General features: G+C 37.9%; 2 protein-coding genes across 2 annotated transcripts in view; one reads left to right on the top strand and one right to left on the bottom strand.

Moving 5' to 3' along the window:
• emb (embigin) overlaps positions 1–1,289 on the bottom strand; it is a 17,435-nt gene extending 16,146 nt beyond the window's left edge. The window contains exon 1 of the mRNA XM_041254542.1: positions 1,042–1,289. Coding sequence (XP_041110476.1) covers positions 1,042–1,114 — 73 coding nt within the window. The 5' untranslated portion in view covers positions 1,115–1,289. The remainder of the gene's footprint in view (positions 1–1,041) is intronic.
• A 38,596-nt stretch (positions 1,290–39,885) lies between these two features.
• LOC121318153 (collagen and calcium-binding EGF domain-containing protein 1-like) lies at positions 39,886–137,508 on the top strand. The gene is made up of 11 exons (XM_041254528.1): positions 39,886–40,281; positions 40,498–40,578; positions 119,498–119,550; positions 119,999–120,133; positions 120,830–120,967; positions 125,520–125,626; positions 129,482–129,599; positions 130,127–130,266; positions 130,580–130,615; positions 131,601–131,636; positions 135,103–137,508. Exons 1-11 carry the CDS (start codon positions 40,172–40,174, stop codon positions 135,337–135,339), a joined length of 1,191 nt encoding a protein of 396 aa, XP_041110462.1. The 5' UTR covers positions 39,886–40,171; the 3' UTR covers positions 135,340–137,508.
• Positions 137,509–144,179: the final 6,671 nt, after the last annotated feature.

Genomic DNA, 144,179 nt, shown 5'->3' with positions numbered 1-144,179 from the left:
CATAGACATATACAGACTAGATCAGCCAAAGGATCATTTTAGAATGATAGAAGAGCCATCTCGTGATCAGCTATTTTGGATGCCCAAGATACTGCTGGTGCTTTCTAATATACGCACAATGTTGTTGATATAACCTGTATTATATATGTATATGACAGGCAACTAGATCGGAACAGGAGACAAAAGCACCTGAGCACATTATTATTATTATTAAAAAAAGCAAACAAAAAACCACACACACACAATACGTTAATCTAATCATGTTCTGTGTATTTTGGTAATCAAAATGAATTCCGTTGCCAGAGGACACTTACATTCATTCATGCATTAAAAATAAGTTAAATTGTAATAATGTGGTCCCACAGTTTGAACTGCAACTCAGGTCATAAATGAATGACATCTTCCATTTGCACATGTACTATGACCTATGATGCCTAAAGGGTGTGATCTGATTTAGATTGGCAATTAAAACGATTAAAAACGATTATTGTCTAGGTAGAGCAATCTGGCTTTGGGCCAACAGTGTCAGTGGCAGTAACATAAATCATTCACAATGGATACAGCAGACACAAGAGGATGCAAAAAGGGAAACATAATTCAATTTCACAGTATTATCTAGTCATTCAACTTTTTGTCTTTTATGCTTTAAACCATAAAGAAATGTCCATGATTGGTAACTCAGTATAAAAAGAAAATGTAAAATATGCATGGCTGAAATACTAACACAGTTCATCCAATGAAATATGATCATGTGCTAACACAAATACAAAAGCAAGGGCTTTAACACACATCATGTTATATACAAAATGTGTATGCATTTATAGTTGTAAATAAAATGCTGATATACCATGACACAAATAAGTACGCTGGTATATTAAATGGAAAAAAAAGTGATACATACATACATACAATAATAATATCAGACAAGCTGATTTAAGCCTCGAGGAGTTACATCAGCACACCAGCTATCAAGGTCACCTTTAATCAACCAAAAAAAATATGTTTTTTAATCTTAAAGCCTTTAACCCAATGATTATTTACCTGATATAACCTGAGATTCACAGGTGACAAACAGGACGATTCCGATCAGCACTGAGATCCATGTAGAGAGCATTTTATCTGCAGTGTTTGTGCCTGATGCTGCAGTGAATGAGTCACCCTGACGTCTGAAAGCTCGTCGTTTAGAATTGAATCCTCAAGAGGTTTCTCTGCACAGTAACCTTGCTGACGCAACACAAGAATAGCTGCTGGCTTTAGATAAATTATTAACATGAGGAACAATATGGATTGGAAATCAAGCTGTCGCTATGTCTAGGTTTACTGTGCAAAATCCAATAGTTTCAGAATTCAATTAAAGATGCAGCATAGCCTTTCATCAGAGTAGGGATATATTTATTGTATCATGCTGTCTCTCCTTTAATTCATTAAATATTAAGTTATTTTTATGATCCATGTGAATTTAATAGTCATGAAAGGTGAGGTGCAGTGCACTCTGGCAACAGTCAGACACTATAAGAGACAGCATCGCAATCATGACCCCGTATGCCATTCAGTCCTGTGTCTCTCTCAAGCAGAGACTGCAAATTGTTTTTGAATCGAGAGTATTAGACAAGCCTGTAGATAAACCCAGAAGACAAAAGCTTGCACATATATTTTTAACTGTTCCAATGGGTGCTGTTGTTCTTATCACAGTAGTGGGGATCGACAGGGCGAAGCAACCCAATGCACAGGCTTGAATCCAAACTTGGTACTTTGCATATTCCAGCTTATATCCCAATCACTGTACAGTGTATGTAAGGAGACATGTCGACTCTCCCTTATTTTCCAGGAATCTCCTGTTTTCTGGACACTTCTCCCGGATAATTCTCCTGTAAAAATTCTACTGTTAAACCCCTTTATGTCAGCAAACCTTTAATTTCGGCAAAAGTCATGTACAGTCTGTGATACTAATCTAGTAGGGTTTAGGACCCAGGGGAGCCCTGTGGCAGGCATGCATTCAGTGCGTGAGGTAAGCTCACATATTTGACTGTCTATGATGGCTTCGCCTCCCGGTAAAAAAAATAAAACAAATATTGATGCAAATTTCAAGCTTCTTGGACAAGAGTATATTCTCAATAATCCTAAGCACAGTTGGAAAAAGGCATACTCTCTGTAAACTATGCAGGACATTTATTTTATCATTGGGATATGGGAGCAAGAATGATGTCTGTGGTACACACGAGAGATCACAAAAACACCAAAAAGCCAGCGCTCAATTAATAACATATTTCATTGTCATAAGAAAAACGGAGATCAAGAAGTTATATATGTAGAGACCTTTTTACATATGTCGTGACTAGTGTTGCAGGAAAGTCTAGTAGTCACACAGATAGTGTATGGTGTTTCTATTAGAATTTCAGCATCAACATTGCTTTAGAAATTCAGATTTTTTTGTATACAGCAATAGTTTGATCATTTAAAACAGAAGAGACAATGAAATATACTGACAGTGGTATTATTAATCCACCACATATTTGCAGAGTAATCAGAAGAGAACAATTCATTACAGTGGTATATTAACGATATGATATATATATATATATAGCTATATATATATATATATATAACATACCACACCCGTTAAAAGCAATCCCCGTCGGGGTTTCAGATTTATCGTCAAGGCTATACTGCAGATTCAGATTTATCGTGGTCCTGCAGGGCTCCTCATTTTTACTGTCTAAATGTGTATGCCTTAGCTGCAATATACATAGGCACTTGCAATTACTGTTTGTTTTATTTTGTACTGCAAATCACAAACAACAATATACAAAACAGTTAAAAACAAAGCATTACTATCGTACTGTTATCATATAGACATGTATTGCACAATAACACAAAGCAAATTAAATACCTATGTTCTGAAGCGGTTTTTATTTTAGCCAGCGAGGTGTTCCTGTGTGGCTGCAATGCACAGCAAAAGCCACAAGGCAGTGACATCGGTTCCCTAGCAACAAGCCTCCTATGTTGTTGTTGGAAATGTATTATCTCAATGCAGTGGGTTTGTGAAAGGCGAAGAAAACTCATGAAATTAAAAGGAGACTGAAATTGATGAGAAGCAATTATCCTTTGCAGTATGAATTAAAACGGTTTGCTGCTTTTTATATGAAAAATGAGAAAAAGCAGGTTGCGTAGAAGATTGGACCCTGATGCATCCGATAAAATGAGGGAGTGGTTGTACAGTATTTATTTGTTAGCCTATTTGTTTTGCTATGGTTCTCTCGCTATATCGTGGCCCTCAATATATAGCGGATTTATACTGAACCCCGACACCCGCAATATATCAAGTATATTATATATGTGTGTGTATATGTGTGTGTGTGTATATGTATATATATATATATATATATATATATATATATATATATATATATATATATATATATATATATATATATATATATATATATATATATATATATATATATATATATATATATATATAATGTTGGACTTTTTTTCTTGTTATAAAGTAGGTGCCATAGCTTGTCCTGTTTGTGCAGTACTAAACTAAGCCTTTAGATTTGTTGCATGATGAAAGTAACAACAACAATTGTTTATGTTTTGCTGTTTTGCAAAATCAACTACAGTGGACCTTACAAAGTATTGGCGGCTGCCAAATCAGCTGTCTACAACTACAGTACAATGAGAACCACAGGGACCAAGAGAGAATTGGATTGTGAAGCAATTAAAAGCAGCACCGTATCACTATCTAGCATTCTACCAAGTAATAAAGTGGAATAGTTGTATGCCTTTGTCTTATGTAGGTATTCACTTGAATTCAAACCACTAAAATTTCAGTTTTCAAAAGCTCCCTTATTTTGAAAACTCAATGTTGACAGGTGTGTGCATGTATTCTGTGCACCACTATCACACCGCAAGTGATGGTCTCATATAGGGTTGCCACCTGTCTGGGTTTCGACCTATACAGTCTGGGAATTGATATCTGTGTCCAGGTGGCAGGAATTAACAAGCCTGGACGCCCTAATGTCTGGGTATAAGTGAAACACATAAGTAACACCAACCTTCCTTTAATATTTTAATTTAATTTCATAAATTAGTTGTTTAAAGAATTTCCACTATCTTATTAGAAATGTACTGATCTGTAAATTGTACTTTATCCCCAGCAATTGAATAATTCTGGGGACAACGAACATGTCCATGTGATGTAAACAATCCAATACAACACTGAGCTGATGTGTGAGGATCGTTCACCCTGAATTTAAAAATCCAAGTGAATATGGCGGTGTCATGGCAAATTTGCCCCCCTCTGTAGTCATAAATAAGTAATGTGACAGTTCGGTTTTGTGATTAAGAGTCAACAGAGTTGTAAAAGGGAGAGAAGGAATCTGAGCTGCAAATCTACCTCCCAACCAGGAGCTAAGTAAGGTTGGTGGAGCCCCTTCAGAGGGATGGGCCAGCTTGATGGTAGGACAGAACCTGAAGTCAGCCATCTTGGGGAAATGGCATAGCTGTAGGACTGCTAAACAACTCTATTGTGATCAGCCGTGTTTTACGTGGCAATTGGATAGAGCGGGGTGTCGTCCTGATCCCGGGGAGGAGTTTGGCAGTACAAAGGGGACGCAGCTACGTGAGTACAGCCCCTTACGCTGAAACTGTGATCCAGCTGGATATAAATTCCCCAGTTTGTATTTTTTTACCGACACACAACCTATAGTGCCATTGTTTTCTAGTTATTTAATAATAATTATTATGGGGAGTTGGGGGGCAAAATTTGCCCTGACATAACGGCTATAAAAGTCACCTAAATTATGACTGTCACAAACAGCCTTTTCAAGCTCAGAAAATTTTTTTGTGAAAAAAAAAAATATTGATTGTACAGAGATTTGGTGGTATTGTGTTAAACTTGATTACAGTATACTGCATAGTTTTGATAGACCTAGGCTGACTGAGAAAAATGTCCGGGTTTGGTCTGTGAAAGAAGTGGCAACCTTAATCTCATACCATCTTTTCCTGCATCTCCAACCCAGCACACCTCCTGACATAACAGTTACTAAAATCTTTCTGTGAGTCATCAACTGTTGCCAATTATATGAGTAGATAATGTATATTGGTTTTTGTTACTTGTCCGTGATGTATGTGTTTTTCAGTCGAAACTGTATTTTTGTTTAGGTGAAAACCCTTGCAACTATTGTTGGTGTAACTGGAGGTAACTGGTCGCAATTCTCATTAGATCAGAACTGCTTTTTGTTTTCTAATAAATTCATGAGATTATTTATTATTTATTTCCATTAAAAGTAATACATTAAAAAAAATAATTAACCCATTGTGACGGAAAGATGAGTTCTGGTGATGAATCTTCCTCCCGACCTGTGAGGGCGCTAAAGAACGAGAGGAGAAGTATCTGGAAGGGCTGGCCTGACAGTTCGTTTCCGGGTCAGGGAAGTGGGTCAGCCTGGAAAAAGCACGTTCTGTTGTAAGACCGTATTGATTTGAAAGGTAAACGAGAAGCAGCTGCAAGTAATAAGGCAGCTGCAACCGTTTACCTAGATATCATGCAGGATTACATATAGGGGCCAGGGTAACGCTGATCTTTTCCTTCGTTTGGGTAAACGTTCGGAGAGAGAAGGAGCGAGAGAGGAGCTCTCGTTGTTACAGAGAATTACGTGTTGTGTTTGTTTGTAATAGTCTGCGTTTTGCACCACCAGACAGTTAACTCACCTATCCGGAGCTGTCGACCAGGGTCAGCACAATCCGGATCACCACTGCACGGAACCATCACGAAATACAGTGTCTTCACCCACCACAAGCACGTCTGCACTCACCCAGGACTGGTGACCGTGTGTTCGTTTTATTCGGGACTGTGCCCTATTATTGCTATCCCCTCGCTTTACACGTTGTGTATAGCCGGGGATTTATTATTTAACGGTCACCAGACCTGGATTATAAATAAAAGCACCTTTTCACTGGAAACAGTTGTCTGCCTGTCACTCCTGCATCGCATCACCGCTATACCTGTTCCCCTCCACTAGCCACTTTGCCACACCCATATATTAAGATGCATTGAATTATTAACCAACCCTCAAAATAAGTGTAGCTTTGTGAACGTGTGGGTTGCAGTGCGTAGTGATGCAGGTGCTCCAAACAAGGACAAACACAGAGTTCAAGTTCTCTCTTTTAATTCTCTTTCACAGTCTCCTTGACTGGGTTTAAAAAATAAAGCTGTCTCTACCCAGCAATGGGTATCTTTGAGATTTTGTTAATTGTTTTTGTATGTTGTATTTTGCAATGTTGCTTTATTATTTCGTGTATGGTCTATTTGTTTATATAGCTATTTGTGATGATGCTTAAACAACTCTAAAATTACTGTTTATATAACAAACGCGCCATTTATTGGTTAAAATATGTATTTATTTTAAGACACATTTTTACAGACATTTTAACATTAAGAACCAATAAAATAAAAAAGTAAACTAAACAATAACTTTGTTGCTGGGTAAAACAACTAAACAAGAACTTTGTTGGTGGGTAAAACGACTAACTATAAACTGCTCAACTTTAAAAATGAATAAAAAAAACACCACCTAAAAATCCACTTCTACATTTTGTCTGGCATCAGCACACTACTGCCTCCCACCTTTCCCATCCTTGGAGTACTGAAGCCAGTTCATTGCTTAGATTTTTATTTCTTTTTGTGTGGCTGTTTTTAGAGCTGGATTTTTATGTAGTGCTTCTGAAAAAGAATGCACAAGAATGTGTAAAATGCTGATCTACGATTTGTACAGTTTGATTGTAATTTTGAATGACTCATTCTAGAAAGTAGTCTTTAAGTCAGATGTGTGTATATATATATATATATATATATATATATATATATATATATATATATATATATATATATATATATATATATATTAAAATATAATGAATAAAATAAAAAACATTAATGACTAAAAACATTCAGATACACTTGTGAAGTGCTTGAAGAACCATACTTGGTATGAAAGGCACTTTCAAAATAAAGTATTATTATTATTATTATTATTATTATTATTATTATTATTATTATTATTATTATTATTTCTTAAATTTAAAAAAAAAGCAAATAAAATCTACATCTTTCAACTGGCAAGTGTGCTGCAAACTAAAATATCTGTAAAATAAGATGACAAGAACCTGATTCATATTATATTACTGTTCCTGATGTACCATTAGGAAAGTACAATGTGTTATGTATAGTGTAGACATAAAAAAACAAAAACATTAGTCACAAAAATGTATTAATTATATAGCTGGCTACAATAAGTTGTATAATACTGCTAGTTCATGTAAAAAGTATTTGATTTTGTGTCCCTTCATATTTTTATTATATTAAAAATTTTAACCCTAATTTCTGAAGTTTAAATCTTCAGTGTCAAATGAAATCAGTGTTCAATCTATGTTCACTTTTCTTCATGGTTTTCTCTCAGCTTGGTGGAATGGTATAATAGTGTTTTCATGTGCTGTAATCCAGTCAAGTCAAGACCTCAGACTTCCAGCTTTGTGTGTTTGATGTGTAAACCATTATTTTACTATGTACGTTTACTATATAACTTTTTAAAATGTATTTTTTTTTTATTTACTACATTCTTGTGTGAATTGCCTTGGACAAAGTAGTCTGGCAAATAAATAAATAATAACAGCACTCCGCAGTCAGGCTTAGATGAGATCCTTCTTAAAATTTTAACACGAATCGGGTGATTTGAAAAAAACGTGTAAATATTTTACAACTTGTGACACACATATACAGTAACAGTGAATATTAATAAAACCATGATTGTATAATATTGTAGCATGCACAGGGGAAGGCAGCAGCAGGGATGCAAAGGAGCCGGCTATTTTGTACAGCGGTATCAGCACTATGCTTTAGTGCGAGAGGTCCCAGGTTCGCGCCCGCTCTCCACTCCACCTGTGCGATGCGCCTGCCTGCGTTAACCAAGATCGATACAATGCAATAAATATTATTTGTGTATTTAACAAATTATCTCATTATTTACAGTTTAATAAGATTCATTTCAATATTGTACCTTAGTCGATTTTGATAGCACCGGTCTGTCACCGTTATCTCGCTTTATATATGATTGGACTATGTGAATATTATGTTAAATTAGTTACACATAGTACCAGTTAAACTACATAGTGTTACAATAATTATTATGAAAGAAAAACAGAATGTTTAAACACAGTAAACATATGGATTTTATATACATATATATTTTATAAATACAACTTACCAAAGTATTAAGTGGAGAGAGCATGAGATCAGAATTCTGCGTTGGCGTTTGATTTGTTTGCCGACGCCAACCAGCACCGACTGATTCGACCTTAAGCCAATGTTGGGCCAACATTATGATGTTTACTGAGTGTGTGTGTGTATATATATATATACACACACACACACACACACACACACACACACACACACGGCCGTCGAGAGCCATCTTGGGCCCCAGGGAAGGATTGGTATGTGCCCCGCTGTTGCAGTCACACACAGTCGACAATGGTTTTGTTTCTATTTTCCTGCGAAAATCATGTTCATGGATAGATCATTGCAGTAACAGAGGTGTTTGCTTGACTTTACACAAACTTGGTAATAACTGCAAACATGCTTCTATGCCCAAAGTAGTTTTGTTTAAGTTATTTACAGTATTCACACTTTTTTTTTTTTTAGGTAAGTGAATAAATATTTTTTTTGTACAGACTCCACATATGTATTAGTCATTAATTGGAAGCTTACTTAGCATCAAATAACATATGTTTTTAGCATTAAAATACATTTTAATGGTGTTGCTATACACTGTTTTATTTATCCCATGCCAAAAATAAATCACTCATCTCTGCTCTTAACTAGTAACCCGTATTAGTAAATATATTTGTATTTTAAGCAATATAACCGATCATTCTGTAACTGTGTTTATCACCAGCTGAAGAAAGTACTTTATTTATTTTACGCAATACAATTTTTCTAACAAACTGCTGCACCACATTGTTTTGATCAAATTATAAGTCTTAATAATAGAATAATTCATACTGTGGTATATATTCTCCAACTTTGGGGTCCTTTTAAATTTTTTTGAATTCTGATTGTCTTTAAAAAAACAAAAAAAAAAAAAACAAAAAAAAAAAAAAAAAAAAAAACCCCATAAAATTGCAATGCCTTTTTTCCAGCTTTTTGGTGTAGTAAAATGTGAAATGTGCAAGTTCTAATCACTGAATGAAAGGAAGTGTTTTGACAGAGCCTGCACTGGCACGTACATACATTTTGCTGTTTTTTAAACACAATTTATGTTGAATGTTTATATTATGTGTTTAAGTTTTGCGTGAAGATCATTACAAACGAGTGGCTGAAGATCAAAATATAGCCTACAAAATAACATTTTAAAAAAAGTTACCTATAAACAGTAACGACTAATATCTCAACTAAATATATCTGTATGAAATATTTTTTATACAAAGTTGACAGACTGTAAAATATGTTGGTCGGTGAAGTTGAATCCCCCATTTGACTTCAGAGTTGTTTAACCTTTTATTTTGGCCATTGTTTATTTGTTCCTGTCTTTTTTGTGTGTGTTAATAAATGTGCACATTTGTGCTTAAACTGCAGCTTTTCTTGTCACAAGTCTCATTTCTGACGCTATCCTGCCACTTTAAAGACTCAGCAGGAATACAGTGGGGGAAAAAAAAAGACATGAACAAACACACAAGTACAATGGCAAAAAATTACTGTGATGTGGAAACATGTACCAGTATTGAGAACGTTTGTACTAGATTGATTTAATTAATTAGAGGATTATGCTAGCAGTAATCTGGTCAGCAGGGGCTGTAACCATTTCTTTATATTCAAACAGAGAGCCAACTGTCAAAATTAATGAATGAATAAATAAATAAATAACAGTAAACTGCAATGTTAGTGTCTTCCTCAAGGTGGTAGTAGTAATTACGCTGACTGTTCCAGTTTAAAAGGTGTACTGTCTGTTGGTGAAAGTTTTTAGTCACGGTGTCCATGACCCCTTTTTGGAATTTCTACTCTGAGACGTTCCTGGGGAAACTCCTGGTCTCTCTGTTCCTTTGCTTGTTGTATAAAACCAGCGCTGACAGGCAGGCAGGTATGGTGTTTGACTGTGACTCAAATGTATTTAGACATAGATTTAGGTGGGTTTGGCAATTGTTAATACATTTTTAAAAACTTGGCCTCTTTTAAAGAGACTTTGTATTGATTTATAAATTTTAAATTGGAAATCAGTATAGCATAAAATCAGAACTCCTATTTATACTGCATATCTAAAAAAAAAAAAAAAACTTTTTTGATTAATTTGAATCCACAATTTATACTCACACACCCAAAAAAAAAAAAAAACCCTCTAACCCTCTAGCTGCACTGCTCTGTGTTGGAATTGAGAAAAATGTAAATTCAATAATTCTAAACTTTGAGAAAATGAAGAGTCCAAATATAAATTGGGGGAACTACCCATGCTAAATATAGGAGGCTGTGTGGTCTGGTGTTTAAAGAAAAGGGCTTGTAACCAGAAGGTCCCTGGTTTAAATCCTGGCTCACTGAATCTGGGCCATGCTACTGTGCATAAACTTTAAATATCTGGATAATGTGAGGACTTTTTCCAAAGTCAATATTTTGTGTATTTATTTTTAATTTTTTATTTAATTTTTATTTTCTACCCACTTTTTTTTTTTTAAAAGATAATGTTTAAAACCAGGTTTTACCTTGTTCATCTTTGATTTGTCAGGTACCTTTCTGCTGAGAAATGTAACTAATCCTATCAAGTTTAAAAAAAAAAAACAGGAACAACATACATAATGTTAAAAAAAAAAAGAAATAACTTTATTTACGTATTTTATCTAGTTTAGCTGGTCATTATTATTGAATTAAAACCAGTCAATATAGTCTGAACTGCTTGGTGCTATTGGTGAAGCAAGAAACATAAGATGTGTTGCTGTGCTAAATCAGAGCCTGGGGTACAGTAGGTGGGAAAACATAAGCAGTGCATAGGCTGTAGTGGAATTTTCTTTTTAGAAGCAATTTTTTTGCTGTAAAAGTTAATAAACATGGCATGATCTAAGTGGAACAACAACAGCATATCATACTGAACACACATAACAGGATATTAAAAGTAAGAAATGAACACTGGCTGTGAATGAATACTTGGATCTGTGCCTGGAAGAAATGTATTGGGGATTGGCAGGGACAGGGTTAATTTATGTTTCTGCCAGATAAAGGTGGGGGTGAGGCTGTGTTCGCACAACCACAGGAGTAATTAAATTGTCACATGCCTGTAGCAGGTATTTAAACAGAGGAAAATGTTTGTTCTGGGAAGTATCCGAGAGAGAGAGAGAGAGAGAGAGAGAGAGAGAGAGAGAGAGAGAGAGAGAGAGAGAGAGAGAGTGTTTTGTGGCTGGTAAACAGCTTAGCTGTCCAGTGTGATACCAGCAGTTAAGAAGAATTCACCCAAAGTTTAGTTAGTACTCCACGTGGGAGTGAGGTTTTTGTTTTCATGTTTTTCCTTTATTTCTGCTGTTATAAACAACATTCGTGTCTCTGGGTCTGCTTAAAAGGGGCTATAAACCTTTAAAATAAGAACAATCTTTAACTATATATATAGAAAGCTCTCTGTTGTTGATGGTGTTGTGCTTTATATTATTCACTGAACATGTTCTAAATTAAATTAATTAGCATGTAATGGGGGGGTGGGGGTGGGTGGAGAGATCAGACTCATTTAGCCCTAGCTTTACTCAAGGGGGAAACAAACATTTAATAACAAGGCATTAATAAAAACAGATACTAAATATAAAAGCCAATCCTAGCAAGATTTGTGTTTTCTGGATTGGTTCCACATGAACACGATAATATAAAGCATACTGTATTATGGAGAAAGGACGTAAGCTTTTTGCATTACAATAAGTATTGCTCCATTATTTACTTAAAAAAATAATAAATCCAAGCAGCTCTGGCATGCACACTGGAGTAAATGAATTATCATAGCATAGTGAACTAACCCCTAAATCCTTTAACAGATTTTTTAGGTTTTTTTTAATTCAAATATTTACTGTTAATGATTCATCCAGACAGGCATCATTTACAACAACAATGCCACTAAGGAATTTCATGACTTCGATTTGTTGCAACACATTGGGAAGATCCATTCTAAACTTTGACTCTGGGACGCTCTTGCACAAGATAGGCCACCTGGATCGGGTTTGAAAATAGTTGGCAAGTTAAATTAAATTTAATAAAACTGAAGTTTGGGAGGAGGAATGGCCCCTACACATTATCTCATCTAACTGTAACCTATCAAAATACATAAATACCCATCTAACTCACCCTCTCTCGCGTTTAATCATCCACTTACCTCCATCTCTGCCAGGAATTTATCCTAATTACAATCACTGTGGGGGGGGGGTTCAAGCAGGATTGATGCCAAATTGTTTTCCAACCAACCTTCACATATCTCACATTCTCTGTATTTGCATTATAGCAAATCAAATCTTTAAACTCATATTCGTTTAATACCGAGAATCGGACTCAAGACCATCTCAGGGGGTAGTTCTAAATTCGATCAGTTAATGCAGTATGTCACAAGTGTGGATGCTGTAATACCAAACTACATTTTTTGTGTGCCCTCCAATATTCCAAAATGATTTCTCATATGTTTTGGTGCGTGGACATTACACAGTACTCAGAACAGACGCCTAAAGCAGTTGAGAACAACTATCAATGCTGTACCGTAAACATTTTCTGAGGCTTGTTTTAAAATAGTGGATCATGGAGCGGTGTGATTAGATGCCGAAATCAAGGCACATTGATATCTGGAACAATGAAATCACATTATGATAAAATGTACCTTGTGTTATTAAGAAACAATGTCATAACGTTCATGTTAACAAGCGTTATGTCTTCTGTGGGCACAGGCTCCATGTTTGTCAGGTTGTAAATAAAATACAGTGCATGGCGGGAAAATGTCATATTTAGTCCCACAGTCCATTCTGCCACTAGGAATTGTAACCAAACTATTTTAATAGTGTTTGTACGCATTAAGCCCGACTAAACATGAAACTGTACGTTAGTGTGGCAGCTTTGAACTGGATTCATTAAAATGTTTTTGAGTATGGTTATTGAGATTGGTTATGTAGTGTGGACAGGGCCTTAGAGTCTAATTAAATTAGGTGTGAAGTAAATATGTTGAGATATAAATAAATGTATAGTCAAGACTACAGTATGGTGTGTCAAATTAATATAGCTCCACATATCCTCTATTTGTAATAGGAATTCAGGATTTTTTTTTTATCAGCTAAAAGTAATTGGCTTAAAATGGTATTCTTTAATTTAATTTCCAACTATAGAAATGTGCAATTGCATACCAGTAATTATTCATTAATCAAGAGCAATAAGTATGGGTCTCAGGACCTGAGTCTATTGTTGTATTTACAAAGATTTATAATGTATAGCTCTGAGTTTATTAGCAGTTTTTTTTTTTTTTTTTAATTACTATTATACACTGTCTCCTCAAGTTCCAAATAATTTCACAATGCTGAATACCATCCCTGACACAAAGTTGACAGGAACAGTAGCTTAGTTGACCTTGCAGTACTCCTTACTTGGATTAACTTGTTATAGTAGTTCGGGAGCAAGATCCCAATGTCTTCTTTGGGACACGGTTCCACAGCTGTGGGCATAAAATGATATGCTAAATAAAAAATCACTTTTCCATATGAAACCAATCACTAAAAACCTCGACCTCCCGTTCATGAGATACAGCTCATCAAAGTTGACCCATTTTGGACCCCTGTGACAGAAATATGTGTTTTGGTTGGAAATCTCCCTGCTGACCTGTGAGGGCGCTAGGTAGCAAAAGGGGAAGTCTTTGGACAGGCTGGCCTGACAGTTCATTTCCTGGGTCGGGAAGTCAGTCAGCCTGGAAGAAGGCGAGACTCCGTTGTAGGAACATATTGACCCAGAAGGTAGACAAGGTAGCAGATGCAGGCAATATAGTCAACTGCAGTCGCTTACCAAGGGGTCATGCGTGATAGCATAAAGACCGGAGAATTGTAAATCTTTTCCTTCGCTTGGTTTATATTGAGAAACTGGAAGGACCATGTGAGATGCAGATAAGCGTTGTCAAAGTATTTTGTGAGTGTCTGTTTGTTTTTTATGTTGTTAGCAATTGTCTTGTTTGTTAAATCACCAGACGGCTAAACATGGATCCGGAGCTGTCGCCACGGGCCAGCACAAAACCGGATCAACACTGCACTACAGTCACAGTTAACATTGTTATCACCACTTGTTCACAAATATAGCACGTATTATATTGCACTTCACCACAAGCACTGAGAGCACTCACTTTTGACTTGTGATTGTGTGTGCGTCTAATTGTGTGTGCTTAGTACTGTGCTTATTGTTTACAGGAATGCAACCCTTTTCACTGCTGTGCAATACACATTGTTGTGTAATGACAGCTCATTATTATTTACTGGCTGGTCATCAGACCATTGGATTAATAACCATTAAACAAACCATTTCACCTGTACTTTGTTGTCTGTTTGTTCTTGGGATTACTGCACCAGCACTGCACCCACTTTGCCACAACCTCCCACCTAACCTTTCCATGGTCATAGCTTAACATAGTTGACATAGAAAGGTCGTTTTGGTGTCATTTTAAACCTTTCAGATAGCACTATCTTCTCATTATATGGAAAGTCCTGTGAACTGTAAGATAAAACAGTTGTGTGATTCTGTGACTTTTGACCTCACCCAGGTCAAATCACGTAACCTTAGATTTTTGTCAGTGTTTGAAAGACTGTAGCATAGACCATTATCTGCGTTTCCTACAATTTTCATTTTGTGCCTGCCATTTGTTGAGGCACAGCACAGAGTTGAATGCAGAGTGCCAGGTGAATCTTCTAAGTTAGCGATTACACACCTAATACAATTAAATAAAAATATTTAGTTGTAATCGAATATACTCCCCTGTTAAATTGAAGCTGCAGTGAACTAGTGCAGCTGTAACAGATTCATGTTAATTAATTAGCCAATTTGGTCTATTAATACGTGACTAAAGTGTAGAAAACTAAACAAGAAAACTCAACTAAGGTGTGTCCTTAAACCTGGTACTCTTTCAAAAACATTTATATATTATACTTATCAGGTTAACATTCTTGGCATTAAATGTTTGTAGCTAAAATTCTTGCAGCTTTGAAGTCTATTTGATATTGAAGATAATCTGTTGCATAAATGGCAAGTACTTCCATTGACTTTCTTGGTGTTAAAGATATCAGAGCATGCTGTGACCCATTTGCAAAGCATTGTGGAGTGTGCCGCACTAAAGGTCAAAGAAGCAGGTCAAGGATGACGATGACTTTGTGTATGGCCAGAAGTTATGTTACCCTTGTATGAAGTTGCTAGCCCATTGTCCTCCTGACCAAGACCAAACAACATCGTCAACACAAAGTGACCCAAAGGAGTCAGAATCCAGTCCTCATGCTGTTCAAGACAAACAACCTGAAAGCAACGAAATTTTCGAAGCTGAAAAGAAACCTGAGATTTCACAAATAAACAAAGCCTTGGAGGCAATGCAAGAATCTTCACTGAAGAGAAGAAAACAAAAGGTATATGCAGCTTAGAAAGTAAAGAAGGTCAGAGAAGCAATGAATAGAAAGTTAAGAAAGGTTTTCCCACAAACAGAAGTGGAAGACCGTGAAACAATCAAGGAGCAGGCACAGGCTTATCTAGAGATGATGGCCCAGCTGAAGGAAGAATGTAATTCAAATATCAGTCAAAGTCAGCAAGTTCATATTTTGACAGCTGTCCCAATGTCTTGGTCTATATGGGAGTCTGGTGCTGAGTTTGGTGCTACTAGGATGAACATACGTCCAGATAAAATCGTGATCGCCTGATCGAGGTACTGTCAGGATGCCATTTGTCCCAACTTTTTGAGTAAACGTTGAAAACCCAGGCATAAAATGTGACATTTTTATTTTCTCGTTAGGAAATTTCATATATGTGGCTGCTGTACTGTCTCACAGTGCAACAGCATACTCTACTGGTTTAGGGCATGTTGTTAGAGTGAGTTGTTTGTATTACATCTGTGCGGCTATCCAATCACATTAACCTGCTGTCATATGATAGTTGACGAGCCTGTCACTAAAAAAAATGGATTCAATCGTATGCTCATGGTCAAGTCATCCAAGGACTAATATTTCAGAGCACTATAAAATAAACGCCTTAAAATAGTGGTACTTGCTTTCTTACTAAAACAGAGAGCTGTAATTTGTTAAAAGGCAAGTATGCAACATCCCCAGCAGTCCCCCAGCCGACATTCTCTGTCTGGTGTGGACTTGCCCATAAATTGAGACTGCATGTCTGCATCCGCTGAATTGGTTGGAAATGTAAGGCTTTGCCAAGTTATACAGAGTTGGAAATCAATTTGAAACAGTTCCAAAACTTGTTTACCCAAAGGCATCTGGCATTGTTTAATAAAGTCCATATATGAACATGTTCGTTGTCATGTTATTTGTTCCTTCCAGGAATGTATTTTATCAGTACCGAGTCAAAAACAAAGAAAACGTGCCTATTCGGGTCTAAATTCTAACTGTGTTTAAAAAGTAAACAGCAGGTTGTTTGAACCGAGGTAGCTGTGCTTGATTGTACCTGTAGTGCTGATTTAACTTGGGTACAACTGACACAGGAATACTTTTTTTTTTTTTTGCCTGCGCTGACTTTCCAGTTTGTTTTCTGAAATCTGCTTTTTGTTTTACATTCTGTTCAGCAGCCTCTGTAGTAGCCTATTGTTTTTTGTGTGATTCTGAAGCTAAATAGAATTTTCTTCTTCAGTCGTATTTTCTTTAAGTCATCTTACAAGATGTGCAAAAACAATTACCTCCATCTGCATGTACAGTTTATTTGGGAAATGTCTTGACACGATCCTCAACCGAAATATTAGTAGTATTTTACATCTAATGCTGAAAACTAGATTTTAGCAACTTAAATCAAAACAATGCAGCACTAACTTTATCCCATCTGCGTATAGTATAGCAGGTTACAGAAAAGCCAGTACATACGTACTGATTAAAACACTGTTGTCATCTGAACAGTAAACAAGAAAGTTAACCACTTTGGAGTATTTTTTTAAAATTATATTTCTCTAGGTTTTTGTTTTTGCCTAAGTGCCTATCTACAGAAGAAAGATACATAGTTTCTGTCGCTTGCTTTGTGTATTAGTTCATTTAAACAAGGTTTCTTTCCTCCCCGCACCAACTGAAAGTGTCCTGAGTTTTTATTGTATTTTCACTCTTGCTATCTGGTCACCCTAGGTGCTACCTACCACATGTCCAGGACAGCCAAGGCTTTACTGGAAGAGAAGGGATGCCTATCGGATCCAAATCCAAAAACTGGGGGGAGAATGCTAACTGAGGAGATTGCTCAAATGGCAAAATTGTTCTACAAGAGGGAAGATGTTAGTCGACTCATGGCCGGAAAGAAAGATTTTGTTTACGTTTACAATAGAGAGTTGGGAAGGAGGGAGCACGAACAAAAAATAGCTTGTTCTCTGCAAACTTTCAGCGGCCTATTGTTTCTTCAGATTACAGCATCCTGACATTAAGACAGGCTTCTCCACATTTGCATGGTACACATGCTGTGTGTGTGTCTGCACAACACACCAGAATGTAAAGCTGGTGTTCGTTTGTTCTAAGCTTCCACAGCTGAGTGCCGGTACAGAAGTGCCTTTGAATCACTATAAGTCAATTTCCACTTAGGAAAGTGTGAAAATTGTCCATCACTTGAAGAGTCATCTACAAATGCTCTTTCAAGATAGCCTGGTGGATGCAGTGGACTACAACTGATAAATCCACTCTTCAGACAATCAATGAACCTGTTGATCAGTTCATAGAGACTTTCACAAGCCATCTCCAATGTCTTTGTCAACATGATTTCATCAGAAAGATGCAGACTGCATATTATCAACAGCTGAGGGATGAACTCCTTCAAGAAAATGAATTCCTAGTTGTTGGTGATTTTGCAGAAAACTTCACTTTTGTCATGCAAGGTGAATCACAATCACACCATTGGAACAACTCTCAGGCAACCATACATTCTTTTGTTTGCTATTGGTGAGACAATAGGAATTCTCAGCACATCTCATGTGTTACAATATCAGAATGCATAACGCATGACAGAGTCACTGGTTATCTCTTTCAAAAGCATCATTTGAGGTTCTTGGAGAACAAATTTGGGAGAAGCCCAATAAAAATCGATTACTTCTCTGACGTATGTGCAGGACAATTTAAGAACTATAAAAATGTCCTCAATATTTGCAAGCACTTGGAAGATATTGATGTGGCAGTACCATGGAACTTATTTGCAACATCTCATGGCAAAAGTCCCTGTGATGGTGTAGGAGGAATCATTAATCAAAAGTCTTGACAGAGTGGCTATAAAGGAAAAGGGCAACTTAAGCATAGGCAGGTGTTAAATTGTGTTGCATGCAGAAATATAAGGACAGAGACCTGAAAATGAAATATCTACATTTCCACCACTTCTAATAATATGTTTTATTTTCCAGGCTCAGTGATTCATTGGATTTAAACAGTGGTAATTACAGCTCCTGGAAAAGCATCACTTAAAATACTACCCATGCACTGACAGAAGTACCACTAGTGGGGACAAAATTAAACTTGCACAATTCAGTATTGATTTATATTTAATACACCTGTATTTGTTTGTTTTAGCCAATTGTGTAAATAGGGCACCTTGGTTAATTCATTCATATATTAATAGCTGTTACAGCTGCACCAGTTCACTGCAGCTTCAATTTAACAGGAGAGGAGAGTATACTCGATTGCAAATATATCTTTTTGTTTAATTGTTTTAGGTGTGTAATCACTTCACTTAGAAGATTCACCTGACACTCTGCATTCAACTCTGTGGTGTGCCTCAACCAATGGCAGACACAAAATGAAACTTGCAGGTAATGTAGTTAAGGGTCCAGGCTACAATCTATCAAAAACTGACAAAAATCCAAGGCTATGCGATTTAACCTGGGTGAAGTCAAAGGTCACAGGTTCACACAACGTTTTTATCCTGTATTTCACTTCAATTTTGGTATAATGAAATACATTTCAGAGCTTTAAAATGACACCAACACCAGCTTTCTATGTCAATTTGAGCACAGGCATAAATTGATCTTACTTGGCTGTTTGCGGGCACGCTGACTATTGCATAGGTTCTTATATTAAGTTTTAGTGATAGTTATTCTTGGCTCACTCTGATAAGGCCAAGTCTCTGGCAGTCATCGTGCATGCTGTGCTTATTCTTTAAATAATTTATATAAAATACGCAATGCAAATATTTTTAACTACCCTGTTTACACTTTTATTTCAGTTTGGCAAATTTGTCAACACTACTCTGCTTTAAAGATCGCTCATCTCCAGTACAATTACTCAGAGAAAGTGGATTCGTAATTAAATATACTTTGGTGTTTCTCTGGTGAAATTAAAAAATATAGATCGAGAAAAATAAATTCTAAATACTGAAATGTATTATTTTTCTCAATAACAGTCGGCACAATTCAGTGCTTATCCAGCATATTAACACCCCACCTCTGCTCACGAATGATTGGACAGCTGTCAGATCTGTCACTTGCCTTTAATTTTCTTGAACGGCCTCTGCTTGCTTATGATTGGACAGCTACATAAAACTTGGCAGAAATTTGACTCTCCTATTGGTTAAACTTATGCAACTGAAACACAGTTTATGTCCCACCCAGTCCCAACTTATGATTGGGCGTCCGCAGAGAAAATGCAGATATTCAGTTGGTTGATCGTATCACAGAGGCCCTTCAGGAAAAAAAATACATGTTGAGTACATACAAGCACAGCATAAGCAAGCAATTCTGTCAACAGACTGCTGTGATGCTTTTATTGGAAAACATGTTTAAAGCTTTATTTATTTTACCACGCTATGACCTGCCAGAAATGTGTTCACATCCCATAATTTAATAACAGCTGCCGTGAGCACGATGGCCTGGCTTCGCGGGCACGACTTTGAGGGCCACTGATATAAAGGTAGGGTGGATGGGTGCAGGTGAGTGCAGTGCAGAGCAAATCACACAGACAGTTTCTTTCAGGTGCAGGGGTGTTCTATTAATGAAAGACAATGTCCACAGCCCAAAGGCAAACACCAGTAAATAATAAATGTTGGAGTGATGAGTTGATGCTGGCTTGCGCTACAGCTCCGGATCGTGTCACTAGTAGTCTACAGAGACAAACAACAGTTACAGCCGACACTAGCAAACACAAAACAAACACTCATGGTTGTCAGTATTTACATGGTATTCCTTCAAGGTAAAATCCAACCATTTACAAAGGAACAGATAACTTTGCTACACCCCTATTTTATACCCTCCTTCATGACCCCTTGGTTAACAAGTGCATCCGCTCCTCCAGTCCGCGGATGCCACACTGTTTCCCATCTGGGTCATTGAGTTTGGGTACCGTAGCTCTGTTCCTTTTTTAGCCAATTGACCTCCACCTACCCACGGGAATAAAGTGGCATGAGTTTTAGTCCAGAGTACTCTGTTTCTTTTACCTAGCGCCCTCTCAGGTCGGGAGGGAGATCTAACAACAAGCGTCATAAGATCTCTGTCACAGGGGGGCATGACTACTAAGGAACATGGTGTGAATTTAAAAAGATGGTGTATCTTGTGCGCACAATGAGCAGGAGTTATTATGTCATGTGCAAAAGATACTAACCTCATTTTTTAATTCCCACAATGTCCCTTTTGTCGTTCCATATGTTGCTGAGTGACTACAAAGTTTTTTTTTTGTTTTTTTTTTTCAAATCTTTGTAAAGTTGTAAAAAAAAAAGTTTTTCTATCTATCTATCTATCTATCTATCTATCTATCTATCTATCTATCTATCTATCTAAACAGTAACCTTACTCTTCTTGAACACTGAGTCGGGCCATTAGTGGTCATTTCTATCAGTATGGTGCTTGACAGGGATTTGTTTTCATCCTGCTTGGTCAATATGAGGGCAAACAAGGGCAGAAACCAAGATTGAATCAGATCTGACTGCATTGTCAGAGAACAGCCAGAGCAGCATGGAAGGCATTAAAATAAATAAATCTTTGAGAGTTCAGACATCTTAAATAAGTTGATGCATATCATTTCTAGGCATCAAAAGATGTTACATCTTCCAGAACAAGTCCTAGGAATACAGCTATGGTTTGGCAAACTCGTCTCTGCCAGCAATTCAAAAACTCGTGCAGAATGCAGCCGGGGAATAATCAGCTAATTGGGAGCTGGTTAATCCCCAGGCTGAGTATATAAAAAAAAACCTGCAGCTTACTGCACTGGGGGTGTTCAGATGTGGTTATACGCGAGAGGGCGAGAGGGCGAGATTCACTTAAAGACGAATAACAGAACAAATATACAAAGTCATAATACAAATACAAACATAAATCATAATACAAACCCGAAATAAGACAGGGGAGGAGGGGGAAACCCTGTTCTAAAATAAACAAACAATACATGTAAGCAGGGCTTTCCTACTGCCCTGCTACAATACAGTACAGAATCATTATTGCTGGTTTTATGCTATGTGCAATGTAGTTTTGTATTGAAAGTGTATTCAAGTCAAAGGAGCTGTTTCTATTTATTTTGAAGTTTTTATTAATGTATGGAGCTTCAAGGGTGGTGCATAGCATTAAAGCTAAAGTCCCTGATGAAATTTGAAATCTATTTAAAACTAATAATTGTAGGAATTTCAATTCTTTTTGAAATAATAATTACCGGAGCTGGATTGCATCCAAACATACTCCAGCTTAAACCAATTTGCTTCACAGTAGACCAGCGCAACAAAGTGGTTTCTGATTTAAAAAGGCTTACTTAACAACACAGGTCAATGTCATGTGCCATAATCTAAAAATAAAGTGGCCATTACATGAGTATGTAATTTAGTTCAGGGGCTAAGTATATATTTTAAGAAAATCCAAAACAGGCTTTGAAAAAGACCATTGTTCACTTTCGCTTCATTTCTGTAGGATGTTTCTGTTGATGGTATATAGACAACATTGTGTGTGAGAGTTGCATTTCAGCTTGGTGTGTTCACTGTACTGTGCTGTCCAAAACATTTGTCTATGCCAATGATACCTTTTGCAAATTTTATTCAAAGACCAGTGCAGTTGTGGATACACCAATTTAAACTGTATTTTGTTTCTACAGCTATATTGGAGAGCATGTCATCATTTAAACAGCTATCATTGGGTGCAAGAATATGTTGTGCAAAAGTTTTAGACATGTTGCATTGTTCTACCCTAATGTATTATAAGCACTAACAATTTATTCAAAGCCTCCAGTAGTATTTTCTACTACTATAACAACCATGACTTGCATAAAGAAGGAAAAACATTGAGTGAAATAGTTTGCTTCGCTTGATTTTCAAGGTGTGGTATCTGAAGCATAATCAACAAGTACAGTGTAATTGACAAACCCAGGACTGTAAGACACAAAAATCTGTCTAACAAGGATGAGCATTCCTTGAAGATAATATCCTTAAGGAATAGAAAGAAGACAAGCGTTGAATTGACAACATAACTAGCAGAAGGCATAGGTGTCGTTGTCCATTCCTCAACAGTCCAAAGCACCTCCAATTTCTGTGTTCTTGTGTATATTTTAGCCTTTTAGTCTTGTTCCTCTTTCTTAACAGAGATATTCTTACTGCAACACATCCTTTAAGTCATGATTTCAAGAGTGACCTTTGTACTGTTGATTTGACGGACAATGACACCATGAAAAAATTGCGGACCTGGGGGTTATGGATGAACTGGATCGACCTCGCCAAAGAAATGCCACCATTTTCACCAGTATTACCGGTGCTCTGGCTGAACTTGGTATAAATAGAACGCTCCTGCAGGTACGAGATAAATTCAAGAAACTGAAATCTCTGTACCTGCAGGAGAGACAACACCTGCAGTCCTCCGGTCAAAGCTCGAGGTCCTAATTTCGGTTCTGGGAGGAAATGCACCAGTTAATGGGTGACCAGCCAGTGGCAGTGGCATTGGACCATTTGCTGGAATCCTCATCCTCCCAGACATCCTGTGAAATACCAGCCCCATTAATACAATATGGTAGTTGCGCCAGCCATCATTTACTTTTCTAAACTAAAATATACTGCAATTGTAAAATACAGAAATCTATATGGGGGGGCACTCTAAGAATATTCTTACACAGCTTAAAACAGGCCAGCTGTTAATTACTGATATTCTAATTGTACATGTTAACTCTACAGATGAAGACCAGCCAGGTAGTTCTACCGCTGCCTCATGTCCGGGACCAGCTGTGTCACCTAGGTGGGAAGAGGAGGAAGGCGATAGCCAACGGGGTGAAGCTCCTCTGTCTGTTCCTCCTCCTCCCAAACTACCAGCAGCTGAAGCTGTTCAGCAACCTCGTAAGCATCCTAATCATAATGTTCGGAAAGTGAAATATTGTATTGTGCACAATTGAATAACTTTACCTGTAGCATATCCATAGTTTCAAACAGATTATGAAAGATGTTCCCCACACATACGAGTTTATGAGTGTGTGTGTGAGTTTTTTTTTTTGTAGCTTAAAAACTCACTCAGGATGGTTTTTGCCGTTTATGTGATAGAGTATGTATATACTTTCCATTTGTAGTTATTTTACTGTTTTGTACAGTGCTTTGAGTAGCCTATGTGCAATGTATTTTCTAAACGTTATTAATACAGTTAATGTCTAAATTCTCTTATTTTAAAGTGTGTAGATGGTATTAAACAAATGGTCAGTTTTGGTGGCAATTTAAGTTTTATATTTTGTTTCAGGGTCTGCTCAAGCCACTCAATGTCAAAGGGGGGGCTTGACAGAGTGACAATTCAGACAGCATCTGATCCAGGAGCATAGCCTGATGCGCCTGGAGTACAGAAGGATGTACTGTCTGATTGCACACACAGCTGCCAGGCAGGAGCGGCAATATATCCACCTCTTGGAAAGGCTGGAAAGTGCTGATCAACAGCACCAAGAGGTGGTTGCGTTGCATGCCGAATTTCTGCACACAATAACCAGAGAACTGCAGGTGCTTACCCCAACTCCCGCTGAGATGGGCACCCGTTCTGCTTTGCAGAGTCCTGCCGAATCAGTGGTCTGAGAAGTTGAGCAGCTGGGGTGAATCACACGACCACCGAGCAGAGGGAGTTCTTCGAGGGGAGACGCCGGTTCAGCTAGAGGGCGAGGTCGAGTCGGGTCACGTGCTGTCAGAAGTTGTGCACGCACAAGAGGAGGAAGACTATAAAGGCATCTCAGATGGCTCATGAATCTTCGTTTCCCTGCCTATGCCAGCTCACTTCGTTCCACATCAGCTGTCCATTGCTCATTGTATGCTACATTTCGCAGATGTTATTTAGGATTCAGCAAGCTCCAGCAATGCTCCAGGTGGTATTCTGTAGATTTTTTTTTCATTCTTTTAAGAAGGATACGCCTTCTCCCCTTCAACCTCCCAAAAGACTGCTAAACGACAACCCTTACCCTACCCATGGTGTAATTAAAGGCCTCCTTTTCAGGCATGATGTTATTTGCAGGGTAGGGTTACATGAGCCAGCAGAGCAGAGGGTAGGCAGCATCTCTCACTATATAGAATGGAACTTCACGGTCTTCAACTGTCTGTGTTCCCTTAAAAACAAGCCAAGGAATAGGCTATAAGTGATACAAAATTATGCATACCTCAAATATGGTTTCTTACTGTAAATGCTTATGTGTGGCAATCTGTCCTGATATATATCGAGTGCAGAACTCTTCAGGATATAGGCATTCTGGGAAGATCCTGGATGACTAAAAGAGATGTCCCGGAAGCTAATAAATGCATGATATGTAGCCTATATATTCGTATATCTCAAAGTGTCTCACCATCCATGGTTATCCACTACAGCCTGGAGAATTAAAGATGCCCAGAATGTACGATTAATGTAATCGCGGCAGACGGTGTGGGGCAGTGTAGCAGGGGGAGATCTGTGCTGACTCTGCTGGCGTGTTCACAGTACTGCAGGAAGAGGGCGGCAGTCGTCCAACAACCGCCTGTGAGTCATGGCAGTGACACGGAGAGGTGGGAACGTGGGTGTGTGGACTTTCCCCCTCTCTGAGTGGCTGAGAGGAGAGTCTTGGGAGATTGCTAGCCCTATAAAAAATGCTCTGCTGTTTCCTCAGGTCTGCCCTTTTAAACGCACCGAGAGTGTGGAAGCGCTGGTCCACGACCGAGAACCAGTCGGAGAGAACGGAACGGAGGTTCAGAGCAAGACAGTGAGGGCGGGGAACCATTGGGCAGACCCCTTAAAAGTATAGCTAAGCAGGCTAGTTAGCCGGCAGCATAGGACGGTGATCCGGGTCGCACGGGCAGCGACGACCGGGATATTGTTGCAGAGTGCAGCACCTTTTCTTTATAGTTTTGTTACTGTTTTATTTTCCCTGTTTCTTTGTGCCTTCTGTTTTGAATTATTGTTTCGAAGCACCTGCAAGGGCGCTGGTATTGTGTACCCTCGCTTGGTATGCCCGTGGTTCTGTTTACCATCGTTGGTAAATTAGACCACGGACCCACAGCGCCATCTGCGGGCTAAAAAGAAATAAGGCACCCTGAAAAATAAAACTGGGCACCTGTGTGGTGTTTTCAAGTACACCTGTCTGTCTCCTGCTCAGTGAATTACCCACAACCCTTCCACAGGCAGTAATTGGAATATGGGTAGCATCTATTGCCCCCATTACCACAGGCAGACTTTATGTATCATACACATGGCGAGCTATCATCTGACTCTCTCTCTCTCGTCAGGCATGACAATATAGGTAGACATATGTCTGCAAACAAGAGAGAAAATGTTCAGGTAGTGATGGACAGTGGATTTGTGGACTCCAAATACATTCCCGACAACTCTGTACTCTGCGGCCAACACGAGTTTGTACAGAGCAATACCCACTCGCTTCTGCAGTGGCACAGGTGTACGGACATGTATTTGTGACGGCTCCATGTCCACCCTTTCAAGTTCCACCAGTTGGTCAAACATAGCTCGGATGACCTGAAATGTTTCAATCCATTGTTCGTCAGAGAAAGACTTGTGGAGCACAACATTCTCCCACCAAACAGAGGGACGATGATGCGCCCGCATTCGTCTTTCCTGCCAATGCACAAATAGAGGTCTGTACATAGGGACAAAGTGGATGAGGGTGTCTGCTGGAAGGAAAGCTCTAGATCTAGATTCTACCATTTCTAGAACAACTAATTCTAAACAATAATAGTAACAACTTATTTTCTTTTTGGCAGCAGGAACCGTTTTAACTGCAAGCCCTTTGCATTCTAGACAGCTGGGGGTTAACCTTCTCTTCATCTCTGCCTAGCACGTAAAACTTCATGTAAAACCCTTATACATTATTTAAACGATATCCTTTATCGTGCAGGATCTCTTTTCAATGCGCTTGGTGATATTTAAATAAACCGTCCCATTATTTTATTATTAATTAAGTTGTTTGCATTTGGACAGCTAAATTATCTCTCTAAAATAAACTGTCATGTTAACTGTCATGACCATAAAAGCACGAGAGATCTGTTGTCACACGTTTCAGTTTTTGCTTCTAAATTGCCCCAGTGTTTCTGTAAGTAAAAATGTAAACATAAAACTGTAATAGCATTTAAATAACTCAACAATATGTTTTTTCATCTCTGTCACTAAGAATTACTGAAAAATTGGCAAATATACTATGTATTTATTTAGTCAGAGAACAGAAGAAAGAAAACTCTAAGGCAAGCAGTAGCAGTAACACTTTAATTCAAAAGCCATCTGAGAAATCACCACGCAAGTCTCACTCAGCATGTAATATATATATTTAAAAAATGTAGCCATTTTATAAGAGAAATAACCCACTCCAGGGTGTGTGGCAAGACCATTCTTACTGCACTTCCTGTGTGGTTGAAGGCACTCTGCCTGCAGCCTTGTGCCTCACAACGCACCCAGGGCGTGTGGTAAGAATTGTCTTACCGCACACCCTGTCGTGGGTTATTTCTTACATAAATACCGCCAATGTTTTGATTCAAACATCTGCTTTCTTGAGAAAGACATGTACTACATATCGAAACGTTGGGCAGCTGGCTCTTTGAGCTAATATATAATTCATGTTACAATGGATAATGCAGCTAGATGATGTGCTGAACTAATACATTATTTTAAGCAGAGTGGATACAGTAAAAGATACACTACTGTTCCCTTCTTAAAACCCTGTTCTGTGGTTACATTCAATCACATTTTCCAAAGGCGTGATGTGTATATGTTTTTATTGATATTGTTTATTAACAGTTTTGTTTGTTTTTTGCCATTTTGTTTACACAGTGGTTTCTTCAGAGCGTGTCTTCCCATGTCTAAAAGATTGATTAAAGAGCGCCCTCGTAGAGGGAAATAAAGCGGGCCAGAAAAAGAGGCTGGATGTTTTCATTGAACCTACCCCTGAGACAGAAGAATTGGTCTGATAATAACAAAACTACTTCCTCTTAGACCTGGTTCCTGTTTTCCTTCCTAAAATAATAATTAAAAAAAAAAACTATATTCTACAATTATAAACATCTTGTGGGACTATGCTACGCATTGGTGGCACCCTTTATCTTTTTGAGTGCCAATAATATAGTTTTCTTTATTTAAAAAAAAAAAGAAAGTTGATACAATGTATATAAAAGCTCTGAAGTGAACATATATATATATATATCACTTGAGATATATATATATATATATATATATATATATATATATATATATATATATATAATCCGGCCACTTTGTGTTTGGCAATGAGAGCATGCTTGTTTACTGTCAATGCGGTTCACTGGTGTCACTGCTACAATTATTTATTGCTTTCACTAAAAGGCTTGATTTAACCTAAAGTTAAACTAGTTATCCAATAAGCCACAAACCATATATCTTTAAATGCTTAAGTACAATTTTGTTGGATTCAATGACAATTCAATGACAGTACGATATACTACCATGGCAACGCAATGGGTAGTAAGTAGACAGGAAGCTAGAAATAGAATAAAAAACTACTTATGAGTTTTTGGACTGTTGTTTTTATTTAAATTTTATACTTTAATTTTGCGGTTAAAATGGTTCAAAGTATCTGTTCAAAACAGTGGGATTTCACAAATGGAGCAGCCCCAGCTTCAGCCCTCTGAAATACAACAAGGTTCTACTGAATAGAAGTGTGAGTTTTCTGTATTTAAGTATGTGGTTATGGTATTGTGGTTTAAGTAGATTATGTAACCTAAAATCTTTAGAAGCTACATTGACAGGGAATCATAAACCCTTAATCGATTTGTGCAACCCAATTCTCTAATTACTTTTTGATAGTGAATTTTACTGAAGTGTTGGGTTCATAAAAACATTTCAGTAATACTTTATTAAATAAAGTAAGTGTTAAGGTTTTTGTCCAATCTGTAATTTAAGGCTCATGGCCATGGTAAGAGTAAATTACAAAACCAGGTATTCTAAGTAAGAACACATTATTTCCTGCACCTCTCATGTCCCTTGGATTGGTGCTGATGTGGTCACTTTCTCCGTCAAAAAGATTTCTGGGGCTGTTCCCTTCGCTGCTCAAGAATGACCTTTGTGAAGTGATATCTGCCTACTGCTTAGACAGGTGGTCTGTCTACTCAGCATTTCTCATGTTACACTCAAGTCTAGACTGACCATGCTTTGACCTCATAGTTTGAGGCCATAAAGCCACAGTCTAGGGTTAGTTTTTAAAATGTTGTCAATAAAAAGTCATCCAATAACCTTGTATGAATCTGTTATGGTTCAATAAACACACTCAAGCTATTATATTGGAAACAAGGTTAAACATTAAATAATAAAATAACTATTGCATTGACCCTATCTGAATTGACCCTGGGAGGGGTTAGTCTTTATAAATATATATGTTTGCTTTGGCTCATCACTTGACTTGCCAGAGCATACTGACCTCTGTTTATAAGGCATATTACACACTGGGGGGTCTATCCCATTGACTTAAATAGCTGTGGATCAGTGCCAGTGCTCAATCATTGGTTTATGAAAGGTTATGAAAACAATCATCTCCACCACTGTGTGTGTGTGTGTCTCTTCAGTGTATATTTGTGTTTAAAAGTAGATACTGTATGTAGTGCTACTTGAGCCCTATTTTGAATGTCAAATGTCAGTAATTGAAAATAAAAAATAAGCCAATTCTCGGAAATGAGTGATCAGCAGTGATTGTTTTGCCAAAAGTGTTTCTTAAAATTACATTTCAAAAGTATAGAAATATATCTCCAAATCTTGAACATAATGTTATATTGCAATAGAAGAAAAGAAAAACTTTAAGCTAGTACTTGCACTGAGACATTGAATGTAAAAAGTCATAACCAGCATGAGTTCTCATTCTTCTGTGGAGGTTTACCTTTATCCCCAAAAAAGTTTTGATAGGGGACTTCATGCATGTGGTATAATAAAGTAGTCACCTACAACATCACATCTAAAAACTCTGGCTGGCAGTAACATAAGAGATTAGATTATGAAACTTTTGCAGCTAAAACCTCATTGTTCTAAAAATCACTGAATTGTTTTATGACAGTCATTTGTTGTCCCTTCAGTGCATATAATTACCATCTACTTGAAATCCAGCTGAACCTCCACTAATTATTCAACTTGTCTGCGTGTGTTTGTGTGTGTGCTTTTTCATCAAAAAAAAAAAAACTGGCCAGGGTTAACTATTATACACTTAATTTGCATACCTCATGGTGCTGTATGAAATAATGCATGACTAACCCACCCTTATAATAGTTTCCCATAATAAAAGCATAGCAAAGTGTAATAAAGCATAGTGAAAGCACGGTAAACACATAAGTAAAACTTGTAAAGACCAGCGAGGTAGGGTAAATCATATTATTATTAACCCACTATATATTTAATATGAATATAAGCAGCAGTAATATGTGATTATAATTAATACTGCTTTAACAACAATTGATTTAATTAATTGCACAAACCTAGAACCAAACAACTAAGTTGTATACTTGAAGTTCACAAACAAGGAGTTTTGTTTTTCATTTTTGTTTCTCCTTTCCAAAAGTAGGAGTTGACAAAAATAGCATGACCAGTTTGCAGAGTTCCAAACTAATTTCTTTGGACAATTCTAATTTACTTAAAGCATTAATTTTCTCATGAATATCATGCTGATATATCCTACTATAAAATACATTTTGTTTTATATATAAATATAGATTTGGCATACATTGTATTTTAGGTAGTAAATGACAATTGTAGTCAATCTTTTTTAGCGAGTATTATAATCCAGAAACTGAATTTATGGCAGAGAATATAATATCCATAGTGATAATACTGTCTTAGCCATATAAAATGCAGGTCATAATTTTTTTTTTTTTTTTTTTTTTTTTTTTTTTTTTTTTCATTTCTCCGTGTAGAAAATATCTTATGGAAAATAACAAAAATGTATTTGATAGTTTTAAAAAAATGTGTTTTTTTGTGCATGCCTTTGTAATTAAATGCCACTTAAAAATAAATGTAGCTTTGATGTCGTCTACACTGCCAAGATGAACTGTTATAGAAATAATTTAAAAGAGCATAAAGTAGCTAAGTGTCAGATCTGATTTAAGACTGCAGGGGTCAATGCCCTGGAAAGAACCCTCTGCTGGTGCTGTGCATGTTCAGTGTCAGATCATTAGAAATAATGGCTAATCCTGAACTGGGAATCTGTCAGTGGTATAATTTTTCATATAAACACAAATTAGAGGTGGGATTTATGTATAAATATGATTATGAATGGTAGTAGAGAGCTAAAAACAATATGTAACATTTATACAGTGATAGAAATCTATATTACAGAATGTCATTTTCAGCACGGAGAATCCGCAATTAATTAATTTTTTAATTAACTGTGATGGGCTCTCAGGCCTAAGTGAATGATAAATTTGGCTGGAGGCCTCATCCGTGGGTGCTTGACGGCTACCTGTGCGAGGCCGGCTGGAAAAACATGAACAGTTACATGCATCCCAATGTCGCAGATAGGAAGTGGATATGGGCCACCTCCCCCCAAAAAGACGAAGCCGCCAAACCATAAATGGAAAATAATAATGAATGATTAACGCACCCCACAGTGGTGCACTGCCACCTACCCCTCAAATATGAAAAAATAATGAAAATGAGCAGCTGAGACATGGCCTGTCCCCCAGAGAATGACTGCACTAGGGAGAGAGCCTCTACAGCCTGACCACGAACCCGTAGACTAAAAATGAACCGCTCAGCACTCAGGTTAGGAAAAAAATATATAAAATATATATCACATATTTGTAATTTTTGATGTACGGGGAAACCTCTGATAATCCGTGGCTGAAGGTAGCCCTTCCTCCAGGCTCTAAGCAGTCAAATCCCGCTTCATCTTCCCAGCGCGTGACTGAGAGGCAGAAACAAAAAAAGCGACATGGGAAAATAACAGCCTATTATTTTAAGAGCCTTTATGTGCTTGCTGATAACGTGTTGGTTAGGGGCAGATTCTCCTTCCAGAAAAGCAGTCAAGTTTAAAAGGCTAACAAGTGTTCTAATCTATTCAAATATGTCACTCTTAGAACATTGGTCTCATTTATGTTAGCACATTAACACACTCCAAGATGTTGAAATATGGTCCAGTGTCTGCAGGCTTAAGGTCTTTACACACCAGACGTGATGTGATTTGTCCTGCGATAAAATGGTAATTTCACTGCGACACTACGTTTCACACTGGTAGCAACAGGTGCATGAAATGTGATAAGCAACTCTCCTCTGATTGTATCATCAGGTATTATAGTCCTGTTATACAGTAATAATAATATAGAATACATAATAGCTTTTCAGAGTACTTTTTCAGTAAAGGTAAACTAATCATACATACCAGCTTTATCCAGTTCCCGGGTATTTTGATACTGCAAGAATTATTATTTTTTTTTTCCGCCATTGTTTAATTAAGGCATGCAAGGGCAGCTTTTCCTCATTGGTCAGTTCCCTAGCTACCGCGTGAAAAAAAAATCAACACCAATCCTATTTTTTCATGTCACTTCAGTGTCATCACATTGCAGGCAGTGTGAAAGGCTTGTATCAAAAACATTTTTTTTTTTGTCATGGTGCGGTGTGTTGTACAACACATTTGCTTGTCGCAGCATGTCCGGTGGTAATAGGCCTTTAGTTTGTTAAACAGCACCCTAGGCATACCGATATTGGATATTGGACCATTTGAATGCCATGTGTTATTACTTTCTTAATAAACAGTGTTTTTATAATTAGGATAATGTTTAGTCCACAAGTTATATCATTAAACCTATCTAGATCGTAGATTTACAGGTTCCAGGTCCATTTTCTGTACTCAAGGGCATAACTGGTTATACCGTTTACTGGTATAAATGCGCACTGCTGGGAATAATTTAAGACTCACATTGCATAGCAGTTTGAGCCATTCCAGCTTTTAAAACAAGGCTATTTAAACACACTTGAGCCTAATTAGTCACACCACACACATTTTTGCAGGTAACTTACAATAAGGGCTCACAGGAAAACCTGGAACTGTATGCAATGATAGTCTTAAATCATTGCCTGCACTGTTACATCATGACACTAAACAGAAGAGGGTGAAACCAGAAAAAATGGTCCAAAAAATTAATATTGAATATACCAGAGCCCTTGTTATTTTCCCAAATGCAAGTACAAATTCTTCTCAGCGTAATACAATTGTAGCAGTGCAAAACTGGCAGGAAACAACTTCAGGGATAATTCGATTCACTTTAAGCCAGAAAAAATGGCATTTTAGGAAAACATAAGTTAATGCAATTAACATAGCCAATGTGGAACATTTATTTTGATTTGATTAACTTATTATAACTCATTAGTCAAAATAAACATGGGTCTAATGTACATCTAATGTCAGTTGTATTGTCCTAAAATAATTGTACCTAGCTAAAAGTTAATCGAACTCCATTAATCACCATCAGGGGGAGAGGAGCAGGAGCTGTCTCTCCCTGCACCAGAAGGACCAGGAATAGATGCTGGTGGTCCTCAGCAGCTGCTCCACATCGCTTGGGGTTGCCAGCCATTCCGCATCGCCTGGGGTTGCCAGCCGCTCCGCCTTGCCTGGGGTCGCTGAAACTGCTTAGCCAGGGGTCGCAGTCAGCTCTGCTTGGCCAGAGGGGTCAGTGTGGCCGGAGCCCCACCAGAGGGAGCTGCCGGCTATAAAAGGGGGAGAGGTCAGGGGACCACCTTCCCCTGCAGCTGTTTCGCTGCTGGACTTGCCCCGGCTGAAGGAGTCAGTCTGGGAGCTGTCAGCACATCTGCTGACAGCCGCACCATTGGCAGCATTTCCACTGCCAGTGGTACAGTGGGAGGAGAGATTCGTCCCACTGTCAGCACGTCTGCTGACAGCATGGCCAGTAGCAGCCTGGCTACTGGCAACATTGCCACCCAGCAATCCCTTAAAGTCCCTGTTCTTGGCCCAGGACTCTGAGCGAGACTTTTGAGATCTTAAGGGGGGAGGTGGCCATTGAGGCCATATGTGCTTTGCACAAGAGGGGGGGTATATGTGGCAAAGTACCCACCTCTGTGTGTATTTTGTGTTATTTGTTGTGTTAATGTTGGTGTATCGTCATTGGTACATGGGATTGTGGCAGAGCAAAGCTCTGCCCTTTAAATTGGCAGGGATGGGGTTAACTTCCCCTACCTGCCTGGGTTTATTATGTTCAGGTGGCTGGGGTTGATTAGTTGATTAGGTTGATTAACGATCAATCAGCGCCCAGCCACCTGATATAAAAGGAGGCCTCTGCTTCTCATTTGGAGAGAGGGAGCTGAGGAAGCAGGTTGGTTTTTTTGGTTGTGTAGAAAACTTGAATCCAGTGAAGGCATTGCCCAGCCTGGAAACTGTTATTTTTGTAAGTTTTGCTTTTTATCTTTTTGTGTTTAAATTGTTTTGTTTTGGCCCTTGTGCCCTTTCATTTTGTGTTTATAATAAAATAGTTATTTTTTTGAACTGCAGTCTGTCTCTGGGCCTCTATCCACTCGCCAGCCTGCCACATTTGGTGTCAGAAGTGGGATAGCGCCACCTAGAGGCTCAGAGCAGTATTTTTTTTTTTTTTTTGAGAAAAAAAAAATGGGAAAGAAGAGCAGACAGCGGCAAAGGCAGGACAAGCAGCAGCTGAAGAAATGTAAGCTGCTGCAGCCACCGCTGGAGGACCCGGCCAGCCTCTTCCCCTGGTGTTCCTGGTGCGGGAAGGAGGACCATCGTTGGCGGTCCTGCCCAGAAGTGCCACCGGCAAACTGGTGTGGCCGTTGTGAGGAGGACGGCCACAACTGGGCAGGATGCCCCTACAACCAGGCCCAGGAAGAGGTGCAGTGTTCACCCCGGGCATCAGGGGCCACCCCACTACCTCCAGCACCACCACCTTCACCACCGTCCCAGGAGATCTGGGACTGGTTGATGCACCCTGAGGCAGACCTCGTCCACGATCTCCCCATAGTTATCAACACGCTGTGGCGTCGAGATGGGGAGAGGTGGGAACAGTGGGAGGAACAACACCACCCGGCGTCCTTCCCAGAGGTTGCCCTCATGGTGGTTAATTACCTGGCGGTAGACATGGGAGATCCACCGGTCACTCCAATAAAGAGAGGTGAGCCGCCTTCCCGAGAGCCAGAGAGGGAGGAGCCACCGTCGTCCCGAGAGCCAGAGAGGGAGGAGGAGGAGCCGTCGCTCCCAGAGCCAGAGAGGGAGGAGGATCTGCCGTCGTCCCCAGAGCCAGAGAGGGGTGAGGAGCTGCCGTCGCCCCCAGAGCCAGAGAGGGGTGAGGAGCTGCCGTCGCTCCCAGAGCCAGAGAGGGAGGAGGAGCTGCCGTCGTCCCAGAGCCAGAGAGGGGTGAGGAGCTGCCGTCGCTCCCAGAGCCAGAGAGGGGTGAGGAGCTGCCGTCGTCCCCAGAGCCAGAGAGGGGTGAGGATGTGCCGTCGCTCCCAGAGCCAGAGAGGGGTGAGGAGCTGCCGTCGCTCCCAGAGCCAGAGAGGGAGGAGGAGCTGCCGTCGCTCCCAGAGCCAGAGAGGGGTGAGGAGCTGCCGTTCGCTCCCAGAGCCAGAGAGGGGTGAGGAGCTGCCGTCGCTCCCAGAGCCAGAGAGGGGTGAGGAGCTGCCGTCGCTCCCAGAGCCAGAGAGGGAGTGAGGAGCTGCTGTCGCTCCCAGAGCCAGAGAGGGAGGAGGAGCCTGCCGTCGCTCCCAGAGCCAGAGAGGAGTGAGGAGCTGCCGTCGCTCCCAGAGCCAGAGAGGGAGGAGGATCTGCCGTCGCTCCCAGAGCCAGAGAGGGAGGAGGATCTGCCGTCGCTCCCAGAGCCAGAGAGGGAGGAGGAGCCTCCGTCGCTCCCAGAGCCAGAGAGGGAGGAGGATCCTCCGTCGCTCCCAGAGCCAGAGAGGGGTGAGGAGCCTCCGTCGTCCCCAGAGCCAGAGAGGGGTGAGGAGCCGCCGCCGCTCCCAGAGCCAGAGAGGGAGGAGGATCCGCCGTCGCTCCCAGAGCCAGAGAGGGAGGAGCCGCCGCCGCCGCTCTCAGAGCCAGAGAGGGAGGAGCCCGCCGCCGCTCTCAGAGCCCGAGAGGGAGGAGCCGCCCCCGCTCTCAGAGCCCGAGAGGGAGGAGGAGCCGCCGTCGCTCCCAGAGAGAGTGAGGGAGGAGGATCTGCCGTCGCTCCCAGAGCCCGAGAGGGGGAGGAGCCGCCGTCGCCGCTCTCAGAGCCCGAGAGGGAGGAGCCGCCGCCGCTCTCAGAGCCAGAGAGGGAGGAGCCGCCGTCGCCCCAGAGCCTCCGCCGTCGCTCCCCAGAGCCAGAGAGGGAGGGAGGAGCCACCGCCTCGGGAGCCAGAGAGCCGCAGTCGCCGCCTCCGCCACCAAGAGGGAGCCGGATCCGCCGTCAGGAGGCTCGGTGGGCGGTTTCCCTCGGCTCCGGATTGCGGTCAGCGGGCGGCAGTCGGTGGTATCCACGCTCTCGGTGGGGCGCTCGATACGGAGGAAGCGAGGCTCCTGGTCTCCTCGGTCGGCCGGGTCAGGCGAGAGGATATCCCTCCTCGGTCGCCGCGGTGGAGCTATATCGGGCCTACGGCCCGACAGAGGGAGCCGGGCCGCCGCCTCCGCCACCAGAGGGAGCCGGGCCGCAGTCGCCGCCTCCGCCACCAGAGGGAGCCGGGCCGCCGCCGCCGCCTCCGCCACCAGAGGGAGCCGGTCCGCCGCCGCCGCCTCCGCCACCAGAGGGAGCCGGGCCGCCGCCGCCGCCCCCCCCACCAGAGGGAGCCGGGCCGCCGCCTCCGCCACCAGAGGGAGCCGGGCCGCCGGCCGGAACGGCGGCAGGAGGACGAGAGAACCGCGTGGTCTCCGCCTCGGCCGGCACCAGGCGGGAGCGGGTGGTCTCCCTCGGCCCGGTAGGCGGGATACGGGAGGCGTGCCGTATCCTCACACAGGGGAGCGGGGCGCCGTCACCGCCGGTACGGGGGGACCATCGGCCGGCGGAGAGGGCGGTTTACCTATTTCACGGAGGCGGCCGGCGCCGCCGTGAGCTCGCAGTCGGGCCACCAGAGGGAGCCGGGCCGCCGTCGCCGCCTCCGCCACCAGAGGGAGCCGGGCCGCCGTCGCCGCCTCCGCCACCAGAGGGAGCCGGGCCGCCTCCGCCGCCCGTCGCCGCCTCCGCCACCAGAGGGAGCCGGGCCGCCGTCGCCGCCGCCTCCGCCACCAGAGGGAGCCGGGCCGCCGTCGCCGCCTCCGCCACCAGAGGGAGCCGGGCCGCCGTCGCCGCCCGGAGAGGGTGGTATCCCTCGGCAAACGGAGACCAGAGCGGGGGAGGAGAGGGTGGTCTTCCCTCGGCCGGCGGCCAAGGCAGTGTGGGGGGTGGGTCACGGAGCTGGGGGTCTATTTGGTAACCTCTAGCATGGGCGGCAGGTCGGGCAGCGTTGGCGACGCCAACAGAGGGAGCCGGGCCGCCGTCGCCGCCTCTCACACCAGAGGGACCGGGGCCGCCGTCACAGTACTACCTTGGAGATTCGGGGCCCCCTCAACCAAAGAAGGCTTGGGGGCTCCGACATCAACCCCGCCCACCACCACCCACCATAACAGCCCACCCAAGGGACATAATTGGACTCTTGGGGGGGGGGGAGGGGGGAGGGGGGTGGGGAGGGGGGGGGAAGGGGGATGTTGGCCGATTGCGGCCAGTGTACGTTGTACATGGGGGGAGGGGTGTGGCAGAGCAAAGCTCTGCCCTTTAAATTGGCAGGGATGGGGTTAATTTCCCCTACCTGCCTGGGTTTATTATGTTCAGGTGGCTGGGGGATTAGTTGATTAGATGATTAGGTTGATTAACGATCAATCAGCGCCCAGCCACCTGATATAAAAGGAGGCCTCTGCTTCTCATTTGGAGAGAGGGAGCTGAGGAAGCAGGTTGGTTTTTTTGGTTGTGTAGAAAACTTGAATCCAGTGAAGGCATTGCCCAGCCTGGAAACTGTTATTTTTGTAAGTTTTCCTTTTTATCTTTTTGGTGTTTAAATTGCTTTGTTTTGGCCCTTGTGCCCTTTCATTTTTGTGTTTATAATAAAATAGTTATTTTTTTGAACTGCAGTCTGTCTCTGGGCCTCTATCCACTCGCCAGCCTGCCACAGGGATATAAACGGGTCTGTGTAACACAAGTGTTTAAAAATGTATATTTGTATTTAGGCATGAGGATTGCACAGCACTTCACGTGCAAGTAAAAAGTAATAAGTACCTCTGGGTTTACCTAACCTCGTCAATTAACATTATCTTCTTCATTTTGATCTTCTAGTGGCACAAAACAAACAATCAGGCAAAACAGCTTTGTTTGTTTAGTGTTAGTCCGTTTTGTCTGTCTCTTTTGTTTTGGCAGCCAGTGCCGTGTCTTGTTTTTGTCCTGTTTTATTTTATAATAATAAACTGCGTAGCAGCGCATCCATTTATCATTTTCCTCTCTCAGTACTGTGTGTTTCTCTGGTCTGACGTCCCCACTACAGCAGTCTTTGTCACGATTACCCACAGCAGAAAGAATACCTGCCAGTTAGGCCAGTAAGAGCAGAAAAAGGCCTCAGTTTCTAGAGGGTACGTCTGTGCACGGTTCATTGAGATGTTGACATAAAGTCTCACTAGCCACCATGCCTATAATTGAGTAACGGTCAGTATGGTAAATGAATGGAATTGGATGAATAAAAAAATGCCAGTTTGCTGACATGCATATGCGAATCAAGACCAACACAACGTTACCTTTGTTAAAATGACGGCTTATGAGACAACAATTATTTCAACTGGTCATTGACTACTGTCATACACTGTTTAAAAGGTGAATGCCATTTGTATGATGCACAGGTAAAACTTCTATAAGTTATAACCTATTTTGGCAGTGCATTATTGGCGAGTTTCATTTCCCACCATTCACTTTCAACTTTTTTTGGACACTTTTAGGTACTCTTTCAACACTGTTACAATGTACATGGGTTTGTTCCTGCTGTGTTAAGAAAATAAATCTAATTTTGAAATACATTTTGAATATTATTGAGCAACCCAAACCAAAACCATACTGCTAAGAGTTGCTGTTTCATTCAGAACTTTGTTCAGTGCAATGTTTGTTTCCTCATGAGACTGTTGTGTCAACATTTTCATGACCCAAAATCAGTCTGAACTTGTGATAGATATTCAGAAATGATCAATAAATATGTTGTATCTTATCTGGGATTCTTTGCACATACTTTCAAAGAAAGGGGAGAATTTAAAATGGACTACCTAACCATGCAGCTTGCAATAGGATTAATGGACAGATGGTTTATAGTTTTAAACATTGCAGTGTCTATTTACATCACTGAATTGACATCAATAGGTATAGTGTGCAAAGTTGATATACTGTATAAGCAGGATTTGGTGTATATTGTGCTAGTGTTTTTCTTTTTATTTCATTTAGGTTGTTCAAAGTATTCCAACAATAATTTTACTGACACTGGATGTTTAACTCAAAAGTAAATTGTTCCAGATTAGGCTTTGGGCATGGTTTGATATTTGTAATAGTGCTGTAAACCGCATGAAACAAATGTTCTCATAAATCAAAAACAAGCAAGTGAAATTGTAAAACATATATAGTTTTTACATCGAATGTCTTTTACTGTTTGTTTGTGTTTTTTGTTTTTGATTATACTGTAAATACAGTATAATCGTAAATCTCGAAAAACTGCTCACTTCTAAATGTTTTGTAGTCATTTTTGTATTACTTTAGTATAAATACATGTTAATTTGGATTCATATGTTGTTTTTGTCTGACTTGATGTGAACGAAAAGGCACACAGTTGCCCGTTCTCCCATTGGAAATAATGATATTTTGAATTATCACTGTCCTGGTCACAAAAGCAAAGTCTGTGGGGAATAATAGCCATTTTCTATACTTTTGAGGCATAAGCAATTAGGAAATAACATTTACTGCCCAGGAACAAAAAATAAATAAATTGTTACACTGTGTTATATAGCTGTGGTCATTTTAAAGTGACTGGAAAACCAAGTATTCAGACGATATTCAAGTGCATTCAAATTTAATTCTATTTCAATGCATATTCATTTTTGGCCATTATTTTACCATTAAGTGTCACAAATGAATCAGAAGTTAAGTGACTCAAAGTTAACAGGATAACAAATAAGGAAAGAAACATCTTCCATAGGAAGTAATTTGGAACGGACCCGCTGGTACTCATCCTTTGGGCTATTGTTAACATCACAGTCCCTCCTATATGAACACACCCCTTGCAATGAAAAAAAAAAAAAAAAAAAAGTTATCTAAACCAAACAAGGCAGCTCTCTGCCTAACAGAGGAACGACTAGTAGTACGACATGAGAGAGAGAGAGAGAGGAAGAGAGAAAAAAAGCATTTAATGTAGACCGTCGTCGCGTGCAATAAAAAGTGAGAGACACAAAACAGCTGCATCTCGGAGCCACTCAGTCATTCCTAGAACACCCAGCTGCCTTATTTAAAGTTACTACTGAGGGAACACATTTTTACAGCTGCTGCACGGTGTGGATTACTTCTGTTCTACTTTACCTGTGGAAAATGTGTTACACAAATCTTCGGATTAGTGCAGTAGTTATACTGGTTTTAACATTGTCGTTTTGCGGATTATCATGGACCTACAGAGAACAATTGAACGACACTGACGACAGGTCTGTATGTAGAATGACCTTCTTTATTTGTATTACTTATGGTAAATTAACAGCCTGAACGTTTACATTTTTTTTTTAATAATGACTATTGAACAAATGGTTATTTAAATAATTGCAATTGTATTTTTAAATAAGGCTTTTACTAATCGTAGAGACGTTCTTAAAGCTAATTTGAAACCCTGACTAATTTTAAATAATCTGTTTGTTTTTGTACAGAGAGGTGTGTTCAGAAAATAACGTTGCCACAACTAAGTATCCTTGCTTAAAAACCACTGGGGAACTGACAACGTGCTTTAGGTAGGTCTCTTTTGGATGTTCAGTGATACTGCTTTAATCTTGTTTTATTGATGCATGGACCTGATGCAGTAAGTTTTGTTTTATTTAGAAAAGGCTTTGTCTCATATTTTTCCGTTTTTAAAATACAGCAGTCATTTTATCGATTTACTAATAATGCTTTGGTGAGATTTGCAGGTCGCTGTGCAAGGAGGCGTTTTATTTGTACTAGTAATCATTACGGCAGGATAATACTATTTCGGGCTATAGAAACGCATTTATTATTATTATTATTATTATTATTATTATTATTATTATTATTATTATTATTATTATTATTATTATAACTCTGGACATCGGAGGTGGTTAAAATGGTGCACATGAACATCATTAATGCTCTTGAAACCAGGTGACCAAATCAGAAATAAGGAGGCAAGGCTAGCGCTTCATATAATGTATATTACAGTATGGCAGATACTGTCTTTTGTAAGGATTCAAAATGTAATGTTAAGATAGATAAATGCTTTGAAACTTGCAACAGAGCATTTATTGTCCATGTACACCCTGAAGGTCATACCAGTCTTACCAGTATCCATTACAGAAACTGGTAGTCAGTTATAACTGGGGTATCACTGTCCTTTTCCATTAAAATCTGAAGGGGAAAAAAAAAAAAAAGATATTTAGTGACCAGTGGTTCTGAGTGGAAACAAGGGCAACTGCAATACATGCCCCACGGGCAGTCATTCTGCATTTCTTAATCGTACTCAATGCTTGGAGGCTATCCAAAAGAGTTGTACTGTTTTCTTAAGCATCACCAAGTAAAGTCTAACGTGCCTGGCATTTTAGGGGTTAAAGTCTGTATTTGACAAGCTGCATGTTTTTTTTGTTTTGTTTTGTTTTGGGTTTTTTTGTGCTGGAATGGGCTGTTCACATTGTGCAAGCATGGGCGTAGACTGTGGATACAGAAAACATGGATGCACTTCAGAGGCTTTATTTTGAGTGAAAATGTCAAAGATGTTAAGAAATACATATTCTATGTTGTGACATAGAGATTACCAGCTCCTTTTGATTGATTGATTAAGCTTAATAGCTACAGATACTACATGTTGTCAAATGCATACCAGAACATAAAGTTTTCCCTTGGGGCATAATACAAATTAATTTTTATTTGGGAGATAAGAAAAGGTGTATTTAAAAAAAAAAAAAAAAAACTTAGAACCCAAGGCAAAATGCTCCATTTAGCATGTCTCAGGTTCTGTCTATTTCTATGAACTTTAATAAAAATAAATAAATAAATAATAATACAAATTCATTGTATTGCAAAATAATTAAAGAATAAAATACCCCTATGTAGCCTGTTTGGTGCCAGAGTGCTAAATGTAAAAATGTTTGCAACTAATTGAGGGATATCATTTTTTTTTACCATGCTTTTTTTTACAATAAAACCTGCTCATTTTAATCTCGCAGCGGCTATAAAAGTCAGAATAAGTTAGAACTCAAAACAGTGCCATAAAGATGGGACTTGCATTGACAAGTCCCAAGTGTCCTCATACACTTTACTAGGCTCCCCAAAGCGTGTTGTTTTAGTTAATGAGCCAGGTTAAGACAATAATCAAGAACAGTTTAATTTAGTGTCAGCGTTCTCACCAGGAATTTTTCACAGCGTAGTGGTGGGAGGAGCGGGGGCGGGGAGGGAGCGGAAGCACAACGGCAATGAAAGAGAGATCCTCACAGCCCCCTGCAGGTGAAGCAGGACACGTCATGCACATTCTTACGCTTTGTGGAAGTAGTTGCCAGCATATATAACATTCTATATATGTGGTTGACAGCAGGTAGATACGGCGTCTGCGCCATAGGATGACGTACTCCCTAGCAACACATGCCATTCCACAGAGGAGAACTAGATTTTTGCAATAGTGTTATTGTTAATATATATATATATTTTTTAATTTGCTGTCTTTTTTTTTCAATTGTAGCATACTTCATAGTACCGTAGTAGTTTCTGCATGTGAATTGTATTGTATTATTTGTAGTTAAAATAATATAGGCTACTTATTGATTACTAAAAAAAAATACTAACAGCATGGATCATCTCATTTTAAATATTCTAATAAACTTTGCTGTGATCATGTGATTGTGGAGTTTTGCTTTTGTTGTCATTGTTCCGATATTTATGGTTGTTGCACCATTAAAAGACATAACTTACACTTGCTCCCATGTGTGCTTGTAAGATTAAGTGGAAACCCTCTTTGTCACTGTTGTTCCATAGTTATGGAATATACAACATAGATGTTTTTTCCACTCATCGCAAGTAAAACTGGACATGTGTTCCACATTTTATATTTTAAAACCTACAAACTATATGAAAATCTATCTGTGTTGTATCTTGGGTTCCTCATAGTGTAATTCCCCACAATAAAGACACTCTACCCAGGGTAATCCAAGCAGAACAACTATTTATTATATGGTCTATAACATACTGTAGTAATGTGAATGTTTATGTATATAATGCAGTTCAAGTTATGCCACTAGAGGTCAGTAGCGCCCTACATACTTACCCTCTACCTAGGATACCGGGGGGTCAAGATAGTCCTTAGAGAACACTAAAGTGTAGGTTTCAACAGAGATGGTTCTAATAAAGGCACTGTTATTTAAGTTATACTCTTGCATCTTGGATCTCGGGTTATTACATATGGCGACGAGGAAATCGGACAACTTGTCTTAGGTCGTTGAAAACGGAGACAACGAAGGAGAAAAGACAAGTGTAGCTGCATAGCTTCGGCCCAACCTGCTAACGTTAGCGAGAGCGCTCACAGACAACGGAACATGGCTGCCACGGTAGGAACAACTGCGCCATTTGATAGTCAACTACAGACATGGGAGGAATATTGCGAAGTGCTGTCACATTTTTTTGAAGCAAATGAGATTGACAACGGCAATAAAAAGAGGGCGATTCTCTTAAGTTTGGTAGGAAGCCAAACATATAGTCTGATGAGAAATTTGTTAAGCCCAGATAAGCCAGGGGACAAATCGTTTGACAATTTAGTTGAACTGTTGAAAACGCACTACAACCCAAAGCCCAGCGAAATAGTTCAGCGCTTTAAATTTAACTCGAGAAACAAACAGGCAAATGAGAGTGTGACTGAATATGTGGCAGTGCTAAGAGAACAACTACAACATTGCAACTATGGAGACAGGCTAAAGGAAATGTTACGGGACAGGCTAGTCTGTGGTATAGACGATGATCGTATTCAGCGCAGGCTGTTAGCAGAAACCGAGTTAACATTTGAAAAAGCACTGAAACTTGCTCAGGCATTGGAGACAGCGAACAAAGACGTTCAGGATTTACAATGGCAAGCAAAGTAAGCAATGGTGCTAACTGGAAACATGCTAGCCAGGCTACAGTGCAAAAGCTAAAAACGTGGAGGGAACCACGAACTGGCGGAACTATGAGGGCATGTTATAGATGCGGTGGTGAGCACATGGCGAATGACTGTCGTTTTCTTAAGGAAATGTGCCACAGATGCGGAAAAAAGGGGCACATCAGGAAGGCGTGCAGGGCGAACTCACCTGTGGAGAAAACCAAACCTAGAGGGGGAGGAAAACAAAAGCAGGGAAAAGTAGAAAAAAAACATGGGGCTCATCACATTAGCGAAAATCCTGAAACAGATGCAAGTGACGGTGAAGACGTGTTCATTATGAATAACGTAACAGAGACAAGCATTCCCAAGGTAGCGCCTATCACATTACAGTTAAAAGTGAACAAGTCGGATGTGCAATTTGAGGTTGACATGGGGTCCAGTGTTACAATTATGAATGAAACAGAGTACTCCAAACTAAGGAATGGGGCAAAAGTACCTGAGCTAAAGACATGTTCCCTGCATCTCAGAACCTATACAGGCGAAAGAGTGAAAACAATGGGTACTGCAAACTTAACTGTACAGTACAGAGAGACAGTTAAACAGCTGCCAGTAGTAGTAGTGTCTGGCAAAGGACCAAACCTACTGGGCCGCGGTTGGATTAAGGAGTTGGATTTAAACTGGGGCACTGTAAACCAGATAGGTAGATACAAAACAACACTTCAGGATGTGTTGAAGAAACATGAGAATGTATTCAGAGAGGAATTGGGGACATTGCGAGGCCCACCGGCTAAAATATATGTTGACAAAGAGGCAACACCAAGGTTCTTTAAGCCAAGTCCTGTGCCTTATGCTATGAAACTGGAGGGTGGAGGTGGAGGTTGAGCTGGACCGCCTCCTGAGAGACAAAATAATTGAACCAGTGAAATTCTCTGAGTGGGCAGCTCCCATAGTCCCAGTGCTAAAGCCTGATAACTGTGAGGATTTGCGGAGATTACAAACTTACTGTAAATCGGGTGTCCAAACTGGAACAGTGTCCCATTCCCAGAATTGAAGATCTTTTTGCAAAGCTCTCAGGAGGGGCAAAATTCAGCAAATTGGACATGAGTCATGCCTATCAACAGGTAATATTGGATGAGGAATCAAAAAAGTACGTAACTATAAACACACACAAAGGGTTATTTACTGTAAACCGTCTTCCATTCGGGGTTTCATCCAGTCCAGCTATCTTTCAGAGAATTATGGAGGGTGAAGGAGGCAGGCCTATGGCTAAAGAGAAGGAAGTGTACCTTTCTGGGAAGTGAGGCTGAGTTTCTGGGTCACAAAGTGGATGCTACAGGACTACACCCACTTAAGAACAAGGTACAAGCTATCAAAAATGCACCTGCACCTAACAACATAACAGAGCTTAAGGCTTACTTAGGACTGTTGAACTATTACAACAGGTTTTTACCTAACCTTTCAACACTGCGTGCTCCACTGCACAAATTGTTGAGAAAAGACACAAAATGGCAATGGAAAAAAGAGCAGGAGGCTGCTTTTGAGAAATCTAAAAAGCTCATGCAATCCACAGATATACTTGTGCATTACGACAGTGAGAAAGAGCTGATTTTGTCCTGTGACGCCTCCCCCTACGGGATAGGCGCAGTACTTTCACACCTCATGTCAGATGGGTGGGAGAGACCCATAGGTTTTATGTCAAGAACACTCACATCAGCTGAACGAAACTACTCTCAGCTTGATAAAGAGGGACTGGCTGTGATTTTCGGGGTGCAACTGTTTCACAAGTATCTCTATGGTAGAAAGTTCACCATATGCACAGATCATAAACCGCTTCTTTCACTCTTCAACAAACGAAGGCTGTTCCACAGATGGTGTCACCAAGGATCCAGAGGTGGGCTGTGACACTGCGGGCGTATGAGTACGTGATAGTCTACAAGGCGGGTAAGGACCACGTCAACGCAGACGCCTTGAGTCGTGTGCCACTGCCGGACACTTCCCAATCCACAGGTCTGGAAGACAGGGTGCTGATGATGGAAGACATAGCGATGGTGACCGCAGAGGAGGTGAGAGTGTGGACAGGGAAAGATTCCATACTGTCTAGAGTGAGAGAGTACGTTTTAAGGGGGTGGCCACAGCAGGGGGAAGGAGCAAATTTTCCACCTTATTCTGCTAGGAAGACAGAATTGAGTGTGCAAGATGGTTGTGTCTTGTGGGGGGCACGTGTCATCATCCCACAGCGAGGACGACAGGCTGTGTTGGAACAGCTGCATCAGTGCCATCCAGGGGTTTCGTGCATGAAGGCTCTGGCCAGAAGTTATTTCTGGTGGCCCAAACTAGATGAGGAGATAGAGACACGGGTAAAGGCATGTAGCAAGTGTCAGGAACACCGGAAAGCACCAGCCACAGCCCCGCTACATCCCTAGGAGTGGCCAGACAGACCCTGGAAGCGATTACACCTAGATTATGCAGGACCATATATGGGGCAGATGTTTTTGATACTCATAGATGCTCATTCCAAATGGATGGATGTTTACCCGGTAACTTCAGCAACATAAGCTGTTACAATTGACTGTTTGCGAAAAAGTTTTAGCAATCAGGGATTACCAGAAATGGTAGTTTCTGATAACGGCACCTGTTTTGTCAGCTCAGAGTTCAAGGAATTCATGAACAAAAATGGCATTGTCCATGTTACATCAGCCCCGTTTCATGCGTCTTCCAACGGTCTCGCAAAACGAGCCGTTCAAATATTCAAGACGATGATAAAGAAAGCGGGAGAAGGAAGTATGTCAACTAAAGTGTCAAGGGTACTATTCAGCTATAGGTTAACACCTTAAAATACCACAGGACTCTCCCCACCAGAGATGTTACTAGGGAGGAAACTTCGGTCTACGCTTGATTTAGTGCATCCCGATTTAAAGAGAAAAGTGGAACTTAAGCAGAATAAACAAAAGGAACACCACGTCAAGCACACAAAGGGGAGGAGTTTTGGAGACGGAGACTCTGTGATGACAAGAGACTTCAGTTACGGTCCCAAGTGGATACCAGGAGTCATTGCAACAGAGTCTGGTCCTTTATCTTTCAAGGTAATGCTGGGAGATGGCAGGATAGTACGCAGACACATAGATCAGATCCTGTCTAGACAACAGGACAACACCATTGGGTCAGAGGATATTGTGCAGGACACACCTGCAGAGGTTCTACAACCACCAGCTAGAGTAACCATGCCAGATGAACTTGTTCCAAACAATGCGGACACTGTCTCAGAGCAGCTTGCTTTGAAACCAGAGGAACAAACTGGGAGTTCCCCAGAGGTGGGCAGGGACAATCAAAGCATGGCACAAGCTATGCGTCGTTCCCAAAGAACTGTCAAAAAGCCTGGTTACCTGAAGGACTTTGACTTGTAAATTTTTTTTTAAAAAAGTTTGAAATTAAATGTTTATGTACAGTTAAGCATGGACTATTTTGTGTAGTTGTTGTTACAGCAATAGTGTATTAGCGTTACATTTTGTTTATAACTGTGTATAAACTGTTTCCAAATTTTAGAGAAGCTGAAATCTTAAGGGGGGGAGAATGTAGTAATGTGAATGTTTATGTATATAATGCAGTTCAAGTTATGCCACTAGAGGTCAGTAGTGCCCTACATACTTACCCTCTACCTAGGATACTGGGGGGTCGAGGAAGTCCTTAGAGAACACTAATGTGTAGGTTTCAACAGAGATGGTTCTAATAAAGGCACTGTTATTTAAGTTATACTCTTGCATCTTGGATCTCTGGTTATTTAACATACACATGCTGGTGATTATTCCTCTTAATTGCACAATACTGTTAGTCCTAATGCTATTAACCATGTCGCTACGAATACTTCTGGGGGGTCTGCTGTCGTGCTTCAGTCCTCTTTTCGGAAGTGATGCCCTAGCCAGCCGATGTCACTACACTATGGATAAATGAAGTCATATGAAAGGATTATTGTAAAATTGAGGAACTTTAGATTTTTCCTAAAGACCTTGAAATAAAAAAAAAAAAAGATTAAATATCTCAAAAGTGTTTGGAATACACATTACTGTTATTCGTCTGAACGTAACCCAGCTTGTTATGGTACAATAATAAAGATCTGCAGTGGCGTTGGTTGTTAAAGTGTTGTGTATCGGCGCACCCAGGATCTAGTCTCATCTGTCAACAGGGGGGAATGTGCTAATAAAGTTCAGTGAAGTTCAATCTCGTCTCCGTGTCACATACTTTACATGTGCCAAACTAAAGAACATGCTGTCACAACAAACCCATTGAAGAGTATTAAGAGCTGAAACAAGTATTTTAAGCAAACCAGTTTCTCACATAAAGGAATAATCAACAATGTTTCACAGGATTATTATTATAGTTTTGCTATTAATTGCAGCCTGAATTTTTTCAGGTAGCAACGTAACGGCCCGTTACACTCAACAGTGCTGGCGAGAACCCTGCATTAACCTGAGTTGTCAGATGGGATATACTTATATATATATATATATATATATATATATATATATATATATATATATATATATATATATATGAACATATGAACATAATTTAGATCTTTTATTTAACATCAAGTGATCAATGAAACTACAAAATGATATTGAAAAAGTCTATCGGATGCCATAATAGTAGTACAGTATTCAATGTTAAATTTCAAAATGTCACATTTAAGTAGGCATGTATGGAGAACTACAAAGCGGTATGTAATTCAATATGTTAACATAACATTATTCAGCAGGTTTCAATTGACTTCTTGAAGTAAAATTAGTTAATTTTATATGGGGCTGCAAAACTTTTGACCATAGCTGTATATGTGTGTGTGTGTGTGTGTTTATTAAACTGCTTTATTTGTAGATGTTTTGTATTGCAAATGATACAGTATTCCATTAACTGAAGAGTGTATGTCTGTGCTGTTAACAAAAGTCTGGAAAGCTCAGTGGATTATAGGGCTTGGTATCGGCAATGTCTTCACGGTACGAAATGTATCGCTAAACGAAAGCCACGATACGATACAGTAAATGAAGCACGAAACATTAAAATCATACAGTTCTCTCATTTGCTTGTGCAAGTGTTTGCAAGAACACTGGTAAAACACTTTTGGTCAAATAAGCTTCACCGCTGTTTTGCTGTTGTTTCCTGTGTATTCTTTCAAATAAATGTTTTAAAAAACGGTCGCCAAATCCAATTGCTGCGTGCCACTTCAGGAACAAGTTGGTTGCGACCATATTCAACTGTTAAAAATACAAGAAGACACTAAACTGATACTAAAACAGTAACTTAATGCTTGTACTCACTTGTTTGTTGCCACATTCTGCTGAACGGTTAATCTATGCAGCTGATGACTGCAATTAAATCAGCATGTTTATATTTTAAATATTTTGCAAGGGTTGTGTCTGGAATTTGTGACTGCACCTCTGATTGTGCACAGTTCATGGGAAATAGCATGCTGCAGCTCCCATGCTCAGTGTTAGTAAAGTCTGATGACATGTAACTCAGACAGCTCTTCTGTTACCGTTTATTTTTCAGTAAAAACAAGTTTAAATTAAAGAGAGTTGGTTCTACTATGTACGATATTAAATACTACATTTTTACACAAGAGTTTGATCACGTTTGATCACCGTCTCAACTTTTGCATGAAACTGGGTTATCAATTTCTGCTAGTGTAATACAGCACCTATCTGCACTTACAGGCATTTGTGTTCAATGAAATTGTTTTTGTTATTATTGTTATTAGTTTATTTATTACATATCATTATTTTCTAGTTTTTTTTTCTTGAGGAAAACTAAGTGATCTACATGTTTTGGTTCACAAAAATCCACTGAATTTTAAATACAGCCAGAGCAGGTTGAATTTTGCCATCGCCCTGATCAGATTATCATCATTAATAACCCGCCCCTGCTCTGCTTCCGTTCCGCTCAGCTGCCCAAAAACAAAAACACCCTTAACACAGTGAATGGTTGGCGATGCTGCTAGAGTGCATGTTAATAAATAATATTCTCTAGTTATCAGTGTAGACACAAATGAGTGCATGCTCATGTTTATGTTAACAGATCATTAAATTAGTATTGATAATCGTATCGTCAAGAAAAATATCACGTTCATGATTTGATGAATCGGCACACCCTTAGTGGATTAGTATATGAAACCTCTCACCTCATAAGACATCAGTTTCATCCAAAGGCATATTGTCCATTGTTGCCAGCCCAGGTCATTATGGGAAAATGGCTCAAACTTTTACTATTGCTCATGTGTTATAGGAATAATGCCCAAGGCATTAAAATTCATGATTTGCAATGAGCAGGATTAATTTACTGTGCAAGCAGACCAGATAATTTTTAATAATGGTTGAGGCACTGACAAGTGGACTGAGATAGAAGTTCGATCCAGTCCCCACCAGGTGGTGTGTCTTTGAAAGCTGATTGACGAGGTGTCAAAATGCAGAAGTGTCTTGTGTTAATGGATGTGATAGATAATACTGACCACTACTGGTGAAATGAAGTAAAATATAGCATGCAAGTGCTATTACCAATACAAATTGATTGTTTCCTGATATACAAGTGTTAAAGTGCTTGCATTGTAGCTGTACTAGCCTCCTTCAAGTGTACTCTCCGGCCTTCGGGGTTCGGGGAATTTTAGGAGAGGCTGTCTTTACCAAATCAGATCAATGGATAAACAAAAAATATTCCAAGGCTGCAACTTTCATGACCAGTAAATTTCTCAAAATCTATTTTATTTAAACAGGATACAGTTTTATTTAGTGTTACAACTTATTTATAATGATTCATTTTGGTGGACAGCAGCATAATAAAATAGAAAAAAATGTAAAATGTAAAAAAAAAATAAAAAAATAGATGATTTAAAAATAAACATTTTTCAGATGTTGAAATGAATAAACCTTCTTGTAATTTAATAAACTACATTACAAAAAAGGGCCAATTATATTTTGTCTCTCTGAATAATAGACTGCATAAATATATTTAAAAACAAAACAAATTTTGTCTGTGGTATATTTTTACCTCTAATCACCAACATTTAGTATCACTAGGAAAGGAACCCATAATGACAACTTCTGTCAATCTCTTAAATAAACCTACAATTATGTGTTCTGTTGACACAACAAAAGCAACCCCCAAGAGATCTTTGTTTGCTGCTGTTGTACAACTGTAAACAGATGTTGCTATTATATAAGCGGTCTGGTCTGTTTCTTTGATGGAAAGTTGCAAGATGAAAGTGTTTGTCAATGTCACATTTTCTATACCTTCTCTGTGGTTAAAATGACACTCGCTTAAAATTCTTATAGGACTGGTTTGTCATTAGTGTTATTTAGCAATAGTAAATCACAGTTAAATGCGTGTGATGAAAAGCAGACAAGTTCAAGTCCGTAGGGACCGTCTCACTGTCTTGCTGAAAGGAAATACTGCCATTAATACGTCTTTTAAAGTAAACTCAACACAGTTTTTTTCATTATATGTATTTTAAAAGTTTTAAATGATTTCTCTGACATCACCCGTTGATCTTTTGATTGATTTATTCTAGGAAACTTAATAAATATGGCAGTGTTGCTTTGAAGAGAAGGGGAGTGCTAGGCATATATATTGTTGATTTACGAATCCACAGAAAACTGTTGATTCATCAACGAAACCACAACCAGTCATTTCAACAATTACTTATAGTATTGCACATTTAGAACGTAACACTTAAAAAAGGGCTTGCGATTTCAATTTAGCATTTCCTATTGTTAAAGGAATACAATTATACATTAACAGGATAATTAAACAAAAAAAAGTTTTCATACAAATTCACTTCCACGTAAACATCCCACCTTCTAATTTTTATTTTATATTTCTTCTGGATAGGTTCAAGAACAACAGCAATTTCATCATCACTTACTAAAGCTCCATCAGTTGCACCGATGATAGATTTAAGATCAGTTTTTGCATTGTTCAAACAAACTTGCAGCCCGCTTACATTTTGCCTGAGAACTTGAAAACGGATTGCTGGCAATGATATTTAGGTCTTCATCTGTTTTAGCTTCAGTGAAACTCTCAGTTTCTGGTTCACAGTCCTTTTGTGTTTTTTTATTTTTTTTTTTATTTTGCTAATTATATTTGCATGTTCAACAGCTAAATCATAGTTCTTGCAACTATATTCACTTTGACAGTTTTGTGTGTAAGTGGGATTTCAAACGCAAACTCAGAGGAACGCATACAGTAACAACATTCCCGCAATGTGAGAGACAAACATTTTAACTGTTTGAACTAAGTAACAAAATAGTAAAAACCAAATCCAATGACCAAACTAACAATCAATTGAATCTCCTTATCGAACAAGTATCAATTAGGAAGAAATGTTTTAAGTGGCATAAACAACTCAAAGTGTTGAATTGGTATGAAAATAATCCACAGTTTCTTGTACCCCAACACATCATTGTGTATCCCTTATTTAACAAGCATTTCAGTGTATACAGTCTGGCAAAACTCAGGCTGGTATAAAATTCCTATCTATTCACAATTTAAGTTGAGAACACAGAACTGTAACTAAACTAACATCATGTCACTGGCTTTGTTCTCCCTTATCTACTGTATGTTCTGTACTAGAGGCCTTCACGTGTCTACCCAGACCCAAGACCCCGATTTCGTTTACTCAGTGATACACAAACTGTCAGTTACCATTAAAGATGGTCTCTTTGGTACTAAAAGTCATTGTTTAGAATTCCTGTTGCATGGATTGGCTTCCCCCAGTAGCACATGACATGGCTTGCACAGAGCAGCAGCAGACACGTCACCCATATCGAAGGTGTTTCTTTTATATCATTCTTAAAAGTCGCAGTAATGGATTTGTTTATGAAGGACGTGAAGGAAAAACTTATGAAAAATGAATTCCATGAACAAAATTTCACAGAAAAGTGCAAGCCTGCGGCGTGGGAATCATTTGTTGTTATTGTGGACAAAGAAGGAAAACCAGTTTTGCAAAACACAAATTTTACATCTCAATTCCATTTGCTCTTGTGTTAAGTTTGTAATAAAATCATGCATTTACGAGATCGTACTTCAGTTCATTTGATTTTCAATATATTTATTGTTGTATCTTTTACACAAACATATTCATGTTTAATTTTACAGTCCTCTGTGTAGGTTCATGATGAAATAAACACTGTCTGTATTTCAGCCAGGTTGACTGGAAAAAAAGCAAAACACTGCTTTAATACTGTATCTAGTCAGTGCATATACTAACTTGGGGAAAGGAAAAGCGTTCTACTGTTTTTTCAGGCCTGGTCGGATCCGGGTCTAATAACAGTAATTTTACGTCGGGTCGGGTCGGCTAAATAATTGTCGGTTCACGGTCGGGGTGGGTTGATTAATTTGGACCCATGAACACCTCTACTCTGCACTAACAAGAGCTCCCAAGCCCTGTCAGTGCCACCACAGATTCAATCCCACTAAATGAGTCCCTCTAGATGACTACTGCTGCTGTTCGTTCTTAAACACAAAGGAACTATCCACATAAAAAGCAGACACTTTAATTATCTAATGTAGGTTTGAGTAATGTAACCCAGATGTGCTCTTAATTGTTGAACTTGGATGGAACTGGGGGGTCTTTTGGGCACAGTCACAGCCCAGCTGTAGTATCTTATGTAGTCTTTTTATTTTCATTTAAAGTAGGAGGCTAGAAAGTGTCAACACCCCCTCACCGAAAATGAATTTCAGAGTTTTGCAGGGGTCTAAATCCTGCATATCCTGGGCCTAATTATATGTGCCTTAATAGGGACCCAAAATTCAAAATAAGTGTATAACTTTGTTCTATTTTTTATGCTTTCAGGCGTTGAGATTTAGAGAGCAAGTAAAATTTACTTGTGTCTCTGAAAAGTAATTATAATTTATTTATATTAGAATTTTAAAATCACAAACTTGTCTTAACACACAGTACATTCCAAAGTAAGTAAAGTTCACATATTTAAGCAAACTGTTCAGTTTTGCAATAATTACATGCAGAAAAAAGTGGTGAAAGAAAGACAGAACCAGGCACCAGTGAAACAGAGAAATTATATTTCAGACACAAAATCAAACACTTTATATAGATACCATAATACCAAGTGCAACAAAAGAGAAAAATGTGAAGCAATTTCAAAATTAAAAGAGAAGAAGCAGTATTAATTGGGGTTATATTTGAATACAGAAAAGGTAAGCCATAAGCTGTATTTTGTTTTCTATTTTTACACGTATTCCATTTTTTCCTTTACATTTTATACAAAAAAAAAAACAAGACACATTTTAAGTTTCTAAAAATATTAATGGAACCAACCAGTCCTTACATTCATTTTTAGTGTTAAAAGATTCTGAGTCTACATACTTTCCCATGTCGTCGTTTCTCATTAACTACTGTGTAATGTGTTAAACGTAGCGCAGACCCTGGGCACAGCAAAAACAAACCAAAACGTAAATCTAAAAAGAAACTAAGCTTGTTTCTATATATGGAGGTTTACCATGGTAAATTTGCATGGTAATTCTGCAGTTTACCATGTTTGTACTCATCTGTACCACCCTAACCGTGCTTCCCTATGCTTTCAGTATCGCAGAAAACCTTTGTTTTAGTCTGTGTACATTTTAGTTGTGTAAAGGAAAAAAGTACAGTACATACAGTAGGCTACGCAAGTAAATACTTTTTGTCGTATTTCAGTTGTCCATGCACTACATAATTACTGATTACTGGTTTCCCTTCCATTTATTAATGTGAAGTTTAAAATAAAGTACCTTTACAAATATAAAATAAACCAAAACAAAATGCATTTATTGACATTGCTATTTAATGTAGACTATTAATAAATACATTTTTTTGGTTTGTTTTATATGTTAAGGTGCTTTATTTATATTTAAAATATCAAGCACAAACCCAACTCGTATTTGATTTTTTTATTTAAAATATCATAGCAAACAACCTAACCCAACTATATAAATCAGGATATATATATATATATATATATATATATATATATATATATATATATATATATATATTATATATATATATATATATATACTATATAATGATATGATATATATGATCCATATATATGATAATACATACTATAGGGTAAGCTCAAAACTATGATATTTGATACTGATAAATTACTATTGTCAAACGTAACTAAAAAACTACTGCAGCAGTGATGAAACTAAGTTACGGGAGTGAAAATTACTTTAATTCATCGTGGGTAGGTCTATGAAGTCACAAAAACCTACAAAAAGTCAAGAGACAAAAGAATATTCAATGATACATGGAGCCCATGATATGTACTTAAAATTCACTTCCCACGATTAGCACCATAGTACTACAAATTAAAATACTTCTTGTTTTCTGAAACACAGACAGGTATGGCAATGTTATAAAGACTTTAAATAAATGGTGCAAAGCTGAGGGTGACTTATGGCATCACAAAAAGTTTAGAATATAGTGAAAAAGGAAATGTGATTTAATAAATGTACAAAATAGATCTCAGATCTGGTCCCTTATCTCATGGAAATTAAAGTCCATTTGTTTAAATTCAAAACATGTCAATGAGCAACTTCAGAACATGACTGGTGTATGTACACTTAGGTTACCTGTCAAGATGGTATCTTTGAGCAATACAGAGAAATCATATTAATCTGTAAACAATACAGCCCCTCTTCAGTGGTAAATATTGCAAGTCTACTTTTTCATACCACAAGGTAACAGAGATAAGGTAAACATTGGATTTCACCCAGTCAAAGCTCACCGTGAGAGTTTAATGTTCTTTCACAGATTTTGAGTAGTCTGATCTTTAATGTATAAATTGTAAAAGGTAAGGGATTAAACCAATACAGACTAAAGCTCTCTGTATATCTACACACCAGACACAGAGATTTGTCAGGCTTTGTAACATAAGCATTAATGTTACTGATTGTTCTACTAACATGATATATACGTGTGTACTATGTGTGCATTCCAGTCTTTACATTGCACTGTATTTTCCTGCGGTGGGAAATAAATTAAATTCAGACATAAAATAAAATTGGCTTCCTTCCACAAGTGTCATTTTACATAAATCATAAACATAAATCATCCATAACTTTAGTCAGAATTCTAAGGTAAAACCTATAAGAAACTAAGTTAAGTAAACAATCATTTCTACTGCCTTGCTAAATGTAATGCACTTATGTCTTCTGATGGCAGCGCACAGTACACTGAAAAATGTACTAGCCGAAGTGTGTGATTACTTGACTTGGTTTCTTACAAAGGTTTACCTAGGCAACCGAAAAAAAAATCACCCACAACAGAGGAACCCTTTATCAGTCAATCAACCATGTATTTAGCAGTTATTTTTATTACTTTAAAAATCCAAATTGGCCACAGATAAATTCTAGTTGTGTATTAAATGTGTGTAGCAATGCCATTTGGCCAAACAAGCGCCATAAAGTTTTACAAACTAACTCAATAGAACAGCAATAATTTGTAAAACATTGCTCAATAAGTTTGTCCCTATGTAAGCTAACATCAATGCTTAGGGAATGGTGATTTAGCAATTCTTCTCTTAACCTCCCACCCTGTTTAACAATGAAGATAGCTAACTATGATGAAGGACATTTCTGATAACAGAGTGGCATGCAAAGGGGGTCAAATAGCTGATCCTCTGGGACACCTTATTTAAAAAAAAAAAAAAAAAAAAAATGGACCATATAAATAACATCCTGCTGTTAACTGAGGACTACTATAAATATAATTCCGATTGTTTCACTTGTGTTTTAACAGCAGAAATCAGAAAATATGTAGGCTGTAGCACTCTGTCTCAAACACAAAAGTATTATTTAACTTTTGGAATGTATACATTAATTAAGATAACTGATGTTTAAAACTTTTACCAAGTTGCTTTTTAAAGGGGAGTGGTATTAACACTAATTCTGGTTGCGTGATTCATAGGACTTGACAAAAAAAAAAAAAAAAAAAAGCACTGTATAATTGACTGATTCTACTAAACCTTAAGTTTTGTCAGACTTTATATGCTGTCTGTTGTGTGTACTATAAAGGAATGCAGGTTGAAATTAAAACCCACTGGTGACAGATTTGTAAAGCCTTGGACAATATTACCTACAGTATACACTTTTTGTAATGTGAACCCCTCTAGGAGTCCATGTCATCTTTGAGTCTGATTGTTTTGATACATGGTTTGTACTGTCTATGTGTATATATTTGTTTAATTGGTGAAGGTATGTTTAATCTGGAAAAAGCACTTTGATTGTCTGCTTTTCAGTTTAGTAAAGAAGCAATGGCAGACAGACAAGCTGTTGAATCATTATCCGAGCAGACTGCCAAGGGGCTGTAATATTACCAAATTTCATTTAAGTAGAGCATTTCACATAGGAAATGACCTGAGGCAAAATAGAAACATGTTTAACATGATTTAAAATGCATGCAATCAGATACAAATCACATTGGCCTATACAAAATAGATAATAGTTACTGGACTGGGAACCCTTAAAGTTCTCCGGTGAAGGTCTAAATGCAGGCAGTGTTAGCATCTTTAATATCCCTGGGAAGGTTATTGAAGCACAAAGGAGTAGAGGCTAGGGGTGTTTCTGTTGTACACAGGTAATAGCTCATGTGACTATTGAGCTGTGGTGCAACAGAACCTTTGTCCCTGCCTAATGCAGCATTCACCCTATTTAGATCTGTTCCAGCAGAGAATAAACAAGGCTCAGCAAAAGATTTATATAACCAGATTAAACGCATGCTATATTGTAAAGCCTGTCCCCCCGCCCGCCCCTACACACACACCTATAAATTTGTACTAATCATCTGAGTCTATTTTCCATTTCCCTAGTACTGTATTTGGCAGGTATTGTCCATAAAATAGGTGTAATTTCCAGTATATTATTATTTACATATCTGCCTAACCATTTATCCACCATGATCAGCCTCTTCAGCAACGTTAGTTTAATATTGAACAGAAAATAAATTAGTTCAGAGATTGTAGATCCTACCAAAGTTTTTGTACACTGTGTTGTATGCACTCAGTTTGCTACCTTTGCTGGTAGTGTCACAGGAGCTGTTCAGTGTGTTGATATGTAAATAAATCCTGTTCGCCTGCGGGGTGTATCAACCTCCGTCTTGATCTCCTGCCTGTCACTCAGCAGCGAATGCACGCACCCACACGGCAGACGGCTACTCTGTCACAAGCATTAATACCCTGTATCTTTCTAAACATGGGATTTAGGGGAGCTCCCTAATAAAAGCTGAATCACAAAACAATAATTTGTGTAATAATTGTTACAGCTGTATAGAATGTTATTTAAAACAGGATTCATTCATCCGACTTTTTACATATCCACCCTTAGTCTGGTCCTAGATTTGCGACAGATTACTGTACTTCTATAGGGATTCTAAGTCGTTATATCAATACAGAATCGATATGCTGTGATCAACCAAACGTCAGGAAATATCACACTTTCACAAAATGTCACATCAGCACAGCTCAGACTCCGGCCTCCACTGAATGAACTTTCAAGGGTCCCTTTATTAAAATAAATGATTAATAAGTACTATCTTATCTGAGTATGTAACAAGCTCTTTAATGTAGTCAGTGCAAACAACTTAATGGTTTACAGTGTCACCTGGTAAATAGCTACTGACCTATGTTTAGATTCTAGGAGGATGTGTTCCTAATACTGCTGCCTTTGATTTACCCATCCTCCTGCTGATGATGATGGATGATGGGAAATGTAGTTCTGAGAGGTCCATGCGGGTCCGAGCAGGAAGCCATCTTGAGGCAGGGAATGCCATTTAAAAGTTTAAAAAGTGGTCAAAATGTAAAATAAATAAATAAATAAATAAATAAATAAATAAAAACCCAATACACACACCTTATGTAAACAGTTGTAGGAAAACATGGGAACATGCAACACAATAAAATAAAAAGGTCCTTATGTACCCTTTAAAATATATCCAGACCAAGAGGGAGCTACCTACCATGCTGTGTAGCTATTGTATAAAAAAAATGGTAGAGCTATCTGTGTGTGAATGTGAGAGCGTCATAGTTGGTTGACACAGGCAGTAGGTAAAGGGTTCGGGTCAGGTTGCAGGTAAGAAGATTGTGCTGCAGTGGGTTGCAGGTTCGGATCGGGTCCTGTAGTTGCTGGTCTGTCTTGGAAGCGGGTCGTAAAAACCAGCTCTGCACAGGACTCTGACTTGGGGTCCCCAGAACCAGGTTTGGGAACCCTGCTGGAGGGTTCCTTGGGAAAGATAAAAAAAATGTTCCCATTGATTGTAATGGTATGCGATGGTTAAATGTGTGCAACTCAACTCAATGTTTTGTTTCAGTAGGTTTGCTGTATCTTAAATAGGGTTATTATTGGGTCTGCACTTGCCCTGTGCAAGGAAAGCAGCTCTAAAGGCTGAGAGAGAAGACATGCTGATTTAATAAGTACATGACAAGGGAAAGAAGTCTTTTCACTGGAGATGAAAATTAGTAGAGCATAGCTCTAGGTTTAACAGCGATGTGAGTTACTGGCTGTATGTTGTAATTTACCAGCATGGCTTTTTCCTAATTGGTTTTGTTGACAATAAAAATACTTTTTGAAGCTACAAATAGGCTTGAGCCCAATTATTTTTTACTGACTATTGCTTTTTCCATCAAAATTCTCTATAATCTTTGTAGTCTGCATTTGTCTTCATCCTGTCTGTGCTGGTTCACCCAAAGTCCTTCCTCCTTATGTCAGAATAGAATAAATTGCCGATTTAACTGTAATCATTTTGGTTCAATACACTCTAGAAGGTAATCCTGAAAGCCCCCCCCCCCCCCCCCCCCCCCCCCCCACCCCCCCCACCCCCCCCCCCCCCCCCCCCAGTTTACATTGTTGTTGTTGTTGTTATCATTATTGGAAACGTAGTTGTATTTCTGAAAGGAGAATGCATCCAATAATCAAATACATAATCATCAAATCCGATTTATATAGCCCCCTTTTGTCTACACCCCCTTGTTGCTTCCACCTTGCAGTGTGCCTTGTCTAGGGGGGGGATGGATACTTGATTTATTTAAGCAGTCAACCCCCTTCACAGAAAGTTGGCAAAATAAGAATTTCTCTGCATTTGCTAGCTTGTGTTCCTTGGATGTAAAATGTACTTTGGAATATTTTGTGCAATTTCATGAATATTGAAATGCCCATGTACAGATGTGAAGGCTGGCAAGGCTTGTATAACCAAGACCACAAGAACGCATCTAAGTGGTCTCAGTAATCCCCCCTCAAGTCCTCTTCATGTTTTGAGCCTTTGTTTCTGATTGATTAAAAAAGGTGCTGGTTTTATCTGACAGGCTGCTTGGTAGAAATTCTTACTAATGTCAAAATGTCAATGTAAAAAGTTCCCAACTAATGTATATATTTTTATTTGCAGTATATGCAATAGTATAAATAAACATTCATGGTCCTGGAGAAGTGTAGTATTGAACCTCTACCTGGATGGTTTGCCCTGGGTAGTAGAGAAGTTAAATACAGCTAAACTTGCATTATGATCTGAGAGACAGTGAGGAAGAGACTCTAAATTCCCCGCAGAAGAGTTAGATTATTAATAAGTTATGTTAAATTGTGAGAGAGCCCACAGAAAGAGATTTTAAATCACCATTGCACAGACACATTTTATATATATATATATATATATATATATATATATATATATATATATACACACCCACACACACACACACACACACAGTTGCAGTCAAAAGTTTATAATAATTATAGGAAAAATCTTTTGTAGCAAAAGTTTTGCTTTTGTGGATGAGGAAAAGAAGTTACAAGAAATAGATATTATTATAATAGATAATATTATTTACAGTATTTCAGCAATTTTTTTGCAAAACTCCAAAAATGCTAATTCAAAGATATTCATACCCTGACAAGGAAAATGAAATTAATAGCTAGCTGAGGCACTGTAACAGGGTGGCTTTGCGGATGACATCAGATGCAGGAAGCGGTACTCAGGGGCGAAATGGTATGGCTGCTCACTTTTATAAAGTAAATACAAAAATTCATCGAAACAGTACTACTTTTAAACAGATACAACACAGAACGGCACGCGGGCCAAAACAAACACTATGACAGAACACAGAAAACTGTAAACGAATACCCTTTAGGACGGTGAACAGGCAGGTAGGATAGCAATCGTTACAGTCTGTCTCTCTCCAGACAGACATGTCTCGGTTCTCCACCCCCTCTGGTAGAGCTGTTTTCTTATATGCTGTGGCTAGAAGTTAATTTGACAATTAAGTTATTAACTCTTAGCCACATTCTACCCGAGTTTTAATTTAGTTTTTGTGACTGTCAGCTACTAATAATTACTTAGCTGACAGCCACACGTCATCACGAATGGTACAATCACATATAATGCAATATAATAGTTGACAGGTTGCTGCCCGTCATACATAGAATACATAAACCATAACACTGAAACAAATATATGGCACCCCGTCACAAGCACCTTTAGCAATAATAAATTATTTTAAATAATTAGGATATTTGTCAACAAGCTTTTAGCTTGATTCTTTAGTGATTTTCTTCAATGCAAAATGGTTCCAATTTATTCAAATTCCGAGGACTTTTGTTGTGCACAGACTTCTTCAACTCATACCAAACCTTTGACCAGAACTCTATCTATCATTCAAATGTCATTTTTTAAACATTAAGCCATTGTCCTTGTGACATTTTCATAAGAGTGGCTTTTTCCTTGGCCTGTGGCCATTGAGACCTTCATCATGCAATATTCGACCTATGGTTGAAATGGAAACCCTAGTCCCACGTGTGGCCAATTCACTTTGAATATTAACCTTCCTCAAAATTCTTCTACTTGTTTTTGGTGAAAGAAGCTTCCTCCAGACCAAGGGAGCATTGTGACAGTACCATGAGTCTTGATAATAAGAACCGCAGTTGAAATTTGGGATACTCAAATGCTTGGAACTCTTCTTGTATCCTTTTTCAGCTTTATAACAATAAAGGTCTTCAGATAGCTCTTTACTTTTTCCCATACTGACTTTTTGGAAATGACAGTAATCATCCTATGCCTAATCCTTTTATACTCTCTAAGAATGTTCACCTACAGTCCAGCATTTTCTAGACTTTTCTAGAATTATGTTCTGCATTATCATATTGAAATTTCTAGCACAATACTATCACAGCAGCAAAGTGTATGAATATTTTTGAATGAGCGTTTTTTGAGTTTTCCAAAAAAAAAAATTAAAAAATTCTGAAACATCTATTTCTTGTAACTAACGTAAAGCAAAACTTTTGCTACAAAAGATTTTGCCTAAAATTTATTTCTTTTTGAGAAATTTCTAGAAAAAATAAATTTCCATTGCAGTATGTAAACTTGACTACAACTGTATATATAAATAAATCAGGCTATGAACGTTGTAAGCATGTGCACACATATGGGATTTGGGAACATGTTTCCTAACAACATTTTCCACAGATAATTGATGTCTTTATTATTTTCTTTGTTATTGTTCCAAACTCTGGTGGTCCTTTCCTGTATTGAAAGTGGTGTTCACGGTAAATCCTCCAAGTATATCCTTGCCTTTATTCAACTATAAATCATTGTACATGTCTGAGCATCTTTTTTATTTTATTATTTATTTTATTTAATAAACCTTTTAATGTGTTCAGATTAATGTTGTTTCGTGTTTGCTGTTTTGTTTTGTTTGGTTAGTACACTGCCCAGCTGTTATATGTTTTACAATATTTATACAGGACATTGTTCTTAGGGTCTTGCTTCCAGTACAGACCAGGGGAACACCAATAAGAGCTAAATATAAACATTCATTTATCTTAATCATGTTACTTAAAGTCAAAATCGATTTTTTCTTATACACAATTAAAATAATTAAGCATTATTGATGTATATTCTGTTTAGTGTTTATTTTGTAATAAAATCCCATTTTAAAAAGTATTTTTCCATGGCAAATCAAGTCTGCAAGCAACCTTGTCTTCTACGATATGTAAAAGTGTTTGCGCTTTCTCCTTTCATGCTTGAAAACAACAGGTGCTAGAGGGTTTAAGCTCAGAGGGAAGAATGTTTGGGGAATGAAGTAACCCCTGCGTTATATATTTTGTAATGATAGCATATGTACAAACGTAAGCAAACAGCTAGCTATTTCATGACACGGGTTTCCGAATAAAAACATAAAGATGATAAATGGAAAATGAGTTTGTGTTTTTGCTAGATCTAGTGATGATTCAATTTCATTATTTAATTATTTTCACCTTTTAGAAAAGTGTATGCCTGTTTACATTCACATGTGCTTTGTGCTGCCCTCCCTGAGGGCTTCAACTACCCAGTAACCATGTCCCCTCTGCGGCAGGACTGGTAAAATCACGACATTAAACACAGTAGCATGTAGAGTGGCTCTCAAAAGTATTGAGACTTTTCCACATTTTATTGTGTTACAACATGAAATCAAAATGGATTTAATTACACAAAAAAGTCCATAATGTCAAAGTGAAAAATAAAATCTACAAATTGTTCTAAATTAATTACAAATATAAAACAGAAAATAATTGATTGCATAAGTATTCACCCCCTTTGCTATGACACACCTAAATAAGCTCTGGTGCAACCAATTGTCTTTAGAAGTCACATAATTAGTTGAATGAAGTCCACCTGTCTGCAGTTAAGGTGTTTCACATGATTTCAGATTAAATATACCTGTCTCCGGGAGGTCCCACAGTTGGTTAGTACAGTTCATATCAAAAACTACATCATGAAGACGAAGGAACGGTCAAAGCAAATTTGGAATAAGGTTCTTCAAAAGCACCAATCAGGGGTAGGATATAAGAACATTTCCAAGGCATTGAATATCCTCCGGAGCACAGTAAAGTCCATTATTTAGAAATGGAGAGAATATGGCACAACTGTGACTCCGTCTAGAACAGGCCATCCTGAGTATCCGGGCGAGAAGGACAACAGTCAGGGAGGCCATCCCTACCGTGGAGCATGGTGGTGGCAGCATCATGCTATGGGGATGCATCTTTGCGTCAGGGCCTGGAAAACTCGTGAAGATAGAGGGCAAAATGGATGCAGCAAAGTAAAGAGAAATTCTGGAGGAAAACCCTCTGAAGTTTGCAAAAGACCTGGGATGGGACAAGATTCATCTTCCAGCAGGAAAATGACCCCAAACATAGGAGTGGCTTAAAAACAAAAAGGTCAATGTCCTGGAGTGGCCCAGTCAAAGCCCGGACCTCAATCCAATTGAGAATATGTGGTAAGAGTTGAAAATTGCTGTTCACCAAAGGTCCCCATCCAACTTGACGGAGCTTGAGCAATTTTGCAAAGAAGAATAGGCAAAAATTGTAGTGTCCAGTAGAGACTTTTCCAAATAGACTCATAGCTGTAATTGCTGCCAAACGTGCCTCTACCAAATATTGACTCAAGGAGGTGAATACTTATGCAATCAGTTATTTTCTGTTTTGTATTTGCAATTAATTTAGAATAATTTGTAGATTTTATTTTTCATGTTGACATTATGGACTTTTTTGTGTTGATCAGTGGCAAAAACTCCTAATTAAATCCATTTTGATTCCATGTTGTAACACAATAAAATGTCACTGTATGTATAGTGTAGGAGGCCTTGAGTTAAGTGTATGGCAAACATTGTGTACATTTTAGTATGTTTACCATTAATATTAAAAAAATACATATTTGTGTCAAATGGGATTGTATTCTTGTACACCTAATTAGTTCAAGAGGTTATATTAAAACGGCAAATAAACTCAGTAGGGCTTGTATATTTGGGAAATATAATGACAAATAAAAACAGTTTCTTTTGCCATTGAACAATGATTTGTATTTTTATTTAATCGTACATCATAATAATTTTGGATGGTCCCTAACGCAGTAAACAATAAAAGGTTGACTTTTAGAAATGCCTTAAAATATATTTTGCACCAGATAAACGTAGTCCATTGTGTGTATAATTTCTAAAATGTAACAAGGTAACAGCTTTAGAAAGTGAATTAGTCTTGAAATCAATGGTATTTGACAGTTATTTAGTCAGATGGTCTCCAACAAGAGTTGTTTCCTAATTTACTGGAAACAATAATCTCCTTACAAGATACATGCCCAGATGTTCTGTGTTAGTTAAGTAATACAGTATTTTACCAATTATGTCATTTGTGGAATCACCTAGTTTTCTAAATGAGGCAATTTAAGAATTCCATGGTTTTCTGAACTTCAATGGCAGTGTTTAAATGTAGCTACAAGCATATTGCAAATGGTATGCCTTGTATGCTTATAATGCTATCCCGATCTTAGTAATACATTGTTTACCAGAAGTGGAGCCTACAGCTGAAGTAAAGTATTATTGATTTTTGCCAGCTTTGTTGACAGGGAAAGTGACTAATGTATTTGTATCACTTTTTTACAACCTGTATGACAAAACAACTTTCTTTCAATTGATATTTTTAATTGTAGTTCGGGAGGAGGGTCAGACACCAATCTCTGCGTCACAAATTGAATAATTCAATTTACACATTAGCTAATTAAGATTGTTAGCGCTATAAATACCCTCTTCACTTCCCTCTCAGTTGTGTTTTGATTACATCGTAACCCACCACCTCCCCATCTCCACCTTTCTTAAAAACAATTTATATATTTTATCAATTGGGGTCTGCCTCGTCCATTCAGCAAGCCCCCAAGCCAAGTTAGGTTTCATGCCAAATTAAAGTGTATATACAACATAATTCTCTGTAAAACTGCATACTCCGCATTCTCCACAATAAATAGTTGTACTAAAACATTTCGTGATTGATGTTTGTCCCGAACTACTGAAGTTGTTAAATAACAAATGGGCATTGCTCAACAAGTATGCTATGCTGAATTATTATAATTTAGTCTCCTCAAGGATTCAAGTTCAGTTTTGCCTGAATAAAACATGAATCTTAATTAATAAAGGTAGTATAAGACAGAGTAAAGTGGGTAACTTTTATTTCTTAATTGTAATTATGTATTTGTTTTTAAAATGGCACAGTTTCCAGTCTGTCATCTGAAAAGAAAAAAAAAAAGATGTATGTTTTAGAAAAACAATACTCTGTTACTATAGCAAGGATAATTACCAAGCATCTGCTTATAATGTTCAGTATTCTTAATAACACCCACAGTACTTCTGACTCATGGAATGTGCAGAATGCTTGTTGAGATTAGGAAGTTTTACACACAAATGTTCCTGGTTAAATGGAGTCTGATTGCTATTACAACCCAGGCAATTCAAAGGCATTTAGAATTAGGCATGAATGTTGCAAATGATATAGAAATGTAAGTGTTGCATGCTGGCCACACAAAAAAGTAGGATTCAAATACCAAATGGGTGGTACCAAATTAGAATAAACCCACTAATAGAAACATTTCGGTGTTCCAGTAGACTCGTTGCTGACAGCAAATGGGTTTCGCAAAAGTACCGTATATTGTGATGTTCTGTTTATAGATACAAATTATTATCATACTACTGTATCAGTGATTTTGTATAGTTTATGTCTTCTAGTCGGTTATTGATTTCTGTGCTTCACGAATGGCATTTTCCATGTGTTTTTAGAAAATATATTTTCATGTCAAATGTGCTTGATTTAAACATGATTCTGATTCTTTGTTTAGAGTGTAGTGGGGTAAGTTGATCAAACTAACTGCCCTGCAGGAAAGTATTGAAACCAGTTGTTCTTGACTTCCTCAGACTTCCCAGTACTGTTTCCCAAAGTTACCAAGGAATTTCAGAGAGTTGCAGGGAAGTTCAGCCAAGGACAAATAAGAACATTGGGTAGGGTTTGGGAGTGGAGAATGGCCAAGTGCTGTCTGTGTTTTCCTCCAAACCATATTTCCCATCCCCACACTGGATACAATTAGACTGGTGTGCATTCAGTTTGTAATAGTAAAAACAGACTACAGTGCATTTTACCATTCAGAATCAGTTAACTTTTGTTTAAAAAAATAAAGTAAGAACTTTTAAGCAAGGAGGCTGTTAGATACGGTTGACACACAATTGCTTTATAATTCCACACTTATCTGATCAGAAGCAATGAATGTGCTTAAAAGGTTCCACATTAAATAGAATAGAAGCCAAAGTGTGTGGCATTTCATATTTAATTGGGAACTTGAGTGCCATGCATTCTAAAAAAACACTGAAAAGGAGAAAGGGTATTGGTAGGTTTAAGTGCTCGATATTGATTGTAATGAAAACACAGAACTTGACATTAGGCATAGCTAATAATTATTGTTGTAGTATATTTTGTTTAATCCATAGATAGCCTATTATTAAAAAATCATCACATATTAAAAATGCCAGATTAATCCCTATTGCAAATCCTATATTTTAGAGTATGCAACTTACTTCAGATCCCACTTGCAACCTCCGCTCTGCTGATCTCAGACTGCTGTGTGTCCCGCCTGCTCGCCTGCGCTCTATGGGCGACAGGGCCTTCTGTTGCTATGCCCCCAAATTATGGAACTCTATTCCACTAGAGATCAGCGACTCGGCTTCTTTGAGTGTTTTTAAAGTTAATTTAAAGAAAGACGTTTTTATGATTTTTATGATTTTATTTTATTATTTTTATTTTTTTATTTTTATTTATGCATAATCTGTTATTTTTTGTAGTAATATTAATTATAACCTTTTTATAAAAGCATTCTTTGGTGATGTCATTGAAAAACCTTTTTTTTTTCTTATACTGATTTCACAATCCTTTACAGTCTGAATACCTCTTTGACTGTTCATACCCTTGGGACCCAAGATATTTTGTGACAGTAATGAAACACAGCATGGTTAAACGTATTGCTCAGGGTGCGGAAGGATTAATAGTTACATGTTGCTTGGGATGCTGCCCTATCTCAATATTTTATTATATTCTATTCTTTATGGCAGCACTCCAAGCACATGTCATAGCACAGAAAAAAAGCTGTTGCTATGTTTGTATAAGAGCTGCTTTATCCTATGGAGGAAATATTTGAAATATATCTGCAAGGGCAAATGCTTCCTCTTTATAAGCTTTAAAAATTCAGGTCAAGCAAGAGCCATCCAAGCTGCTGAAATAAATATAGACATTCTGTACACACTAAGCTGGTATGTTTCCTTTCCTTAGTCAACAAATTGTATTCCATACCTTTTTATCTTGGTTCTTCTAGATTGAGTTCTTGGCACTGCTTCAAAATGTCAGGCTTGCGTGACTTAAAAATGCAATTTCTTGAGACAGTGTAATGGAATGCCATAAAATATCCCTGAAGTGGCTAAACTGGTAAAGGACATACAGTAGACGTTGTCTGTGATGCAGTGTGGTAACCGAGTCACTGGCAATTGATGTAATGCGTTGGCATGCTATTTGATGCTCTGAATCAGGGTGACTTTTGAGTCATTCCTTGATTATGGGTTAACATGCAGCATATTTCTCTGCTTAATAAAGTCATTTTTCCAGGAAAAATAACTTCATGAGTCTCCTGGGATACAATGTACGTACATCCAGACAAGGGAGGTACGTAACATCTCTCTTGCACATCAGAATAACAGTTTCTGAGGGTGTTTGAATAAACAAACAATATTACTTAAATAGGGTTCAATTTGACGGATGATCCTATAAAGTGAAAATTTGTTCCAATTAGTAGTTGCAGGTACAGTTCTACAGTGTGTAAAACCACACTGACAGATAGCCTGATAATTAAAAGTGGGGAAGATCTGATTAATGTACTCTGGTCCTATATTTAAACAGATGGTGATCTGGCAGTAGAACTGTGGTATTTGTATGCTTAAGACATTTGATATAAATGTGAAGAACTTTAAGTTTAAAACTAATGTTTTTTGTTTATCAGTGCCATTGTTTTATTCATATAAAATAGATTCAATTAACTATAGGTCTGTACTGTATGGAATTTGTTAAAGTTTAATTAAGGGTTAAAGTAAACTTTGTCTGATGAAGCTAAAGTCATAACTTTTGTTATGTAAAACATATTATTTGTATTCATTGTATTACCTTGGACACAGATTGAAAGAAGTGATTCCCCAGTAGTAAAATAACATTTCCTCACATATTTTTACTTTTTCTTATTTGAAAAAATGTTGAATTTCAATGGAAATTTCATTTGACTTTGATTCTTAATCACACACTGGTGAACAACAATAAATAACGCTTGGCATATTTTTGGATGCAGTGCAGCAGTATTACTGTGCCTTATAAAATATAGCAAATCAAAATTCATAGGGCCCTATTTAGCAAATATGAGCGCAGCCACTATCGCTAGGGAAAAAAATGACTGTGATAGCGCACGAAAACGTGATTTAGAAGTCGGGTCTCATACTTGGGCTAACGCACATCAAATAGCAAATCATGAGTCTGCCAATCAAAGCACAGTGGGTGGAGAAAGGTTACAACCAATAAGGATTCAACATTCCTTTTAATAGGACCTGTGTGTCTGCGATAGCGAGCCAAACATTGTATACTTGGTTTCTTTTCTGGAAGGAGTCCGCCCATATCCAATACGTCATCAGCAAGCGCATAAAAGCTCTGTACTATTCATTCTTGTCGCTTCTGTTTTGTTTCGGTTGCTCAGTCAAGCGCTGGGAGGTCGAAACAGGAGTTGACTGCTGAGAGCCTGGAGGAAGGGTTACCCTCAGCCATGGATTTCCTGAGCTTTCCCCCTTACCTGAGTGCTGAGCGGTTCGTATTTAGCAGTTCTGCGGGGTGCGTGATCATGTAAAGCCTTAAAAGTAAGAAGTAAAATTTTAAAATCAACACGAAACCAGACAGGCAGCCAGTGCAGGGACTCTAGAACAGGATATATATATATATATATATATATATATATATATATATATATATATATAGTATTATTGCAAATGATCCTGTGAACTTTGGACCTGACTTTTTAGAGAAAGGAGGGGTTAAAAAAGATCATGTCCCAATATTTTTGAGGTTGTTTTATAATTCCAATCAGTTTTAAAAAGAGTTGACTGGATAATTCTAGAATATATCATTAACTCAAAGATAAGAACTGTCAAGGAAGATTGATGATCAGATTTAATTGGGACCCCTGATGTATTCAATGGAGGGAAAATCTTATATAAGCCCAGAGCAAGACCTCATTCACAACCATTAAACTTGGTCTTGCAAGCTGACATGGTCCATGCTCTGAGTTTCTCTGAAAAACTCATTTCTGTTTGGTCAAAGTTGAAGTCTCTGCCTTTTGAAGACAACTCTTATTTTTCACAACACTTCCATATGAAGGTAAGCATGTATTTGAATTTATGTCTTGTATGTGTCTATATATATATATATATATATATATATATATATATATATATATATATATATATATATATATATATATATTGCTATAATTTATATTTTAGCTGTGGAGAGTGATTGTATGTTGTAGGATTTAGTGGTGGGCGCTTTATTGAAGTACTAATGCTGTTCAACCTGTAAAAGCACTGGATCACCCAGATTGCTTATTACTTTGGATTTACAGTGGTCTGCACAACCAACCAATCCACTTGTGAAAGCATTTAATAAACTGAAAGGGCACTACTACTGCTCTGATTCGTTAAAACCTCAAATTAAATGAGTCTGTGTAGCATGCCCATTGCACAAACAAAACTACTTACAGGAGTTTAAAACATCTCTGCCATCCGTAAACGTCTCCCCTGAGCTTAAGAGTGTGCTCAGAGCATATACAGTATATAAATAAAAAAAGTAAGTTCAATTCTGACACTGTGTTCTCTGCACCTATGAGGTTAATAGCTTGGCTGTTAACAATGACCACATGCTAGGTCACAGACCAAGACTTATGCCATATGATTAACTTCATGGAGCCAGTTAACAAGGAGCACCAGTATGGAAGCCAAGCGTAAAGAGTAAGTAGCACAGTTCTGAAAAATATTGCTACATCTGTTTAAATAATATACTAGCAATGTGCTTTTGGTACATCGTTTATGAACATTTAAATGTCCTTAAATGTGATTTGTGTTACAACCCAGGAGGCAGCAATTACCTACCTTAGATAGAGATCGATCAACATACTACACTCTAACAGTCTGCAAGTGCATACCAAGAAAACATGTAATTTTGCTGAGCACGCTTCATCCTTCCATTGCCATCGGAAATGATGCAAAGAAGATCCCAGAGACTGTATAGTTTTATAATTCCACGAAATTAGGAGTTAATATAGTACACCAGACACATGACGGCTGTGCCGAGTGCAATAAGGCCGTGTGGCAAGTGCACTGCACATGTACAGAAGCATCATGTCTGTGTTGATTTCATAAACTAGACTCCACAAGTTTTTTTTTTTTTTTTTTTTTTTTTTTTTTAATTCCACATTTTGAATAGTTATACATTTCCATCTTTTGAACATTTGAACAATGCACATTTTTAACAGTTTTACCTTTCTATCTTTTGAATAGTTGAACAATCCAGGTTTTGAACAATTGCAAGTTCTATCCTTTGAGCTTTTTTTTAATGTAGTCCTGTTATACATGTATTTTTTTACCCAATAAAACTGTCTGTGCTGTCTGACGTTACATCTGCGTTTTATTGTATTGCTTATTAAAAAAAAAAAAAAAAAACATCACGATGTATTGAAATTAATGTGTTTGGTAGTCCTGTCTGTACCTGTAATAGTTTTTAACACAGAACAGTTTCGTATCGTGCGTCACTGCAGTAGTTTTATGTGCATTTTAATATAGCGGTAAAAGACCGCTACGGTAGTTCTAGGTATATATCTACGTCCTGTAGTTCTAGTGTTAATGTGCATTTTGCAGTCCTTTGTTGGTTAAAAAAAAAATTTAAATACCGTAAGCCATCTATGTAGGCGTGGTTGGAATTAATTTTCTTATTTTGACATCTACTTTTGTATGTATTTTAGTAGGTACGATTTTGTAGATTATAAATAAATATGTTTGAAGTGCCATTGGTGTTTGTAGTTGTTAGTTATAATACATGTCTACCATGTATGTAACACTTTATTGTCTATTTATTAAGCTTTTAAAATTACGATAGAACTCCCTAACCCAATACACAATTTGTTTATAATTAATTGTTCGATGAATTCCTCTAATCATGCTTTTTCCTGGTATTCTGTGCTCGCTTCCGCGATAAATAAACTCAACATAATTAGAAGTAGCCACCGAACACATCAAAGCATCAAATGAATGCCAAAATTTTACATTATTTTAGGAACATTTTATATGCATACAGACATGTGAAGGTGAAAGTGTACATTGTACATAGTGTGGGGGGCGTCTGACAACAGGGAAAATTCATGTCAGTGATCTGTTGCCTGTAAGGAAACTTTATTGTAATATCTAGTATCCGCTTTCTATACCAAGATTTAATGATTTACTCTTAGGTTTTTATTTGTATAATTCAAATAACATCTACAGTGCAGGTCAGTTGTCATATAATGTACATATCCAGAATTCAGCTACAATTGTGTTGACAATTTTTGTAACAAGGTGGAAATAACAGTATATCATTTTAGCAATACAACAACCATCCATAAGGTTAGAAATGATTAAAACAAGTGACTAAATTTCATTCATAACCACAAGTATAGAAAAGGCTTAAATATTTGTATAATTACAAATATTGAATTACCTAGGTAGTCTGTAAGACATTAACTCTGGTCCTTGACACACTCTCTCTGTGTCGTCGGTGTCACAGCTGCGTTGTGGTACATTTCTGTTTCAAAGTGAGTTATAGACTCTTGTTAATTAAAACCCTCATTTTCCAAGTGCAAGTTAACTCCTGATAAATTATGACAATTAACACAGATTTCCTTTTCAATTCTCACGCAAACAAAATAAATGGTTGGTAGATGCACTGCTCTTTAAGATATTCTCATTATTTCATAAATCAACGTAATTTTGGAAATCGCATTAGCATGATTATTTAATAACAAAATAGGCATAATGACCGCTTGAAAATGCCAAAAGCGTTGCTACATAGTGATTTGTTGACTAACACTGGAGTTGTCGTTTTTCACCTTTTGAACCCCCCCCCCCCCCCCCCATAATATTTTAACTTGAAATTAATATTACAGTGTAATATTACGATATTGATACAAATGGTCACATTGCTGAGTAAGGAGGGGTGACCACATAAAATGCCTATAAATAATAGTATATAATTGAAAAAAATATATACTTCAAAGGAATTTGTCGTAGCGATAGCCTATTGGTGCATTAACAAATCTCTTTTGTACTGAATGTTAAGGGGACCACATAATGACATTTAACTATCCACTTATAAACACCCATTTTAATGCAATGCACATTGAATTAATACATTAAGACAAATACAGATCTGTAGCACCACTCTTCAGACCCGCATCTAATCAGAGAAACTAAAAATGTCAAGGCGCTGTATGGCCTGAAAAATGTGTCTTAGCAATTTAAAATGTGGCCCTAACATAACATTTTCCTTTCACAAGTTGCAAATTACATTTTTTATTATGCATTCATATGCCAATATCAGCTTGCACTGTCATTTATATGATGTTATTTAATTGTAAAATTGGCTGAGCAGTGTCTTATTTCATGCCAAAAACATTTCAATTCTATCCAAGATTGTTATACCCCTGAAAAACTGTGATGACTAATTATTCCAGAATGTTGACTCTTTTTTTAAACATATTATATTTTTGCTTCAAGTCTTAATCAAAAAGGGAAAAGAATGAAGAAGGGAGTCAGGTAATTTATATTTTACACATATTGTAGGCATTATATAAGAACGCTGCCATCATAGAGCTATACGACTGCAATTTAATTCGTAACCCTCCTCTAGAGCGAGACTGCTGCCCCAAACAAAGATATATACATAGAAATGTGGCTGTCATAATACATACCTTTTTATTAAAAAAAATAATAATAATAATAAAAACTGTCAAAATGATTAACTTTACCTGTCAAACAGGCAATCTAAAATTAATACATTTATGGAGAGAACATTTTCTCTTCACTGTGTGGGCCAAAAGTTGTGGGAGTGTGTGTGCTTAAAAACAAAAAGTAGGGTAGTAATTTCTGAACATATCAGACCCTATTCCTAAGGCTTTAACTATTGAGCTACTGTATATAAAGAAAAACTCACTTTTGATGGATTGAGTCACTTTCTGTATACATGCAAGTTATCTATAGAGGCTGTTAAATAAACCAAGTTTTGAGAATAGGACCTGTTGTCTTGAAATTCATATAAATCGACTGAAAATAATAACGTTTCTAAATGCAGTGCAGTTGCCATTTGATTTATGGTTAGCGCTTTGATAGTAACCACACATTGGGCCTCATTTACTAAAGGGTGCTAAATTTAGAGTTAGGGCGCACGTAAAGTAGTGAGACTAACTTGTGCGATAAGTGTAAATAAACGCATTTAATTTAAGTGGACACTATCTGGCTCATTTACACGCCATAGTACGCATTAAATTTAGAGCAAGCGATCATTTAGTGCACACGAGGTCCGAGACTATACGTGACCACCTTCATATCAAAAGTCCCAGCAGTCCGGGTGTATCTTTTGGTCAGTACCTTATTGTGAAAGGTGGAGGTGGCTTACATTGACCGAAATGAACGATCAACAGACACTTCACTCAGTGCTCTCCTTTAATGCATATACAATAAAAGTCTATTGTGAAGTAACAAGAAATATTGATTGAGACATGGCCTCAGTTTTCTTCCTTGTTGGCATTGCCACCCTCCAGAATAGGCTCCATGGATCGGGGTGACAGTGCTATGTGACTACAATCCAAAAGCAATTTTAAAATTGCATTGATTTACTGTATTGTTTTGGAATTCTTCATTAAAACAACATGCGCAGGCTTCACTGTCTGAGTGACATTCCCATTAAGCCAATCGCAGCTCACAGAGATCTGTTTCCTCATGCACACGTGTAACAGCATAGCACACATAATTTTGAAAATAGAATAGCTAAGCACAGGCTTGATTAAACTATTTTTTTACTTTGTGTAAAGTTTAAAGTCAGCAGTGAAAAAGCACTTGTAGATGTCACAGAAGAATCCAAAATCATTAGCCAAACTTATTTTTTCACTGAATAATTTTGATGGCAAGGCAGTACGTCTGATTTGCAATGGTTGCAGTTATGAAAGATTATAACATACAACCTCACTATTACACGCTGCACACAGCAATGTATTTTGAGTTTACTGCAAATGAAAGAAGTTATGGAGTCTCAACGAAAGGTTTTTTTTTTGAAAATGAAAAGAAAAAAAATTGAAGTGCTGTGAATGCCAGTTTTATTGTTAGGAAAGAAGTTGCATGATGACTACAAAAGATTTAGAAGTCAGTAGTTTTTCGAGATTTACAATTATACTGTTATAATATTCTTTTAGCCTTTCTGCATATGACATGCCTTTTAAGCCCGGAATAATTCTGGTCGCTCTTCTTTGCACTCTTTCTAGAGCAGCAATATCTTTTTTATAGCGAGGTGACCAGAACTGAACACAATATTCAAGATGAGGTCTTACTAATGTATTGTACAGGTTTAACATTACTTCCCTTGATTTAAATTCAACACTTTTCATAATGTATCCGAGCATCTTGTTAGCCTTTTTTATAGCTTCCCCACATTGTCTAGATGAAGACATTTCTGAGTCAACAAAAACTCCTAGGTCTTTTTCATAGATTCCTTCTCCAATTTCAGTATCTCCCATATGATATTTATAATGTACATTTTTATTTCCTGTGTGCAGTACCTTACACTTTTCTCTATTAAATGTCATTTGCCATGTGTCTGCCCAGTTCTGAATCTTGTCCAAATCATTTTGAATGACCTTTGCTGCTGCAACAGTGTTTTCCACTCCTCCTATTTTTGTGTCGTCTGCGAATTTAACAAGTTTGCTTACTATACCAGAATCTAAATCATTAATGTAGATTAGGAATAGCAGAGGACCTAATACTGATCCCTGTGGTACACCACTGGTTACCACACTCCATTCTGAGGTTTTTCCTCTAATCAATACTTTCTGTTTTCTACATGTTAACCACTCCCTAATCCATGTACATGCATTTCCTTGAATCCCAACTGCGTTCAGTTTGAGAATTAATCTTTTGTGCGGGACTTTGTCAAAAGCTTTCTGGAAATCTAAATAAACCATGTCATATGATTTGCAATTATCCATTATCGATGTTGCATCCTCAAAAAAAATCAAGCAAGTTAGTTAGACACGATCTCCCTTTCCTAAAACCATGTTGACTGTCTCCCAGGACCCTGTTACCATATAGGTAATTTTCCATTTTGGATCTTATTATAGTTTCCATAAGTTTGCATGTAATAGAAGTCAGGCTTACTGGTCTGTAGTTACCTGGTTCAGTTTTGTTTCCCTTTCTGTGGATCGGTATTACGTTTGCAATTTTCCAGTCTGTCGGTACCACCCCTGTGTCAAGAGACTGCTGCATGATCTTGGTTAGCGGTTTGTAAATTACTTCTTTCATTTCTTTGAGTACTACTGGGAGGATCTCATCCGGCCCAGGGGATTTGTTTATTTTAAGAGCTCCTAGTCCCTTTAACACTTCTGCCTCGGTTATGCTAAAGTTATTTAAAACTGGATAGGAACTGGATGACATGTGGAGCATGTTGTCCGTATCTTCATGTTGTTGTTGTTGTGTTGTTGTTGTTGTTGTTGTTGTTATTATTTATTTTTTATCAGCCGCCCAGGGCAACTTACAGTTGCATAGAAAAAATACTTATCAAGAATTACAGTACAGTTAAGGGCAAGATACAAAATACACTTCAGTCCTGATAATAGCAAATACAAAACATAGTATAATTTGATAGAGGGGCAGTTCAAGAGCAGGTAATAGTTGATAGTTACAACAGGGTTAGATATGAGTACAGGTGAAATAGAAAATACTACAGATTGGGTTAAGTGCAGGACTAAATACAGTAAAATAGGGAGCAGATAAGTGCAAGTTAAAGGGCATTAAGAGCAGAGTTGAGTTTTACAGGTATTGTGTTCTCTTTGCAACTCGAGTACAGTAGCCCTCTCTCTGAAGTGGTGATGGGCCTCCTATGTTAAACAGCCAGATGATACAGCGGCAAACTGAGCTGCTTCTTTCATAGTGGTCCTGTTCAAAAGACTTGAAAAACAATCTCAGCGTGACACTCAAACATCCATATGCTGCATGCTGTCAAGCCATTTGAAGTCTTTACCAAAGTTAATTAAAAAATAAAAAGTCAGAATTGTTTCTTCAAATAGCTAATAGGATACACATTTATGTTAGGCTTCTTTTTTTTTTTAGAAGGTTGTGATTAAACATACACAATCTGCACCTTGGTGGTCTTTGTTGTAGTTTAAACATAATCAAGTCTTCAGATGACATGTTTTTAATTTAAAAAGTATGTTGATTATGCAGCTTGTTGTGTTATAATACAGTATGGCAGACAAGACTGACATTTTCAGTAATTCAAGCATGCCATTGCATGGGACAAAGGAGCCCTTCATTCCTTTTGCCAGAAAAAAGCACCTAAAATTGTTTATCTCAACCTTAATTTATTTTTAACAGTATTGGTCTGTTCTTGGTCAGCCATTTATTCATTTGATGCTTTGATTAAAACCTAAAGTCTACCGAAATAATCGACCAACAAGTGCTGAAACCATGAGATTACCGTTCAATTTATTCACAACTTGTTTTTCCAATGTGCATGTAGGTTGTGTGAATAGGAGCTACAGAGTACAGAGAACACCACTGTGTTGTTTTTTTAAAATTATGGAATTTATTACATTTCTTACAAGTCAGTGAAATATTATTTCTATAACCCTACAAAAGATATAGTACATTATTATTACAGTGATGTACCTATGGTACAATGAATATTAATATGTTAATATTAATAAATATATATGTAAAACATTCACACTCACATTTTATTAAATATAAATACTATGACAGGAGGATTATTTGCATTACCACTCTTGTATAGGCTAGCCCTCGTCTACAGTTTTGCCTACTTTTCATTTGCATGCATTTTTTTAAAAAAGACATGGTGAAAACAGCTTAGTTACCTTCAGCTGGATTAATTACACAGAGCTCACCTACACTTTAAACCGAATTGAAATGTATTTTGTATTATTAACTATTAATGAATAACATTCATGGGAAATCCATCCAAAAAAGAAAAGAAAATGATGTGAAACTAAGTAGACAATGTTTATTGAATGAGGCCCTAATTGTCAAACAGAAATCACTGTGGGTCTGACTTAAGCCAGATTTGAACCCAAGCCAAAGGTGAAAGGTGATCCTCCTTCTCTGATAAGCCCTTTGTCTCACATTCTCCTGAAATACAAAACAAATGCAAAGCTAAACCTATCCTTACTGTTACAGCTTCACTGTCTTGCCAAGCCCAAGTTCTTGAATGGTCTTTGGAAAATACATTAATTTTGACAATTTATATTAGGCAATAGTTGTTCAAGTAGTTTCCCAGAAACACTTGGTATGATTGCTTGTTAAGCTATAAAGTGCTATATTGAAGTTGTATTTATTGAGTGGTTATACTTTTCTTGATGTTTAGTAGTATCTGTAGCTACTTTGGAAATAAAACTACAGGTATCTGACTGAGGTAGCTGACTAGGTAATAGTGTTAGTATGCATACGGATCTAAGTTGATCAGATCTTTCAAACTAGATTTTTATTGTCAACATACACCTGATCCATGGACTCCCTGTATCCCAGGAATGTGCTTATACAGAGCTTTTACTATGGAAAGATTTGGTTATCACAATGGTGCAAATTTAGGAAAGGCTTGCATTTCAAATCCTAAGTACCTTTTTGCTTTGGCTGGCTAGTCAGATTTCAACAGGATAAGATAACTGATTGCATGCAGTGCAAAGAGAGTATCTTTAAACAGTGAAAAAAAAATACTGTTTGTAGATGCAAAATAGTAAAGTGAGCACAATCAATACAGACAGCCTGGTTATCTGATGCTTCTTTTATTGACCCAAGACCATTTTCAATTGGACCCTTGCCATGTGTTCTGTTTTTGCTTTTGAAGTGTGGTTAGTTTGTGCTCGGTTTGGCAATGGTGCTTTGAAGGGACTGCAAGGTGCAGCAAGAATTGTTTGAGTTTCACACTAAAAGGGTCTTTTCACCCTTTGTATAGGGTTGTTAGTGCCTTTTAGTTACTGTTTACAGTCTCATCTAACCCACCTGAACTTAAAACATACAGTGGCTTTTAATGTAGGGATTTGTTTAGAGTATTTTCAAGACCACAGTAGGTACTCACTGGTCCTTGATGTTAAGAGACCTCATTATGGGGATGCATGCAAACACTTGCAAACATGTTAAACTGTAAGAATCTTTATAAAGAAGTATGTAAGAAGGTTATAATGTTTCACCTGTGTTACAAATGGTGTTATCGAACTCTTGGAAACAATTCATCACAAAGATTTTTTTTCCTTGGTTTAAAACTACTTTTCAGATGTCTTTACTTTTAACTATACTTGGTTCATTCTTTTTATTAAAACTTTTTAAATGTATTGTGTGCCGATGTCAAAGCTCTCCTGCCATTGTCTTTGGCTCAGGCATTTGATTTTTTTGTTTTTTTGATGGACAAACAGTAAAAAAGGTAATAGTTTATCAAACAACGTTAAAAAATAGATAAATTAAATTAAATTTTAAAAAAATCCTAGGAGGCCTTGATGAACCGAATTGAATGGCTGCCCAGGCAGATCAATCTGTTCCTGGGTGTTCATAAAATGGAGTATCTTCTTTTTTTCATCTGTGATTGTTCTTTCTGTGATTTTATTTCTTCCAATTTTTATTGCTCATTATATTTATGTTTCCATCTTCTTTCCTATTCACAAGCTCTCCTTTTACTTTGTTATTTATTTCTTCATTCTTCAGTTTCTGGTGACTTAAATTAATCTATTTTCCTATCTTGCCGCAAAAATGTCTGAATTATTTGTTCAAGGTATGCTTTTTAATTGTATAGTTCTTGCCTCAATGTCTTCAGTTGCAGTTGAATTAAATGGTGTGTAACATCCACATTTTTCTTCGGGGCAATATATCATTTGCTAAAACGAAAGAAATGTTCACAAGAAATATTAATAGCTGTGCTAAATCACACTGAATCATTGCCTCACTCCCCTTGCAATTGTAAAAAGAGCACTTTGAACCTCTGGTACATTCTTCAGACCCGACTTATTCTTGCCTTTGCCATTTGTCAATGGATGTGCAATTATCTGAAAAAAATTGTGCTTTTAGTCATGCACTAAAGCAACACAAAGTTTAGAGAATGGTTTGGAACAGTGTCAGTAGAGTGACTTAAAGTAACTTTTACAATTTCACCCTTTTGAGAAGATTTAATTCCAACAATTGTGTGAGCAAGCAATGGGTGATACCAACAATGATCCCTTTTTAACTTCTCAATTACAAGGAAAAAACAAATGTTTCAAAGTAAGAGTTCACGATTTATGGATGAACCACAAATTCCACCCAAAAAAAGTTTTCACTAAAAAGTAACCTTTATGGATGCATAACAGAAAAGAAACTAAATAACTCTATCTGTATGTTAAACATATAATGCTAAACATTACACTTGTTTGTGAATGATGAAGAAAAAAAGTAACGTTTTGCCTTGTTTGTCGTCAGGTTCCCAGACTTGCAGATAAAACAGCAGCTTTATTTGTTATGAATTCAACATTTTGTTTACATCATATCCAATCTCAGAGTAAGATGTCCCGATAGATACCCAGATACCAATCGAGTTGTCTAACTTTTTGATTTGGGATCCGATGTGTTCAGGTCAAAAATGCCATTCACAATCTTTCTAGAACTTGCTGGTATCACTCAGCAAGATTGGCGCTGACTTGGGAGAGGCTACACAAGCGACAACGCTCTAAGTAGGATTGTTATTATTTTGTATATTTTGTATACGCTACCAAGAGTAAAAGGCAAATGCGTGTGCACAAGCAGACAGCATAACAGTGTAAGCCGGTAAAGTTTAGTCGGGTTCACAAAGTGTACAAACAATGTCCAAGACGAGATTTCTTCGCTCTGTACCCTATGTTCTTAGGCACAAGTTGTTTATTTTGTTTACTGAATTAAAATACACAGAACTCAATGAGCAGCAACATCACAGCATGTATCTCTTCCAATTACAGCAACAGTAGCATAATATTGCGCAAACCACCAAATAATAATTTTTGCTGTAGTGTATTCAGAATAAAATAACACCTATCATATAGCAACCTAAAAATTCTACATCTGTTTAATTCTAACAAATACTATTTCTAACATAGTATCAGTGTAAATATTGTAATCTGGCCAAAATAGAAAATAAATTCCAACATTACAATAGTTTAACATTACTAATTACAACTAGCCATCACGTACTGACATCAGATGAATCTAAGTCAAGTTACTTTATTTATTCAATAACCTGTAAATAATTCAAAACAAGTATACCTGGTTGTACTTTTAATGGTCAGTACAAATGTTGCTGTTACGCAGTTCATTCACAGAAAGTCAACGGTAGATGTTTTACATTGAACTGCAGTTACTGCATTGTTGTGATTAACATTTAATATGTCTTTAAATTCATCATAATGTTAAATTTCTAATTTAATTGTTACCCAAGTTTGGATTAGTTCTTTTAGCCCTTGCTATATACATGTTAATTGGCTGAAGTAACATACATTGAAAGGCTTTGTTTAGTCACTTTCTTTTGAGACGTGGGCCCTCTTTCGTTACCAAACACAGTTAGAAACATACTGAAAATAAAAACCATCATGAAAAAATATATTAATGTATTGGACCAGATAAAATTGCATCCGGGCCAGTAAAAACAGTAGCTCAGTGGCCTGAGGGGCCAGTAGTTAAAAATCAAAACATAAAGCCCTGCATTGTCCATTTTGCCTGTTTTCTTTACTATGTAGTGCAGAGAGATAGAGGACTAAAACTGAACAATATAACACATAGCCAGCTCAGTCAGGCAACTGTACACCTTTTATATACAGCGAGCAAGGTCTTAAATAAATCTTAAATAAATAGTTCACCATCTAAATATTTCACCTTTGTGGTAGTGCATATCAGTGATATAACCCTTTATTACTAAAGTAACCTGGGAACACAGGAGATTTAGTTTTGATTCTACACAGCTGGCTTTGCCAATGAGGGCACCATAATGTTTTATAGTGGGTGACAGTTTCCAAAATGTTATCCAGATGGGTTTAAATTGAAAAAGGTGATTTTCTATCTTGTGGGAGCTGGGAGCCAAGACATTAAGGAAACTAGAAACAGCTTTCAAAAGAGAATACCAGGCTTTTTTTTGGCTATGGTTCTGTTAAATTATTTGAATGTTCCTTTTCTCATATGTGACTTGTAATTGTTAAAAACACAAGCTGTGTACTTGTACAGTGTGCCAGTTTTCACCACATCACAGAGTTCTCAGCAAGAATTTTTCACAGTGTGGTGGTGGGAGGAGCGGGGGCAGGAGGGGGGCGGCGACATGGCAAAAGAAACAGAGATCCTCGCAACTGGCTGCAGGCGAGGCAGGACAAGTCATGCACATGCTTTCGCACCAAACTACAGAACGTGTAAAAAGTTGGTCTACATTTCAAAATAGACAAATCAGGAAGGGTGCTTCAAATGAAATAAGGAACGAAATACTGGATTCGAGATGCAAAAGCAGTGTTTAATGTATTTAGGTGGTGACATGTAGCCTCCTCTTTGACATGCCGGCCCAGCTATCACAGGCTGCATTGAAGTCAAAGGACTCTGTATTGGCTCCCTCAATGGAAATCATTATTAGGCTGTCCAGATACTCCTGCTTCAGATGGTTCCTCAGCGGTGTCTTCACTCATTTCATAGTGCTGAAGCCTCTTTCACAGTCTGAAATAAATATCATGAAAAGTCAGCCTATAAAACTAGGAATTATAAAATTCCTATTTTTTCTGGTTTGTTTTTAATTAAGTGTTGAGAATTCTGCCCTACTTTCAAATCTGAGGGATTTGAAAAACTAAAAATATAGATCATTTAAAATGAGTAATTTGTTATCACTGTTTAATTAAACTGCCTTGAAATTAATACCTGCTGTTGAAACAGGGATCACAGCAATGGCTGCAGCCAGCTTAGCTGTGGCATGGTTTCCTTGTGAACTCTCGTAACTTGTTGCAGCACCTGATTAGTGGTCAGGGTGTTATACTCTGTCAGCAGGAGGGTGGACAGCACTCTGTACTCACTGAGCATGTCCTCTGCTGTAGCGGTTAGTGAGTTACTGGGAACAAAATATACAGGGTGCAAATTCAAGGAAAGAGAATGTAATTTTTTGTAAGGTTCATCCTCCAGTCTGAAATTGTTGTTTTATAAATTCATGCTTATCGAAAGGTAAATAAATAATAATAAATAAATGGTACACAAAACCAAGGGAAAAAAGGGAGTTAATCGTGAACTATAATGGGTGTGATCTTCGTCCGCCTCATCATGGTTGAAGATGTTGAAGGCAGACATAATTAGGTTGTCAGGAAATCTGTCCTGTAGATTCCTTATGACATTGTCCAGAAATGGCCTGTAGATCTAAAATTTTGAATCAGCATCATTAGTGCGCGATAATGATTGCACGATAATAGCATGAGAATCTAGGGTTTAACCAGCATGTAAACACTACCATAGTTTGCTTGCTTGCACCAGGAAGTTCTCAAATTCCACATGACTGAAACTGATCTCTGCCACCTCCTGCACATCTTCTTCCAGGAACTGAACACCCTGAAGATGTTCTCAAGACTTCTTCCGCAGTTTCTTCATCTCTTCCAAAGTAGCATCAACATTGAGCTCAATAAGTCAATTTCCTGTTTCTGTTATAATGTAACAAAACTGCTGTTAATGTTTTTATACATAATTTATTGAAACTCAAAGTGAGGTTATAGTCATACTAAAGGATCATGCTATATGCTTTTGTATCCTACATTTTTATATTCTTATTCAAATATTATAGCATAGAAAAGATTAAATTAGAACCTGAAACAGCCTGGACAACTTGGCAAGGGGTGGCAGAACATCACACATCATGGGAAGTGTTGCGCAGAACTTGATTGTCTTGAGAAACAGGGTAAGTCCGCATGCAGCAGCCTCATAACCACAGCTGCAAATGTGCGGCGCAGAGCAGCAACTGCAAAATTGTGGGATAGCCACCGCACATCTTTGGTTTCTTTTAACTTGATCCTTGGAGATGACAATGTTCTGTTCAAGTAAAGTAAAAAGCACAAAATAAATTTGTCCTGCAGGTTACTAAGCCATCTCAGTTAGTTTAAATCCCTGCATTTACAATTATTCACTTATGCAAAGAAAATTTATATAAAATACCCATTATTTATAGCATAGACTAGATGACAAAATGCGTTATTTAAATTAATGTGAACCTGAATTTCCTTCAGCTCAGGGGTGCGCACAGGGGGTACTCATAGAACCTATACAGTTGACCCAGGAGATCTTTACATTTTAGCAGGTAAAGAATTCCAGTAGCTGCCAGAGCAGCAGCCAAGGCAAGATGGTGGGATATTGACCAGCTTGCTATTCGTAGCCCTCAGTTGCGAAGCAACCTGATGAACACAAGTTTAGACAGTTTTATGCAAATGATGAAAAGATATTTGCAAATGTATTCAATTTTGTTTGGATATTTTGAAATCCTGCAGCTATCAGTGTTTGATTTATGGATTGCACATTCCTATGTGACTCTTAATTATTTTTATGTTTATTAATTATTAGACAGACAGCCTGTTTTAATTATGAAGTTACTCTGACGCAGAAGTAATCACCCCATTGACCCATCAGGATCAAATCCAAGCATCTTTCCAATGTCCACATCCACAGCAGTAAGGAACACTTTAATAGCCTGAATGATGGGATCGGAATGTCGTGTATGCCCAAGAAGGACGTTTTCACCTAGAAAAATGTTAAATTCAGATAACTCATTTTTGCGAATAAACTGAATTTTGTAGTCTATTCAATAAAATTTTATATATAAAGTAAATCGGCTTTTTGCTAAATTTACCTCTTTATTGCTGTCCGTCAGATAGCGACCAAAAATGATGAGCTGCTTGGCCACAGCCACATCTGTCTTCTCATCTACCAGAATCCTAAAGTATCGTTTGCTGCACAAAGTGTGCAGGATATGATGACGTGGCACATCAGACAAGGCCTTCACCATCTCCCTCATGATCTTTTCTGAGGTGTACTTGGCATTTTTTCCCTGCATGTAATAGGTCACAAATAATTGGTTGCTCATTCACTTAATGCATTCTAATATTTTAGGAATTCCACATTGCCTAATTTAGAATGAGATAAAATAATGTAATATTTATCATATTGGAGCCATTGTCATATCCCTGACTTCTACAGTCATCGATGTTTAACCCAAGACTCGCACGTTCTTGCAGAAATGCGTCTGTAAGACCCCTACCTGTTGTGTCTTCAACAACAAGGAAACTTAAGAAGTGTTTTTTTGATTTGAGCACGAGAGTTGTTTACAGAAACACATTGAAAAGTCACAGACATTTGCTCTTTATGACTCAAATCGGATGTACAATCCAAGATAACAGAAAAGTACTTTGCTTCTTTAAGACGTTTTAGTATTTTGTTTCTCACTTTACCTGCCATGATCTGTATCAAGTCACTCTGAATGTCCTTGCTCAGGTAGTGATCATGGATTTCATGTGACATTGCACATCTGACATGCTCCTGCATTACAGGATCAAATTTAGCTAGAAGCTGAACCAAACCTAGGAAGTTGCCTTTGCTTAGTTTGTCACTAGAACCACGGAAAGCAAGATTATGTTCTGCCAAGAACTGAATGATCGCTAAGAGTCTTTCAAACACGTTCCTTCACTTTGCTGCTTCTTGGCGAATCAGCCTTTGATTCTGGTCAGTATTCAGACATTTCAGGCATAATTCAGACCTTCCAAATACTTTTCCTATTTTTTGATTCTGCGAACCCCAGAAGGTTTTTTAGACATTTTTTTTTATTTGTATTTTTTTTCCCTTTATTTATGCTTAACCAGTCACTACTACTCTTTCTCCACTCTGTCTCTAGCTTCATGCCCTCTCACCCGCTCTCTGTCACTCAGGTCGTTGTCCTTCGCGCTGCTCAGTGAACTGGTTCTGGTTTGTAGCATAGTATACTTTTTGGTTTATTTGCAAACAGAGACGTTTAAAAATAAATATATATCTCATTTGAAAAAATGTGCCTCCTATTGTTTGGTGCCCTAGACAGCCACCTGTGTTGCCTATCCCCAACGCTGGCCCTGTAACCAGGACACATCGGTAAACCATTGCATTACCGTGGTCACATAAAACCAGTTTTATACTGTATAAAGGTCACATGCCAAACTTAATTAGTATATTGGTTTCCATGTGACGTCCCTATTCTTTTCAAAGTAGAAAAACATCCACACATGTTCAAAAACGTAGGTCCCTTGTGTCAACAGAAACTCCAGAACTGTGGCCATGAACCCAATCTATCCCTACGTGTCCCAGTCTGGCTTTTTCTTTTTTTAGTTAAGGATGTATGTAGTGGAAACAGGGGGAGGAAAATAAATATCTAGTGGTATATTTCTTTTCAAGGTTATTTATCCCAGGAAAAACTCCCTACATGAAAACAGCAGTGATCTTACTAATTGGAGTCAAAGGAAACAGAACATTTAAAACAAACAGCAAAATAAATATAGCAAATAGTTTTTTTTCTCATACATACACAGGTTAGGCACACTTTCAGTGTTTACAGAAATATCTGACATATTATTCATTAAACAAACTTAAATAATTAACAGATTGCTTGTCATGTTTTCCATGTTCACACTTTTCTATAATGTATTTGAGTAAGGTGGGGTTCTGAAAAATATAGCGTTGCATGTCGTGCTGTAGCTGTTTAAATAAAGTACCTGTATTTTTTTCTTTTCATAGTTACCTGACAACTTTTTACACTTACAACTTTAAAGTCTGTTTCCAAGCTTAACCTTCCTTGCTCATTTCAGCTGGAAGTCATCTCCCTTTCTCTGTAAAAGCTGTTACTATTCTGTGTTCTATTTTGAAAAAAACGGTAGGCCTTATTCTTTGTAGAATCTAAACTTTACTCGTAGCTATTTTCTTTACTCTGTATTTAAAGCTTTTAAAAAATGTTAAACGCATTCTGTTTTCGTGTTTGTTGTATTCGTGTATACATGTTTTTTCTATTTTCTTTAATTAGCTTGTTACAGTAACACAATGTTTTTTTTTTGTTTTTTGTTTCTTTAACTGTTTCATGGTTTCATTAAGTTTATGTGTGTGTGTGGGTGTGTATAAACCATTTTGTCCTAAAACATGGGTAAGCATAAGCACTCCCTATAAAATCCCATACAACCCAAACATTCAGGAATGAAAATGCATCTAGTTGCATCTCTGTCTAAAATGCTGTTCTCTTTTAATACAATCCAAAACTTTAACACTTTAGAACAGGGATAGTCATTATATGAAGGTCCAAAAAGTTACAGCAAGGTGAATGTCTGAAGCACATTTTAACTCTGACCCCTATATCCATATCCACAAACAAACACATCACTACGCAAATTATTACACGTTATTGGTTTTAGAGTTCTTCACTTTGTTTATACAGTAGGAGTTTTTTGCTTTTTGGTAATCAAAACAACTGTTACTGTTTTTTGCTGAATTATTTCTACACGAGTTCTTTCCCTGCTAAAACTACAGAAGCATAACTGCTGTATTCTTATATGATTCTTTGTTAACAGACCCAAACATTGTGTTTCACCATTGCAAAAGCAAAGCTTATTGTAGAAATAGAAGTGAAGCACAAAACAAATGAATTGAAGTGAATTCAAATACAAATATAAAAATCTTAGCAATAATTTAAAATATAGTACTTTTACATTTAGCACATTTGTAATTAGCTAATACAGACAGTAACTTAAGTGGGAAAAGTGGTAGGTTGTCAAGGGACTACAGATGAGCTGAGTAAGAGCAATACGGAGGTGCAACGATACACATCAGTCAAAAAGAACGCTAATATTAATAATATGAATAATGTTCATCTTGGAGAATGAATACCCACACACATAGCGCTTACATACTCTGTGCTTTCCCCAGGTCAGGAGTATTCTACAGAATATCACAAATACACATTGACTTGTAAATGTTTTTAAAAAACGTTATATAATGTTTTACCGGTAATATTTTTAATCGGCTTGGTACGCCATGATTTTTTTCTTTGTCTTTGTGAAGTGTGATTTTTCTAAACTCGACCCATAAGGTGTGAAAATTGAATCTGAATTGTGTATTTAAAAAAAAAAAAAATACCAATGACGATTATTAGCTATAGAGATGGGAAAGACTGATGCTTGCAAAACAGGCAACAGCAGCCAACGTACACAGTTTCACTTCATTTTATCTTCTAATACTGTTGGATATTGTGTTTCATTCATACCATTCACTGTATCTGCTACTTGCTGTCACAGTGACGCACCTACTGTGTCCTCATTCACCACACTCTCATAAAGATTCTTAAAGATTTAAAAGTATAATCCTCAGGTACATTAAATGACTGAAGGGTGAAATAACCAACAGTGCACACGTTTCATACTGTTAAAGTAGACAAGTTGCAAAGTTGAAGAACAAGGCTTAATTTCCAGGTACACTGGGCTAGATTCTCACAGCTGTTTAAAATGTTCAGAATAGAGCAATGCAGCAAATAACAGTACCAGACCAGGCATTTCATGAGTGTCAAGAGGTTATAAGTAGTCTCAAGTTGTTACTTATTCATTTTAGAATTGCAATTGGTATTTACTCTATTCAGAAGCAAAACTGCACTAGTAACAATTTGGAGTAAAAGGCTTTGAAAATCTGTCCAATTTATGAACCCCATTCCATTTATAAATAGGGATACATGCAATCCCGGTTACAACTAATGCAGCAGGCTCAGTGCTGGGGTCAGCTGTTACAGTGATTCATTGTGACATGTTCTTCCTTCCTTTTCAAGTATTTGAGATATAGGCTGATAGATTTGAAAGGATGTTTAAAAGAGGACACAGAGAATAAATGAACTCCAAACATGTGGCATTGATGATAAACTAATATTAAGGTTTTGAATGGTATGGTTAAAGGAGATTTAAGGGGTGGGAAGAGCATATATTGTAGTTTCCAAGGGGAATCTACGGCTCCTGATTTTCCGTTCTGGAGAATAGCAAATTCTGTTTTTCAGAAGGACCAATTTTTTTTTTTTTTTTTTTCTGTTTTTACCAATTTATTAAGAATTAACACTAGAACCGTAGAGTATGTAGTATTATTAAGGAGTTAATGATAAAGTTATAAAACTAAAGGTTTCACCTCAACCACAATATCGTTTCCTTGTGTTGAGTGAGTGACGGAGTAACGGATTTGCGATAATAATTAAATAAATGAATACATAAATTGAAGTTCTTTTAATCGGGGGGGGTGGGGGGGGGGGGGGTGTTGATGATCGTTTTTTTTCAGTTACTTTTCATTTTTCTGTATATACAATGCCAAAATTATTCCACAGACTAGAACATCAATTCACTATTTATTGTGTGTTTTACCTCAAACTAAACATACCGGAGTACTTTAAGAAAGTATGCTTGTTATGTGCTACAAAAACATACGCGGGATCATTTATTAACAGTATTCAATTCAATGGGAGTCTGTGTGAGTGTAACGGCAGTCGAGGGGCCCCTAATCGTCAGTTTCAAAGCCCAGAGGGTGCAACCACACGCAAATTCCACTTATGTGTACTGCATAATCCTTTACATTATTTTGACTGTAATACAGGCAAAATTGTGCTAGTAGGCAGTGCTATTAGTGTATATTAATATTGTAATGGACCGTGGTTCCCGCAGGCAGGAGTTTCTCACAGGCGCAGGTGGGACGCGAACCCGGGACCTCCCACTCTGAAGCATAGCGCCAATACCGGTATACAAAAGAGGAGCCATCTCTTCTTACTTCCCAAGTTATTTGCTTTCCAAGCTTTCACCTAGCAAAATTTTACTTCTTAGAAATGTTTTAGATGCATTACCTTTATTTGTGTGCTAACAAAACCTGAAAAATAACTCCTCTGCCATGTTGTTTAGTTTGTCCTGATTTGATTGATTGATTGATTTAAAATGTCGAATATCGACTACCTACTCATTTTGGAAAAAAACAGCTGTTGCATTGTGCCAGGTTTTTAAATTAATTCAGATTCTCATCTGAGCCATTGAAAAAAACAAAAAACAAGTCCGCAGCCACCTTGGATGCTTTCCTCTCCATCCACCTTGATGTCCTTCCACTCACAGAAGCACAGATCACACCACTAACACTGCCACTCCCGCTACCCTCACCTCTTCAGTCACCACTTTCTACCAAACCCCCTGCCCGGTTGGTAAAGGCAGTGGTACTGGCCTACTTACACCCTCCTCCTGGACCCCTGCCCCTACTCCCCCAATAATTACCATCTTCCCCTCTTTTGAGTACAAACTTACCTCCTTTGCTTCCCCTCTCTCTATTACGTTGCTTGTCATCTATCTCCCCCGGCCCCCCCTCCTCACTCTTTGACCATCTTGACTGTATTTACAGTATTTACAGTGTATACTGTATTTACAGTATAATCGTAAATCTCAAAAAACTACTCACTTCTAAATCTTTTGTAGTCATTTTTGTATTACTTTAGTATAAATACATATTAATTTGGATTCATATGTTGTTTTTTTCTGACTTTATGTGAACGAAAAGACACACATTTGCCCGTTTTCCCATTGGAAATAGTGATATTTTGAAATATCACTGTCCTGGTCACAAAAGCAAAGTCTGTGGGGAATAATAGCCATTTTCTATACTTTTGAGGCATAAGCAATTAGGAAATAACACTTACTACCCAGGAACAAAAATTGTGTTACATAGTGTTATTCTTCTATTGCTTCTGCCCTTCTCCCTCTCACCAACTCATTTAACCTCCTGCTTCTCCCCCCTACTCACATATCTGGTAATACCCTGGACCTTGTCTTCCTCTTCGGTTGTAAGGCATCATCATCCATCATAACTGCCCCTAGACCTCCCTCTGACCATTTTGTCCTCCCCGTCACCCTCTCCCTACCCCCTCCCACTCCCTCCACCCCCTCACCCTCACTCCCTGTCCTCTGTCGTAATCTCCATACTCTAGACACAGGTTCCCTGATCTCCCTCTCTTCCCTTTTGCTTCCCCCCATCTCTGACTTCTCCCTTCACCCAGACAGCCTCTGCCACCCTATCTACTGCGCTATCCTCTTCCCTTAACTCCCTAGCAGCCCCACGCCCTTATTCTCCTTCATTTAAGCCTCATCAACCATGGCTTACCCCTTCCCTTAAAACGGACCAACATTCCTTGCATCGGGCTGAACGGCTCTGGATGTCCTCGCCATCACCTTTGACCCTCCAAGCCTACCACTCCCTCCTCTTCAATTTCCTCTCTGCTCTGGAACTAGCCAAACACAAATACTTCCTAACCCTGATCACTGCTCTGGCCTCCAACCCCTGTCAGCTCTTCTCACCCCTCAATAAGTTACTCTGTCTCCTTTCCTCATCCCAATGTCTGTCCCTCCCAGCCCTCACTGCTAGGGATCTCTCTCACTAGTTCACCACCAAAATCAGTACTATTCGCCTACTCCTACTGACTCCCCCCCAGACTAGCCCCCACCCCAGATTCCCATTCCACCTCCACTTGCTCTTAATGCCCTCTTTACTGCTTTCCTCCCCACATCCTTACCTGAACTCTCCTCTATTATTGCCAAGGCTCACCCAACCTCTTCCCCCTGGACCTTGTCCCTCCCTCCTTCATACCCCCACTCCTTCCTCTTATCCTCCCTTACCTAGTATCCCTTCTTAACTCCTCTCTCTCCACTGGTATCTGTCCTGCCATCTTCAAATCAGCTACCATCATCTCTCTGTTAAAAAAAAAACCCTATCTCCACCCTGCCTGTCCTGTTAATTACCGCCCAATCTCTTTCCTCCCCTATTTCTCCAAGCTCCTTGAGCGTCTAGTGCACTTGCGCTTATCACACTACATGTCCGCCAATTCACTTTACCCCCGATTTCAATCTGGCTTCTCTGCCTTCCATTCCACTGAGACCGCCCACCTCACTGCCCAGAATAATCTGGCCAACTCCTCTCATGCTGGCCTCTCCTCAATTCTCATTCTCCTTGATCTTTCCTCTGCCTTTGACACAGTTGATCACCCCATCCTTCTCTCCACTCTTTGTAACCTTGGCATCTCTGGCACACCCTTTGACTGGTTGCAGTCTTACCTATCTGCACACACCTCCGCCGTTGCTTTGAACAGCCTCACCCCCCCCCCCCCCCCCACCTCTGACTGTTGGTGTCCCCCAGGGCTCTGTACTTGGACCCTTGCTATTCTCCCTGTACACCTCACCTCATGAAGCTCTTATTTCTTCATTTAACGCCCCCCATCATTTCTTTGCTGACAACACCCAGATTTTCTTTTCATTCCCCTCCATTAAAAACTGAAATACTTTTCTCCCCCTCCCCCTCCTTACCCCCACCCTGTCCCACCATCTCATTCTCTCCCTTGTCCCTCATTCCATCCCCCTCTGCTCGTAACCTCGGCATCATCTTCGACTCCACCCTCTCCCTTTCTGACCATATCTCAGCCATAACACACACCTGCCGTTTCCATCTGTTCAATTTAAATACGCCCCTCTATTTCTTTTTCTGCTACTAAACTCCTGGCCGACTTATTTACACCTGCCTTGGCTACTGTAACTCCCTCCTCCTTGGCCATCCTTCTTATGCTTTTACACCATTGCAAGAAATTCATAACACCTCTGCCCGTATCATATTCAACCTCCGCCACTCCTTCCATATATCCCCTCACCTCCTCCAGCCACACTTCCTGTCTGTTAAGGTTGCCTGTTTAAATTCCTTACCCTTGTGAACAAATCTATCCATGGTCTTGCCCCACCTTATCTGGCTGCACTGATTACCTACTATGTTCCCCCATGTCCCTTACACTCCCAGTCACCATTGTTCCTCTCTGTCTCACCCTCACCCTGTGCCCAATTCCGTTTCTATTAATTTTCCCTTCTTTCTCCCCTTCATTGGAGAAGACTCCCACATCATAAAACATAGTTTCCACTCCTCCCTCAAAACACATCTTTTCTCCCTAGCCCATCCTACTGATACTCCTGACCCCTGACCAACTGTTATGACCCTGCTTCCCTGACCCTGACCCTGACCTAGCCTCTGGCTCTCTGCTTTCATTTAAGCAACTTGTCTGCCTCCCCACCCTGGCCCAATAAACGTACATTCTTTTTCCATCCATTTTTTCTTGATTGTACCATTTTCTTTAAACTTGTAGTGCCTTGGCTAAAGGTGCTATAAATATATATATATATATATATATATATATATATATATATATATATATATTTCCTCCTAAAAAAAAAAAGTTCTGTCCTTTCGTTCTGATTAGCTAGCCCGTATCAATGTTCACACTTCCTTTGAAGTGAAGGTATTAGGGCTTATACTGCTACAGCAGGTGTTGTTTTCATTTAGTTCCTGAATAAATTACCTTAATCAAGGAAACTTTTTGTCAGGAGAATAGTCAACGTCTCAGATTTTTGTAGTTTAATCTAATTGCTTAGATTCCTGTCTGCAGGCCCACCAAGAGGGCAGGGAGGCAGGGAAAATTTCCCTAGGTCTGTCAATACCAAGCATTTAAAAAAATAAATAAATAAAACATGCAACAGCTCCATCCTTCAGCCCTGCACAGGAGTATTTGCATTCACACCCACCACCACATTAAAGGATACTAGGTTGTGCTGCACTGCACTATAGCCGCTATAGTACTGTACACTGAACCAGTGAGCTTCTGTGGTAGTGTAATGTACGTGGCAGTGCAGGCACTGTCTAAATACTATTAATTTATTTGAAATTCAATATTTGAAATATGTCGTGAGAAACGATAGATGTATGTTTATAACTTGCGACTGTGAGGATACATTTTTAGATTCTACAGTAGTTTTTATTTGTGAGTGTGGATTTATTTGAATGTTGCTTTGTCAGTTTTAATGTTATTTCTCAGTTCTGTACTGTAGTGAAGCTTGGACCCTGGAAAGTAGGTCAAGCAGTGTGTATTATTTTATATTGTAGCTTATAGCTTAGATCTTTCACCATTGTCGTTTTGTAGACTTTTGAAAAAGTTTGCTTTAAAAAAAAAACAGATGAGCAAAGAAAATACAAACAAAACCAATGTTGACTCTGACGACTGCTAGAGAACCTTCAGCCACACATAATTTAGTCGTGATCTCATTTTAAAACAATAAGTTAGTAGGCTACAGCATTATTAGCACACTGCAAGGGGAGATGAGGGGGGAGGGGTTGTTTCTCAACATCCCTGCCTGTCTGTATTGTTAATTAAGTCAATATGACCAACATGAGTATTTCAGTTTCTGCTTTGCAAGTTTTCTTTATAGTTTGAAACTCTTCTCCCTAATCACTGAACTGAAAGCTATTGATAATCCAATAGTTTTGTAATTCGCAGGTGACCAGACAGGTCATATCCTCATTTATTTTGGTAAGTGGGTTATAAAAAACAAAAACATTAATCCAACATTAATCCAGAAAACATGTGCGTATGCACATTTTGGTAATTGTTTTATTATTAATTATCCCCTGCACCGGGTAGCTATTGTTAAATTAAACCCAGGTGCAGAGTATTTATAGAGAGCAGCCAGTCTGTTCGGGGCTGCTGTGAGTGAAGAGCCCGGTTGCGCAAAGGCAACCGTAAAGTATCATGGTGCCAAAAGGGTACTTGAATGTATGTGTGTGTGTATACGTCTTTTTATGAACCGGTAAACAGATTAGCTGTCCGGTCTGTGTGGTTAGGTTCCAGATTGTGTTGTACTTAATGCTCCGAATGGGAGCTAGGTGTTTATTTTCTGTTTTGTTTATTTCTGTTTATTAAAAGTGCGTGTCAGCGCTGTAAAAATCAATTTCTTGTGTCTTGGGTCTGAATTTAAAGGGTCAACGAACAGCTTGCAAGGATCTTTTACAATACTTATAGCATGCCTATGCTGCCAGCATGGCATACTGTACTGTGCATGGGTGCATTTAGTCACATCTTGCAATACCTGTAAATTACACATCACAGCAGTATCCTGACTTTAGGACACTGATTAAGTAGGAACTGTTTTTAACATCAGAAACTAGGAAGAGAGCAGCATAGCATTACAGATTGAAAATGAACTTTAATAACCCTTTGTCCCCCCCTTCATTCTTTTACTAGTGATTGATGAAACATTTTTGTCATCACTCCAAAAGTCTGCTTCAACTACAAGTACTCCCTCCTAAGTTCTGTAATTTCCTTAATTGACATAGGATCAAAATGTGGACTTTTGGAATTCTTACTAGAACAGAATAGAACCTTCAGTGTGTATGCATAGAGTATAGAAAGATGAACTACCGTACGTCCTAGTTTGGTTTTGATTAACCAGAGTTAGAAGTAAACCTAATCTGACTGCAGAGAATGGAAACTTTTCAATAGTGTAAATGTAGACAGAGCATGTTTTATGTAGGTACATTCAGTCCACAAATCAGAGTTGCATTGTTTTTGTGGAAAAAATTAGTTTTTAGTGCAATTCATAAATTTATATATATATATATATATATATATATATATATATATATATATATATATATATATATATTATATATATATGATACAAATTAAATGTTTCGGAGAACACCTGTAGCGCAATGTGTATAATCATATATATATATATATATATATATATATATATATATATATATATATATATATGCCGAGAAAAAGTTTGTGAACCCACTTAGCACATAATTCAAACCTAAAATGTTACTAGATCTTAATCTAAGTCCTAATAATAGATCAAGATCACATGATTAAACAAATGACACAAAAACAGGATACTTTTTCACCATTTATTTATCCACAGGTGATTCAACATTCAATATCCATGTGAGAAAAAGTATGTGAACCTTTAGATTCAGTAACTGGTGGCACCCCCTTGAGCAGCTTGACTTCAACTAAGGGTTTCCTGTAACTGTTGGTCAGTCTTTCACATCAGTTTTGAGGAATTTTGGCCCATTCCTCCTTGCAGAACTGCTTCAACTTCGTGACATTTCAGGGCTTCCTTGCATGGACAGCTTGCTTCAGGTCCTGCCACAACATTTTGATGGTGTTTAGGACCGGACTTTGACTAGGCCATTCTAAAACATGGAATTTCTTCTTCTGCAGAAGTTCTACCTTTGAATCGTCTGTCCAGAGAAAATTGTTCCAGAAGTCTTGTGGATCATCTATGTGCTCTTTGGCGAACTTCAGACGGGCAGCAATGTTATTTTTAGAGAGCAGTGGTTTCCTCCTGGCTATCCTTCCATGAACACCAGCCTTGTTTAGTCTTTTTCTGATTTTTATGCGGTCCTCAGAGATTTCTTTTGATCGTGGCATGACGTGTTTCTACACACCTGTATGGTGAAGACCAAACTCACAAAGTTTCTGATCTTTATATAGGATGGGGCCTCCCAAACTGACCCTTGAAGAGCTACCTAATTATTTAAACACCTGATTCTAATTATCCCCTTAATTGAGCTGATAAAACCAGGGGTTCACTTACTTTTTCACATACCCTGAATCTTAATTACTCATTGTTTGTCCAATTCATACATCATTTTGTTTCAAGACATGGACTTGGTTAATATAAAATCTAATGGATATTTAAGAAAAGACTGGTTTTCATTCAGGAAGGCTATCATGGTAAAACTATGGAATTTCCATAATTATCATTGGGGTTCACGTATATATAAAAGTACTGTGCAAAAGTTTTAGGCAGGTGTGAAAAAATGCTGTAAAGTAAGAATGCTTTCAAAAATAGACATGTTAATAGTTTATATTTATCAATTAATAAACTGCAAAGTGAGTGAACAGAAGAAAAATCTAAATCATATCCATATTTAGGTGTGACCACCCTTTGCCTTCAAAACAGCATAAATTCCTCTAGGTAGCTTTGCACAAAGTCAGGGATTTTGTAGGCATATAGTCAGGTGTATGATTAAACAATTATACCAAACAGGTGCTAATGATCATCAATTCAATATGTAGGTTGAAACACAATCATTAATTGAAACAGAAACAGCTGTGTAGGAGGAATAAAACTGGGTGAGGAACAGCTAAACTCAGCTAACAAGGTGAGGTTGCTGAAGACAGTTTACTGTCAAAAGTCATACACCATGGCAAGACTGAGCACAGCAACAAGACACAAGGTAGTTATACTGCATCAGCAAGGTCTCTCCCAGACAGAAATTTCAAGGCAGACAGGGGTTTCCAGATGTTCTGTCCAAGCTCTTTTAAAGAAGAACAAAGAAACGGGCAACGTTGAGGACCGTAGACGCAGTTGTCTGCCAAGGAAACTTACTGCAGCAGATGAAAGACACATCATGCTTACTTCTCTTCGCAATCGGAAGATGTCCAGCAATGTCATCAGCTCAGAATTGGCAGAAAACAGTTGGACCCTGGTACACTCATCTACTGTCCTGAGAAGTCTGGTCAGAAGTGGCCTTCATGGAAGACTTGCGGCCAAAAAGCCATACCTCCGACATGGAAACAAGGCCAAGCGACTCAACTATGCATGAAAACACAGGAACTGGGGTGCAGAAAAATGGCAGCAGGTGCTCTGGACTGATGAGTCAAAATTTGAAATATTTGGCTGTAGCAGAAGGCAGTTTGTTCACCGAAGGGCTGGAGAGTTGTACACGAGTGAGTGTCTGCAGGCAACAATGAAGCATTGTGGAGGTTCCTTGCAAGTTTGGGGCTGCATTTCTGCAAATGGAGTTGGGGATTTGGTTAGAATTAATGGTCTCCTCAATGCTGAGAAGTACAGGCAGATACTTATCCATCATGCAATACCCTCAGGGAGGCATCTGATTGGACCCAAATTTATTCTGCAGCATGACAACGACCCCAAACATACAGCGAAAGTCATTAAGAACTATCTTCAGCGTAAAGAAGAATAAGGAGTCCTGGAAGTGATGGTATGGCCCCCACAGAGCCCTGATCTCAACATCATCGAGTCTGTCTGGGATTACATGAAGAGAAAGAAGCAACTGAGGCTGCCTAAATCCACAGAAGAACTGTGGTTAGTTCTCCAAGATGTTTGGGCCAACCTACCTGCCAAGTTCCTTCAAAAACTGTGTGCAAGTGTACCTAGAAGAATTGATGCTGTTTTGAAGGCAAAGGGTGGTCACACCATATATTGATTTGATGTAGATTTTTCTTCTGTTTGCATTTTGTTAATTGATAAATATAAACTATTAACATGTCTATTTTTTAAAGCGTTCTTACTTTTCAGCATTTTTCACACCTGCCTAAAACTTTTGCACAGTACTGTGTGTATATATATATATATATATATATATATATATATATATATATATATATATATATATATATATATATATATATATATATAATACCATATAGCAATTAATAATAATAAAGATTTGTTATAATATTAAACATTACAAAAAGTAGATAATAATGTGAGTTAGTGTTACAGTTACAGTTTGGATTTTGTTTAGGTTGATTTATTCTTGAAAAATGTGTTACATGATATAAGTAAGCAGTTCTCTAAATACATGTGTAATTGTGTTGGACCAATTGTGATGGTTCTTGATGAACCCTATGCATGCGTTCCTGAGTGATGTGAGATAAAGACTTGTTCTACTGCTGTACTAATGGAGAGTTCATCACAGTATGTACAGGCTAGCCCGATGCACCACATAGTTCCACTAAAAGTTTTAAGTGAGGTAACAATGCCTGTTACTTACAGACCACTAAAGATACATGTACAGTACAATGCCAGTTTCTGCATTCCACTGTTTAAAGCACTGACCCATCTGTTATACAGAATAAACAAAGGACCTTTTCAAGCCATTTCAATATCATATAACACATAGCAATAATTATAAACATTTATTTGATAGTACAATAATAGCATTTTAAACAAAGTGGTCTTGGGGGGTGGGGAAGCTATGCAGAAATACGAGCTAGGATTATCATAAATCCTACATCTTAAGAATGCCAATGGCTTATTTTAAGAAGAAAGAAATACTACAAGTACATTCCAGTAAACCATCAGTTTGGCATATACAGGGCTTTGAGTAACAGCAGTGATTATTCCACTGTGTAAAATACACAGTTGGCTTAGAACTGCATTTTTCCATAAACATTTTTTATGTTACTTGTTCTTAGGCTTGTAGAAGAATTGTATCCTAAACTGTTGTTTCAGGATATTTTAGAATATCTTCTGAAGGTGTAGCAGCTAAATTACCCTTAAGAATCACCCATCATGAGAGGCTTCTTATAGTGTGAATGCTGTAACTTGCTATCTTTTTACAACTGCAGCATAACTATTAAACTTCAATTTTAGCTAAGTTACACTGACACTGCTTTGAGAGTAATTTTTTATATTGTTCTAGGTAATCTGTGGTGCACTTAGCAAATATTTCACTGTCAGAATCGAAGAGATAAATAGTTTCGCTATCAGAATCAGAGCGATAATAGGTGTAATGATAATCTACCAACATTAATAGCCTTGTGGATATGGAAATTCTATTTTTAGTCTTAAACAAATTATCTATGTTCTGTCTTGCAATATAATTATAATCAGCGCTCCAGATATGGTTTTGGGTCAGTGAGTAATTTACTATCCAATTTAAACAACATGGGTCTGATTTTCATCCTTTAACCCTATCTTAATGAGAAGTTGCTACCGTCGATTGTAGTTAGCTACTGCATTCACCGAGTCTTCTCCTAGCTGTAGCAATATAAAGCATCCTGACTCTCTCCAAACACACAATATTGTATTTATTATATAGATTTACCTTCCAATAATTCAGTTGGGAAATTAGTAAGTTAGGTTGAGGGGGGACTAAGACTGCACCGAGAAATCTTGAAGATCAAGAATCCAGTCGCTTATTCAACAGTCAGAAACATGCATTGCAAGCGAGATTCAAACATCCTTATGTTTTTATTAAAAATCTGGACTTATTGGTCACGTTTTTCTGGAAATTCCCAGGCAGGCTACAATTAGCTGTCCTGGTATTTGCATGATCCATTCTCTAGCTACCACTTGCTATATATTCACAACTGACCATTGAGACGTCAGGAACCAATAAAGTACAAGAAGCTTGATAACATCCAAACTCAAGCTGTACAGCAAAATGTGTATGCATATTCATTACGCATTACATTTAAATATCACACATGTTTTTTCAATACATAAAATACCCAGTAAGCAGCTTATTTGGAGCGCTGATTTATACTTGTCTTGGTTTACACTGTTTGGCATTGTTTCTCTGAGTTAACAATGTATACCTTTCACTCTGGTTCTGGAGTTAACAAACATGGCAACAAATGTACGCAACACTGATTTATTCTGAAATGGAAGGTACTGCAGTTGAATTTAGGAAACATATAAGTAACATAAGTTAAAATGAAGAGGTTGACTTGCCTATCGTTTCTCACGTTATACCAAAACATGAATATGAAATTAGTTATACAAATATATTCAAATGTACTGTGGGCCTATCCTAATTATTTAGTTTTCTGCTGTGGATTGGTTCAGGTTGGGTCAAGCATTTAGTCAGTAATTTTCACAGAATGGGTTCACAAAGCTTTAACTCAAATTAAAGTACATTTATGATTTAAGTACAGTTTGATATTAAACTGCTAGACTAGCCGCTGCAGGCTTCTTAAATACATTCAGAGTAAATGTGTTGACGTTTGACATTAATTGTATTGTTCAACAGTCAGATGTAATTGAATGTGATTAACAGTCAGATGATTGTCCTCAATTTGTCTTTTAATATAACTTCAGCCCAATGAATTGTCTTGGGAGGTTTAAATTAGGTAAACCAAAGAAAATGACAGAACAGAAGTTCAGTAAATTGCAAACTTTGCTAAACTAATTGCCAAAAATGAAAACAATGACAAGCATAGTGTCAAAGTCTGTTACATAGGCTTTAAATAACTGTTCTATTTATTAGCCTGGCCAACATTTTTCCAATATACTGACCACAACATCTGAAAACTTTAAGAACCAACAATGGGTTCACAGCAGATTTCCAATGTACGAATACTTTGTCTTTCGTGCATTTAAATTGCCATCAGGTTTATACTTTTGTTCCAGATGTAAATCACTTCTTAGAAATAATTCCTCATATTTACTGGCTGCTAGTATCCTTTGGGTGTATCAGATTCTCTTCTACTTAATGTATTCCTTATGCAGATGAATCATTGCTCGATATTATAGTACAGTACTAAGTTGAATAGTTGACTCGGGTGTTGCTAGGTAGCAACTCATAAGCTTACCTTTTGACAATAGCTACAAATAAACCCTGTGGTTTATGATTGTTGTAAAAAGGTGCATGTATACGGTATAGCATCTGCTGTAAGCATGGTCATTGCTGTGTTGTGCAACAGTGAACAGGTTTTGATTTGAATGCAGGCTATTTTTTTTTTTTTTTTTTTGAGGGGCTTGGGGCTGAAGGCAGGTGTCACAAGGAATCAACAAGTCATATTTTATTTCGATTTTGTCTCCATGTTTGGAGACTGGGTCAGGACACGATTGATAATCCAGTATCTAGTTCAAAAATAATACCTAAGCAGCGGATATTACTACTTGGTAACTGAGCATAAATTATGCAAGCTAAGTAGAATAAAAAGGTGAATAAAGTCTATGCACTTGTGGCAAAGTGGCAATTAGAAGCAGGTGTATAGCAGGTGCGGTGCTGATGCAGTAATCCCAAAGAACAAACAGACAACAAAGTACAGGTGAAATGGATTGTTTTATTTGTCTTTAAATCCAATGGTCCGATGACCAGCCAGTCATCAGCCAGTAAAGCTGTTGCAATACACCCCAATGTGTATTGCACAATGAAAAACGGGGTTACAGACCCGTAAATAATAAGCACGGTACATTTAACACACCCAATTAGGCACACACATTCACAAAGTCCAAAGTGAGTACTCTCTGTGCTTGTGGTGCAGTACAATTACCGCTAACAATGTTAATGGTGACAGTAGTGCTGTGTTGATCCGGTTTTTTGCTGGCCCTTGGCGACAGTTCCAGATTCGTGTTTAGCAGTCTAGTGAAACAAACAAGACAATCACTAATAACACAGAAAACAAACAAACACTCACGAATACTTTCACAACACTTTCTCTGCGACTCATGGTCCTTCCAGTTCCTTAATACAAACCAAGCGAAGGAAAAGATTTACGGTTCATCGGCCCCTTTATGCTATCACGCATGACCCCTTAGTAAGCGATTGCAGCTGTGTCTATTGCTTACAGTTGATACCTTGTTTACCTTCCGGGTCAATACATTCCTGCAACGGAGTCTCGTCTTCTTCCAGGCTGACCGACTTCCTGACCCAGGAAAATAACTGTCAGGCCAGCTCATCCAAAGACATCCCCTTTCGCTATTTAGAGCCCTCACAGGTCGGGAGGGAGATTTCCAACCAGAACTCGTTATATTTCTGTCACAGTATTCTATTTGCTTAAGCCATGTGCTCAAATAGTAAACCCAACCCAGTCTAATCTACTAACACAAGGCATAAAAACATAGTTCATAAACATTAAAACAATTTTTCTATAGAAAATCCGGAACCTCAGGCAATCACACTTGGCAGCCTAACAATACATCTATTTTATCATCTCAAGAACTGTAAAAGGATCCCTGCTCTAAAAGCCACTGGAACCAGGTAATCAGTGTTGTAGCAGATTATTTTACTTTTTAATCCAAAACATGTCAATTGGTAATTAGGTAGGAACCAGGTAATCAATGATGTAGCAGTTTATTTTCTTTTTTAATCCAAAACATGACAATTGTTAGTTAGGTAGGATCTGGGTAGATACTTTATACAATTCACTATGTAACACAATTTTTGTTCCTGGGTAGTAAGTGTTATTTCCTAATTGCTTATGCCTCAAAAGTATAGAAAATGGCTATTATTCCCCACAAACTTTGCTTTTGTGACCAGGACAGTGATATTTTGAAATTTACCTATTTCCAATGAGAAAACGGGCGAATTTGTATCTTTTCGTTCACATAAAGTCAGAAAAAAACAACATATGAATCCAAATTAACATGTATTTATACTAAAGTAATACAAAAATGACTACAAAAGATTTAGAAGTGAGTAGTTTTTCAAGATTTACGATTATACTGTAGATCACTTTCACGAATCAGCCCCCAAATGTAGTCTCCCATCATGTTCTCGTTATACTGTCCTTGGTAGCGGCGTTCAAAGTCCAGTATATCCTGGTGGATGCTCCCATGTTCTCCTTGAATTTATCAAGATGAGCATCAAGGATATGGACTTTGAGGGACATCCTACAGCCCATTGTGCCGTAATTCTTCACCAGAGTCTCAACCAGCTCCACATAGTTTTCGGCCTTGTGATTGCCCAGGAAGCCCCAAACCACTGCGACAAAGCTGTTCCAAGCCGCTTTCTCCTTACTTGAGCTTCTTGGGGAATTCATTGCACTCCAGGATCTTCATTGTCTGTGGTCCGATGAAGACACCGGCTTTGACCTTTGCCTCAGACAGCTTAGGGAAGAAGTCTTGAAGGTACTTGAAGGCTGCCGACTCCTTATCTAGAGCTCTGACAAATTGTTTCATAAGGCCCAATTTGATGTGCAGTGGTGGCATCAGCACCTTCCGGGGGTCCACCAGTGGCTCCCACTTGACGTTGTTCCTCCCCACAGAGAACTCGGTCCGCTGTGGCCAGTCCCGCCTGTGGTAGTGCGCCTTGGTGTCCCTGCTGTCCCAAAGGCAAAGATAGCAGGGAAACTTGGTAAAACCACCTTGGAGACCCATCAGGAATGCCACCATTTTGAAGTCTCCTATGACCTCCCAGCCGTACTCATCATACTTCAAGGTGTCCAGCAAGGTCTTGATGCTGTTGTAATCCTCTTTGAGGTGCACCGAGTGAGCCAGGGGAAGAGACGGGTACTTGTTACCATTATGGAGCAGCACGGCTTTGAGGCTCCTGGATGAGCTGTCAATGAAGAGGTGCCACTCATTCTGGTTACAGGCGATTCCGATTGCCTCGAACAGACTGGTCACATTGTGGCAGAAGCAGAGCCCATCTTGACGGGTGAAGAAGCTGGAAAAAGGTTGGTGACGTTTCCTCTGATCTGAGAGGTTCCACTACTTGAGCCTAGATGTCAAAAGCTCGGCATTGGACTTGGTGAGACCAAGATCTCTAATCAAGTCATTGAGGTCTTTTTGGTTGGGGTAGTATGGGTTTCTCTCCTCAGCTCCACCTCTGAAATTGTCATCTGGATCTACAACGTCTTCCTCACTCTCTGACTTGCTGCTCTCTTCTAAAGACAGCTGCTCTCTCTCCGGAGGAGTGGGTACGGGGAACTCCTGGCAGTGTGGCACCAGGGCAATGGATGAAGAAAGGTCCGGATACATCATAGCAGGTGCATTCTTGCCAGTCTGACGTTTGGAAGGGTCCACCATGCAGAAGTAACAGTTGCTTGAGTGGTCAGTGGGTTTCCGCCAAATTCTTGGGATAGCGAACTTCATGGCTCTCTTTTCCCCTTTGTACCATCCTACAAAAATACATTTATTTCACCCATGACTAATGTGTAAGAGATTCTCGCAACATTTTTCATATATGATATATTTTTTCAATAAAATTGAAAATTGTAAAACATTTTAAAATTAAAAACTTTTACAATTTTAAAAATTTTAACAAATTTTATAACATAAACTTCCAAGCAACAATTATCCATCTTACCTTCCAGAGTTTTTTTGCAGTGCTCGCAGGTGAAATGAGGTGCCCAGGGTTTGTCTTGATCCCCGACAGGCATGCCGAAATATGCCTTGTAGGCCTCACCCATCTTAGCAGATGCTTCCACGGAGTACTTTTTCGCTCTTGTCTTGATAAATTGGCCGCAGACATAGCAAAATGCGTCTGCCGGATGCTTGCAGCCTCTTGATGCCATCTCAGAAGAATGCAGATATGTATCCACTTAGGCAGCTGGAACTAAACTGAACTGGTGGGCTTAAGGCCCCTGTATTTACACTACTATTTATATTACTGGAAAGTTCTAGAAAGTTCTAGAAGTTACTCCAAGTTTACTCAGCACTGAATCTATCTGGAATGTTCTGGAAAATAGGTAAATTTCAAAATATCACTGTCCTGGTCACAAAAGAAAAGTTTGTGGGGAATGATAGCCATTTTCTATACTTTTGAGGCATAAGCAATTAGGAAATAACACTTACTGCACAGGAATAAAAAAAAATAAAAAAAAATTGTTACACGGTGTTATGTATCATGCAAACACATTTTTTAATTAAGGCTACAGTGCTGTAGTGGAAGTACAGTGAAATAGTAGGGGGGCATTGCGTACTGTATCTTTGTAAATGTTACTTTTTCTAACATGATCTTGAAAACTGCTTTGAATCATCATTCAATGTTATTTAACATTCAGAACCTTACAGAAACCAAACATGTAATTTAGCTTTTCATTCGGCATGTCAAAGTGAATGAATTAGGGACTAATTTAACATGAATATCTTCACTACAAATCGATCATTGTTAGAAAAAGTACAATTTCTAACAGCTGTGCTCAGTCTGACCATTCTGCGGAATTAATGACATTATTTTTAGGGTTCTTATTCAAAAGATGGGGATATATGCTGATCATTGTCCATCCATCTGTCTGTCCGTTTGTCACACAACATGGTGAATATGATAACCTCCTTGATTGTGCTCCAGTCTACCAAACTTTATCACAATTCTTAGCCTCCTATAGATGTTTTTGCATTTGGCTATTATAGTAATATTATACAAATATTTGAAACCTGTACATTCACTATTTTACTGTCTAACCATAAGGGCAGACCAAAAGTACTAAGTCATCACTTTAAGCCATATGTGTGTAATGCACTTGCTCAAAAAATATACATTGGTAGAGCGGTGAGAAGTTAATGGGAAGGTGCATAGGGGTCTACAGTAAACAGTATTGCTTGTTGTACAGTCACAAGACTACTTCCTTAAATGTAGTGGGTTTAATACTGGATTAAGGCCTTCAACCAGCTTGCTGTGTGCTTTGACTCAACATTAGAGTGAAGGTAATGTGGGAATTGTAGTTCTATAAGAAGGTAAAAAACTTCACAGCATCTCCATCATTAGTACACTTCACAAGTAACACGTAAGCACAAGTATGTATCTGAGCACATTGTCATACAGCACTTGGAAAAACATTTTAAAATGAGTATAAAAAGTATTCCACCAGACTTACACCACATTCCAGGGGAATTTTTTTTTAAAACTTATATATATATAGTGAAACCTATTTATCTGAAAGCTGTGTATTGTGTATTTCAATACATGGAGCATTTATGACACTGTTCAAGAATGTTGTTTGTTTCTTTAACAGAAGAGAAAAGTTACATGCATATGGTAAATCTATCACAAATTTAAAAAAAAAAAACATTCTTCAACTTTTATTACATTGCATTCTAGTCATCTGGCATTCTCATTGTTTGTTGCACACATCTTTATAAAATGCAGGAAAAAATCAAGTCAACAGCTATCTCTTTATAGTCCTTTCCTAAAGTAGATTATAATAATAATAAGGGAATAGAAGGGCTATTATAATACAAATTTTATTGAGTCAAAAACCCCATTAGGAACATGATGAGACAATGGAAAATAGTGAATGAATGGCTGTGTGGTTGTTTGCTTTGGCAAAGAATAACAGACCAGCATAATTCTATTCATTCTGGACACGGGTAAACTTTAATCTGACATAATATGATATATATATTCTGTATATATATCTATATTATATATATTATATATATTATATATATAATATATATCCTAGATCTTTGAACATGTGTGTATATACATTAACGAAACTTTGAAAAAACCCCATTAATTTCAGCAGAAATAATGATCTTGCCAGCTATTATTCAGTTAAATTTACAAAATGTGTTTCTTATCTGATGGAAAATTGTTACATGATTACTTTACTTTTAAATTTGAATACTTGTTGGAGGATATGACTGAATTGTTACACCATCAAACCCACTTCCATTATTACCTAATCTAGAGAACAGCTTATTCAATTCTGATGAAAATTGGCAGGGATATTCTTTAGCAAATGTTTCAGAATCTGTTGATACATGTCGGTGCCTCTCTGTTTTTCACACTTACATTTAGCTGCTTGACCCAACAGTGTTCTATTTTAGCATGCTTTGACTGCATAATTTTTATAACTATACAATCTAGACTTGTATGATAGCAGTAACTTAAACACCTTTAGCCAGATGACACCGGCTGAGGACAAGAACATTGTAAATACAACATTCCCAAAACTGAAGAAACATTTCATGGCTGATTTTTAATTAAAACATTTCTTGTTCAAATAACCAAACCAAGTTAAACATCTGGTCAAGATGCTAGATCTTGGAATATGAGTGATGCCTTATTTTCTCTTGATCCGGCTATCAAGATCTGAAATGCATCAGGGTGTACTAAAGTCACCCTTATACTTTGTGTAGTTAAAAATTGATCCAATTGGAAACATCAGGAAGCATTTAAACAAATTATATGAGGCAAGGGCAATTGCTAGATGAAAGGAACAGCTTGCTTCTAATCAGTATACCTGAGATTTATAAAACAGTCTGTTCCAGCACGTACTTAGATATAGCACACTTTGCACCTGGATTGGCTTAACGCAGACAATAGGGGAGTTCAGGTATTTTATTTTCTATTTTCAACTTTATCATGTTCACCAAAAATACACCATCAGTGGCACTCCTTCTTGAGTCATTCTGTGTTAATATTCTACATATGTTTATACACTACCTCTGACTGGGACCTACAGTAAGAGTCCCATGAGGTTCCAACATGAATGTTAACATATATGTTAACATGCTAAAATAAAGTGGGACCTTGAGGTCCCTCCAGTACTGAAAGGGTTAACCTCTAGATAAATCAGTTAAACAGATATTTTACTGATTTACTGTTTGATTTGGTATGACATTATCCATAAGAATGCTTTGTTTTTTGTCACAAAAACTCCTGTTTTAAATGATATACAGATGTTTTTTTTTTTTAGATACAGTTGTTATAGGTAAGGTATAATGGCATTGCTGTAGAGTGTTATAAGGTTATAACGGAACTCCTGAGTCAATAAAGCCTGAGACCAGAGAACCTGAGAACAGCAATGATATTATCACTATTATACAGCCTGTTTCAAGTTTGTCATTTATTTACCTCTGTCTGAAAATGATTGTAGTCTACTAAAAGAGTGACTCAGCGTGAAGTGATGTCATCAGTAAACAGTGGTTTCAGAACAGGAGTAGTCAATTGGTGTCATCTTTTCCATTATTAACATAGAAAACAATGGGAGAGCACCAGCCAGCTGTTGTATAATGACTTGATATACAGTCTAACTTCACTATAACAAACCCTTCTTATAACAAACCTCCTTTTTTAACGAACATTTCACCCAGAGGGGTTGGTTATAATGAAATTAGACTGTATGTTTTTTCACATGGGAATGAGGGTGTTATTGATAAGTTTAGGATATTCACCCAGCTGCAGGTGAAGTGTAATTTTCAATCTTTATTCTCTCACCAGCTGAGAAAATAACATAATTGGTCAGTTTCTTACTGATCTGCTAAAGTTACTGTAAAAGCAGCATGAGTCTGATTTTATCATGTAACATAAGCAATCGGTGAACAAAACGTAGATAGATATGGATATCAGCTTTGATTGGCTGAAACCCGATCTTTGGTTAAAAGGTAGTTGACAGCAGTAATGGAGATAAATATATTTAAATCACTTACGTGATAACTTATGTGTTGGTTACCACACGTGCAAAATACATGCCTCTGGTGCCTTCAACCAACTGAGAAGTGGGTTGTCTTGATACAATCAAACACCTACAATCAAAGTGTGTTATTATAAAGTGGATCCATGTTTATTTTGAAAAAAAAACCTTTGTTTTATACATTTTGTTATGTTAAGGAGGGCCACATTTATCATTAAACACTAAAAATGTAGCCTTTACACTAAAAATAAATTTTGCACCAATTTTAGGAAAGAAAAATAGCTGTCCATGTTACAAAACTAGTGCCAATAACAAGCAAGGTTTGGTATAACAGACGAGGCCGAGCGTGAACCGATGACCCTGCACACTACGAGCGACTATCTTCACCACTTTGAAAAAGAGCTGGGCTCATCTGCAATTGGGGTTATAGAGCGTTTAAGCTCATCTCACCAACAAGGGCCAGAATCTGTAATGGTGACTCTGCACACCGCGAGCGTCTTAATTACTCGGCAAAAGAGCCAGACTCATCTGCATTTGTGGTTTTACTTCTTTTAACCTCATCACACAAATGGGAGAACAGAATCTGTAATGACACCCTTAAATTAACCTTACGAGTTGTGAAGAGATTGTTAACTTTTCTTTGCATTGCATGAGTAATAAGTAGGTGCAAATGAGGGATTCTGTGGTCTTAATAGTATATTCTGAAATCTGCAAAAGTGAGCACTGTAACAAGGGGTGTAGCAAGCCAGACTACAGAAGAAAGCAGCCAGTGTGCCAGCTCAGGGTAAACAGAATGCTGCTGTGGTTTCGTAGAAAATCTACTGTCTGTATATATCTTTATTTTATTAAATAATACTGTATTGTGTATGACTAATTATGTCTATACCTAACTTTAAATGTACACGTTCTGTACGTAGTACATTAAAAAAAAAAAAAAAAAAAAAAAAAGATATTACTGGTATTTGTTAATACTTATTTTAGGTCAGGTACCATTCTCACTGTCCCATGAACCTCGTAATTCCAATCACATAAATGAACCCTCTTTACACTCCAGTGAGCCAAGTGCAATGAATCTGTCAATCACGTGGTTATTACTGTGAATACTTACCTACTGAATAGGCAACTTCTGTATTTATGGGCAAATATAGTTTAGTAATCAACTGGAAAATTCCTTGTCTCCTGGTGGCAGTAAGAGTTTATTAATCCATGAGCTCCTTGCTGCTCATTCAATCAGATGAGCCTATAAAGCAAGGAAAAGAAACAGACTGTTTGCCAAACATAATATACAATACAGCCACGCTATGTGCACATGTTGGGCCAGAGCTGTCAGTACCCTCACATTGTCCGATTTGTTTTACACTTAACAAGACGGCAGCATGCTGAGTTTTGAGCTGGTAACCTGCACTCCACAAAGTCAACACATTGCAAATCATGGTGAGTGTAACGCAGGGGTCACTTTTGTACAACTGCTGTGTGGGAAATGAAGAGGACTGCACTTTTCTTTTGGCATTACAACCTTTTCAAATTACATTCACTGGTGTGCAGTGCCAACATTGAATGTGTCTATGTATTTCTTGTGCTGGTTATTTGTAAACATGAAGGTTATTATACTGAAATTGATGCTGCCTCTTTGGCTTTCCAAAACGTGTTGGATTTTGATGTATACTGAGCATCAAAAGAAACTTATCACTTATATTTTAGCATCAAAAGAAACGTATCACTTATGTTTGGATAAAATTGACTAGATGAAAAATGACATACTCTGTTTTAGAGCAGGTGCAGTGACTTTTTATTGTGCTGATTAACAACTGACATCATGAAGGTGCTGCAAAATGATCTTTCGATCTTGGGCAGGTGTTAGGACTCTTGATCTCCCAGTTCAAGGCCTACCATTGACAGAATGTGTCTAGTTATACTGTCTCGCTTGAAATTGAAATTGCCTGCTGTGAGCCCCCAAGACAGCGAGCCAAAGTACGCTGCTCTAGTCCAGCCCCCAACGTGCACGAAGGCGCTGCTCTCTTGACAGATGTGGAATATTGTTTTTTTCTGTGATTTTCTTTATTGCTTGCAATTCAACAGCTGAAATCACTCCATATCCAGATGAATGATCAAGTGATTGAAAAGAAACCAAAAACATTTCATCAATGTCCATCATTTATATACCTTTTTTTTTTAAATAAATGTATTATAGTGCTGAGGGTGTTGCAGTAATCAAGGTGGGACAGTACCAGGGCCTGAACTATGAGTAGGAGTGTGGAGTAGTCAGTGTAGAAGACCAAAATTGTTTGTATGTTGCTGAAGAAGAAGCGACAGGAGCATGCCAGAGTAGAGAGAGTAGGAGAGGGAGGGGTCGAGGGTGACACCAAGGCTTTTGGTGGATGAGGAGGGAAAGAGGGCGGTGGATTCAAGTGGAATAGAGATAGAGAGATCAGCATTGAGGGAGGAAGAAGGGGGGGGGTAAGAAGGTCTGATTTGGAGAGGTTGAGTTTGAGATGATGTAGGTGCATCCAGGAGGAGATGGCTGAAAGGCAAGTAGAGATACAGGAGGAAATGTCAGTCAAAGGGGGGAAAAGAGAGGAAGATCTGGGCATCATCAGCATAGAAATGATATGAGAAGCCATGGGAGAAGATGAGGACCCCAGCAAGCTCATTAAGAAAGTAAGTAAGGGGTCCATCCAGGAGGGTGGTAGAGAACAATGAGGAAGAGGTGATAGGGGGAAGTGATTTCAACAGAGTAAAACTCAATTCCAGATGGCGCTATAGAGAGCCGGGGGGGGGGGGGGGGCAGGGGGGGGCCGCCGTACCGTCCCCGTTCCTCTACTCCAATCTCCTATCAACTAAACATCGTCGTCTCTCTTAGATGAGGTTCCTTGGTCTTAGCAATACCAGCTCCCTTGTCATCTCTTTGTCCTTGATCTTTACCGATACCGATATGTTGTCGTCTTTCGCTGAGAGGGAGGCAAAAACAGACAGACATTAAAAAAGAAAAGAAAGAAATGTATGCAAACCTGGTCAGGAGTTTGAGCCTTTTGTTCGATGCTTTGATAGAACATTTTTCAGTGAATCCACGTAGGATTGTCCTTAGTTTGACTACCACAGTTTGGACTACTGGCCCTTTGGTGAGCTGGCACTGAGTGCTGGCGTACTAGGTTCTTGTCAGTGCTTATATACTGCCCTGGAGGTAGAGAGCTGTGTGCCTCAGACAATGGCTTGCAAATTACCCTACATCGAGTCAACTGTGCTCTCCTGCAATTTGGCAAATTGTTAATTCAACACAACTCACTCAGATTACAGCATCAGACTAGCAATAACTCACTTTTGGAGTTCAGTTATAGAAATACAAATGTGTTATTAAACTTTGTCTATACTGTATTCATATTGGTTCTTTCTTCTTCTGTTTGATAGTGTCAGATATTGTTGTATGTTGGGTTTTTTTTCCTTCCAATTTCAGCCTAAGGCCTTTTTGAGCTGTTCCAGACATGTTTTACACAGATGTGCGGTAGTGTGGCTGTGTATGTAAATCACACCACAGGATATGAAAGAGACAAATCAGTTTTATACAAGTATTTGATTAGATTTCGTTTCACTACCAAAGCACCTAAAAACACACCAAACTCAAAAGTGAATGCATTTTTTTGTGGTAAATACAGTATTAAAACAGTTAATTATCTAAGTAAATCACTGCCTTTGGACAGGCCTACTTATCAAGTATTGTACTGGTGCAGCTTCTTAATTTTATTAGGCTAGCTGCGTAATGACAATAGTGCTTTTGTGAATGTTAAATGGTCAGAATATAAGCCGACACAATATTTACCAAATTTGGGTAAACCATTAGTAAAATAATGTACTGATTTTAATACATTGAGTGACAACAGAACAATTAAATGTTTTTAAAACAATGGTAAAATGATTCTCTCTGACAGTACTGTCCACCAGATATTTTAAATTCCTGTATGCAGGTGTTGCACAGTAGTATTCATCCTAGCATGTAATTTGTGCTTTACTGAACCTAATATGTTTTGGGTGGTCCCCTTAGAGTAATTCATGAAATGGAGAAAAGTGAGGAAAAGGTGATTTATGTTGTAATCGAATACCACTACAAAGAACAGGAATCCACAGCATGATTCAAATCGACTAATGTCAGATGTATGGCACTTGCTGTGACATCATCACAGCAGCCTTTTAAGTGGTCTGTGGTCGTCAATAGGATTAGGAACGTAAGCAATATTTTCTTTCTCCTTTACTTGTGGAATTTCTTTTTTGCAAAATCATTTACACAGCACAGCTTAGCTAGTTGCATGTAATTTCCACAGGGACCCAGCTTGTACCTTGTTTCAAAGCTGCTTGACACTGATGCACAAGGAGGTTAATTGACTCACCCGAGGGTCATGCAGTGGTTGACTGGAGCTTAGATGTGAAACCTGAGCAAACCTGTCTGAGTTATTCTGTCTGAGAGTGTATCAGTATATATTCTAATGTTTATAAAATGTTATACTTCTTTTAACCACATGCCATTCATGTTATTTATTTTTGAATTTTGTCTTGTTTCTGGTTTTCATCACGTCACGGAACATCTTTGCAGGTTGTTAACAGCAGGAATTAATTCAGCCAGCTCATCACAACACAATTGTCTATAAAGCACAGACAGGGTTGAAAGGGAGACTAATAATCAAATTTGCCTCACTCTCTTGGCTAACCTTTCACGTCATTGACACCTTAAATACTAAACTAAGGTACCTGAAATGGTCTTCAACAGCATGTTGCTACTTTATGAACCCTGCTGAGCCTTTAGGTGATAAAAAAAAACCTTCCATTCTACCTTTAAGTAAGTCATTTTCTCCAACACATTTTTGAATGCTGTATATATTACCTCAGTTCTGCAAACACCTTTACTGTTTCATGCATCTCTTAACACTTTGTAGGCTATTATTCAAGGCAGTGTACCATACATGCCATAGTGTGCTAAGCATGACACACCGTGTTGAGGAGCAGCAGAGGACATCATTCGATTCTCCAGCCTTGAAAGATGTGCTTGGTTACCAAAATAATAATTTCATTGCTTGAGTACATTGACCTCCACTAATCATCTCCAGCTGTATTCCGCTCTCCAGAGCATCATTGGAACATCTGTTTTTGTTTTTTTTTTTTAACTTTGCGAACACGTGGAATAATTAGTTACTCGTTTCTAGTGTAGATTGATTTCATTGATTCCATGGTGAAGGGCTGTCTTTTCTCCAGGGTTTGCTTTTAATTAGAGCAGACATGCTAAATGAATACCTTTCATGTGTATTGTCTGTTATTTATATACAATTCCTGCAATGCAGCTTGTGTCTGACATAAAATATGCTGATTTGACAGGATTTTTAACTGGCTTTGGCATGAGGAAAAAGAAAACAATTCCCAAAAAGTCCAGCTAAATATTTCCTGTCAAAACACTGCATGCACAGGGTTTTGAGACAACCTTACATTCAGAAAATAAGATAGTCTAATAACATTTTGGAGCTTATTTATTTATTACATGTCTTATTCACAAGTTATTCTTCAACTCACAAGTAGAAGTAAGTTAATTAGTTTTTGTAGAATGGTTTTCCAGATTACATTTTGAAACCTAAATGCATGGATAAGTTATTGATGTGTTGTGCTAATGACACACTACAGTATGCACACTGCTGTATAATAAGTCACTTTTCATTTGCACACACTATGGTTGTAAAAAAAAATATATATACACAATTACCTTCAAAAATAATTGTCTTCAAAACGCATAGAGCCGATAAAGTTCTGATTCTGGAGGCACTATGTGAACCCGATGCAAAACAAGTACGGGCAGCAGAAAAGTTTGGCATCTCAAAATCTGTTGTATCCCACAAAGCTGCAAATTGAGAGTGATTTACATCTGGATGTGGCGAATCAACATTGGACAGCTAAGTAGTTCTTTTAAAATGATGCTTCTGTATTAAATGCAAGTACTGTATACAAAGTTTGTTTACTGTTTTTAAGGATATTGACAGTACGTTGTTGTAGTACTATGCATACAGTACAGCACTGTGTATACTTTTTTGTTTTACACATCCGTGTAGTATTAATAAACAGTAGTTTGTTCTGATATTTGGTGTTTTTTGTGTTTATTTTTTAACACTAATGAACCAAGATGTGTATTTCAGTGTGCTGTTTCTACATCTATGGTATACATCGTTTTTCCATATTGAAAATGTGGCTTTTTGCTTAATAACAAGGTTCGATTAATAACAACTTTTTGATGGGACGCGAGAGGTTGCTAATAAGCGCCATCTACTCTATGTGTGTGTGTGTGTGTGTGCGTGTGCATATATATATATATATATATATATATATATATATATATATATATATATATATATATATATATATATATATATATATATATATATATAGAAATACATTGTGTCACTGACATACTGTACCATACCCTCCACATCAGGAATTATCAGAGATTACAGCTCAGGCTTATTACAGCCATAAAAAGTCAGTACTCTCTGGTAATGCCATATGTATTTGGTATTATTTCTAAATTCAAATTACTGTGAGTTGTGCTAAAAACAACTTAATTGTAACACATGTATACTGTATCAATGGCTGCTTCTGAACAGCAGCAGGTTTAGCAACTGTCAAGCTGGAACCCAAACTGTTAGCACTTTGAGTCACAGAGCCACTAAAGTGCTATTGTCTTGAACAGTGGCGTCAGACCCATTACTCAGACTGTTGACACTCACAAGACAACAAGTCTGCATAAACCTTTATAAGGGCATTCTGCGATGTGTTTACCAGGATATTTGGAAATTAGAAACACATGTTGGGAAAACCTTGCAGGAGAGAGGAAAAAATACAAGACTTGTGAAGCATCACTCATAAATTTTGGAAATCAAAATGATCTGAAAACAAAACAATGTGATAAGAGGGATGCAGTGTGTCATGTGTGTTTCAGCTTGTATAAAAAAAAGAATGGCTTAGAATTGATGGCACTTTAATATGAATCCAAAAGCCATTCCAATGTCTTTATGTCACTTGTAAATGTGGTTTCTAGTTACAATCTGTGGTGATTTTTCCTGTTTGTTTCTTTTTTGGGCCACGCACAGCTAAAAGCAACAGTTTGGCATCACATGTTTAGAAACAAATAAGTATTACGTTTTCTGTCTGTCACTTATGATTTGACTTGTTTTTGGCGCATTTGAAGGATGTGGATGTGCCAGCAGTTGCCCCACAGTGTGGAAGTTGTCATTGACACAGCTGTAATGTCTTATCTGAATAATGACTGTTTACAAATTACACACATGTAGTAAATACATTGAAAGCACTGTTGATAATTAAAACAAAGTCAAAAATACTGTGTGTCAACTTTGTACGATAGATTTCAGTTGGAGACATTTGCAAAGCTGTTATTGTAATCTGGTTTGGTTTGCTTGATTAGCTCAAAACAGAGAAAAAAAACAGAAACTAAAAAGGAAATTGACACTAAGAATAGAGTTAGATTAGAAAAATGTAACATCAAACAATACACAAAAAGATCCTCAACCTAACTCATTCAATTATTTATCTTTAGCCACCTGCAAAAGCAAAGCTGGTTAAAATGGAGTTGGGCAATAAAACCATGGCGCTTATTGAGGCGGTAGAATCAAAATCTGTTCTGAATCATCACTGAAGTAAAATATGTCTACATTTACTTAGTAAATGATGGAATGATGTGCTAAATTAATGAAGGATCCTTAACAAAGGGCGTTACCAGCTACAGGAAGGGTACTCTGTTAAGACATCAGGGTTATTTCTTATTGAAACCCAGCAAAATTGTTTCCATCATGGTTTATTTGTCTTTATTTAAGCATTTCTTTCAGTTTATTTTAGCATGAGTACTGTTTGCTATCAGTAGATGTTTGCGTGTAAAGTTGTGTTATTCTGTGATAAAAACATTGGGTCATCCAGAGGGTATCCCATCCTAGTGTCAATGTACTAGGTCCTGCAGATACACAAGAGCACAGCCAAATATTAATTCTCCTAAACACTGAAGTATAAGCAAATCTGTGCAGAATGTTTCTATAACAGGCTCATTGAGTTTTGAAAACGAGCATAACTTAAACTATGAACCAAACAGCAGTTTGATTCACTAGAGATTTTTTTGTTAGAAAAAATACATTATTAGGCTGCCCCTGAACACATTTAGTTAGTCCCTCGTGTGCGTGCGTGCGTGCGTGTGTGTATGTATTTCTCAATAGCAACACTTCTAAACCTTGGTTCAAGCTTCTTAATTACCCTATTTTATATATAAAAAAAAAAGAATAATCTGTTATTACCCAGGAGTATATTATACATATTAGAAACATGTACTTGGCTTAAACACAAAACTAGCAATTTTTCACAAAAATTGGCAGTTTCTAATATAAGGTTCTTAATGGAATGTTTCTAAAAATTATTATTGTTTTTGTTGTTGTTGTTGTTGTTGTTATTGTTATTGCTGGATTCTAATTAAATAGTGACTCAAATCTCCTACTACATTATTGCTATACAGGTGTATTTCAAATATGCCTTAGTATCTGTAATGCAAAAAGGCCTTTTGCCATAATTGTTCTAGCTATTCATAGATTAGTTTGAAAAATGTTCTGGAACAGTCCAGCCCTGCTTGAAATAAAGTTTTAATTAAAAAGTTTAATAAATAAATTAAAAAACACAAACTTTCTATGATAATTGTCATTTGTCTCTAGATAGCCTACCAACCAACAGGCATGAATAAACTGGAACTCATATATTGCTGTAAGAAAAAAAAGCTGGACCATGCTACTTGAATCATCACTTGAAAATGTTATCTCACAGTAATTGAAAAAATATATAAAAATAAATAAATACAATAAATACTGAACTTATTTTTGCCTGGGTGGTTCCATATTATTCCTGTGCTTTAGAGTAATCATACATTATTTATTCATGTGTAAGAAAGCAAACACGAGTGAGTGGCATTAAATAATGCCTAAAAAGGACCTTTTTCACCCCAGTCCCTGAGTGTGTATATATATATGATCCATAGGGGGGATGCTGGCTATTCCCCTTTTCTTTTAAATTGTTAATTTCCTGGCTAGCTTTCAAAACTTAGGCTATGCATAGATTGGAGTCCCAAAAAACCTAATGGGCCATCAATACTTGCTGATGTGCAGTAGTTAGCAATGTATTTTTTTCAATATGAAAAACATGTATTCAGCTGGTATGTTAAGTAGAGTAATTGAAAAGATGTACAAACAAAACAAAAAAATCATAATTAAGCAGCATGTTCCTATCCCTGGTAAATAGAGCATGGTAGGGTGTTATCCATCTATCATCCTCTCTGTTATCAAATTGAAGAATCATTATTTTACAGAGACAAATTCACATGAATAAACCTTATACTGTAGCTTAACATGTGAATTAGAGATAACTGCAAGATGCCCCATCTACCAATACATAGCATGGTGTTTTGGTGTTCAGAATAGAAGAGAGTATTTATATTGAGACAATGTTTAAAAGAGATGACTGTTACTGATCTTGGTCACTAGCCATATATTTTTTGAAGAAACTTCTGCGTCCGTTTTCTTGGGATAGACCATTTAAAATAAAAACATATTTGTTTAATGGCATATACTACTGTAAATATCTTGTAAACATCTATTTTTTTTTTTTATTTCAGGAAAATAATGATACATTATCTATTATCTGAACCTAAATATGCTCACAGATCTATGCCATTTGTTTCCTAATGGCAACAAAAACATACAGTTGATGAAACTTGCTTACCCACTTTGCTTCCTAAACCTCTGATATGTTCCTTTGCTCACCTGGATAACAGATTATGAATAAATCTTACATGGTGTGTGTATTACATACATTAGGACAGACTGATCAAGGTCTTTACATTACAAATGCAATTTGTACTATTTTGGTTTAGATAAAACAAAACTAAAGTATTAAACAAATAACAGACAACTCGTATGGTTAGTCTAAGAACTCAAACCTAATAATCATATTTTGACAACAATCTCTCGATCAAACTGCTGTTTGGTTCATGGTTTAAGTTAAGCTTGTTTACTGAACGCGATGAGCCGAAGTTATAGAAACTTGGCTGTTGCCTGTGTTGTTTGTTATGAGTTACTTTATGTAGCAGCAACAAATGTATGCTTATTTTACAAACAATAGTACAATATCAATGCCAGTAACAAAATATTGTGGATATAGGTTAAGCCACACTTGGATCTCTGGAGAAACCACAAAACAGAATTTCTTGGAACATGCAAAGGTGCATCATATAGTAAGAAATGCGGAGGGGAAGGATACAAGGTTATAAAACGGTGAACGGCTGTGTATGATGGCAATATTGGCACAAGTAGAAGTGAATGGACCGATGCTGAAAGCTGAGATTGATGTCGTGAATGGGTTTCTCAGTGATGTGTCATGGAATGCAACAGGTGAAACATGTTGTCTGATAGGCTAAAAGATCCTCTGCAGTCTATAGTGAACAGTATAATGTTGTTGATCAGTAAATAGTTGCTTGCACAGCATCAAAACTATCTATCTAGTTACTTATGGGTAAGCAATCAATGAGGGTTCATCTGGTACCTATAATATAACACCCATTAAGTTCATTTATTTTATTTTTTTGACAGGAAAAAATGCTGTGAAGGTTTTAAATTTGTGCTAGGACAGTGCATCCCCGAAGGTAGGTAGTTAATTACTTTTCTATGTTTATAAATATGAATATGGATACATACTCTTGCAGTAATAGAGCAGGTGTATGGAAACATGTGCATTGTATAGAACACTAGAATACAAAATATATTTGACCGAAGTATAAAGTCAACAGCATAGTTTACATGTGAGATAGTCCTGAGCAAACCTAAGCAAGGGTGGAGAATATAAAAATGTCCCCAAGGGGTGCACTAGGGATGTGCACTCGTAATTTCATCCCCAAACAGTGAGACTTGCAATAAAAAGATGAACAGTGTGGGATGAGGTTAACAGTAACTTTTATAGTAGTTTTTATATTGCAACATTCATGCATGCTGAAACAGTAATAAATGATTGAGAACAAGCAGTATAAAAAGTATAGTTCATTATTTTCAGTCTAATCTCTTCCAAAAACTCCTGTTTTCTCCATTTCTTTCCAGATTATGATGTGTGTGCTGGAGTCCCTTGCGAGCAGCAGTGCACTGATCATTTTGGCAGAGTGCTTTGTACCTGCTATGCTGGGTACAGATATGACCGTGATAGGCACAGGAACAGAGAAAAACCTTACTGCCTCGGTGAGAACTGAAGCAATGCATCTTTTTCCATGTTCTGACAGGACACTAATTTGCCTTAATTTTACTCACTTTCTTTATACTTCATTTTGCAATGGTGTGCTTATGCAATGAAGTTTAGCAGTAAAAACTTCTAAAAAGATCTAAGGAGTAACATAGGCTTGAACTTTGTTGGAAAAGATTTGTTCAACATTACAAAATCATTTGAATTACAAAAACCTGTGAACTCGAATCCAGATTGTTGAGGTAAAAGGTTCAGTGGCTGTTTAAAACAAACCATTTATTTTACTTTCACTGAGGTATGCAGTTATTTTCATTCATTAGGAAGCTAAGAACGCCAGGTCCTTGACCTCCCTGAATCTGCCTGAAATCAAAGTAGCAACATCAAGTCATTGTTGGTTTTTTTTTTGTTTTTTTTTTTTAGAACTGGTCAAATTAGTCTAAAACACCTCAGTAAGTAGCTGGATTACCTTATTATTTTCAGCATTATCCTGTGGTCTGCAATGCTCGGCCTTTGGATAAAGGACTTTTAGTCTTGATAGTACTTTCTCTTTGTTAAGCACACTACTTTTGTTTCTTTGTCATACAACTATTTAGTTTAACATTTTTAAAAAGCTAGAACATACCGTACCTTTAGATATAGTTAAGTGACTGATATTGCAAGTATGGTAAGCTTTTACTTTTCTTTGTTTTTTGCAGATATTGATGAATGTGCCACTAAAAATGAGACTATTTGCTCTCAGGTCTGTATAAACATTCCTGGCAGTTACAGATGTGAGTGTGAGAAGGGTTACTTCTTAGAAGATGATGGGAAAACCTGTACCAAAGGAGAAAGGGGTAAGTGATTAGGGAGGACAGAAGTTCTTTTACTTTATTGAATACCTTGTCCTTCAGCTTGGAAAAATTTCTCAATCAAAATAATTTGAACTTTTCTTGCCTGTATAAAGAAAACAAACAAACAAACAAAAGCAAATCATATCACAGCATGCGGGTTGTGAAATGTAAAGGCATTCAGATGTATTTTCTTACCCTGTGTTCAGAGCCAAGTACTTTCCACATTAGTAAATCAGAAAAATGTCTCCTGGCAATTGCACCATGGGATTTTGGATCATATTCTTTTGTACTGTATGTTTTGTACTATAGGTTGAATGAGTGCCAAACACAGCATTGTATAATCTGCATGGCATATGCCCAAGTCAGGAGTGATAGATTGATCCCTTAAATGTATTAAATGTATGGCTAATAATATTAAAATATAGAATACATGAATATAAACTGTCATGCATCACCATTCATGAAGATTGCCTCACATGTAAAGTTTTAAAATGCCTATGGTATTTTGTTTTAATTAAAAAATATGGGTTTGGGTTAAGGTTTGGGTTAGGGAACACTTCATTTCCTAATTCTCTGCACTTCCATAAGCTAGTTACAACCTGTTGCATTAAATTTAATAAAATAAGTAAAACAGACATACAATATCTGATTTCTGTCTAATTGTAATTGTCATATGAGGTGCAACTTGAAACAAGCCCAAATCCAACACATAAAAGATGGACTGTTTTTCCATTGCTACCAGCACATGCAGACATTTGTAGGGATACAGCTGCCAAGTCTCAGTTTTCTCGTGAGAGTAAAAAATTCCCAGAATCAACCTACTTCAGGGCAAGCTACTTCACCACAGACAACACTGGGAAATATGGTATTAAAGACATAAAACAGAAATTTCAATATATGAAACCAATAATAATGTAATGCAGCACATTTATCATTATATGGGTGACACTTATCAGTATTATATGGGTGACACTTGATGGATAACAGAGAAAGTAAGGAATTAGAAACTACAGAAACAATAATAAGATACAATTTTAACATTACGTCGGTGTGTCAAGATATGTTAGTATGCAGTTAGACAGGGAGCACCAAATGTATGATATATAAGGTTTGTGTTAGATAACATAAGATGCATAATTAATTCTAAAACCCAACTTTGTTAGACGCTATTTAAACCACAGTTAAAAACTCTCAAAACGCATACTTTGGTCACAGTACAGTGTGTGTCTGATGAAACGAATACATTATCTGTGTGACTCAACAACCTCTCTCTGGTTTATAATCCCCAGAGTTAAATATAGTTCTAGGCATGTTCGTCAATCACCAGATGTTCTGTATTTTGGGCCACTGACCACTTTGGGTCAATGACATCAAGGCCCCTTATTGAAAATGCAGTTATTTTGATGGCATATCCTGGTTATCTGTATTGTAGTGTTAATGTTAAGGTTCTCTGTGGTATGTAGAAATTATAAACTACTCCAGCCGTGTATTGCTTTCACCACCAATTCCCTGTCTACATGTGTGGTATTAGAACAAAAACAACAACCCATAACTAGGGGTCTACTTAAATCGTGGTAAATTTACGTATTTTTCACGGGTTGGTTGCAGAATAAAATTAGGATTTCGCTGACATTTCGCAGACCTATTTAAACATTAAATATACCTAGGTAGACAGTATTTCAGAACACTATAAAGCCTAAAAATAGTTATATTTGATTCCTTTCTAAAACAGAGTGCTGTCACTTGTTAAAGGCAAGCAAGCAGCATCCACCTGCAGTTGACTTGCCAATGCATTGAGACTGCACTGAATTGGTTGGAAGTTAATGCAAAGCTTTGCCAAGTTATACAGATGTGGAAATCGATTAGAAACAGCCCCAAAACCCAGTTACCCAAGGGCATCTGGCATACTTCAATAAAGGCAATGTATGCAGCACGTTCATTGTCATGTTATTTGTCCCATCCAATAATTTATTTTATTAATACCGAGTCAAAACAAAGAAAACGTGGCTATGCGGTTCTAAAATTCCAACTGTGAAAAAGTAAGCAGCAGGTTGAAGCGAGGTGGCTCTGCCAGATCGTTTTAGTACTGATTTAACTTGCAGACAGAAATACTTTTTGTCTGGGCTGACTTTCCAGTTTGGTTTCTGAAAGCTGTTTATTTTACGTTCTGTTCAGCAGCCTCTGTAGTAGTCATTTGTTTAATGTGTGATTCTGAAGCTAAATAGCGATCGATCATATTTTCTCCAGACACATTAAGATATGCAAAGCAATTACCTCAATCTGCATGTACAGTTTATTTGGGAAATATCTTGAAGCGATCATCAGCTGAAATATACTTTGCTTTTTTTCTCTTCCATTTCTGCTATTTTACCTGCAATGCTGAAAACATTTTAGCAACCTAAATGAAAACAATGCAGCACTAACTTTGCCCCACCCCCTACTGCACAGTAAAAGTCACAGAAAAGCACTAAAGACTCCCTGATAGGCTGATTAAAACTTCATTGTCATTGGAATAGAAACAACAACGTTAACCGCTTTGGATTTTTTTTTTTTTTTTTTTGTAAATGTATTTGTGGATGTTTTTTGTTTGTTTGTTTTTTGCTCAAGTGCAATGCACACAGGACAGCGAATGAATAAAAAAGAGCTATCTGCAGAAGGAAGATATGTAGCTTGCGTCGCTTGCGTTGTGCATTAGTTAATTTAAACCGGGTTTCTTTTTTTTTCTCTCTCTCCATACTTGTCCAGTATGCATTGGCCCCTAAAAGAGGTGAATTTCGTGGTTTCCCCTCAATTTCTCTATTTGCGCGAAATCGCAATTTAGCTAGACCCTGACTCATAACTAATGTTTAGGCCTCCTTAGCCACACTGTTTAATTGTGATTAAACTGAAGGACTTTCCACAGAGACACATATAAGGATGACTTCTGCAGGCGTCAATGTTTTCATATGGAAAGTGCTTGCTGGCACATTTGATGCAACTGGGCCAACATAAGCTGATAAAATAAGAAATAAATATGTTTAATACAGCTGTAATGGGGTGATGGTCCGAGCTTATCCCCACCCCCCAATCACATTATCTCTCAGGAACACGGGGGTCTTTATCATGCAGGAAAACAACATTTTTTAGTGTTCACATACAAGTTTATTTCAGCACTGGAAATATATTTCACACAGATTACCACTAACTAACAGGATGTACATACAATGACTGACATTTACATAACAATCTCACGACTGACCACCTAATCCCCACCTAACGAAAGACACGCATTAAATAATTCCCGCTCCTGCCTACTCCTAACAGGATTAATTATTCAATAAACATTTACATTTGGAATGATTTTATACAAAAATAAACTATTATTACATTCATAGCGTTTACACAATCATTCATATATATTTACATTAAACATGTTTCTTCTCCTTTCTAGGTATATTTAACCTGTATGAATACTTTCCTTGTTTACAAGCACATCGTTAAACTATTCTATTGTTTACTTGTGGTTATTAGCATTGTCATTATTATTCTCTAGTCCCTAACTATTACCAGTAAAAGCTGAATACCCCTTACCTTGGAATATTACCGAACGTATGACGATAACAAAACCATTGTCCCACGTGTTCTGTGCAGGATGAGCTTCGTTTTTTAGCAACATATTGTGTAATACCCTAATTACATTACCTAAATAATGCACAATCAACAGGGGTCGGAAACAGGCTTCTAATGACAATTCTGTTTTCAAATTGTGTTGATATTGCATTTTTTTAGACAGTGTTAATAGGGTATAAGTCATAGTATTCTAGATTGAGCCTATCACAGTTGGGGAATGAGTAACCAGCCTCCCAGTTGAAATGCTTCTACAGTGCAATGTTTAGCTATTTACCAATAGTTGGTAATAGAGCACAAACCCTTTGTATACATTGTAAAGTCCATGACCTTCTGGCAGAACACAGAACGGTTGTTGCATGATAATGTTACATGGCTTTTTAATGCATTCACATTCCTTTAAAGTTTACAGATATTTTAATAATATGTTACCATACTAATCTTATTATAAAATTAATATCCTTATCGCAAAAGGATTTCTAATCCAAATTGCATTTTTTGTAAAACCACAAGTAAGAACATTAGGGCAAACACGCCTGAATAACTTGGGAGAGAGGGTTTATTTACTACAATATCTCAATTCTGTTTAACATTTATATGTAAATTTACAGTATTACAAAAGTATTAGCTCAGTTTGTGAGAATCAATCTCAATTTCAAGGATGTTACAGAAACAGAGACCCTAACTGAGAGGCATAACCGTGCAACATATACGAGTCCATGGCATTTGAAAATGTTGTATTTGTTTGTATTCAACTGCTCATTTTACCACAGGCCTGTCTGGTACATGTCACTAAACAATTATTTTAGTGGTATGATGAAAGAGAAAAAGCAAGGAATACAAATGTGCTTGTAGTTAACATCTGTGTAATACATAAATACCATGAGTTACTTATGTTGGTGTTAGAGATCTGATTGTAACATATGATAATATGAACTTCTTTCTATAGCCAGTCACTTTGAAAAGTCAGACAACGTAATGAAAGCAGGGACATGCTCAGCTACATGTGAGGAGTTTCAGCAGATGAGACAGACGGTCCTACAGCTCAAGCAAAAGGTATTGAGTTTAACATCCTTCTTTGTGCAATCTGCAGTTTGAAATTTTAAATAGTTCATGATTAATCTTGTTACTAAAAGTGGAACATGCCTTGATATCACCTGGAACAGTCTAACTTTTTTGTTTGTCATGTGGAAGTATGTCATATACTTTCAAAGGGCATCATGCAATGAGAGATAGGTGATGCAGACGTGTTTGTAGGTAAGTGCTCCACAGGATTTTAGAAAATGTCACCACCCTTTGTTCTTTAGAACCCCTGAGCACTCAATGTGGACCCCTTTCATTACTCAATTGGGAGTAATGAATTACTATTTTTAAATAAACTTTTCATACACGTTTTATCCATTCTGGCCACTGGATACAGAATATGAAATCACTTAGCATACAGTAAGTAATGAAGCGTGCGTTTGTGGAAAATAAGTTTTATTGGGTCTTGTGCACATGTGGGTGAGATTACTTCTCTTAGAGAGACTGGTGTGGCAAATAAGTATTCTGAAAGAAGAGTAGAAATACATTGTGGAGCAGGCAGGGACATTTACAGCACAACAACTTTTATTTGTGGTCACAGGAGGTTATTTAATTGCTTTTGGATAGCTGATTTTAGGCACTGTGTGTTGTTACAGCTGTCCAGACTCTTCCCTGATGGATCCATCCCTCACTTAATGATTTCCTTTTCCAAACGCAGCAGTACTGAAGAAGATAAACAGTGATAATCAATTAGAAGATATTTAAAGAATGAAAGTGGCAGCCAAAAATGAATACAGAGTCACAAGATGTTTCATTAAATATATTTGATATGCTGCTTTGGGTATATAGTAAGAGTGTTTTTGATATTTAGCCCTTTGTAGTGAAGGAAATGCTTACATTGAGACTGATAAAGAGTACTGTGGATTTAACAGTTGCAACCCATTGTGACAAAGTGCCCGCCCCTGTGTATATTATCTGTTATATGTTGCATGTGGTGTGTTAAATGTTGGTGTATAGTCATAGGTACACGGGATATAAACGGGTCTGTGTTTCACGTGTGTTTAGAAAAGTATAATTGTATTTAGGCACGGGATTGTACATCACTTCACGTGCATTTAAAGTAGTTAATATGTGAGCACGAGGTTGCACATAATTAATTCACATGCTGGGAATCAAGTGAATAGTTAATTGGTAACTGAATCCCATCACAACAGTGTATATAGATGCACGTTTAACTCACTCAGGGTTGGGTGTTCGGTGAGTGGAGAACGGGAGAGAGGGGAGGAGAAATTTAATAACAATTGCTAGCGTGCTGGTGGGACCAGCACGATACTTGTGTATTTAAAACTCACCGTGTCTGTCAGTGTGTCTGTTCATGTAGTCCGTAATTTTTGTTTATCTATTTATTTTGGCGAATGTGCCGTGTCCTGCCTTTTGTCTGTTTAAAACCCTTTTATTTACAATAAACCGGCGCAAGCAAGCATCTCATCATTTCACTTCATCTGTTTTGTCTCGGTGTATTCCCTTCCTGGTTCTGACGTCACCCGCTCCGGCCGTCTTTGTGACACCCATCCAAATCTGCAATCCATTAAAAAATGTTGTGTGTTTACTATTTTAGAAAATAAAGTTTTTTACATAACCTAGTGCATCGTTAAACAACTTGCAGCTACTGTATGCATTCTTACAGTTTTGCTATAGCAAGCAGTTTCTACTGTCCACCCTATTTGCGTATGTAAATAATACTATTAACCCTTTAACGGTCCATTTATTCAGCACCTGTCACGCGCATCAGGTCCAGTTTATTTTCACACGTGTTGTTTATTTTACATGCACTGTTTAAAAGTAATTTTACTCAAAGTAAAACAGGTTTAAAAGGCACTGCATATCAACAGGACACTCAGTACTGCATCTCCAGCCCCATCACATCCCTTGTTCACTGTATTTATCACATACCTCGTCATAGTCGTGCATACTGATAAATCCTCTCCTAATTACTTGTTTTATCACCAAACTCCTCAATAATGTGATCCAAGTCATTATTTCATTACTATAACATCTCAAAAAGCTCTGCAAATGTCTGTGATATTCTTTGAGCGCTGGATGCGGAAGCAGCTATCTTGTTTGTTTATGTCTGCCCTTGTTAGGTCTGTGGTTCAGGGACTACGTGTATTGTTCAGATCTGCCCCTTTTCTTTTTTTTTCAGTTTCTCTCAACTCCTATCGGCCTCACTCAGCCATTGGAAGGTTTTCTCTGCTTTTTTCAGAGAAAAAACGACCAGAGACCTGTGCTTGACATCTTTTTGATAATGTTGGACCTGAATGGGAAAATTGTAATGTCGGACGTTGTCCAACATAGGACCGCAAAGGGTTAAAGAAGTAGTATCTGGGCATCAAAATGTACTGTAAAAATGAATGGAAGATATATTCCCAATCATTCCCTAAAATGATTACCTTGGCTTTTTTTTTTTTTTTTTCTACTGTACATTTCATGACTGACCCATAATATAAAAATCAGTTAATGTAGTAATATAAGGGCAACACTTTATTTGTGGTAATATGATAAATTACTTTAGTCCTCATAGGTTTCTGCCTTATATATATATTTTTGTGGGATTTATTTGCTTGCATGGCCAATCGCAACCATTTCTGGTACAGAAAAGCAGCCACAGCTGTACGTAGACAGACATTATTTTTTCATCCTAAAGCCGCCAGGGAAAGAAAGGGAATAACAACGTTTTCAACTCAGACAGAACATGGCTACCAGAAGTGTGTTCCTGTCCCAGCAGAATCGAATGAGACTGTTTCCCCTTCCGACAGTCCATAGCAAGAGTGTCTTAAAATGAAGAATTAAATAGGGGAATAAGAGCCATGTCTAACAAATGTATTGGCTAAAATGAAGAATTAAATGGGGGAATAAGAGCCATGTCTAACAAATGTATTGGCTTACATACTATTATTAGGGTTCACTTGGATTGTGTTATTGGCATGTGTGTAGAAGTTCCCATCTTTGTTATGTAGATGACTTAAGTTCAACAGCAATTATGAGCTTTATTTTTTCCAGATACTGTAGTTTCCTTCCTCTACATATAGCTGGTGTCTCTTAAATATGTTTTAATTGCATTTGGCAATCACATATTTGGAGGTTTGTCTAGACCACTTGTAAATCATTGGTAGATAAACTGCTATGGTGGGTTTCCTTAAGGGATTGCTTGAGCGTGGTGAAAATCACTTGGAGCAAGCAGCAATTCCAAATCCCACAGACAACTGGTCATTGAAATCATATGTGAATTTTTTTTTTCCCCTCCTGAGAAATAAAACAGTTTGAAAACATTATTATAAAGTTTGGAAGGATGATAAACTTTTACCACAATGTTTCTTTTAATTATGAAGGACTTTGAGCCTAGTGAGGCGAAAGGGACAATTTCTCATGTACAGTAAAGTGCATGGTAAGACCTCACACTGCATCACGAAGAAAGTCTTGGACCAGCCCTTGATATGGAGCATCTAATGTGCTGCACCACATCAAATGTAATGAATTTGCTAGTTAACGGTGATAGCAAGTATTGAAGGTGCTAATACAGCCCAAAGAGGTGTCTGAGAGTTGTAATTATGCCATTTAAGTGGTAAAAGCAATAGGACAGTTAGCTAACCAGAGACCCAAAAACAGCCATGCTGGTATTGCAGTGGAAGGACAAGGGGAGATGTCCATTGCTACCAGAACAGGCAGATATAAGAAAATCACTATGAGAGACAAGTACTGAACCAAATTTTCAAGTCAATCAGGTGCATTGTGTGAACAGAGGCAATATTCCTCAATCTGTTCATACCGTTTTTCAGTTTATTACAATCCAGAGCTGTTATGTTAACTATGTCATGTCTTTGTTTCCAGATTGCCTTATTGCCCAACAATGCTGATATTAGCAAACAGATAACAAGTGAAAAAATACTCACGTCAAATTCGTATTTGCCTGGTCCTCCTGGACAACCTGGACTTCCAGGGCCACCAGGTAAGATATTGAATGCAGAGGAGGTTCATGGCTGTATAAACATGCAGTCATTCCCGTTTGTTGTGTTTACTGGCAGCCCTCTACCTCCTGCCTGCACATTAAAGCTGGCAAGACCTCACTGGCAGCCGTCTCCTGTGGTAGCACTGGATGTTCCACCAGTACAAGGCCATGAGTCAGTAATACCGGTACTGAGGCAACTAATAAGCAACTGGTAGAACAGCTAATAGCGTGTTTCATTCAGTTAACTTGTGAAGGTTTCCCTTTTAAACTCGCACAGCATAGGTAATAGCTTGAGTTTCTTAGCTCAATGTTTGTAAATGAAGCCTTAGTCTTAATTGATACATCTCCTGGTTAAATAAATAAATAAATACTTTTTTAGCTTACTCTGCTGGCTAAATATTATATTGTACAGTACTGTAAATCTCCATGGGGCTGCTATACAGTAAGGTCAAATTGCACTGTATACACTGTATTGAATTGTATCACGGTCTGCAATGTTTACCTTGTTTTTGTTTGATCTAACACAGGTGCCCCTGGACCTAAAGGGTCTATTGGACACCAGGGGCCACCTGGTCCCCCTGGCCCGAATGGACCCAGAGGAATGATGGGACCTATGGGGCCATCACCTGATCTGTCCCACATCAAGCAGGGAAGACGAGGCCCAGTGGTCAGTGACATACTGTACATTTTTCTCTCCCAGATTTATTTTGCATGCTTGATGAAACATCCCCAAAAAAATTAATGACAGTATACAGTTGTATTTTTCTGTTATGCTTGGTATGAATCGCTTTCCTACAAAAATTATATTTTTACTTATGAAAAAACAACTTTGTGTAATTCTTATTTCAGGTGTAACTCTACCAGTCTGAAGTAGGCATTTTAAGATAGAGGCTTTTGTTTTTAGTTGAAATGATTGTTTATGTTTTATGGTAAAAGTTATTTGTAGATCAACACAAGATAGCATTTTGAATGTGTTTTAGGGTGCACCTGGAGCTCCTGGAAAAGATGGTGCCAAGGTATGAGATTATTATTATTATTATTATTATTATTATTATTATTATTATTATTATTATTATTATTATTATTAAGCTTGTCTCTTGGAGGAGAGATGGGGAATATCCATTATAACATTCTAATGTACCCAACATGGAAATGAATATCCATAATTATTGGATAAAATGTTTTGCTATAGACCATTCATGACATTTTAGTTTTAAATTGGTATAAGTTATGTGGTGGAATGATGTGTTTAACAATGACAATCTATACAATTGCTCTATTCATTTACATTTTTGTGCAACACATTTTTAGCAAAAAGGTTGACCACCAAAAATCATCATTTATATCCAACTATAAAATGATATTTAAAAAAGTATAGGAATCAAGAAGTACAGTGTGATCATTTGAAAATGACTGCTGATATAGTAGCAGCATATATAGAAGATTGCATTTTAAAAGGTAATGTTTACAAAGCTTGTGGTTGGCATTAGCCTTCTGTTCAGAAGCAAAGTAAAACCAGGTAGCTGGGGTTTTATTGCTTTTGAAGACAGGAACAATAATTTTTTTTTTTGCCTTTCCTCCAACCAAAAAGAATTAAATTAAACAGCTGTCCGATTTTATATAATTTTTGATTTACCTTTATATTACTTATATTTACACTTGTTTGCTCTTCTTGCATCTTTAATTTGTACTGAAACCTTCAGTTGAAGTTAGAGTTACCAATATATGTATGTTGAAGTTGGTAAGCATACTGGATGATGAAGAGCAGGTGACTTTACTTGGTAATAGCTTTCAAGTAATATAGTTGCTGTGCGTACCGTGTTTCAAACCTCTGCAATTACAGAAATATGTTACTGCTTATAAATTGAATCATAATAATGTTATATTATCCTGGCCACTTTAAATTAAGTGTTTCCATCTGCTGTTTATTGCTCAATTTTGATGTTATTCTGCTGTGATATAAAAACCTAGAATAATGTTGATCCAAAACTTATTTCACAGGGAGAGAGAGGGGCTCCTGGATCGACAGGACCTCCAGTAAGTAAACTCTTAAATGGTCCTAAACCACCATATTACATGGCACTTAAAAGAAACAAAAGGTATAATTTCTGTGACTCTTATTTAGCAGAACAAATTATGAACCTTTCATTGTTTATCCTTAACTTTGAGACTGGCAGTTAATATTTGAAAATGGGCAAGGGTCATCTGAAAAGCAAAGTAAAATGGTGCAAAGTTTTACATTAAAGAGAAGATATACGTAAGGACTCGTGCCAGGTACAGACGATTTTCTGAGCACAAGGAAAATCAAAAACATAATCTTGATCAGTTCAAGTAATCTCAGGTTTAGCTTCCACATAAAAGCCTCAATGTTTTAATGAGGTTTTATGCATGACCAGTTTGAAGACTATGACTATTTTTACAACAACTTCAAAGCATGGTATGCCTGGAGGGGTTATGCCTGGGCCTTTTTTGCTCAATTAAAGATCATACATCATATCATATTCTGTTGTATACATTTCATGGTACTACAAAGCTGGCTCTGTCAAAGCTTTTTCCAAGAATAATAGTACAACTATAATCAAAATATCCCTATTTTCTGTTGTAAACATATTCTTTGACCCATTGACATTTGACAAACATGCAAGTACAGTTAGTTTCACACATATAGTACTGGGGTAGTTGTGACAATCTTACAGTACTTTTAATATGACACCTGGACACATTTATTTTGGTCTTGGAGATTTATGCTTCATATTTAGAAATGTACACTATAGAAACTTGTCAAATGCAGTCTGAAAACAGTAAATATGCAACATGAGTTACTGACTGGCAGGGCAAAAGCCCTGCTGATTTAAGTAGTGTGTGGGGGAATATAAAGTTGGCAGAGATGGGGTTAAATCCGTTCCTGCCTGCCAACAATCACATGTGTGGCCATTCCTCAATTAGGTAATTGAGTGCTAATTGGAAAATGGCCATATGCATAAAAAGGGGAGAAATCCTTTGTTTGGTTGTGTTAGTAGTGGGGTAGTCTCAGAGTAGGACTGCATGTAAAAAATAAATAAATAAGTAAAGGGAAGAACTGGGTTGTGAAGCATGCGCAAGGCTGGGCGTCTCCGAGATGTGTGCCGGTATGAAGAGGAGGTCTTCACAGGAGACGAGGTGGAGTCGCCTGAGAAATAGTTCCGTCTGTAGGTCCAAACCCAGCCGACAACACAAGACAGGCTCCTCTGCTTTCCACGCTGTGTGGTATATTGGGTTGGTCGTCCTCTTCGCCTGCCTCGAGGACCATGGTTGTAGCCTTGTCTGAGGGGAGTTCGGGCACTTCCAACATCAGGAGGAGCTACTCACCTGAGTGTCCAAGAAGGAGGAACAACCTGCCAGAAAGAAGAAGAGGAGGAGGGACGGCCGCCCCCGAAAGCAAGCAAGGAGGTGCCAGCGCTGTCTCCTGTGCCAGAGGGAGAAGCCCTGTGTTCTCCAAAGCAGGAAGGGGGAGGAACAGTTTTCATCTCCAGTGCCAAAAGGAGAGGAGCTGTTGTTGTCTCCAGAGCCAGAGGGGAGAGGTCACTGCCATCTCCAGAGCCAATGGGGGAGGAGCTGCCGCTGGATGTAGACTCGGAAGGCCAACCGCCGAGCCAATCTCAGCAGCTGCTACACCTGTTGACTACACAGTGAAAGCCAGCCACCCCTGTTGATGTGCCCTGTGCCGCTTCCAGCGTTGGGGCCAACCTCTTTAGAAAAGTGCCAAGTGGGGAAAAGTCACTCAGGCTTGGGGATAGAAGGGGGGTTAAACGGGTACTCCCTCACAGAAGCCCAGGTGTTTTAAAAGGTCTCCTGGTCACTTCTCCACCAGGCACAGTCAGTCATCTGGTCTCCTGCTCTGCTCTCCTTAGACGTTGCTGCACAGTAGACGGGGTGGGGTAAAATTAGACCATTCCCCAGTTAGGTAATTGGGTGCTAATCGGGGAATGGCCACATATATAAAAAAGGGAGAAATCCTTTGCAGTAGTGTTAGTATTTTTGTTTGTTTTGTTTGAACCTTTTATTGTGAACCTTATGCCTCGATTCTTTGTTCTTTTTGTTTAACGTGTGCACCAACGCTTTCACTGCAGCCTTCTGTCTCAGAGTCACTAATTCCTTCCTGTAACAGCCTGGGATGTGATTCTATCCTGCCACACTGACTTAGTCAGATAACTGAAGTGCCTCACTATACTTTAACATTTAATTTGTTTAAGATGATTTGTGATCAAGAATATTCTGTAATAATTATAGCGGATTACAAGAGATGTGTCTAAAATAGTTAGGAGCTCGCTTTTAGTCCCTCTACTTCAGTGATTCTCAAACGGGGGTCCATAGAGACTGCCCAGGGGGTCAGTGAAATATTAGGGGGGATAAAAAATTCTCACAGCACGTCTGCTTGCCTACTGAGTAAAATAGGCAAAGCTACTCTTTCTGTTTACACAACATGGCATTCCTGACAGTAAGTGTGTAGAGGGGCTGGTTGAATGTCCGCTGGTGACATCACTCCCTGGTAACAGCCATAGCATCTCAGACTCCCTTACTAAGGGAGACGGCTCTTTTAGCAAATCAGGTTTGAGCGCTGTTATTTTCCTGGCAGATGGAGTGGTGCAGTGTGTCTTCGAATCCCAGTCACCTGCTTAGCAGCAGCAAATCAGTTGGGGCGGCCGTGATTATTATTCCATTTGAAAAGGGGTCCCTTAACAAAAAAAGTTTGGGAACTTCTGCTCTATTTCATCAGCAAACGTATGCTGGTTCCCTTAAGATGATTTCTGAATAGTTCTTTTTTTTAAAAAAAATATGTAGATTCTGTTAAATATACAGAATTTGAAATGAACGCCTGCAAAGCAATAAATGTCATCAGAGGAAATATTGTTCTTTAGTTTTAATGAATCTTCTATGAGTGTTGTGTGGGGTGCCATGCTGCTAAAGGGTCAAGTGACACTTTTAATACGATTAGGAAATGTCCAGTCAGCTTTGTGAAAAATATTTATTGCATATAGTCATTCTTTTTACACCAAAAGAATGAGTATAGTGTTTCATTGGTTTAATAAATGCAAGAAAGAAAAGTGGTTACTCTGTACAAATATCTTCAAATTATAATGAGATTAAGAACACTGTTATGTCTTTTATAATGAAATTAAGAACACTGTTGTGTCTTTTATAATGAGGTTAAGAACACTGTTATGTCTTTTATAATGAGATTAAGAACACTGTTATGTCTTTTATAATGAGATTAAGAACACTGTTATGTCTTTTATAATGAGATTAAGAACACTTATGTCTTTCATAATGAGATTAAGAACACTGTTATGTCTTTTATAATGAGATTAAGAACACTGTTATGTCTTTCATAATGAGATTAAGAACACTGTTATGTCTTTTATAATGAGATTAAGAACACTGTTTTGTCTTTAATAATGAGATGAAGAACACTGTTATGTCTTTTATAATGAAATTAAGAACACTGTTTTCTATATCCTTGCAGGGCCCACCAGGTTCCTTTGACTTCTTGCTGTTGATGATGGCAGACATTAGAAATGACATTGCAGAGCTCCAGGAGAGAGTGTTTGGACACAGAACCCATTCTTCAGGGGAGGAGTTCCCCCTTCCCCCTCAAGGCATGAGGGACCCTCAGGATACAATAGACTTGGGATCGGGAGAGGACTACAGACACAGGGCTACACCAAAGAATATCAAAAGAAGGAAATCAACCCCACACTGATCCTTATTGAAGTTAAAAAAAAAAAAAAAAAAAAAAAAACATTAAATATTTCCTAAGCTGTATATAAGCAGTTTTCTACTGTTGTACAAATTGAAAGTGACTTTGCCACAGTGAAGTTCTATATTACTTTTGACAAATCTTTATTTTTTTAAACCTATTGTTTCAGTCTGGTGTCAGATGATTTGGTGCTTAAATTGCATACGTGATTAAACACACATGTATTTGCAGTTATGCATAAGCAAAATTACAAAGCATGTTTGACACACTTCCTTTCGAGAGCTTAAAAAAAAATAGATCTTCCCAGATGAAACTTGCAACATAAGAGGCATGAGGAAAAACTACTGGCAATTGAAAATGCTTATAGTAATGAATGTCATACTATGCACATTCTTTTTATAGCTCTTAGTTTATTTTTAGATATATCTATTAATCCAAGTGTTTACTTAAATCGTGTTGCAAATGAGGGGGGTGCTTAATCATAAATGTAACTCTTCATTGGATGGAAAACACTGTCAATCCCAATGTGTACAAACTTTCAATCTCATACAATACTGAGGGTTGATGTACTAAAGTGCTGTGGCTGTTGCAGTAGTCGCAAACCAGTTGCAAACAAGTCGGAAGTCTAGGGTGAAATGTACTAAACAAGAGCAATGCTGATAGCGACTTTCTAGGAAATGCTTTGCGGCAGCAGTTTTTCTTTGCTGTTCCACCTAAGATGAATATGTAGTTACAGGCATTCCTGCATAAATTCACAAAAAAGGGGGCAGAGGTCATGCAAATGAGCTCTGACACTACCCAGTTTATCCTGAAGACCTGAATTAGTGTTCAATTTATAATTGTCCATTTTCTTTCTTTTTTTTCTGTGGAAGCTATTTAATTCTGGCTGCTACTGGATGTCCTTTGAAAATGTAATAGTTAAATCAGAAGATGAGTATAATAGCGTAATCTATATAACAAATATAAGTAAAATTGTTTTACACTGTATGTCATATTTCTATCTGCCACTAAGACTGTAAGCGATTTGAAATCAGCCCTGTCCATTTTCACAGGCAGCCAACCAAGATTAAAGCAGACTGAATCGGGACTCCATCAGTCGTCATTGAGATTGCAGGTTGTCAGAACTCTGTCTCTCAAATTCGATAAAGGAAATTAGGTGCTCGATGTGATTGCTAGATACAGGTGCTAAACTGCAGAAAGAAAGAATACATTGGGGCTATGAATTAATGTTACTGTCAGGAAAGTTAAAAATGGGAACTATACCAAAATGTGACACAATAGACTCAATAAATATATGGTTTGGAGATTGGTTTGGCGAGGAAACTGTCGGCAGCCCCAGTTTGATATTGTAACAAGATGAAATAGAGTTTTACAGACTGGTTTCATACAGAAGGAAACTAATTGTACCAGGATGTTAAATATTATACCCAACATATATCACTATATCTGAAGGTAATTTAATATTTTATGCACATGATACGTTGGCATCTAATCATTGTAAATATAATACAGATTTATTCAGTAAACATGTTTTTGATCCCTCTTTGTTGCAACATCAATGTGTTACTATAAATACATTTCCTTTTCAGTACCTTTTTACCAAGTGCTTCCTCATAAGAGACCTTGTATAATATGGAATTAGTTATATGGAGTTACATGTATATTCATGGTTCCTCTTTGCCCCATTATGTCCACTACCACTTCACTATACACAGCAGAACATGCATAACACAGTTCTTTATTTATCGTTCCTGACTACCAAGTTATTAATGTACAGTATTTACAAATATCAGGTAGGTCAAATGGAATAATTATCTACTTTAAAACATGGTTTGAACATAGACCTGGATTAAGGGGCCAACACTATGACGCTAACACAGGAATTGGCAATGTTGGTCCTTCCAGATTAGGTAGGGTAGGTGTTCCAACCAGTTCTCAGTTGTTTGATTTGAACTAATTAAACCTCTTATTATTATCACTATACCTGGTAAGCCTAGTTTAGAATAGCAGAGGACTGGAATTTCATGGCACATGTGAAAACTAAATTGTAATATCTGTTCTAGATTAAGATAAATAATATTAGATCACTGTGATTTTAACAAAAGTATTACATTTTTCTAGAGCCAGCATTTTTTTTCTGCTTGTGTTCCATATTGTCAGGATCTGATCTGATTTAATTTTTTTTTTTTTTTTTTTTTTTTTTAAATAATAAAAATTATTATTATTTTTAAAAAGTGTGGTATTTCCTTGGGCTGATTGGGTACACAAGCATTATGTTGGAAATCAATGACAGATTCATACTATTTCTCAGCATTAAAAAGGCTGTGTATAGGAAAACAACTCACTGAAATCCAGGAAGTATCTGTTAGTAATACTGTTCAATGAAAACATTCTGAAAATGATCTAAAACAGTGGTTCCCAACCTTTTTGGTTGTGCAGACCCCTTCCGAACCTCCAAAAATTTCACACACAACCATGTACTACTATCATTCACTATACAAGGAAATTCTATTAATTTTGCTTTCCACTATAGTATTGATAGCGATGCCATAAGTGTTTCAGTGATGTTGGGGTCCCTCTGTTTCATTTCTAAATGGCTCAGAAGATTAGCTGGCTTCAAACTTTCATACGGCAACACCTCATAACACAGAACAAACAACGGTCGCAGCTCCTCTTCGCTACTGGTCCAAGTAAATCCCATTTCCAAGTATGTATCACTGTACTTCCGCATTTTGTGTTTAGTCTGTCCCTGTTGCAGGGTTTCACTTTATAGTCCACTAGCAGGCTTGTGATGTTTTTGACAGATGAGGCACAAATCACAAAATAGTTATTATCAACCCCCCACCTAACGGCTAATGTACTAAAAGAAAATGTACTTTGTTCAGTTGATTTCATATATGCCTCCACTGAGAATATTTAAATGTATTCAAATAATAGACTGTAGTCGCTATGTAAAATATACCCCATCAATTAAAAAAAGCAACATTGGCACTGTAAACAACATACAACCTACAGAATTGTGGACAAGTTTTTTATAATTAAGTGGCAAATCAAACCTCCAGATCCAAGCAGCTTTGTGTGGCTCCCAGGTTTGTTTCTCAATCAGCACTGCAGCAGCATTATATTGTTCCAGCTTTCTGGCATTGCACTTTCGCTACTGGTGAAAGCGAGTTGTGACTTTTAAATAATGTTACTAGCACTTCTGTAGACTTTAATATATACATGCTTAACTGTGCTTAAATGTGTTTACATTTCTCAATTAAATACAAAAAAAAGATATAAAGGTTGAATATGTGGGGTTTGAGAAGATGAGGGAAAGCACGGTCCAAGATAACCTGAGCTTTAAAAAAAAATCAAGAATAAGGAAACTTGCAAATCATGCCAGCAAGAGATTTTCTTTTACAGTGCAAATATACATTTGTTGAGCGCTGCCAACTTCTTGAGACAGGCAATGTTGACCGTGACACGGTTCGGTTTGTATTAACAAATTGTGGCAGGGCAGACAAGTACCCCAGCTCCTCGGGCGCAGGTAGTCCAGAACACCACCAGTCATTTTACATTATTATTTTTTTCTCTTCTTGGATTTTAAACATCTCGTTGGTCTCATGCTGCAATGCAGCCATTTGTTGTAGGGGGCAGTACCCTGCATCAATGCTTTTAAGTAGTCTGCACATAGACTTTTCAAGGAGTCACCCACATTTTTCAAAAAATGGGGTTAGTTTGCCACTTGCAGGACTCATAACCCCATCTTCTAGTGCAGGAAATAATTCGCTCACAAGTTGAGTATATTTAAACAGATGTTTTGAAGAGGGAAGCCTATGTCAATTTTAACATCAATGAAAAGACATGGATGGCTAAGGTAAGTAAGCTGGGCTGGGTTGGGTGGGGGGTGGAAGGGAGTGGTGCTAGGATGCCAGCATCACTGTCGAGCCTTCTTGGTGTTGTGGGCTAGTGAACAAGACGAGACCAGAGACAGGAGGTAACCACCTGATGACCCCTCCGAAGTGCTCCACCAAGCCCATTCTAGATGGTTCCCAAAGAGGCTGCTCTTTGGTTGATCCGTGGGGTCAGCATCACAGCCACTGTGTGTGCTGATACGCTAAGGAAGCCACAAATAGGTTGATCCCTGGAACCAGCATTACACTGGGCCAATAGAAAATCCATATTACCTGGCAGAGGAAAGGCACTGAAGGCTCCTATATTAGAGCAAAGCTACGTCTTGGTGGGTGCCCACCACTAGTATCCCATTTTATCTTGGCGAAAACAGAGTCCAATATTAGCATGAAGTAAATAGCAAATACTCTCAGGTAATAAAAATGAAATAAAAATAAATACTGTACACACTGTACACAGGCCTACTCTCTGAAACCAGGTTACTATGATATGTATGCCTTTGAATAATGCTTTTCACATGACTAGTACTTCAGGAGTTAGGATTTTTTTCTTTTTTTTTCTGTTCTGACATACTCTAATCTGGAAAATAGTGTAATCATAGGCATTTATCATTGTATTTCTATATCATTCAAGTGTGGTTTATTTCACAACGTCATTCAGAATCCACTTTAGTTCATCTCAAGTCCAAATACATATATGCTGTACAAAATAAAATATAAGCTTCTTTTAATGAATATTTGTAGCCTTTCAAACTATATTGCCATTTTTTTTAAGTTAAATGGTTCACATAAAATCAAGAAGGTATTTTTTGTTAGTCTTACTGTTTTAACAAATTATATAGTAATGTTGTCTGTGCCTATATTGCAACAATTAAAAGAAATGTTCAGTTTTTGTAGTGACATGTGTCTGTGTGTGCATGCAAGAGGAGCAATACATGTTTAAACAGCTAAATATGTAGAAAACTTTCACTGTCAAAAATCCTTCAATGATTCCTATTACAGGTTAGTGTGAAAGGTTAACCCTGTAGCAAAAACAAAGATAACCTTGTAATGATGCTGACATTAGAATGGACATGGGTCAAAACATCTTGCGTGCAAACATTTAACATGTCATACAATTACATATAAACATGAAAAAATACATTCAGGCTAAGCTAAGTTTATTGCAGTGGTTGCAGTGGTTCAGTGGTTCATGACACTAGGGTTAATTTTATCTAAGCTGCTTATTTGTTGATTACAGAACTTTTTTAATTTAAAATGAATGACCTACATGAGCACTGTACCTGATTAATGATACACATAGGAGATGAAACCATACTGGTAATCATTAAAAGAGGCAGGTTTTTTATTTTGTTTTGACAAAGTGATAATCATTAAAAGAGGCAGGTTTTTTATTTTGTTTTTACAATGTGATTGATGTATCCTGTTTTCTCTTTCAGCGTTATACTCAATACAAACGCCTTTGGATCACACTTTACCATTGATTCTCATATAAGACACAACATGTCCAAAGGGAGATTTCCCATGCTTGTAACTAGAAGTAAAGTATCCACTGGGGGCACAGGTTCACAATTCCAGACAGATCACATGAGGCTTGGAATAACCAGTAAAAAAGGATCTGAAAAGGAAATCAGGGACATGTGTTCCAAAAGGAAGTTGGACTTGTATAACCCTGCAGCTGTCAGCTATACTGGAAATGATGTGGTCTGAAGCTCTATTGTAGAGAGGAGCCTTATGAAGCCCAGAAACTCTGGGTGAGAGGTTTACAATTGTGCCGACGACCATATTATCTGGGAAAATATCACCCAAACAACCAGCCACGTCTGGAAAACATCATTACAATTTGTAAAAATAATAATAATGATTTCCATTACATGAGAGTAGGTGTTAAAACTTTATACTGATATTGGACTCAGCTCTCACCAAGATAAGCACCAACTAAGACATAGCTTATTTTATTGTAAACTAATGTGACCTATCTGCATTTCCTTCCCATCTTATGATGTAGATATCCTTCTGCCTGGTGTTGATGGCTGAAGTGTAATTCTGGCTCCAGGGACCAGCCTATTTGCCTCCCTGGCGCATCAGCATACACAATGGCTGCAAAGCTGGCTCCAAGAATCAACCACAGTGTGGCTTTCCTAGCACATCAGCATGACAGCCATCTGGACTGAGCTGAGTAGGGTACTTCTCTGGGGTCTTCAAGTGGGCACCTTCCATCCTTAGTGTTTCATCGACTAGCCCACAACAACTTAATAGGGCTCGACAGTGATTTTGGTGTCCCGGCATTTCCCCCCTCGGTCCCCCCACTCAGCTAAGCCCAGCTTACTTACCTTCCTTTACATGGACGTTGCTTTCTTTCTACTGTGCTTGAGGTCCCCACCCAGAATTTTTTCGTCTCAACCTCAGCCAGTTGCTGCTCCTCTCTGCTGCTTCAGATAAGTCACTATGCGTTGCAACTCTTTACCACTGAATCTGATGTCTCTGAGAAACCAGGTTGTGGATTGAGTAAACCTGTACTCTCCATCCTCGCTGGGCTTGAATAGCATTTGTGCCCATTCAATGTTATTGATTAGTTTGCCCAATAACCGATTAGTGCAGGCTACTGTTATAGTCATGATTGTCATGTCATCCATATACTGTTTGCTCTAATTGGTGGCAGTCACATTCCAGAAGCAAAGCGTTCTCCTCCCACTACCCATTTTGACACCCTATAATAACCAGTGGAGAAATGGTGCATCCTGCCAATATTCTAATTTCTAGACATTGCAATGTAATGGTTGATAAAGTAAAGTTTGATATTGTCCTTGGTACACTGAATAAACGAGCATCCTGCTGAACAATTTACAAATGTTGGCAAGTATGCCGTATGTATTGGCAAAATCCAGGAATGTCGCATGGCGCTCCTTCCTCTCCGTTTTAGCTGTTTGAATTTGCTGCCAGATCACACTGATGTGTTCTAAGCATCAAGAAAATAAACTAGTCGTTTGAAGGCAATATACAAAAAATTGCACTACTGTGAACATTTGAAGACTATTGGCATCATACAAAACAGATGCAAGTCTGTCAATATAGAGCAAAAGAGCAAAAGTTCAGATTCTGTTAAGAAAATACAAGGCACATTATGATATTAATGTTATGCATACTTTACACCTCCTCTTACAAGGTGTAAACCATTGTAGAAGCGAGGAATTAGGAGCTATATAAAATCTTGCACCTTCAGAGACCTGTCATTATAATAATATCTTTATTTTTATATAGCACCTTTCATAGTGGACCACCATCACAAAGCACTTTACAGAGGTAGGCTGTGAACTGTATGCAGAGACACTTACAATAGGACATTAATGTAACATCTCAACCACAAGATGGAACACAAGCAGGTTAAGTGACTTGCTCAGGGTCACCCAGTGAGTCAGTGGGATTTGAATTGGTGACCTTCTGGTTAAAAGCCCTGGACTATAACCACTGGACCACATTGGCCTCAGGATGGCTGATGTGGTACACTTCCTGATGCGGCGACGCTTGGCTCTTGTTGAGGACAGGCAGGAAAACCTTCGGACAAGGTCAAGAAGAAAAAGTAGGCTTTTCCAAATAACTCAATTTTGTGCTGAGTGACCTCAGCCATAAGGACTCTCAGCTCCTCCTCAGAAAACGTTTCTTTTTCGTGCGCCTAGAGGACTTTGCTACCCTTCTTTTGACGTTTTTATTTTTTTTTGTTTGGTTTGATTTCCGTGCTCCACAAATCTGATACAGAGCCTGCTGCTCTCTGTACTCCTAACTCACCTCGCTTCTGATCTGTAAGTGCGACCGCTAAATAGCCTGATGCACAGGCGGCGTTTATTGCGACCCTCGTTGTCATGATTGCAGCTCATCATTTGCATGTTTTGAGTAATTTGCATTGCTCTTAAGTTTACATAGGCTGCAGTGCAAAATAATTGCCTGGCCGCTAGTCAATTTGGATTTTGCAGCCGCAATTGTTTGCTCTCCACCTATCCTTACATTAGCCCCTAAGTGTCATGTGATCAACATCACAGTAAAAACAATAAAGACAACACTGATGAATTATCTATTAGTTGGCCATAAAATTTACAGAAACAAAGAGGCATGAAATGATAGATAGGGGAAGGTGGCAGGCTAAAGTCATTATAACATTTTAAGGTCTTTAAGCAATCTGCATAATTTTGACAAGAGTTAGATGTTTGATTTTGATACCCTCGGTACACAATGAACCCTATTTTAATCTAAAAAAAAATAAGTGGTGCTAATTAGATCAAACACTGTTTAGAGTCCACAATGGATTATCTGCATTAATTAATCTATTCAATTCTTTACCAAAAATAAAAATGCAACATACTGTACATACAGTGTACACCCTTTAGGAATTCTATCATATCCATCTAAGACCTGGAGGTAGAGTATTCCCTCAATGTAAAGGCCAGGTCATTGCGCCCAAGTTCTAAGTCAACAATAACATTGCAAGCAAAAGGTAAACATACTGTACATACTGTACTGTTTTTATATACTGTATGCCCTGTGGCAGAGTAGAGGGAGGGGAGAGGAATAATGTAGTAAAGGGTTGTGATAGAGGACTACATCACCCAGAATGCCTTGTGGTTTGTAAACACTCTAATAGAATGAAGGACACAGGACTGTAGGCAGACAGGCAGGTGTATAAGAGCAGGTCAAGGGCTGTGTTAGCTGTCTGTGTAAAGGCTAAGGCCTGTAAAGAGACCTGTGAAGAGGTAAAGTAAGGTACTGTGTGAACCAAAGTGTTTTGGTTACCAATAAACGGCTTAGCTGTCTGCTTCTGTAGTTTAGAACATTTCTTTGTTTAGTTAGAGCTCCTTGATGGAATTAGGTTTTTTGTTTGTTTTATTTTGACTTGTGTTTGTAAATAAAAGCGCACAAAAGCACTAAAACGCAGTTCTTGTGTCTGGGTCAAGTATT

The sequence above is a fragment of the Polyodon spathula genome, chromosome 1, assembly GCF_017654505.1.
Source record: "Polyodon spathula isolate WHYD16114869_AA chromosome 1, ASM1765450v1, whole genome shotgun sequence".
NCBI classification, from domain to species: Eukaryota; Metazoa; Chordata; class Actinopteri; order Acipenseriformes; family Polyodontidae; genus Polyodon; species Polyodon spathula.
This window is presented reverse-complemented; position numbering and strand designations above follow the sequence as displayed.

Coding starts and splice junctions, on each gene's coding strand:
- LOC121318153 (XM_041254528.1), top strand. CDS start 40,172: ATGTGTTACACAAATCTTCGGATTAGTGCAGTAGTTATACTGGTTTTA. Junction 40,282..40,497: donor TTGAACGACACTGACGACAG/GTCTGTATGTAG, acceptor GTTTTTGTACAG/AGAGGTGTGTTCAGAAAATA. Junction 130,267..130,579: donor AGGGAAGACGAGGCCCAGTG/GTCAGTGACATA, acceptor AATGTGTTTTAG/GGTGCACCTGGAGCTCCTGG.